The sequence below is a fragment of the Chlamydotis macqueenii genome, chromosome 17 (assembly GCF_036417535.1).
Source record: "Chlamydotis macqueenii isolate bChlMac1 chromosome 17, bChlMac1.mat, whole genome shotgun sequence".
Lineage (NCBI taxonomy): Eukaryota > Metazoa > Chordata > Aves > Otidiformes > Otididae > Chlamydotis > Chlamydotis macqueenii.
Window position 1 is genome coordinate 6,514,120 of NC_141572.1, and position 121,896 is coordinate 6,636,015.

Sequence of the window (121,896 nt, forward strand, 5' to 3'; positions counted from 1 at the left end):
TAAGAAGTTTTACTGTTACCAGAATTCCTTAAAGAGCCCCCTTCTCCTGCAAGGCAGCTGGGGAACAAGCCCACAGTTTGCAGTGCCTGACATAATAGCTCCTATTGGAGAAATACATCTGGGGCTGATTTCTTAACTGTTGTGATTTCATGGATTAAAAATTACTTTAGGCATTTGGTTTTCTAAAAAATGTGACTGGGGACACAGAGGTAAAAGAAAATTGACATTAGTATGTAAATTGACATTTAGCTTGGATGGAAGTTAATGAGCTCCATCCTGTCAAAGCCTGAAATTGCCCATGAGCTTTCCTAGAAGATGCTTCAACAAATGAATATGAACAATTTCCAACAAAAGAAAAGCTTCTGTGAGCTCAATTAAAACTTATCTTCAGCCTCTGAGCATTGCTAAACACGAGATTGAAATTTACTCCAACTGCTGCTGTGATCAGTGGTATGGAGGATACAAATACATCAACTCTCCCCTCCTATCTGTAAGCAAAACAAGAAGTGATGCTATTATAGATCTTGCAGAAGCCAATCAAATGCAAGACCTGACCATCTCTTTGACATGTGTTCATTCAGATGGTAACGCACCTATTGCCAGTCTAGAAAATGAGCCACAGCATCAATACACAAAAATGTCACAGCCCACAGTCTCTGCTTGAACACCTACGTCCCATTCAGAGGAAGAGAGAGAACTGTGTTGAATGAGAAGTACCAGGTTTTCTATTATATTTCGTCTTGGATTACAAATGTTCTACAGCTATATCTGCTACAAAAATGCTTTTTGGCAAATGAATGGACAAGAGATACAATCTTTATAGTAATATCATTAAAGAGCCTGATTGCAGCCCAAATCCTCCTCAGTCTCTTTAGCAACACTTTGAAAGAACTATGCAATTCTGAAAGTCTCATTATTCTGCACAGCAGTGTGGTAGAAAAGGTCTGTAATGCCCCAGAGAACTCAGTGGTCTTGAATGCCCCACAGGGAAGGCTATTGATGCTTGAACTTTTGCACCCAAGGTTCCTCCACTCACTGTTATTTGAACTCTTGCAAAAGGCTGATCTCATAAATACTGAATTCTTTGCAATATTAATAAAAAATGCCACGATCTGACACGGCTGTCAGTAGAGGGCTGCTACCTGTGCCTTTGAGACAGGTCCTTGAAAATGAAATGGCAACACTCTTCCGCTGCCTGCATACATTTAATGCGATACCATGTCTACAAAATATGCATATTTTAACCTCATGGAAGAACAACCAGAAGCATCGTCATACCTCACAGAGGCAGTCCAGAGACATTTGTGAATTTCTACCACAGGTTGTCACAAACAGAGTTGTTATTAACCTCATCATTAACGAAGAGAAGTGTCCCAGATACAACATGTACATAGCTCCTGTTGGGTGCCTAAAGCACTGACATCTTTTTGGGAATGGAGTTTCTGAAGCCCAGCTTCTCACTAAGTAGAAGCCTTCTAGTAGAAAAAGAATGTGGAAGATTCTTTTAAGAGAGCAGCAACAACAACCTTCTTGACCCCAAAAATGCACGTTGGAAACTCTGACAAGTCCCCTTCTTTTTCCTTCGATGGAGAACAAACATGTCTCATTCTATTCTTTTCTTGGTATTGTTCCTTTTGAAATGACAAATGAATAAATAAACAACATCTGGATTGCAGAGTAGCCATCTGGGAAAGTGTTGGAAGTGAAGTGTAGAAGGGCCCCCAGAGAATGCTCAAGAGACTGAGTAGGTAAATTTGAATAGAAAATAACGGCAGATGCACTCACCGAAGAAAGGGGCTCCCGCTCATCCACATGTGTCTAGCGAGGAGCCCATCATTCACACAGCACCAGAGCCGTGCTGGACTGAGAGCCATCCTTCACTGGTGTTGACAGAGAAATGCAGGTACAGGACGGATGTGTCCCCAGTAGTAGTAAAAAACACAACTTAATGCAGGCACACCATCACCCTACTAGCCATTCTCTGCCAATTATTTTTTAGTACAGCTCTGCTTTAGACACACATTAGAGGTTTTTGTACCAGAGCTTTCAGCAGCAATTCATTATGTAGTTTATTAGACCTGAAGTGCAGTTTCATGGTCAAATTGATTTAATGCTGATCTTGCCTTTTTCTTCCCAATCTGCAAGCTTGCATGCTCTCCCTCTTGTGCTGGCACCAGCACAGCACATTGGGCCCTGCAGCCAGCTTAGTCAGGACGTTGGTTAAGCTCAATATTAAAATGTTTGTGCTTTAGGGCTAGATCAGTTTCCTGAACTGGCTGGTTGCTCGGCTGCACACAAACTAGTTCTGGGAGAAGAGAGAGGATTAGACTGCGGTGCAGGATTCCTCCGCCCTTCTTAGCAGCACCGCAGACCTGGAGCACCCAGACTTCTTCAGAAAACATGCGTACAAGGGTAATGTTCATAGCGAAAGCCTCTTGAGTCTCCTTCCCTCTCTGACTGTACTTAAGGACCAGGTGATGTGTTAGAATTGCACAAATATGATTTTTGCTGCCTTTGCTTCAGATCTGTATTTTGCAAGATTCACAGCTGAGTTAAACTGGAAATTAGGTATGGGGAAGGTGAGGAGAATGAACCTGAGCATGCAAGCAATCAGAACAATTACTGAAATACATTTTTTAAAAAATCATGGTTTATCTGCTTATTTTATTAGATCATCAATTCACAAATACTTTTAACAAAATTGAGATGGGTTCTGAATTACCATTCATTATAACACCAACAGGAATCTCTCAGCCATAACTAGCAATTGAACTGAAATGTAGGTAGTAAAATAATATTTAGAAGCCAAACTCTTTGACAGGAATTTCATTAAGATAATCTGGAATAACTGTTAAGTTCAGGCATCAGAACCATAAGATTAGCTTATTTCTTCTTTCACTTGTTTTCAGCTACTATAAGGAGGTAACCTTCCCCAAATGCTATTTGCTTCTCTGTTCCAAATATCTGAACTACAGGATCTGTTCCCCTCCTAGTTGCACCATAGCAGTGATTGTGATGGTAATGGGATTATCCAGTCTTAAACTCATTCAAGTTTTTAATGACTTAAGAACATCCTCGAGGCTTTTACTTTTCCAGCCAAGGAAGCGTTTTTCTTAAAACAAATTATGCTAAAGTAATACTTTAAAAATTTTATTAAAAATAATTACTTTAATAATTTAAAAAACCCCACTCACCAAACATTCATGGTCTTAAGATATAAATAAAGAAGGTTTGTTTTTTGTTAATTCAAACCCCTTCAATGTTGTGAAAAAGTCCATCAGTGTGTGCGCACAAGAATTAAATTAACTGGCAGGAGTGGGTAGTGATACCATGTACCATTCATTGTCCCACCTGAATGGTGTATTCAGAAAAGGAAAGATTTATTGAGGAGTGTAAAATACAAAAAAAAAGGCTGATTCTATACACATACGCCTAGATCTGAGTTCCTCACGACAAGGCCCACATCTGCCCTCTGTACCGCAACAAGGACGACCTTGTCCCTAGTCTGTGACCGGGGCTCCTGGCTGCCACCGTAACACACAAACCGAAGGGAAAGGAGTTCCTGCAGCTCTGCCCATGCAGAGGCATCCACATCAACACAGAGTCAATAAAAAAGTCAGCCTGGAACATTTATCTTGGCAACAGTCACCCTTTCGCTTGCACTGCTCCAGTGTTCTGAGGCTCATTTTCATTTTAACTGGAATCATCCCTCAACCTGTGATGCCACAGAGTCCCACAAGCAATGTTCCCACGTAACCCAGGGTAACAGAGAGCATCAGCAGCTGGAGCTGCTTCATAAAAACCCGGTGCAAACCCAGCTCCACTGTGAAACTCTGTCACTACAGAAGTGCTTTATATCCACTTTGCTTTGACATAGGTGGTTAGGGAATTAAAAATTCCTTCAGTCTTAACAAAAAAAAAATATTATTAGCAAATTAGGAGGCTTCTCTCCTATTCTATCCCACATTTGATGTGCTGAATTTTTCAGAGCAGATGTAAAACTCCCATAGAATTAGTGCTTAGTTACATATTGGAAGCTGTTAGAATAAAAAAAAAAACATAACCTATCAATAGATAACCTGTGAACTTATTGATCACATTTAGTTCTTATGAGTAAACGCTCACAAAGCTGGTCAATCAAACTGCAACTGCAGCTTTTCCTTCTAGAAAATATCTCTATAATGGTCTATAAAGCTTCAATTAAAGGAAATCAGCTAAAAAGCCCTAATTAATGAAATAAACTACAAAGTCTCCACTGGGTTTAGATGGAAGGACTGTGTAACATCTAGTATCATGGAAAGAGATGTGCTGCAACTCTGATTTTCATGAGCCTGCAACAGGTATCTGGCCTTAAATCAGCTGCTCTACTGAATACTTTAAATTGCATCTTGATCTGGGCACCTTTCTTGTAGGCTTTCCTATTGCCCACCAAAGCAAGTAAATACATCAGAGACAGCCACATTATTTCTACAGATTTGTTGTATTTGTACCATATCCCCACCTCCTGCCCTAGTATCTTGTGGGTGTAACTCTACTTTTACTGAACGGAGTGATAGAAATTTCTACTGGCTGATCTTAAATTATCATAAAAACAAGCAATTTAACATTTTCCACTGTAGTTCCTTCTAAAGACAAACTATGATATTTCACAGATTTTGTTAAACTTAATCTTATTTTTTTAAAACCACTCAATTGTGCATACTTGCATAAGTAATAAGCTAAGTCCTGTGCAGACAGTAACTCTCTGAAGGATAACACCAAATTTCAAGAGAGACAACATTTAAGTTTGATAGTGGGATATAGCTGTCCTACACTGTTTGTCTAAACAGGTATGTAATATTTTACAGCTTGTGGAGAAATAAAAAAAAAAAAACAATACAGCTAGTCTCACTTGGAGACAATGACATTTCTCCACAAAGATGATAGCAATATGTACGCTTCCATGGCTCATTGTTCATCTAGCAAAGTTTCAGCACTACAGCCTGATGAAAAACCAGAACAAGGCTATCCTAAGGGAAACATATTGCTGCCAGTTTTGTTTCTGGTTTTTCCCTTGTTTACAGAGTTGTGCACTCTGGTTTCATAGGTCATTATATATATATATATAATATATATACACGCATCAGATAGGCAGAACACAGATTTCACTTGCTTGCCCACCTGACTGCATTGGAGCCCTAGCTCTTAACAGGTCTTCGTCATAAACGATGGAAATTAAAGCAGTGACATTTATACATTCAAGAATCAGATGCTAAGGTAATAACACCCTGTTACTGTGAAGAGTTGGAAAAGGCATAATTTACAGACTTTTTTGCTCATGGGCATAAAGAACAGCTTATGCCATTGCCCCTTTGTCATTGCTAGTAAGTATAACTTTGACTAATCCAGCCTAGCACGACTTGTTCCTCCCTCCCCTCCTTGCCAGCCCACAGCCAAATAATTCACTGAGCTTTTATGTGGCTCTTTCACAGAAAGATGGGTTCTTCACTCTAAACTGTAAGCTCAGTTCTTGCTGTCCAAAAATCAGGTTACACTGTCACATGTAGGCGGCACCATGTTAGCAAACAAAACTGGCCTGCTAGCTCTGGAAAGAAACTCCTGTTCTCATCCCTTTTGCATCTTCTGGGTCAAGAGAGATCAGCCAGTGAGTCACGTTCAGTGAGAACCTGTGCTCAGCTGGAACCGGTGCATCAGTCCTGCTCTACCTGTTAATTCATACGCACAAGCTCAGACGCCGGGCCGGAATCCAATCCCTTACAGGCACATTTGCAGTTAGTTACAGTCCTCCTGCACTGCCATCCATGCAGAACACAGCCTGAAACTCTCATTATCATTTAATCTAAACCAATTGGGTTTATAATTTATTGTTATTTCTGATTTGCAGAAAAAAAAAACCTCACAAAGTAAAATGAAACCACTAACAAGCAAGTATCTATTCCAACATCGCTTCATGGACTCTTAAACACTTCGACACTTCTAACTTCAGTTTGTATTTGGAGAATGCCTGCTCACATTTCAGCAAACCTATCCATTAAGTCTAACTATCAGCCATGAATTCATTTACGTCAATCAGATTTTCTGCGATATACAGACTGGCATTAAAAGACAGCAAATTACATTTTTTGAAATTTCAGTTACAGGTTGATGGGAACAAAGTCCATGAAGTAGAATGAGGTTTTTGGCATGCTATTTTACTGGTCCTGAGAGAAAAAAAAAAGCTTTGTAATTTATCAGAAATGGAAAAGCTACCTTTGTTTAGTTTAGCTCTGCCTCACAGTCTCCTGATCACTGTCAGCAAGTGCTAAAAAGTTAAAAGGGAGGAAATATTGTAAAATGCCACTAGAAGGTAGTGCAGTCTAAGATTGAATACAAGGACTCTTGGGCTCTAGTCCAGCCTCTAGAAATTTGCTGGGGATGCAATTCATTTATGTGCAGACAGCTGTCATGAAGCATACACACCTTTTACATTCCAGATAAATGAAAAAAAAAAGTTAAATGATGCATTGGCAGACTGCACTGTATACAGAGGGCACCACTTCGCCCGGGGTATCGACAGCCTGTGCTTCTGCTCCCCCTGCCCAGCTGTAAGCATCGTATCAAGATAACCCAACACTTCTGTGGGTAAGTTAACATGCATTTGGAGATCATTGAAGGGGATCAGTGAGCCTGCAACCAAGAGTAATATAATGACACCAAGAAACAGACAGAAATATTTAGGCTGAATTCCAGGAAAAACTGTCTAAGGTCTACATGACTGTGAAACAGACTCCAGGAGAAAACAGTGGGAAGTCTCCATCAACACTTAATTAACAGGACAAAGAAACAGGACAAAAAAAAAATCACTGAGAATAATGCTTCATGCAGAAGGGAATAAATAATTTAATTCAATTCCCTCTTCTCTCTCTGCTCCGCTATGTTGGACAGAGCTGGTAGCCCTGGCCTTGAGGCGTTTCCCACTATGCCTGCTACGTAGCTGCCTGGAAGGAGGGACACGTCTGGAATGCTCTGTCCAACTAACTGGAATTGCCAGGAGCAATCGAGGTGGGCAAAGTGCTGCTGCTTCTGTCAATGCCTGAAGGGGAAAAACTGTTCATTGCCAGCCAGGCATTGATGCAGAGCAAGCAGCAGTGGGCAGACAGCACTCCCGGGCTGCAGCGCGCACTGGCTTCCCGGGGCAGGGAACAGCAGCAGCAAGGTAGGACAGAAGGAAGGAAGGACAGAAGGAAGGAAGGATGGAAGGAAGGAAGGACGGAAGGAAGGTAGGACAGAAGGTAGGAAGGTAGGACAGAAGGAAGGAAGGAAGGATGGAAGGAAGTACGGAAGGAAGGAAGGAAGAAGCATTTATTTAATTCATAAAGCCCAATTGTAAATTTCTAGGTATATATACATATTCATAGCAACTCTTTAAAGACAATATGATAATGCAAATAGTTTTAATTATTACTAATCCATTACTTATGTGCACCTAATAACATCAGCTAGACAGAGAAAACTAAGTCTCTTCCTCCCTAGCAGATGTCCTTGAAATTTCCCCAAATGTTTAAACTCCATTCTAATAGTTTACCTTATCAACTCCATCTCACAGAGAGAAGAAATCCATTTTTCAAAGATGGACGTGCTGTAGAATAGAAATCTAAAGGGGATACTGTCAAATTCATATGGTTAGAAATAAATAGAGTAATCTTCATTGCACTGAAGTCACTAAAACGGATGTGATATTTTTATCTGTGGCCACGTACAAATACAGTTTATCAGTGCAATTACAGGTAGGGAAGATTATATTTATCTTTGCTTTCCTGTGAACTGGAAAAGAAAGAAATTATTTGTATCCTAGAAGACTTGAACTGAGCAGAAGTTGAAGACCTACCTATTGTGATAAATAAACTTTGTTTTTTCCTCTGAACTATCACGAGAGGAATGGTAAACAAAGAGCTACAAATTATATCATTAAACTATGCAAATCAAATGCATTTAAAAACAAATAAAACCAAATATATTTAGGCATTAATAGTTTTTAAATTCAGACAATAAAAATGAACATACTTCTAGTCCTTACTAAAGCCTACAGCTATTGCCTTTTCCAATAATCTGCTGACACAAACGGCTTACAACCGTGTGCCAAGGCAAGAAAGGAAACTTGTCCCTTACCAACCAGACAGCAACTGCAGCTGGCCAGTAGCACCTTTGGCACTGGAAGCTTGTTTTAGCCAGTATCTTGAGAGCACGTCTCATTCCAGAAGAGCCAAGTCAGTGTAACCTACCCACTGCTATAGCCAAACAGCCTACATAATCGCATTTTAGAGGTCAGTGTTAAACTTGCTGATAGCTGTTGGGGAAAATATTGCATCCCCAGTTCACTGCATATCAAAATATTTGATGCTAAGGTCTGCTTCTTTGTGTAGGCAGCTCTTCTTCCATCAGAAGAGCCTGCAGACTCGCTTTCCATTGGCCAGTGTCCCCTTTGCCACAACATGTCTACCCTCCTCATTATGATCATTCTTCTCTGTGTTATTTTCAAAGATTACATTATCTGCCTTTCCCCCCCTCTTTCAAGTGGATATATGTGGATAAAACTTACATGGGAGAAACTATACCACCGAGGAACTGTGAAATTCATCTTTCTGATAATGATAGCATAATAGAAGAACAGAAAGCCCAGGAGGAAGATGAAAAAGAAAAATCTGTAAGTGATGGATGGACTAGTAATCTTGCTGTGTCTATATGTAGACATACACTGCCCTAGGTGTAATTGAATAGATCCAACAGGCATTTTGGTTTATTCCATGAAGTATTAATGGTGATTTTCAGATGAACGTTGCTCACCAGCTCTTGCAAATGTACATTTAGTCATGCAACTTAATGCCAAAACAAATACCATTACTGTATGCTTAAACCCAGCAAAACCAACACTGGTTCTTACAACTGACTTCACCAAGTAACAAGAGCTCACAAACCGATTAAGAAAACCATGTGAAAGTGAAATTCTCCCAAGGACCACTGAGGAAAAAAAAATGACAAATACCAGGGGTCTACCTTGGGAATATTTCAGCAGGGATGCTGTTGTCAGAAATCTTGGTAGCCGTGTGGCATGCGCTTTCCCACCACTCAAAGGTAACCAGCGCAGGTGGTCAGATGGATCAGTCACTCCCTAAACTTTCAGGGATCTGCTCTCCTAGGAATTCCACAAGCACTGCTCATACATTTTTAGATATCCTTTCAAATCCTTTTAATAATGGAAGTGACATTTTTAATTCATGGCATGATTTTATAAAGCATGTTATTCAAACAGGTTTTAGAGTGCTTTAAATAGCTTTTATAAGAGAAATTCTAGCCTAATAAAAAGACCTAAGAGCTACAAGCATCTCAGTGTGTAAACACTTTTCACCTTCCCCGCTTGCATCAGAAGAGTCGTGTGCAGCTCTGTGAGTCTGTTCAGCGTGCCAAGCTGCAAAACCTCAGCACACAACTAATGCATCTGTTTACCATTTCGTTTCTTTCAAAGTCTGTCCTTCCAAGTAGGTTTTGTCCACATGCATTTAGGAGTCAGCTTGTAAAGACAAATACTTTCTGCAGGGAACTTGCTATGTTGAGGAGATATGTATTCCTTTATAAACTGTTTATTTGAGAAGTTCTTGAAGCTGGCGTTACCCAGGGATTCTGAACTTAGTCCCAGAGACTCCCTTCGGGCTTTCCTAACAAAAACCTTCTTCAATATTCCCGAAATTCATGACTACGTACACAAGGTTGCCTGAGGTTCAGACTTAAAAGGCGACTCTTTCTTTGATGCCTGAGGTTAGACAGCTTGGGACAAAACTTTAAACGATCTCCAGATTTCAAGGCATTCTGAGTTCAACTTGTTTATAACAATTAAGTGACCAGATTTCCAAGTAAGTTGACAGGGTCAAATGATCACAAGGAGATAATGGAATTCAGATCAAAGCTTATGAGCTTAACTGCATGGGGTTTTAGCAGAGGCCTGCACAGAGGGAGCAGTGTTCACTGAGAATTTGTAAAATGGAACATTGGGCACTTTTGTGAAAGGCACATGCTGGAAAAGATTGGGGGCTTTCACCTGTTATATATCAGAATGGTCATACATCAGACATTCTAGAGACGCTTTTCAGCTAGGCAACAGGAAACTTGCATAAAAATGTGTCAGGTAGTGATAATTTAGGAAATTCCTGTGGTATATAATTTTCCCCTATGTTTCAGATCAGTACAACTCAGGACTGTTGCAAAACTCAAAATCTAGCTAATGGGAAAGAAGGATTTATGCAGAAGGGATTGTTCTACTTCCCTGGAATGCTTTTTGTGAGGGTGGAAGCACAGATCTATGTTCATGGCATCACTTTTAAGTGTCAGAAGTTGACATTATTGAAGAAGTTTGCTTCTACACCAGTACATTAGTCATCTCCTGGATATTCAAGACTTGTTTGCCCCTTGAGTGCACTTGAGGGAAATATGACTGATAGCAATAAAACTACTTGCAGAAATGTGCTATTGCCAGCAGACAATAACAGAGTTGCCTATCTCCCCACAGGCATTTGCCATATATATCAAGATGTTTGTTATGAGCAACTGACTTCTCTAGAGGAGCCTAAATTCTTTCTGTACTCCTGCCAGGAGATGTTCTGCCATACTGAGAAAATTCACTCTGACACACACACTGATAGACCTCATTTTACAGAATCACAGAACAGTGGAGGCCAGAGGGGACCTCTTGAGATCACTGCTGCAAACCCTCCGCTCAAAGCAGGGCTGAACAGAGTGGCTTGCTCAGGATATTGCCCAGCCTCTGGCAGGGATCTCTTGCCATTTGATTTAAGGTTTAGCTCATTTCTCTGCTGCTCCATACAGAATCTCCACCCAGAAATCTTTACAGTGAGATAGCTTCACAATTTCCCAGTGGTGGTCCAGCACTGGGTTATGCATCTGCTGCAGTCCCCTGCAGGGAATAAGTGGGAAGAAAGCCCCAAATATACATGGGGGTGGAGAATCAGAGAGGCTAATAAAGCATTCACAAGTGAGCCATTTCAGTGGCTTGTCCTGACAGTACGCACTAGAGATGCCCAGTGGGATCACCTTAGAAGAACTGATTTTATTGCTCTGATCACCAGAGGGCTAACCATGACTCTGTAAAAACTTTTCCCCTTCTCCAGGAATTACGTGCTGTTCAGGCAGGGGTATCCTCACATCACTGGTTTTATATTCCTCACCCGAGCTCACTACATCAATTCCCGCTGAACAAATTTCTAGCATGTCTCTCACTCTCCCTCTGTCCTGATACTTCGAGATTTTATTTGGTATCTTATTGTCATGCTTAATTCCATGCTATCAAGTTAGTTTTGTCTTAATTGTCAAGGATTTCTACATAAATAGCTTCACTGCACCCTTCAGTTTGGGATGTGCAGTTTTAAAAGGGATTTTTGTCTGTGTAGAAATTAAACTTTATATCAAAGCTACTATAGGCTTTATCTTTTAAAGGAGTAGAAGACTTCACACTGAAAATGAGTTGCTACATTCATACAAGGCAAAACTCCGAAATGATAAGCAAATTACTTAAAATTAAAACAGCTGAAGCACAGGAATACTTAAAATGTTCCTTTCAGTAAAGAAAATATATTCAAAGTAGGTTTATAGCTATACGATCCACTCTAATTTTATAGCTGACAGAGCCTTTATACCCCCATGGAAAAATCTTTTATGAAAAAAGTCTCCTTCTGGTATATTCTCATATTTCTGGGCCAAATTATCCACTAGTGTTGGCAAAGGAAGCTCCTTTAACTTCAGTGCTTGAGTATGATTTCAGCAGAGACACTGATTTACGTTATTTGAGAGTAGAGCAAGAGACCACCCATTAGCCCACATTCAGCAGCAGAAATGCAGTGGGTTGCAGACTACTGCAGGCTCCGACAAGTAATAATTACACTGTGATGTCTGGACCCAGTCAGATCAAAGGTTCACTGAGCCTAGGATTCTGTCTCCAGCAGCGAATGCCTAAGGAAGTCTGTGAGAACAAGGCACACGCCTCGCACTACTGACCTCAGCCTTCAGCCATCTGCAGCTCAGGCAGTTCCAAGGTCAGAGGTGGTGTCTTTGGTTTTAACATCCTCAGACGAACTCTTTTTTCCATAATTTTTTCTCATTCATTGATTACACTTTACATTTCCTACATAAATTCTAGCCAGTAGCCAGTTACCTGGAATATTGCATGAACCTCCTAAGCATCCTCTGGGATGGATGCTCCTATGTTGCAGGTGAGTAAATGGAGGTAAAACCAGGAAGAGAGCTTGGATTCCAGAACTATGATCACCTGAAAATGCTACTGTTTGTAAAAAGATGCAAAACAAAACAAAACAAAACAAAACAACAACAAAAATCAAACCATAATCAACACAAGTAAGGTGGGCAGAATTCAGATCTCAGCCTCCTTCACACCAAGCATGTTCTGAGGCTGACAGAGTGTTAGATACTGCTTAACGTTACCAGCTAATCACAGCCAAGCCTGCTCATGAAAATAAATCTATTCAACATGTTTTTATGCTCAGAAGTGTCCCTTAAAACCAAACTCAACCTTGCAAGAGGGAGACTTTTGGATCCTCAGTGGTTGTTGCCTACTAAAGGAAGAGCTGAAGAATGACTCTCTTACACTAAAAGGAGTTCTACAGTGTACCTCTGGTCTTCTTGAATATATTTACCATTGGCATTTAATCATATTTAAGCACAGACACTTGAAATTAATATGCCTTCTTTATGATTAAAGTACTTTTTCAACTGGCAGTCTTCATAAACAATACATTAATATTAATTTCTAAACTTACTTCTCGATCAGTTAAGCTGCGTCAACAAATTTGACACTAATGGTAGCAGATCTATGAACTACATGTGTTGAATATTTTATAGTGTTGATATAATATCTGGAAATTAAAGAAAATGAGTTAAGCTGTGACTGGTTACAGAAGTAGGCCATATCCTGTGCATTTTTAACTCGTTTTCCACTAATTAGAGCAGAGGGTATGCTTAGTTAGGCATATAATTAAGCAATAATACCCTAGTGATTCAGTAAGCACTACTGGTAGTTTGCTAATTAATGACTTCATGAAATGTAATAGTAGTTCTCTTATCACTTCGATCAATGAGTTATTGATCTTAAAACAATACAGACATATCTGAAGAGGTAACGCACCAACTGCACTCACATAACCTCATTTAAAACAGAACTTAATCATTGTTTTTCTGTAAGAGAAAATTAGCATTTTTATATAGCATTTTCAACTACATACAGCAGTGCATAATTCTGTCACATTATAGTTAATTTACTGAAAAGTGGCACAGAGACAGACAATCTGCAAAAGCAAAAAGAAAGAATACTAGCCTAAATTTATTCTTGTTAGAAACCTTGTATTCAGAGTATATAGATTTAAAAGTCCTATTATATCAACCAGATTCTCACCTTATCAATGGTAATGATTACACACTATGCAGGATTAAGTCACGGGAGTATTGATGCTTATTCCTATTTCTGGATCTTCTAGGTACTGTGCAGAATGGAGTTTCTTGAAAGTTGTTGTATATTTATAAAAGCTGTTCAATAAAATACAAACAAAATGGGAATACTCAGCGAATCTCTCCCTTGGCGCTAACATGGCTCCTGACCACTCCTATACCTCAAGACAGTGAACAGCGAGCATTACAAGTTTTCCTGATAACAAGACTAGAATTAAGAATGACAGTACAATTTTCTTTATAATTATTCCAGTAGCAGAAATAAACACAGGTCAGACATCTCTCAGGATGAGATTGATGCACTTGATTTTGCACAATAATTTAGTTTCAATTAATGAAGCCTGTAATATTTAAATAGTACCCTTCTTTGCTACATTGAGTGGTGCAAAAAGTCTAATGCATGATTAATTTTTAAAAATTATAACGGTTCCAGAATATTTCATCATTGAATGATTCATTGGACAACGCTCAATTTAAATATCTGGCAAAGATTTCTTCTTATAAAAGATTAAACTCTACTAAACCCTGAACATAGCAGGCCAAAGATGACCATTAATTTTTTTTTCTTCAAAGTGATTTGTCATTAAATATTAATCCCTCCGCCGGGGGAACCAGACCACATGGCCTTAAGCATTGAAGCAAAATAACTGATCCCTGTGATTTTTTCCAAGACCTGGGCAGTCTCCAAGGGTTGATAGGAAAGTAAGGCAAGTCTCTATTACCCTCTTTTGACCTCTATTACCTCTTTTGGTAATGAAAACCCCATTTTGTCTCACACAAAATCACCTCCTCAGTGTCGTTGTCACAACACACAGCTGTGGAGTTTTCCGAGGAGCGATGTCCCGCGCAAGTGCAGCACATCAACACTGGATCGCAAAACCTAGAAACCCTTTGCTCCCAGGGAACTCCTCCAAACTTCCACAAGAACAACTGCTTCTTCCTGCCTCAGTTTAATTTGAAAACTTCGCTTTTGCATTCTGCCTAGGCAGCTCAGATCGAGCCTTCATCTTTCCATCCACATAGCCTCGATTCATCTCATATATTTCTGCCTAGGGAATTGTAATAATTCTCTTACCAGTCTTTTCAACCAAAGGAATCCCTTCAGATCCTAAATGGATTATCTGAACAAGCCATTTATTCCACCAAGACAAGCCAAAATTTTATTTTTTTATTATTTTAGCATTTTTCTTTTTTTCCAGGGCACAACTTCTAGCTTCCTATCAGTGCTTTCCCACCACACATTGCTCCGTATTTTCCCAAATTACCTCTATCCTATCCCTGGACAGCACAACATGGTTGTACCAATCACTGCATGAAAGTTCACCAGAACAGAAACAGCTTTAAAATATTCCTCCTGAGGAAGCAAATGCCTGGAATTTTTCCAGGAGTGCTGAAGGAATTCTCCTCATACCTTTATGAAAAGGAGTAGTAGGCCTTACTTCCAGCGGGATGCTTGTGTCTCTAACCAGTTCTCTTCCTCGAGCCAAACCTCAGAAGACAAAAAAATAATGCCTGCTTCTGGAAGAGCCATGTTCAGGGGTGTAAAGCCAAATTGCTCATTAGGGAGGAGGCAGCAGAGAATGTCTTTTCCTGCAACACCTTCACGTTGTTGCTTCATGTATACATGAAGTAGACGGGGGAGTATAGCTAGTTTGGGGGTTTGTGTTTGCAATAGAAAACAGAAGCAGAAGAATTTCTCTTGCATGCTTAAGAGGAAGATCAACCACCCAAACAAAGTACCTGAAACTGCTGGGGCTGTAAATGCGGTGATGATCCCAGTTCATAAAGTTATGTCCGAAAAAAAAAAAAAAAAAAGTAGTTTTTTCTTAATATGCATAAGGGGATAATCGCATAAACTTCATACATCCAGAGAGAGATGTAATTCACACTGCCATTTCATAACCATATCAAAACCCAGCTATAGCTAGCAGCACACATAAAGATGAAGAAAACACCAGAGTAAAGATGGCGAGCTGAATTACAAAGCATTGTATTCCCTGCACTGTGTGGAAGGAGGCATGCTAAAAATTAAAAGGGAATTCAGCTGCTATGCTCCATTTATTCCTCCATCCTTCCGAGACCGCAAACTGGCTGGCTGTGTGCAGCACCAGCTCACGCACAGGACACAAATAAGAGTCAGCACCACCCGAACTGTTACCAGCTGTGTAAATAACCCACTCCTTCAAATAATTGTTGAAGAGGCAGTTTAAGGACCTTTTGGGCAATTGCTATATTTGGTTCCAGGATCAACATAGCCTGTTGCTAATGAATTACTTGTATTAGGAGTTAGATCCTGGATTCTTCAGCCCGCTGTAAAAGAAAATAAATTATACTGCATCTAAAGATTGCGAAGAAAACCAGCTAGATGACCATATGTTGAGCTTCAGACTGTGCAAATCCCAGCAATGACGCTACAAATTTCAGTTGGTTAAATTATGTCAAGAGAGAAGCATCATGAAATGATGTTTTCTCTTTCTTCTCCCTAAATCCAAATGGTAAAAAAATGGCAAAACATGTTGCAGGACATTGTAAAAAGCTGACAGTTTCAGCCCAATTAAGGAGAACATTTAACTCTGGCCAAGGACAGTTAATTCTAAGGCCACATCTAAAAATCAGGAAGAGCTGGAACAACAGCAACTATAATTATATTAGAAGTGCCTCATTAATGTAGTGTTAGGCGTCAGAATATTGTAAGGAGGGGAGGGTGCAAGAATTAATAGTTTTATTGTAAAAATAAATTGCTCTGTCATCCTTCTTTTTGTATTTCTATCTAAAGCTTCCACTAGTAATTGAGCTAGCTAAGTGTATCCTTTGTTAGATGAAAATGTGGCCAGGCTGTTAGCTCCCTTTTTATCTGACAGCTTAATAGAGTAAAGCTCGCGCTATAAAAATGAACACTGCAAAGGAAAATTAAGTTGGAAGAATTTACTAGGGATCACATCATGTTACTTTTTAAGGTAAGTCCTTTTTAAAGGAGTTCAATCAGTGCTGGTGTTTCTCTTGGTTTTAATAGAATCCATATATTTATATATTACATATAAAATCACGATAATGGGATTTCCTGAACAGAGTACATTAAATTTATCACCGACACACAATTAAATTGATAAATTGTGCTGTGACTCTGTTGCAACACGTGACTGATTTTGTAATGACTGGCATAAGAGAAAGGTAAGGGGACAGTATATTCCTCCTCTGTGATCTTTTTTATGTGTCGTAGACACTGGCCATTTATGATACTTTGTAAAGGTGAAAAAAAATGTACTATATATGCTAAGGGGTGGTTATTTTCCTACAACCATGCTGATCAGTACCCTACTTTCATGATCTTGTAGGCAGAAAGAAGACGTGGCTCCCCGAGAAATTACCAATATAAACCACGTTCTGTAAATGGGGGCAGGGAGCTATAGAGAAGAGGAACTCCCTCCAGTACAAAGTTATGCTGATGACCACAGGTTTCTCTCCCAAATTCAGCAAAGAAAGCAAGCCTAGCAGCAGCGTACAGAGATTTAAAGCCAAATGAACATGCACTTTGGGATTTATCTCATTTGCATTTGAAATAAAGTGCATTATCTCTGCAAAGATACCAAAGCCCCATTCTCACTTCTAAACCTGAACGTGATGCTAAATATTTTTCGCCTAATACTAAATCATTTGATTTAAGGTTTTACTTGAACCATCATTACCTGCACCAAGACCAATGCTAAGTCTTTGTTTGTCACGTAGAGCCTGTCATCAATCCAGTGAAAGGCACTGATTGTACTTCTCAGTTGTTTGACATTTACGTTAAAGATAGCTTAATAAGGCTAAAAAGCTCCACAAAAGCATTCAGGTCTTCCTTCATCCCCAACGGGCACAACAAGAGAAAGCAATACACAGGAATAAATTCCAAAAGAGCTCTCATGGAAAAAGTCTTCCTTATGCCATATTATTAAGAATTTTCTTAGGCTAACATCTAATAAACCCCTTCACATGCGCTTTACTTTAAGCAAGCATGGAATGTCAATGGAGTCGATGGAATTACTTAGAGCCTAAAATCCCGGTGTATGCTCAAGCAGCCTCCTAAATCAAGGCTTTCATGAGTTAGAAGGCTGTGCTTTACTACTTCTCTGAGTCAAATTGAGGAGGAAGCTTTTACAGAGGTATATTTTTACTTCCTCTTTTATGTAACGGTAAGTCCTTATGTCACCTAATTCAGGACTTCTTCCAAGAAGCAGGAGTTATTTATATGCTGTGTATTAAGAGCGTTTTCTTCATTGGCTTTTGAGTTTGTCATCTTCAATCTGGCTCAAAGTCTCCTGACTCTGTATTTGGACAAAGGTATTTAATAAGGTGCAAATACAGAGTCTACCAACATCCCTGAATATTTCTCTGCTTTCTATAACACTTGCAGTATTTTCAGTCATTCCCCAATTTATGTCACTATATGCCTGCAAGCATTAATTGAAATTACATGAAATGAAACAACTATGTGGAGTGGAATTGAGCCAAAGCACAGGAAACAGCACCCTCTCTGGATATGCCGATACAAAACAAGGTTCTGTCTATCATCAGAAAAAGAGGAGCCCCGGAAACAAATGTGCAGGTAATGATGGTTCAAGTAAAAACTTAAATCAAATTATTTAGTATTAGGCTAATGACACACACAATGACTGATTCTGCACCCAAACAGCAGAAGATGCACTATGGCAAGCAGTCCTAGACCAGCAAAAAGCACTTGAAATATTGTTTATATAAATGAATGTAATAAAAAAAATATTCATCCCAGTCATGCACTATGGAAACTGGAAGACATGGCTGTGATTTAGACACCAAATCTGACCAACTTCCGAATGCTTAGACTGAATTACACAACGCAATTTACCACACACACATATTCTCTGCACATCTCACAGGTTTGGAAAGTGTTTTTCATCCACAGAAGAATGTGAAAAGAGGTGTTTTTTTCCACATCAGTGTTAGAAATATGGGACTGAGCCCCATGAAATCTAGTTGCTATTCTAAAGGTCTGAGAAATCTGCTGGAGACTTGAGACTCTTTCTCCCAAGTTGTACTATTGTGCTCTAAGCTTCGGGCTACTCTCTCTATGCCTCACGTCCGCCAGTAAATCCTTTCAGCAATTCAAGACCGCAGTGACCCCCTCACTTTCAATTTGCTACATAACTTCACACATTTCAAACTTTCTTGTTCAGCTCAGCTTGTTTCTCTGTTTCATCTTCAATGCTTGTGAAAGACGAAGGTAAAATCAAAGTGAGGTGGAGGAACAGAACCACGGTGTTGGTGTTCAGGAGTTCAGCACTAAACACTCCAGAGTTGCTCAGCATCTCACAGAGACGCAGCTTTGTGTTCTTTGACTTTGCCCATACGTTGTTATTTTTAGACTTGTTACTGCCTGTCTGTGGCAGTGTCATGATGATGCCGTCTCCGAAGGCTCCCTCTCTTCAGTCACTACCTGAACACAATGGCACTATTAAGAAAAGAAGCATTTTCACTCATCTTTTCATTCTGAGCTGTCTTTTCCATTGCTAACAATGTTTCCTACTTCTCTGTGACTAGAGCAAAAGAAAATTGTATACATACGTATATATACCAACAATCATTCAGAAACTGCACAAACAATCACTCGCGTTTCTTATTTATTATTGACAAGAATTTCAACCGACTAATTTTCAGTTTTAGCAAAACACTAAATTACAACTGCAGTGACTTCATTGATTTTCAAGGCAATTTCTTTCCCTAAGAGAGATGGTTTGCTTTCAATAAAACATGAAAATTCATGTATATCAGAACCATAACTAACGATCGATATCTTCCTATTGTTACCTTGCAATTGGAGCTCTGTAGTTTACTGCTTGCCATTTGCATAGTGATAACATAATAATTAGGTTTTTACATAAAGCCTTGATCACCCCAGGGGAACTGCAGATATTCAGCTGAATATAAGCTATTCAATTGTCCTTTAAACAAAGGGAAGAGTTTGCAGATAGCTATATTAGACCAGCTGACTTGGTTGGACAAATTAAGAAAGCTTCTAGTTGCACAAGTTCTTCTTAATATCCCTTCTCCAGACAAGGTCCTGGGTACATAAGACTCATTTTTCCCACTTCATCACCTGAACTATTAAAAGATTTTACCTCTGCCTACAACCTTTTTTCTTCCTGTATTTTTAAACAAACAAAATGTCTAGTGCCATTTCTGTAACCTGAAAACTAGACACCAGACTCTTCAAAGTAGATTTTCTATGTATTTATTTCATGTGATCACTCTTTCTTTAAAAAGACTTCTAAAAATGCATGATGATGTAAAGAATTGTAGAGAAACTATTAACAGCATCAAGCCGTATCGCAGCGGAGCCTGCCTGCACAGCTCTTGACAAGGAGAGGTTTTACTGAGTTCTGTGAAGAGTTCTGGAAATCCAGGATTTCAGAAAGATTATGAAAATCCTCCTGAGATAGATTTTAGGGGATAAGGGCAGACACAGTCTCCCCAAAGCTTCATCATTTGTGGTGATGTAATCCTCACAGAGGATTTGGAACTGTACTCATCTGTCTTGTTTGACGGACACGGTGAACGTTGAACACCTAAAACAAACACATTGGGAAAAAAAGTTTTCAAGCATTTATCACCAGTGCAGCTCTAAAGACGTGGTAAGTTGCAAGACTGCCATGTTGATCCAGCTATTCCTAAGTAGCTATTCAATAGCAAGTATCACCACACAGGGCTTTTGTTTAAGATTATTATTATTATTCAAGACTCAAAGAAGAAAAACTTATATCCTGGAATAAAATACACAGAAAATATTTGTATTGCAAGGTAGGAAAAGAACCCAGCTCATGTTCTGGGGAAAGAGTGAATTGGAGAAACAGCTTCATTTGCAAATAGTAAAGTTAGTGCTTTGTCCCTAAATTTCTTCAATGCCTCAGGCAACAAATATTAGCTAGCACTGTCAACGCGGCAGATCAGTACTCTACATGACACAGTATGGACTGCAGAATAAATCATACTTCTGATAAAATCAGTGGGGTCCCAGTGAGGTCAATGGCAAAGACCTCTTAGGTCTACTTTCATCTCTTCACTGTCCACATTTGTGTAAATAATTTAATAGATGGCTAATAATTTGCACGGCCAAAGTAACAGAACTCCTGTTATTTTTCCTTCCTAATGAAGAGATGACTACACTATTTTCAATTATTCAGTGGGATAATGTAAGAAATAGAAATCAATACAGTCTCACTCAGTGCAAAAGTTTTAATTTTTCTCTTTTTCCTAGATAACACCAAAAAGCACATGAAAACAGCAGAAGAAAGTTCAGCAAAGTTACTAACCTTATGGCCATATGTACTGTAGCTAATAACACTTTCCTACCTTACTTTCAAATTATAATGAGCTACCTTGAACATTTGGTCAAAGGAGTATTTTGGACAACAACTTTGATGGGAATTAATTAATCTGAAACTTGCTCCTGGGTAGCTATTAATTACTTATGCTAATTAGAAAGAAAAGTTTGAATGGCTGTTGCAGTTACAGTCTGATGTCTCAAAATATGCTTAACTACATCATTCCAGTTTTAATAACTTTCTTTCTTTCTTTCCCAAGCTGATGAAATGACAGCAAAAGAAACTAAGGTTGAAGGAGAGGGCAGCACAGAGGCAAGGAGACAAAAATTGGAAAACTTGGGAGATGGAGGAGGTGTTAAGGCTTTGCAGAGAGTCTTATTTAGTCTGTTGGCATTGCTGTTGATCGTACTATAAGAAAATTGTAGACACAGACAGTTCGAGCAAGGGAGGAGGACTTCATCTTCCCTGTCTTACTTTGGATGTGTTCAGTGGGGAACCTTGGCAAGATTGGTGGCAGCACCATGTGCTAGGGAACAAAATGCCTCACCATGGTGCATGAAAAGTGTTATTGCAGTAGAAAAAAAAAGTACCATCTGTAAATTATTTTACTAGTTGGCAGACTATCCTAACATGGAAACTGAAATAAAAGCTAATGACAAGAGTACACTAAAGAAACATGGTAGATACGGTTGGAAACACAGGAAGGAGGTTAAGTAAAGTTTAAAAAACCACAGTTCATCATCCTGAGAAATGACATCGAACGTAAAACTCAGTGGAAGAGATGCAGGGAAAGCTGTACGAGTGAAAGAAATGCAACAGCATAAAAAGACAGCAGATTAGAGACAATGTTAGTTACAACAACAGAAAATATCGAAAGACTTTAGGGCTACAGAGTGGTATTTCAATCACATCACTTCCCTCTCTCTCCAGCCTGCTGTAAGCACTCAGTTTCATTACCATCATTATCATTATTATTACTTATTACTACAGAGGTGCTGAAAAGTTGTAAGCAGTTCAGGAAACAGAAAAAAAAAAGTAACAGGGACTTAAGAAATTTATTTATGAGCAATAAAGTAGTGTTGATGGGGATAAAAGGCTTTATCTAATTGAATGTAAACATCAAAGAGAAGAAATAATTATTTACTACGAAGCACAAAGCAATATGGACACATTAATGTATGGAAAGTCTAGGGTGAATAGATACCTTCGCTGTGTCTATTCCCTTCAAAAATTTGTAGAGACTATTATTTGAGATACCTGAAGAGCTTGGGCTTGCCTTCAAGCGCATCACTGCTTATTATCCAGTTTCTGCTCTCCTCCTAGACAGCAGAGATGGTGGAAGATGCTATTCGTCCTGCTAGTGAAACAACCAGCCAGGGAAGCATTAAAGGCAGATCACAAAATAGCCGCAGAGGAGGGCATGAGGTACTTGCCTTCCCCAACCACTCCCACTGTCAACAACTCCTGTAGCGAGCACCCGCCTGAGGAATTCACTCCTTGAGATGGTTGCAGCCTGCAGCCCTGGGCCAAACGCATGACCAGGGGCTGCCCCACGTCCCCTGTAAACGCAGTGCCACTTGCCTTTCCTGTGGGCCAACCACAGACCCTCACAGCTCCCTCGATGGTACGGGATGGGGACTGCAGCCGTGACTCATTCAGCAGTCTGCGCCAAGCTTCATGAGAATAGGATCCTGGACACTGGGCGAAAGGGCTGTTGGGCAGCTCTTCTGGAAAAATATACCACTTTTTATGAGGTGAATTTGGTATTATCTATTATCTGGAGCTATAGGCTACTTGGAAGGTGTACAAAGCACTGATTGGTGTTTTTGTACTCGTTCCTCTTCACTGCTCCACAAAATTAGACAGATGGTATTTAAATTGATTTTTTAAAAACATAAATAGAAGAGGCTCAGTCATTTTCTGGTTAATGTTCAGTGTTTATATTTTAAAGTGATTACGAGTTTAGGTTCGATGTAGCTTTCACTTGAAACTAAATCCTATCTCTATGAACGATTAAGTTTTTTAATAACTTCAGCACAGGACCCAGCTATCTTTGCTTTGTTCTAAAATACTCCCAACTCTACGCTTTCTTGCCAAAATTGGCTCAACTTCCTGCCCATCCATTGTCCTCACATTTTCATTAAAAATTGAATTTGGTTTTAATGCCAAAAAAACATTTGTGTTGTGTGTCATCTCTTTAATTGTAAAAGGCCTGTGTCTCTCTCTGATATCTTTGGAATCCCTGCCCAAAAACCTAGCTTCAATGAGCTGGTGAATCTGATGCTATAGGAGTTTCCTAGCAGCCAGGTTTTGTCAGCTGCCACTTCAGAGTCATCTCCTGTGATGAAACATGTAATTTTGGTTAATTCTCTTTTATATCAGAGACTTCTGACTGGCAATAGCTATCATTCAAATACCCCAGATGAGGAGAAAGGATTCTCTTGAAGAAGCTTCAGGACTAATACATCTCTCCAGCCTTTTGCTAGCTGTTTTGTGATGCATTTCTCCATCCATGAATCCTCAAGGAAGAATTAGCAGAGGAAAAGAAGACCCCCAAAGACAGAACAGCTGTTGTTTTCAGAGCACAGAGGATAAGAAAGAGAGAAACCTCCTTCCCTATGGGCTCCAGGAAAAAATCAACACACACTAATGGAGCCTGAAGCAGCTGGATTCCAGGCAAGACTTCACAGGCTAAGCAATACCTGTAACAAGCACGTATCTTTAACGTGGGACAGAAACAAGCTACCCTTTTATCATTTCTTCTGGGACTAGACTACTGAGAGCCACAAGAGAGCTTTCTTCATTCTGAAACTAAATGGGATGCCATGTGGAATAAATCATTAATGTAAAGGAAAGAAAAAAAAATATTCCCCAATTCTTCTTTCTGGAAGAAAAAACCCAAACCTCTCAACTTTCTACAACCAATCCAGCTGAACCCAATCTTGAAAACACATCCTTGCCTTTGGTGATTGATTTTAAATAGATTCATGATGTCCTTCTACTTCATGTAGAAGTAATTAGCATTTGTTTTCATGATGATAGTAGAGCAGTGCAACATCCCTTCTATCACTCTACTATTGACGTAGTTTTTTCGAAAGACCGGAAGTAGCTGAATATACAAAAAGCCTCCAGAGACACGAAAGTGGCTACACTGACTCATTCCATGGTCCACAGTCAAAGCGAATCAAATGTCTGAGGCATGCACAGCTGCCTGTGTCAGGCGGAGGATGATGTGAGCAGCTCTCATACATATGCAGTTGTCCAAAATCTCCTTCTCTTTCCTTGGGGTGTTTTACATTATTTTGACATAACATTCTCAGTAAAAGCAGAACAAGAGCTGGTGATTCGTTTCGCAACATGTGACAATAATCTCTGATAAACTGACATCTGCCTTATACTTCCCAGCTAGCTGTGTTCCCACTAGCACACCCACATGGGGTCCTCAAAACCGACCAGGAGGTCAGTGGAAGGTGGACAGCTCGCCATACTGAAGCCCTGCTGTACTCCACTTAGATCACGTCACTCTGGATTATCTGTGCACACCTGGTGCCCAGGGGATAGGAGATAGGACAGACTTTGTCCTCCCATTCAGTCTCTCACTTTTTATCCAACGTTGCGGTGAGCAGAGATTCCTCCATCCACAGCAAGCACTAAAAGGGAGAGACAGAGAGACTTCCCAGTCAAGCAAAAGCACAACATTCCCAGCACTGAACTGCAGACTTACCCCTTCAGTTTTGGCTGAAGGAAATTTCATTTTTCTTCCCCTCTGCCTGCATTCCTGTATTCAAGAAGCTGGATGGTGCTAGTCTGCAATGAGGCTGGCAACTGGATCTTGCAAACTGTACTTGAAAGAACTTGAGAAGACTAATGGCAGAGATTGCATGTCAAAAAACCAAAAACCATGTCAGTGAAGATTCACAGCTTGAACCAATGCTTGCTTTATTTTCAGGGAGTTTTTCACACTGTCCTTGTCAAACTCACAGAGTAGAATTTACTTTAAGAAGTAATAATTTTACTAATACTATATTTTGTATCACAGAGGTTCAAGCCCTCACTCCCATTAAACCAAATAAAACATGGTCCCAGCCCCTAAGATCCTACAGTTCAATCATTTGTTTCTATCACCAAGCCCTTAGGAAGCTTGTTAGCTCTTTATCATAGGAAATGCTCTCACAGAAAATTGATCTTCCCAAGCTTGCTACCAGCATTTTCCTTTCCTCTAGTACTGTTATTTATAAGCTATTATTTTGCACAAAACTTAAAGAGTTGGATAAGTCTTTGGATTGGACACTATTCAAGAACAGTCATGAGCCTGTGTGGGCACATTTCTCTCTTAACCTCCTCTTAAGAAAGGTCTTCCTTTCTTTTTTTCTTCTTTTTTAAAATCTTTTTCTTGTTTGGAGGAGCCAGTGTGAGTGGTAATCACAGTCCTGGTCACTAGCATCTTGTGCTTAAAAGGACCCAATATCAATCATCCGATGCCTACAAAGAGGTCATCGAGAAGATGGAGCCAGGCTCTTCACGGTACTGCATGGTAGAAAGACAAGAAATAATGGACATAAATTGAAACAAGACAGGTTCAGACAGGATAGAAAGAAAAGTTTTTTCACAAACAGGGCATTCAAGCAATAGAACAAGTTGCTCGGAGAGGAGGTGTGGTCTCCATCCTTGGAGGTTTTTAAGATCAGACTACATAAAACTCAGTAGCCTGGTCTGATCTCACAGTTGACAATGCTTTGAGCAGGAGGTTGGACAAGAGACCTCCCGAGGTCCCTTCTAACCTGAATTATCCTGTGATTCTATACCTCATTCATCACTCCCCTTTTTAACTGAAGCTTTTGTCTGTCTAACCTTCTCACCTCCACATGCATCAGATCCTAAACATGTTTTCAGCATTTTGACTGAGAGGTTCCAAGACCTTTTCAAATAGTTACTGAAAGCATTTCCAAACAAACTGAAATAACTTCTTTTATAATGACTTGCAAGGCAGGGGTTTTTATTCTTTCGTTAACATTCATACATAGAAAAAGTGACCCTCAAAGGCTGATCTTTTCCTGAATTAAATTATGGCACTTTGGGAGTTAAATACATCTACTCACAGACATTTGATGCACAAATGGACTAAATCATAGACAGAATTTTTAAAATAGTGAGAATCACTTACTGCCAAATTAAATTTAGGAGCATAGTGGGAAGCAGAACAGAAAATGAAAAACCAGTAATAGTCTAGGCTTTTTCAGGTAGAGCTAGAAGAAACAGTACCCATCGCTAGGCAACACTTCCAATTAAATTGTTTCAAGGAGAGTGAGGAAGACAGACAGAGAGAGTCATATTATGCAGAATGGGTTCTCAGCTAAGGTGGTTGCCCTCTGTTCAGTATGTTCCAGGTTGGCTCAAGATACGTGATGTAAACATTATCTGAGGTAGGTTTCATATATAACATACAAATGTCTCCTCCCACGGGACCTAGGGTACATAATCAGACATTTTCCTAACCAACATAAAATAATTAGTGAAAAAAATCCACTCTAGAAGCAAGCAGTAGTTGCAGTGTGAGAAGCATAGCTCAGAAAAATTATGTTAACATTAACTTAACAAGAAATATTTTCCCATAAACTAAAGTTAGAGTTAATCTGTCAGTAAAAGCGAGCATCTTTTACCTGAAGAATTACAGAACAAAACACATAAGATTAGTAGAGTGCTAATTCTATGCATTAATTGCAGTTTCTTATAGGTGAACTTTAACACTAACACATTCTGTCCCCAAAATGAGAAATTCCATTAACAGCATTACTAGCTCTCCTTTACATAGCTAATTACACCTAACTCCAGTCATAATGTCTAATTACTGGTTTATTCACCCTGAGTGGTTTATAACACGATGAGAAATTACTGAGATGAAATTAGATCAAAGGGTAACATAAATGTATTTGCATTCCAAACTGCCTTCAAAGGCAGAAGAGGAGCTGGAGAGGGGTTGGTATGGTGGAACAGAAAGAGCAGCATGAAGGTACAGCTACATTTCCACAAGCAGTCAGCATCTGTTCCCTTCAGAGCCCTTCTTTGCTCCAAGTCCACATAGGCACGTGTGCTGCATACCCTGGAGAAGCATTCCAGACCAAAGCAGTGAGAGCATTCACTAGAGCTTCATAATGTGCCAAGAGGTGGGCGCAATTACTCTCATTGCCTTTGGAAGACCACAAGAGGAAACATGAAGCAAAAGGCTGCATGAGAATCAAGGGGAGCTACATTAAACCAATCCTGCAGTTTTCAAGGGCCTCTTTAGTGTTACCATAATAAAAATCTGCTACCTATAATGCGTGTACAACAGATGGATAGTAAGTTTTACCTCATTATCTCGCAGCAAAATGATGTGGCTTTTTTATTTAAAATTTTCCCTATAAAAATGGAACAATTAGCACTCCTAGAAACTTAAATTGTTTCTCAGTCTATATGGGAGCTCATATTGGGATAAGGATGGAAATGGTGTTATGTCAGGAGACGGGTGGGGTGGAGGGGTTTCACAAGGCAGCAGTCTAAAAGTCTCAGGAGCCTTGAAATAAAATAGAGGAAAAAGCATTCCTTACAAAGCTCTCTCCCATCAAGACTTTCTCACAATCTTCTCATTTGCAGTCATAAGAAATGCAAGTTTTCCTTTTTACACTTACCAAAGTTACATAAAAAGCATCTCATCAGCAACAAAGTAATTTCAACCCAAAATTATTACTTTTCAATCTTGGTTGAAAGGATAACATGAACATAGCTAGATTATTCATTATTTCAGAGTGGGATACAATGTTCGTTCAGGTCACTGAGAAGATTCCAGCAAAATTCTGTGGTCTTTTTAAAGCCAGGTAGGTTAAAAAGTGATTTACCTTAGTTCAGAAGGACAATGCTTTTAGTCTTCTGCAAAGACATCTGTCTCCTTCAGCAGCCTCAGATATTTAATGGAACTACTTTTTACACCAGCTTGCACTTTCACAGGAAGACTGACTTAAGGACCAACTCCATTCTCATCAAGACTTTGATAACATCTCGAGGGCAATTGCTTATGCAAGCAGTACGTCTTTTGCTCATGATTTAAAACAAGGGAGACATTGCACAACAGTTTAAGAACATTTTGCTCATCTCATTCTGCCACAGTGTACAATATCCTCATCCTTCGTGTCTCTGTCCTTTCAGAGATGCATCAGCACAAACACTTTTCCAATGACTGGTAGGAAACAGGGGAGCTGAACTTCATCCATGACAGCATCAAATTAACAGAGACAGGTCATGAATTACACATATGTCATTCATTTCCTTTAGACTGTATACCTAATTAAGAGCTGTACTTTTCATATGAATTCTGTAATTACTCTGACATATGCTAACCAAGCATTCCATCCCTGGCTAGTAGTATGCTACATTACAGGGCGAAAGTTAATGGTGGTCTGTGGTTCTGACATTAGTCTGAACCATAAAACCTAATAACTGTTATTGGTGATCCTCTTCTGTGACCTCTTGCTTACATTTGTTAAAAGCACACATCCTCCTGCGTGAGGAAGAATGAGTCCATTTGAAAGACAGTCCCACCATATGGCTAGTTGGGAAGGCCATTTAATGAAGAAAAAAAAATATTTTTGCCCATAAAAAGAAAAAAAAGTGTAGAGAAACTACAGAAACAAACCTACCAATCTGAGACCTCAGATTGTTGACCTTCCCTCCCGCTTGAGCATCTCTCAGTATCGTAGAAATGTTTACTACATTATAGACAGGAGGCACAGAGTAGTTACAAATACATAAACCGGAATAGTTATATGGTGGCCCATTGCACCCTACAGTCAACACCTCTGTCAATGGTTATTAATTAATCCTCTATTGCACAAACAAAACCATGCCCTTAAGACAAAAGACTGAAGGGCTGATGTACAGATATAGTGTAGGAGAAGCAGGATTTAGTCTGGAGCACTTTTCTCTAACACTTACCTCAGAAGTAACGTGTATCAGGATTGCTTTTCCTTTCATTTTTCCAAATTTATTAGATGAATTACTGAAGAATTAAAAGCTTACTTCCCCTTTTCTACTATCACTACTTCCCTGTTTAAAAGATCGCTATCTCTATATCAAAATCTATATCAAAATCAAATTTAACTTCATTTTATGCATGAATGAGGGACTAGACCTCATCCTAATTCATGAGTTATAAGCACAAATATCAAGGTGATAACATTATCAACATGTTTTAAATACAATAATTGAGAAAAAAAAAAAGTTCTCTTTTGTGTGTTCATGGTTTCTGGGACCTCTACATGTTACCAGTGCATAAACATAGAGAAAATACAAAACCCGTTAAGTTACCCAACGAGATTTTACTGGGAAGCTGCTGAAGCTACTGAAAGAGGCAGAGACAACATCAAAAGCTGGAAATGTTTTGCTCAGTTGTCTTCAGCATAAAACCATTGAACTGATCCTCTGCAATTTTACCTCTTCCTCTTACCAAGCTGTGACCACTCACAGAGAAGATGAGTAGATGTAGAGAGAAAAAAACTTACACTCTTATAACCTCCACTTATCCAAATAAATGAGTCCATCTGAAGGGATCACCCACAAATTAAAAGTGGAACTGGGTTTTGCTTTTTATATCTGCAAATGAGAAAAAGAAACTAAGGAATCGACGTGCATAAATTACACCGTTTATTTCTTAATCTCTCTTTTAAAAACTTCTTTCCAAGTCAGTTGTATCTCAGTATTTTTTTTCTCTAGCATGAATCAGTCACTTTAAGAGACTACACAGGAAGAAAAGGAGAAAATGGTAAGGTGAGGAGATGGAGATGTGTGTTTCTCATTTGACCTTCTTGACAAAGATAAGGCAGAATCTGTTAGGCAGCTATACAAAACATTCCTTATTCTTTTTACAGCTCTTTCCCATCTCTCTCATTTTTGTGTGAAAGATTTGCTGCTCTCCCATAAATCATTATCTCTTTACATGCTCTGACCTATACTCTGCTGTGACTTTCAATAACCATGTGCATTCTGCTGGAGCACAGACATTTGGGGACAGGAGGAAGGAACCAGGTATCGTTGCCACCTAATGTCCAAAGTAATGTCATATCATTAAAGGCTTTTTGTATTTTCGTGATTCTTTCCTGTTTTCTGGCTTTTCCTAGGCCACCAAATCCTCCTTCTGTTTGACAAACTATGACTATGATCTTAATTTCTTACACCTAGGTGTAAAGCCAAATATACAAATATTTTGCCAAACAGTGTATGCACTGCTGTATTAGAGACATGAACACCTCAGCATGTTGTTACTATTTACATGGAAATATTGCATTGCATATGCAAACATCTCTCGTGTAGGAAAGGTGGGACAAGGAATATAAAAATATATCCATATTTTGGCCTTTCTAGTTGTTTGTTATCAGTTTCACCTGCACAATTTTCCTACAGTTGCATGGAAAGGTGCCATTTCCTTTGTGTCAAAGAAAGACACAGGCTGTTCGTTGCCTAGCTTTATTTATCAGCTGAAAGACAGACATTAGATAATTGTCACAAGACAGACCAAATGGGATTTTCAAAGAAGCCTAAGGGAATTGATGTCCATCATCCACTGAATTTCAAATGCAACTGGTCATCTAATTCTTTAAGTATTTTAAGAAAAAAAAAAAAGGTGAAAAAATTTCAATAAATGGCTTAAGCACATAAAGAAACACACTTGTGCAGTCAATGGCTAGCACTGAGTGGTTGGTTGCTATGGTTGAGCACACAAATTCAAGCAAAAAAAAAAGGAACTGATTCAAACTGAACAGCCACAAGATTCTGCATTATTTCATGCCTACTAGTTTTTAATAGGTGAATCAGTTAAACATAAAATAGTTTCCAAACCTTGGGAGTTGACTGTAGTCTTTTTTTCCACTTCATATATCATGAAGGACACTAGTGGTCTCCTCAATTTGTGCACAATTTACCTCAGACAGACGAGTTCTAAGACAATACAGAAGCAGCAACTCTGATTAATGCCTCAGTCACCCCATGCATTGATTGGTGTTCCTCTAGTTGTTGCTCTCCCTAGGAAAACTCCTCAGAACACGCAATAGTCCCAGGCGCTATTCCCATGCAGCAATTACACCACCAGTGCATACAGACCTCACTTCAGTGCATTTGAACGGAGCTCTGCCGATCACATAGTTACACTGCTAATGAACAGGGGAATCCTAACTGCTCTGCAGCCAGTGTGAAAATCCACATCCAAGCAAAGACGCCAGTTAATGGCAGGACGAAGACATCGCTTCTCTTTTCAGATCAGATGTATGAGACCTTTAGGTCAAGCAGCCCACTTTTACTGTGTTTGTACAAAATCTTTCTCAGTGTAATTTAAACTGATATTTAAATCCCTAGTCTTTGCTGTAATGCAAGCAACAAGAAACCATTATGACCACTAGTAATGAAAGAAAGCACCTTGGGTGTGCATTACGACACAGACAATCAGCTCTGTTTGCTGCAGTGCCATACAGTCAGAGCTAGCTCTCCTGCCTGGAAGGTGGTAGAGAAGAAATCAGCACTAAAAAAATCATTTAGACACATTAACGAAGGACCATGCCCAAGCTAGGGAGAGTCATACTCTGTGTGACCTTAAACAAATCACCTCATGCTCTTACACCCGTCTGTGCCTTAGTTCCCAAATATACATGGAGATAAAACTCATTCCAGTTCATAGGAACACTACGCAAATTAATCTTTCCAAAATATAGCGAAAGCTTCTAATATACTGCTCAGTTTCTTCAGAAATACAGCCTCATAGCTATTGCTGTTTAGGAATGGGTGGGCTTTTTTTGGCTGTTTGCTTGTTAATAAGGAAAAAAGCCGAGCTGAACTAGAAATACTTTGCTATTCACCTCGGTTATTGCCTTCTATCAGTTTCTCTATTGACTGCTTCTCATCACTCAACCTCCATCGGTGAACTTGATTGCCTATCATTGCTCCTTGGCGCTGCAACGAGTCACCTACCCCTTTAATCCATTTTGGAGGCTGTCAGTTTTGATTTCTTGCCTCAAAATGTCATCTTCATCTTTAGTGTTCTGTCATTCTTAATTCACAGTGAACTTAAAAACACCATTCTGGAAAGCATGCTTCAATTTTAAAATAAGCAACCATTATTTTATTTTACAGTCTCACTCCCATAGGACACCTGATTAGTCCAGATTCCCAGATAAGAAGTCTTAATGGTGAGCATCTAGCAGTCCGTCGCAATGACCAGAACCAACCCACAAAGGCAGATAGTATGATGCACAGAGGGCTGGAAGCAAAACTGTCATAACATGCATATTGCCCGAGAGCCCAGAGGCTTCGTGGCTTCACAAGACTGTGCAGAATGCTGTCTTAGTTGATTTGACACATGTCTAGTAGCCTGACTGCCAATTAAGTAGAAAGACAGTTTAATCAAGTAACTGGTCATCCCAGGATGACAGAACATCCCAGGATTCTAAAGGATAATTTCATTCCCCAAAGTATTTCTTCCGTGCATGTAAGAAGAAAGCACATCTGACATATGGACAGAGAATCACCAGAGAGGAAAAAGTAGCTATTGTAACATATAGCCCAATATGAAGAGGAATCAGCAGTTTAGGGGACCTATATGAGCTCCTCATTGGCAACAGAAGCTGCATAATATTCAAGGAACTTGTGAGGCAGCAGCAATCTGTTCATGATTCGTTTGGCTGGCATAAGGCAAGCATGGTGGCTGATGGCCTGACCTTTCTTCACAGAGCGCTGATAGACACTGTCTCTTCATTTGAAACCATTCCCTGGAAAAGCAGAAGTGATGGTGCATCTTTAACTAGATATTGCTTCTTATCAAGGAGCTGCACCTTTTACTCTAACAAAGATTACAAAAACAAAGGACATACTGCTTCAGTAACGAGAACAGAAGGCTGTTAAGGTGACTACATTCCCTCTTTCCCCTATTAATAAAAGCGTTATTAATAACTTATCCTATCTGTTGCTTCAAGGGCAAAACAGCAGTCATATTTTCAGGTGTGTGGACAGTTATGCATTTTGGAAAGTTCCTATGAATAAACTTTTTCAGTCTTTGTCGTATTCTCCTTATTAGATTTTCCTAGCATCCTTTCTAGTCTCTCTTCCTAAGATAAAAGCCTTTGCTAGAAAACAGGAGAGCACAGTGACGTTCAGAGTGTCTGGCCAATGCTAGACATCAACTTAAAGAGAGCACAGAAAGACAATTTTTGGAGATTAGATGGTCTGTGCTTTCAAGGTACCTGAATTGGAGGGCCACAGAGTCAGCAGTCACACTTGAAAGTCTTGTCTGAAGTACCACATTTCCTACTGTTTTGTCTCTTTAGGTCGTCATTTACTTCTCTATGAATAGCACTGCGTATGATCTGATGTCAAAATATCCACAGCATGGCATACTCCAGCATCTCGGGGCACATAATTGTTCAAAGTGGAATAGAGAAACTTGTGCATGAAATTAAGCAAAGGAGAAAGCAAAACAGCAGAAGAGGCCTGTTTCAGCATAGCCCTAATAAACAACAGTCCCTACGAGACAGACGCGTTCCTTGGAATGGAAGAGAGCAGCTGTATTGAATCTTGGAATCATTTTTTTTTCACATGAGACTCCTACCACCTATCCCTCTTACCTACCATGCGTAACTGACACCACAGCTCAGCGATTAGCCTTCTTGCTCAGCCAAAGAAATGAACACAGAAAACCATTGCAGGCTTTAATCTTTTTCTTCCTCCTTGTGCCCTTCAGAAGATGAAGTCAAATAAGAGAGAGCACTGAGCACCAAAAGGATAAAATTTCAAAATCTGTGTCTTTGTTCTACTATAACTCAGCAGTGTAGGATAACAATCGCAAGGTTATTTTCTGAGTACATGGTTAAGGACTAAGAAGTCCTTAATAAAGGAGTTGTGTCCTTTTGGCAGGTAACAGTTATTCTCCAGTGTTTCAGAAATGACCACTGACACAAAAGGCACACACCGCAAAATGACTGACAAATCAAAACAGAGTTTCCAAGGCAGCCTAGAAGTCATTAACTGTTCTTGTTCTTGTTTCCAGATAGTGTCAGCAATCCAACATCAGGTTCTGTACTGTGGGATATAAAGTTGAAGACTAAACAAAGAACACTTCTACACTGGCCGTTAACACTGCAGAAGAGATGACTATTGCATCAATAAGACAGGTTTTACCCAATGTGTTCTAGCTAATCTCTGTGGAAAACCTTCTTAGAGGTTTTCACAAGCATACATTGACATGAATTTTCTCCTCCATAATCCATCCAGGTCTCACCAACAAGTAAGCTAATTGATTTGCAAGAAATCTTGTGTCCCAAACATACCACATGTCAATGGCCAAATGAGAACAAGAACACAAAAACTCCTTCCCGTGTCAGACCAGTACATTATTTATCATTCCTCTCATGGCAAGCTGGTCTCCAAAACAGAGGTTTAAAAAGTTGATGAGGCTTGCTAGCCCCAGGGAGATCTGAGCTCTCATGGAAGAGCAGACACATTTGGTAGCACTCCAGATACACCAAGGAATTGTCGAGTGTATGTTTTCAGGATGACACGCCATTTGTCAAAGTCAGGAGAATATTACCAAAGACTGATTCTTTCACTACATTTTGGAAATGTTGTCTTGTGATGTGAGCAAACTGTTGACATAAAAGAAGCCAGGTGGGATACTGAGTTATTCATTCCTGAAATCTATGATCTCTTTACTAAAAAAAAATAAAAAATTATACAGAGCAGCTGTGTATCTGTGGCATGCAGTTTCTCAGATATTTTTTATCATATGAATGCAGTGTTAAACCACTTCCAAATATGAAATGCAAAAGAACTGCTCACAACTTCTACTTCCAGTGTGTTGGGTACAAGGAAGCAGAAGACAGGTGGTGTTCCTGGTACTTTTGCAGAGATTTTTGCATGACTGTTCCAGTGAAATTTTGAATTTGGAACAGCTTTATGGTCAAATAGATATTTCACAGATGAGTCAAATGAACTCCATTTTTCTCTCCTATTGATGACCGGGATTTAAAAGGTTTTGCCTGATCAGATCATGTGATGGGCTGTATTTAAAGCTAGATCTCTTGATGTGATGCTGACACAGGATAAATATATCCTTTTAAATTGTCAGTGGGCTACTTATTGGAAGAGGGAAAAAATTCTATCACAAAGCATATGTTAACTTCAGGCACAAGGCAAAATCCTACAGGGGAAATGTAAAAGAGAGATGGAAATGCTAACCAAAATCAGATCATTTCTGCTGACCTTCTGCATTCCCGGAGCCTGTCCCTGTATTTCTTGTGCAGAGAGGCACTTTGGCAGGGGAGGAAGGAGTCAGCTGTTATACAGACACACATGCAAAGGAGCTTGCAAGAGTGTTATTAAAGTAAAAAAGCCAAGCATTCAAGCATCGGGAGATGCCAGAACCAATTTTATTTACACAACCTTAGTTAAACCATCTTGTACGAATGCATTCTGTCAGTGCCTTAGTTATGTGACCACACGCTGGTTTTCCACAGCACTCCAGCCTCATTCAGCGCACAGAACGGGCAGCACTCAGTCTGACTGACATGCACTCTTTGTTTTATTGCCTAGCATTCGACCCTTCCTCCTCCATCACAGGTAAATCCTAATTTGAAAACAAAATTCTCTTTCCTTGTCAGCTTTTCAGTAGCACTTGCAGGATTTTTGTGAAGTTAAATCTGCAGGGCTGACAGGAGGTAAGGGGTAGTGCTATTCCCATTTCCCAGACAGGGAATGCCGGCACAGAGGCAATGCTAAATTTAGCAAAATGTGAGTCACTTAAGATAGAGGGGTTTTTCGGTGTATGTATTATTCACACACTACTTAACTATGCACAAAGACTGAGGCAGTGCATTGACGTTTCCGCAGAAATTTACAGAAGTTTGCTTCGAATGACTTCCCATTAAATGTTTCAAAACTGCAAGTTTCTGATGGAAAACTGTCTGGTTTCCCAGAGGAAATGAAATCCATACAGTTGTGCCATCTGCTTATTCATGTGCTGTTAATACTCCTTCCACCTCATTTCTGAACCTGTTGGCTGGTTTCAAACAAAATTGGCAGAGGAAAAGGTCTCTAAGTGAATGCCTCTGGGCTTAACAAAAGCTGGCAGCTAACAGGGAGTAAGACCCAAATTACAGCCTCCGCTGAGGGAAAGGAGGTTACCCCTCTCCCTCCCTCGTCGCTGTCCTGCCAGGGGGTGCAGACATCCTGCTGCTTCCTAGGGGACTCGGGGCACAAATGCATGGAGCTAATACCCACGTTCCCCTTTGAGAAGCTGTGTTCTCATCTGGTGTTACAAAACAGAGAAGCAAAAGGGAGTAAAATCACCTCCAAGATCGGCAGTCACGAGCACATCTCTGTAATGATCGCTCACCGCAGGGCTCTGCTGTGCTACCAGTCAAATGTTGCCCTCTTCTATCACCACCAAAATCGCTGCTTGGATGTAGCACAGTTTTCACTTCCAGAAATGCCATCACACCTTCCGAAGGACGGTCTGGTGTTCATCTAACAGGATGCTAGCATAAAGATTTGGCATCACTTAGCCAAGAATAAAATGGACCTGTGTCAGAAGAGAAGCCCTGTCCCAGTCCTTTCCAAAAGCCAACCAAATACACTGCAGCTCAGCGGAGGCGAAAGAAGCTCATTTTGGGAAAGCAGCTGTTGAGCACAGCACAGCTTTCAAATAAACAGAAGGCTGTGCCATCTCTACTAGCCCTGCTATTCCCAAATTTCCTGCAGCCAACCCTGACTTGAAAAACTGGCACTCACCATTATCTCCTTCCCTTCAGCCTGCCTTGGCCTTGAGACCGTCACCACATCTTACTCTTGCCCTCTTTACGACAGCCAGCAATTCCTCCTGCGCCTTCCATCCCTTTCGAGACCCTGCCTGTAGTGACCTGCAGTTATAGGCTCTGTGCTACTCATCTCATCAGCATTAAAGCAGTGAGACTGCAAGGGAATAACAGGGTGACATCGACCTTGTGATGCAAATTGTGCTGAGCTCTTCCTGTGCAGTCAGGGAATCCACACCAGACCTCCCGTGGCATTTACAAGCCAGGCAATTAAAAAGATACCATGTTCATCAGCTTAGAGGTGTTTAAGGTACACTGAATGCACTTTTATAGCAAATATAACTGTAAGCAGTGGAAGAATTGGCTGCTTTTACCACAAAGCAGTCCTAGATAGGATGATGCAAATGCTTTTTTTGCATAGAAAATTAAAGAAAGACACACCCAAAAAATAAATGGTAATGGTGCAGCAACGAATTCACGCTCTGTCACCTATAGATAGCTTCACAGCTCTCTAGTAACTGTACAGAAATTGGTACCTACAGAGTAACAAAGATGCCAGCCACAAAACCAGTCACATGCTGACTGCTGCTGCTAGAAACCTGCTCTCGTTGCAACCCATCTGGCACTCCCCACCCTGGAACTGCAAATGAAATGAGATCCCAGGCTGGAGTGTCTTATGCCTCTGTCTCTTTCTCTACTAATGCCACATGACTGGGATTAAAAGGACTCAGCCCATTGCTTGGTTCAACAGTTCCTTCCACACAGATTAATTACTGTGTGCAAGTGCAATGTACCCCGTAATGACAGGAGTTTCACAGGTCTGATCTTCCCATTTGGCGAAGTCAGTGAAAGTTGTGCCCTTGGTTACAGCAGTGCAAGAGCGGGCACAGAGAAGGAAAAGTTGGGCAAGCGAAGGCATAAGAAAGCAGTCAGAAAAATCTTCCTTTACAAAAAGCAAAGATGCTTCAGAAGGATGGGGTTTGCTTTCCAACAGTTTCCTCAGGTGACAGCTGCTTTGTGCTGTGCAGCTCTGCAAAATGCCACTATGTCTGTGAATTCATCTGTGTGGTCTAAATCAAGAGAGGAGACTCTGTCAGATAAATCCAGTAAAAAAAAAAAAACAAAAAAAAAAACCAACCAAACTTGGTCCTTTCCTTCCCAAAATAAATAGCATTCAGAGCAGGAGTTGAAACTTGCTTTGAACAGGAGAGTGGAGACTCCAGCTGGGCAGTTCATCTCTCAGGACAGGTCTCTAAAGAGAGAAAAACTAGTAGTCCCAGGAGGTTATAACCGCAAGTACTGCACTACTCTGTGCCTACTTGTGATACCATTCAGAAGAGAAACAGAACAGAACACTTAAAATGGCATCCACAGAAACCTACTGTAATCGGTTCTTCTAGCTGGGCTTTCTACCTGCCAAGTTGTTCACGGTGGATGCCGCAGCAGCTGGCTCGGTTTCCAAAGGAATATGAAAAAATTAACTAGGATTCAGTTCCACATGGCAGTCAACTGGAAGGCACAACACAGCATATGATAGGATAAATACAATTGGAAAGGGAGGGGGAAACAACACAAACTGAAGAAATCAAATGCAGATGTGAATCTGACTTCTCTATACTCAGGATTCCATTTTGGTTCATCAAAAACATGAGCATAAACCTCAAAACACAGATCATTTGGTCCATCAGGAAGAGGTCCAGCAAATAAGTAACTTCACCTCATCTTATAATGGTGGTCTCGGCTAGAAAGTCAGGCTGAAAAAACATGCTCCTAGGCTTCCATTTGTTTTTCTTCCAGAAATTCACTTCAAATTTGGCAAAGTATCTGACCTGTAAGCTATGTGCCAGTCATACAAAGTCAGATGAGAACTTGGCTTGAACAGCGGTTTTGTTTCCTAATGTTAGTGGAGTTCTTGAAATAAAAACATAAAAGTCATGCTAAATTTACACCATCAACAGTTAGAGAGAAATTCAGGGAGATTACAGAGCAGAATTTGGTAAGTGACCCATCTGTCACTGTTAGGAACCTGAAACAGGTAAACCACAGTGACTGCCCAGTCCCAAGGTCAGTGTTGGAAGACAGGCAATTAGAAAAAGAATTGTAGATATAGATGGTTCATTTGTAAGCTGATCTTTCAAGTGAAATGGTCCTTTATATCTAAATCTGTGCTTTCTTTTGTGTGTTGAAGAGATGAGAGGAATCTCATCTTGTTCAGTGCTGGGAGAATGTATTTTGATGGGCAACGTCTGAAACAAGTGAGAGGGGGACACCAAGATCTACTTGAATGTGTTCTCTCTTCTGCAGTGAGCACTTGCATAGGCTTCAGTTTTGCCAGTTAAAATATGTTTCAGTAACAGGTACCCATCTGGATTCTAATCTGAAATAACAGAAAAATTACTACAACACTTCTAAATGTACTGGTACACACATTATCTAATGCTCTGGTGCTTTATACCTCACCATAATAGTTGAGAAATAACAGAGAAAGACTTTGGCTATTTTACGAATAATAAAGTACTGAGATCAAGAAAAATATTTTGTATATCCTTGACTCATAGATCAAATGAGCCTTAATAAAAACTGAAATTAGCTGGTTATGCAATAATCTGAGGATGTGATCCTCTCAGTTCTATTTTTCAAGTTGTTCAGCTTGCTGACTATTTTCTCTTTCCTTCCCTCCTCCCCTACTACTGATCTCATTAGGAAGCTGAGGTTCTGGGCAAGCCCTTGAAGAATTCAGTGCTCTGAAACAAAGGAAATCATGTCATAATAATCTTAGAAAAATATGTACACATGAGAAAGTATCCCCTGCAGAAACAGCCATTATTGAATATTACGCGAAGCTGGGCATTTTAAGGCATTGTTTAATTTAATTGCTAGTACCCATTTTAATTAGCAAGAGTTATATTTCTGCCATAATGAGCAATAGCATAGAATAACAATGTGGGAAATTTGAAGAAGATTTTTTCCACTTTGTTGAAACCACTGAAGATACCTGGCTTCCTCAAGAGCTGCACATTTAGCCCAGGAACGAGGCAACAGATTACACGGTATCAAACCAAATGTCCCATCATGATCCCTGCGAATAGCCTCTACAGTAACACCAAGTCCTCTGGGATGAACTGCGGATGCAATGCCTTTCGTGACATAGCTTTGATCTGAAGTGGAAATTATAGGGCTAAATTCGTAATAATACATCTGTGACTTCTCTAAAGTTTTCCCACGTTAACATTAGGCTTAGCAAAATGGTAAAGGATCAAAAAAAAAAAAAAGAAAGGAAAAGAAAAGAGAAAGGTATAAGAAATTGTGGAGAGAATGAAAGCAATCTAATCAGTGGTTATGAAACATCACTTTGGTGGATATGCACGGTATGTAAGCAGCAGTGGCAGGTACTTCAAAATGAACAACAGCAGAGAGAAGCTGCATTTTCATTTAAGGATGCTCCTACTCTTTCATACATGAAGACTTATTAATGTTAATTTTCTTGTCTCATGCATGCATGAGACAGACTGATCTTCACCATTTTCTATCCCTCTTCTGAAATCCTAAATGTGGATTTGGATAGTTTGCATAGGCACCGGGGATATCCAGCCCCGGAGTCGAGGGAAGCCGACCCCTCAGAGCTGTAAATTACGAGTACACTGCTTGTACGGACCCAAACCTGGCTACTGAAACAGGTATCATTACAGGGGTCATTCCTTTGGGTTCTGGCAACTATTAAGTCCCTGGAGGGCTTCCTCTACCTGCCTGCTCCTCTGGTCTCTCTGTTCTCACACTTTCAGCCTGGCTCTGCACCAGACCAGGCGGCTCGCTACACGGCGGCGTTTGATATATCTCCTAGAAAGAGCCAGCAAACTACTCTCCAGTCTCATGTCCAGACCTGCAAAAATATTCAATAACAGAAAGAGTCTGTCCATGTAAGCAAGCCTGTACATGCACATGGTAAAATAGGGACATCCTGGATTTTACTTTACAGAGCAAAGCCTCCACTGGTTAAAGCAGCACGTGCCTGTGACAAGGGGACATACATCTACTTTCTCCTACCCACAGTGATTTAAAATTATTTTCTACTACTTCAAGCACACAAAATATATTAAGATAAGCAGCACAGACCAGTAAATGTAATTCTTCCTGCCTTTGTGACAAGTAGCTCTCCTTAGAAACATTTCTATTTCTCCATAGGAAAGCATCTCTATGATGCACAAGGAGAAACATCTGCTTCTGACAGTGCATAAACAGTGATGTTTGTATCTCTGAGGGCTGAAGGCTAATAAGAGCAAACCAGATTCAGCTCAGAACATTAACGGTGCCAAGAAAAACGATGTCTGTGCAAGCTGTTTTGGCATGCATGCCCAGAGCCCAGCGGGACTGTGAGCAGGCAGACAATAGTTCACACTGGTTTTGCATTGGAGTGCTGCTGGTTTTTTGTTTTGCAGCACACTCTGCATAGAAAGCTTTCCACACAAAGTCAAAGAAAACAAAATCTCAGTGAATGCTACAAAAAGCAGAGTTTTGCTTTGAACACAAGGGAAAAGCATAATGAATAGCTGTGATAGTCTTCCTCATCGTCATTATTCAGCACGCAACCAAATGGAGAACTTGGTCAATCATGTTTGCCAATAATTTTCTTTTTTGTCATACCATATGTATTTAGAGATCTTGGATAAACTCCATCTGGCTTTAAAATTATATGTATTGCCTCTTAAGGTCAGCATTACACTTTTTCTCCCTTCCACCTGGGTCTAGTGAGAGCTTGCTCTTTTGCTCTCTTTCAGACCTTTATTTCAAGGACTTTTACAAGAAGAAGATGTGAGCTATGCAGGCCAGATGGGTAAACTGCAGAGAGTTAATTTTACTGCCCTTTGGTTCCACAAGATGATGAAACAGGTCAAAACTGGAAAAACTCCATTCAAGTCAATGGACCAACACTCAGAGAGCTGCCATGCAACTGAGACACCTTTTGAGCCCCCTGCAGTCAGCCTAATGGGCCTGGGGTGAGGGTTTGACCCTTTATACTGTAGGAACTAAGCACTAATTAATTGAAAACTAAAAAAGAACTTGTCCTTAGGTTACATAACTGTGTTGCTGCTGTCCTACATAACTACGGAGGACTAAATAATATGTAATGGAATGAAAGCTGCAACATGGGCTGGAAAATTTGCTGAAATAATTAATACCACCAATTATATTGATTCATACATTCAGGATTCCAGGCAGAGCTGGCCACTGTAGGTTATTATCCTCAGGAGTAAATGTATTCAACTGCTATGCAAAAACAAAGGGAAAAAGTCAAAGAATATAATTCCCAACATTTGCAGCTGAGAAAAAAGGAGGAACTGACCACACAGTGTGTACTGTGTAAGGAAAAGCTGTCCTGAAAAATGAATGGAGAGAGAAAGAAAAGCAGACATGAAGGATTGCTTAGCATACAGCCAAAAGTATAAAGCTACATTGACTTCTTGGATATATTGTTATTTGCACAGTCCTTTTATTTTGCTTCTCTGGTATTATTCAAAATCCAAAGGTAGAGTTTCTGCTGTGTACGACTGTTTAGATACATATAGAAACAGACACACACGTACATACAGACAATATAAAACAACTTTACAGGAATGACTATTGGGTCTCAGAGGATTTCAAAGTGTGAAGTGATACAATTTCTACCTGTGCTTGAAGTTATCATGGTAATGATGTTGTCAGTTAAGGGAAAAAAAATAACAGTTTGCATTATTACCCACTGTAATGCAAATTGTTATTTTTACCAGTAAATATATGGCTGGCTTTAGCCTCGGTGGCAGGATGAATGTTAAATCAGAGCCGTTGAATAATTCATACATCTTACATAAAGCAGTGGCTCGTTCTGGGACTCGTGTTTGAAGGCTGACTTCTCCCGGTTAGACGCTGTTTGGATTCTGGGCCAGTGACACCCTGGCCCGACCCGCCCGCAATGAGATAATGATCCGCTGATGAAAGGCTTGGTTTGTTGTCTGGGGTTTTTTTTTTTTAAAACCATTAAAATTTTATTGAGGTTTCATTACACAAACAAATCTACAGAAGACTGACATAAGCAAATACACCAATTCAGCAAGCACGTTCCACTCGGTGAGTTGATTGCAGAGTTAATAACTGTGCGAAGTAAAGGAAAGGCCCATTCACATCCCGTACGGCGCAAAACGCCGCGCAGCGGGGAGAACTCTGTGCTTGGCCTTAGGAAATCTGGGTCCGTTCCCAGCTCTGCCAGGTGCCTGGGACATGACAGAAACACAGAAAAGTGGTTTCCCTCGATGTCCTTGGGTGGGAAAAACAGGAAAAGAGTAAAGGCTTTAACCTTCAGCGGACAGTGCTTGAGCATTAGTGGTGTTACAACCAGACCATCCGCTTGACTGAGGTGTCCTCTCCAAGACAGCGGAAATAAAGATTTACCAGCAATGGGGAGGGAGTGGTGAGGATAAAAAGTCTGTGGCTCTTCACCTACGCTGTTCCAGCATGATGAAAGAGAGTTATTCACAAATACAAAAGCTTTGGGAAATTTAGCATAAATGATTATACATTTTTCCAAATGTCATGGGAGGTTGTTTGAACATTTCACTTCAAAAACAAAACTTGCAAGAACATATTTTTCCATAGTGCACAATGCCTTTTTGTTGTGTTGAGGGTTTTTTGGGGGAAGAGGGTGGTTTGTTTTGGGTTTTTACACTCTTCTCTCCCATATGTTATAAATAACTCTACTAATTAGAGAGGTCAAAAATAAAAACAATGGAGGAAAAGCTCAATAGGATTGTAAAACACTGCTCTGGATGTTCTTGTAATTAAATATATGCTCAGATAACATAACACATTACAAAACAGATAAGAAAATTAAACCCATCTCCTCCTCAAACAAGTTTTGGAAGGAGAAGTAGTTCATATGTCTTAGAGTGAAAAAAAAAAAAAAACAAATCATAACTGATATGGGCTGAAGGGTTGTATACATCTTGATCCAGGTTATTCCATGCCGAGCTGTTATACTCAATTTCTTGCACCTTTCTTCCATACTGCCTGCTCTCAAAAATGATATTGATCTAGAGGTCTAAACAATATGACAGTTCCAACACTCTTATTTCTTTATAGGCTACATCTATCAGTGGGATGTAAGGATGGAAAGAATACTACATGGCAATCAGCACTCTCTCCACGCAGAAAAAGGTGCATTTCAGAGTCCTGGCCCCCCAAATTAATACAGGCTTTGCCACAAATCCCCATCTCCCTTTTCTGATGTCAACAAACCAGCATATCTCCAATTTCTACTCCACACTGCACGGTTTAAGGGGCCAGTGTTGAAATGGATGTGTTTCTCATTTGAAGTGATTACTCACAACAGGAGGAGAAATAATTTCTCTCTGACCTTCTTGATGACCATGAAAATATACATAATTCCTTAGAGCCCCTGCATTTCTTTGATTCAAAAGAATTGCAAAAACAGACACACACAACAGGGAACTAATTTATGCATCTCTTACCCCTTTGGGAACTGATGTATAACCATCCTTGGCTTTAATAAATTTTGCCTCCCTATAGTTGTTAGTTCCTCAGAGAACTTCATAAAAGCCAAAGTGTCAAAGGGAAGGGTAACACCTCGCTTCCCCTATCACTCCAACTGCTCCTAAAAATGAGGATAAGTGACAATTGTTCTGCTATATTTAAAATTAATTTGCCACACGGAGATTTAGTAAAAATCTCTGTTCTTCTGAGGTCCACACCAGTCTGGTTCTGCAACAACCACTGAGGGAGCTCTCAGAAACCAGCCTGTGCAGCCCAGAACAGCAGCACGCAGAAATACCAGCCTGGCATCAGTGTTGTAGGTGAGAATAGGGGGCCCGCAGCGGGGGAATACACCCAGAAGCAGCAGCTGTTGTGCTACCGGTCTGAGCTAGGTCCCTCAGCATCCCTGTACCAGACCACGCACCCTTCAGACACGCAAGCACTAGGCTAGGAGGTAAGACTGAGTAAGGAGTGTTACGGGGTGGAAGCATCCCTGGACCTTCCCAGAGAAGGAGCAGTCATCACCCTGCTCAAACGCCATCCTGGAGGGTGTGAGTGCTGCCCAGATATTCCAGGTAAATTCACAGCAGATGCAGACAGCATACACATCAGTGCAGGCTAGTACATAGATTTATTCCTACAATATCATCAGTTTTACATTGCCCAAACTGCCTAAATTATAGTCAGAGCAGGTATGTTACATGTGTTTCTGGAGCTTGACCTGTGCTCCATAAGGTCAGAGCTGTGACAATTCAGATCAAAATAGGGAGTGAGCATTTCTAGTTTGGCTCTTAACTTACTCCATTTGATGAAAGTCCTTTAGCTATTAAGTGCATGCTTGCAAGCCTCCTAGTTTTGTAAGGGATTAGGAGTAACTGATGGCATGTTTTTATTCAGATATGCTGCCATCGAAGAATAAATAGGGCATGAGTGTAAATTAACTACTCATAACAAAAATAAATCCAACCTAATCTACTACTGATGCTGTGCTGTCTCCAGTTCCACAAGAGACTGCAGCATACCTCCAGCCCAAGGAACCCTTTGCTTTCTAAGTAGGACATCATCTCACGGTTTGAATACAATTTAGATGCCTTGCAATATGCTCTCCACGTCAGCCAGCAGCTGCTCTGCTGCTGTTGCTCTAGAGAGAGGGGAGGGAAGGGAAGATTACAGATGGGTATGGTTATGAGATGAAAAGCATATTGTTAGGTTCAGCAATAGTGACACATACACAGTGCTGCCACTTGTATACAATGCTTTTTTCCATTTAACCACTATGGCAAAATGATAATTGCCTGGCTACAAATGTGTCCATTGAGAAAGGTATAAAAACTGATAACCAGGGAGAAAAAAAAAATATTCCTCTCTAAAAATCAGACACCAATTTGTCTAACGCACGCAGCCTGCTACTGAAGGTACCAAATCTCTCAGACCTCCCCACTAAGCAGAGTTAGACAGTACCACTATCTAGGTAGGAGACTTCTACAACACACCTAACGCACTTTCTGGAGCTGATAGCTCATCAGAGCTGGTAAAAGTACTTGCCATCCAAGTCTGGTTATACGGTATATTGTGCTAATGATGCTGTTTCCCATTGAAGTGGATACTTGTGATGCCCTTTAAGGATTTCAAATTACTTTTACCAATAGTAGATCCATCAAGCCAAGTACTCCATGGAAAGATTTATATAGATGCATGTAACAGCTCATACAGTGACAGTTAAGTTCATCATAACGTACAAGTTCCTTCTAGCACCATCTTAAATCTCTAATTAAGAAATTTACTGTCTGGTTATCTGTCCACTTTTATTTTGTATGTAAGCAGCTGTGCTAGCTGCTGTATGGCACCTTTGTAGTACTGCTAACAGCAGCTAGGTAGCTGCCAAGATTTGCTTGACAAGGGACAGCAGTTTGATAGCAAAGTCATCACCTCTATATTCTTAAAGTGCAGAAAATGTTTTGAGAATCCTTAAGAAGAAAGCAGGCTGGTATAGACCATAAAATCTGTGAATTATTAACTCACTTAACCAGTGGCAAAGGTGGTGCTTTTTTTGAGCCTGTTCTACGCCTGTTTGTGTTACTTCACAGTAGCTTCTCCCCTATGAACAGGCTCAGGTGAAGCTTATAAAGTCCTTTGAAAATATAACTGCTAAGTATCACAATTACAGTTTTAGTGGACCTGATCTATTTCCCCCACCATGGCGAAGAAGTAACGGAGCGTCTCAGGTGCTATATTCTCCCTTCCATGTTTTCACATGCTCATTAATTTTTTTTTTTATTTTTTAGAAGCATCAACCTGGCATAGGGCACAAAGACTTAGCCATCAAAACTGAGCCATAGTGATTATAACACAAACGCTGCTCCCAAGCTGAAAGCATTAATCACTCCTGCAAATAAAGGACTATTTACTAGCGCTTCTATCTGAGCTCAGGCAAAACACTTGAAAAATACCCCTTTGCACCTCAAAATAAAGGGCAAAATGTTACTGTGGGTCTGCAATTTGTCATCTAGAAATATATAATGAGAATCTGAGGGGACAGGCACTGTCCTGATCCTGCTGCTGTTATGGCAAGGCACTCTGCAATATGAACCACCTATCCGGTCTTCTCAACTGGTCCTGCTTTTTAAACTGTAGCTTTGAAAGTTCCAGTTCTGGGAGGACACAGAGATAAGTCAACACCACTGAGCTACAGCATAGGAATTTGAGCAGTTTATTATAATACAAAACAGGCAGCTGAGAAGGAGAGTAGAGATATCACCCAGTTAACAGTAGATTAAGGTATAAATCCAAGTGGCCCGTTTCATATGTACAAGATGCAAGAAACAAACAGCTTTTTTGGGGGAAAAAGGATTCCAGCTATAAGGATCATAACATTTATTTGTTGATCTCATCTTGCTATGACTGTTCAGTTATTCCAAGAACAGTTATTCGAAGGATGTCATTCAAGTGGTTTTTTTTTTTTTTTTCCACTCAAAAGAAATTTATGCGGCACTCAAAAATGATGTCCTTCCTTTTGCTGTTAAAAATGACTCCATACTTTGCTCAAGAACAAGCTATGAAGCCAAAGAGTAGCAAGAGATGAAATTCTCTTTACAGTAACAAAGCTACAAAAGTTAACGCTACAAAACTTACGTATTTTTTTTTTATGCCACTTTTCTGGGTCTTTCTCATTTGAGTACTATATACAGATGTGAACAGCTCCACTGATAATTACTTTGTACATAACACAGGCACCTAAAAGTAGAGCAGATCTGCCATGGACGCTGGGGGAGCTGTGAAGTTTAAGTGCCCTAATGAAATTTAAGTTTTGTTCATATTTGTGTTAGTCTGTGACACTCTGAGTGCCTGTTCAATAGCTCTCCCCTCTGCAGCTAATAATAGGCTCGGTACAAATCTAGCTAAATTGAGTTACTATGAAGTATGGAAATTAATAGTTTTAAAATTCAATTAATTTCTATCTATATTTTAAGATTTTGCTGCCAGGTTTTAACATGCTTGTTTCCTGAATGCTGACAAACAGAACAACTTGTATTGATCTGCAGTATTCATCCTCCATATGACATCACTGACAGCTTCATTACACGGGATGTTGATTTTTTTTTTCCATATGGTCACCCTTAATGAGATTAAATATACTTTGTATTTTCAAGACATTTATTTTGAAGGAATTGTGATTGGATTGTCATCACGTTAAGGTCATTTAACCTAATATGCAGTAGAAAGAAAAGAAAAAAAAACCAAGCGCTTCTGAAGGAGAGGTCATCAACTGATTTATTTGGAAAGTATACTACTCAAGTAATTTTGGTGAGATATTAAAGAGGTATTTTATTTGCAATCCTACACCATTTGAGTTATCCAGAGGTGCTTTGCATATTTATAGTACACACACTTCGGACAACTCATTTCCCTTTTGGAATCAGAATTCAGGTTGCACTTAAGTCAATGGGAACTTTGCCATCAACTTTAATGAAATCAGGAATTGATCCTTACTATGTATAACTTAGCTTCAAGCTACTCCAAAATACTGGCATGAATTATCACTGACATCTGCCTCTGTTGCAGAATTGCTAACACAATAACCAGGCTGGAGGTGTAACAGCAGCAAGAGAGAGAGAGAGAGACTCCAACTGTGAGAAAGGGTCATAGCAGCACCGCACCATAGAAATACTGTGTCATCCATGGTATGGTGTTCATCGCATGAGTTTCCAGATTAATCAGTCTTCTCCAATTTAAGTCATTTAATGTGTAACCCGCAGGCATAGAATAATATTTTGTTGCAGACAAACATGCTGCCATAATCAGCATATTTTCAGGCAATTCACACATAAGAAATGCCACTGTTACACAAATGTATAATGCACACAAAGAAACAGATTACACCTATCACAAAGGCTTTTCTTTAAGATAACATGAAATTCCGTACCTCAACTGATACTTCAAATAACAAAATATTTTCCTGATCCAGTGCATAAAACATTTACGCTAATTTCTACTAGTCCTCCTCTTCTGTAATGCTTATGACTGAGAGTGCGACATGATCATAATCTGGCTGACTGGGAGACTGTAAAAGGGGAACAAAGAAAGCATCATGCCAAACAAAAAATCCATCGCTAGTAAGTAATACAATGGTCATTAATAGCTGCTTCCTCCCAAAGGACTGCCACTCCAAAGCCGGCAGACAATCTCACACTCCCGTTTCCAGGGAGTTGTGTGTGGTTAATGCAGACTCAAACGAACTTTCTCAATTAATTCTGTTTCCCATAACTCAGGCATTTCAATGGTGATTATTTGCTAGCTAATCTCCTTCAGCTCATCCTCTTACAGGCATGGAATATTGACCAAACAAGCATTTATCCTGTGCCTCTAACAAACATTATGCAAGCAATAGATGTTGTTGGCCTAAGCAGGAAAGCACACTGCAGTCCATGTGCAGTAATTTCCACCCACATACATCACATCTGTAAATGGGACTGGACTCAGTCCTCTGAAAATTCAATCCTGTCACTGTGAAAATTTATTTATACAAACGTCTACTGAAAGTAGGACTTTGCATTGTTAAGGAGACTCTGTCCTAACACTAATAGGCTTTTTACTGTCCAGCTGCCAATAATTCTACATAAGCATCTGCTTCCAGTCTCTTCGAGAACTGTTGACTTGAAGGCTTATGTTTCATTTTCCATCCAGCGTTCACTAAGGAGAAGAGGTGACAAAGCATGCAAAACTCAGGCTTCAAAGACCTTCCTTTTCAGGGATCCAAAAATGGAAAGGAACTAGTTTCTGCAATGACCCTTTCTGAATTTCTGTTCATGCTGTTTACATCTCTCTCCACTTCCTAGAAAAGGGCTGCTGTCACATGGCAGAGGGACATCAAAGTTGTCTCCAACACCAGTCAATTCTGTCATACAAGAAAAGTGGGAGAAATAAAGATGACATCACTAATAAAGAAACCCATAGCAATGGTGAGAAGGAGTTACAATCTGTCAGAGTGCACTTGAGTATCAAGGAACGACAAGCACTTCCAGGGAGCTAAGGCCTCTCCTCTGCCTTCCACAGACCAGGTGGGTTGGTGCAGATATGAATTTGGCCAGAGCTTTGCATGCTACAAGCAGTGTTCAGTAACTTCCACTGTTTTAATTATCTTGTAATCTGCACAATCTGCAATGTCCAGTTAGCACAGATTTTTTTTTTTAAATGCAGTTCAGAAATCAGTTACGTATACCATAGAGTCATGAGGATATAGATAATGACATCGATAACTAGTTCTGTTCAAGTCTTTATTTTATCAAAAAGCAAAGCTTCTGAATCAACCATAGCAATCAGCCCTCCTACACAACCAGCAGAAGACCAATGCAGTCTTCGAGAGCAGCAGTCCTCCCTTTGATGTGAATGGGTGCAACTGATTCTCTTTTTTAATGGCCATTAACATTCACAGAAAATCTGCTAATGACTTTTCACCTTGTCTACAAAAACTAACCATCCTTCCTGATTCCCTCCTCCGTTATCCAAGCAATTAGAACCTGCCTCTGCCAGAGCCAGACAAGTGGCACATCCCCTAGCCTCCTCTCTTGTTACAAAGCCTACTTAGAGGTTACACCTACAGCGGATGGGGAACAGGAGAGGGAAAAACACACATTTGTGACAAGAAAAAAATTTAGTCTGTCAGGCGCCCAGTATTTTTGTAACTTGCACCATGTAAGAACAGCTGTATAATGAGGAAAATGGTTCTAGTGTGCTGTTATTGAAAGAAAACCAACTGTACTGTGAGTTCTCCAAGTAGTCTGAACGTCAAAATTTTATTCAGCAATAGTTATCTCCTTTTTTTTCCCCCTCTGTGTTTCCCAGCTTCCCCTGACAGGCCTCTTCTTGGCATGTAAGACCTCTGGGACAGAGTTTTCTTTCTTTGTTCTCTGCCCCTTCTCACACCTACTGGCAATTAAAGCAGTATAATTACAGAAAATCAATGGCATATCTTCCACTCTATTCTGTTTAGCAGAACAGAATAGAATTCCAAACTATCACTGGGGGAAGTCTCAAAAACTGCATATGAATTCAAAGAAGAGGAAGAGGAGAAAACCGATGTTGCTAGTGATGTCCTGAAACTCCCAAACTGTTTGGAAAAGGTTTGAGTTGATAGATAAATAAAAATACAGATGTGAGTGCACTGCAAAGAAAAAGCCTCTGCTGAAACCCTGCAAAGCCAGAGGTATTCCTCAGGAGAGCCTGTAAAGCCAGTCCCATTCAGACACATTTACACCTCCAGAAGCCACCGTGCTGCACGGAGTGGTAGATAGAAAGCAAGGGACGGTTCCAAATCTAAGCGACGGCACAAGTAGGTGTGATTTAGTCACAGACTGCCATCCTTTTAGCTGCAATAAGCAAGCATCTATACAGCTCCTTAGCAGCACAGACTAACGGAAGTGGGTATGTGTGCCTGTGTTCGTGGCTAGAGAGATTATGTATTACTCTGTCCCTCAGAAAAGCCTTGCAAACTCAGTCCTACAAATCGCTGAGCTCAACGTGTGCCTCATTTTAAGCAAACTCACAATAATGCCAAGCCTGTCTGATGCTCACCCTTGTACGTTGCAGGATGAAGGAGAGTAAGGTCAGCAGACTAGCTTTTAGGTTTAATTGTTTTGGGGTTATCCCAAAACTAGATAATTTAAAGAGAAAAGAAGTAGGTTCTCAATAGATTTGCAAGGTTCACACCTGTTATTAGAAGCAGCATTGCCTTGCTCAGCAGAGAACTCCCCTGCCCTTTGAAGATAAAGTGAAAAGTCTCTCACAGGCTCTGATGTGTCTGCTCCTCCGCTGGTGCAGTAAAAACAAAGTGCAGAAATGAACTGACAGCTTTTCATTTCTTTCCCTAATTACCAATCACAGCAGCTGCTCGGTGGAAGAATAACAAGATTTCTTCTTTTTTTTTCCTCATTTGAGCAAAATTCTAGCCTTGTTTGGTGTGTATTTTTGGGCTTTTTTTCTCACGACACTACTACTCGCTGCTGTCAAGAGCTGGGTTTGTATTATTGTTTTCGCTAAGGACACTAAGACAATACAAGAAATAGGAGATAATTGGATACATCTGTCCTGCATTTATTAGTTACTGCTGACATACCTAAAAATAAGCCTGGACCTCAGTGCCGTTAGGCTGGAAGTCATACAGCATCCAGTTCTTTTGACCTGAAGACCTGCAGTAACTGCAGATTGACCAGTACTGCAGTTCCCACTGCCCGTGGAACAGGGAGCCTCTAAGGCAGAAAACTATCCCATTAGACCTACCCCTGACTTACTGCCTAAGCAAAATAATTACTAGAATAATTAATGACTGCTGGGGCAAGACTCAAGCGAATACAGCAATCTGTGCTTCAGAACTAACCATCATTTACTTGGTAAAGCATTTATAACTAATTTGCCTCTCAGCAGATGAACTGGAGAGCCCTTGACTCATAGGCGTTCCCAGCGAGGAATGCAATTGGCACACAAGACATCCAATACACCCCTATGGTTTGAAATAGGAATTATAACTAGGTCCAAGATCTACGTGAGAGAGCCCACCCAGGTCCAGCCCTGTGGTCAGGCTTGTGATTGGCCTTTCACTGCACTAAAGGACCAGGCGAAAATGATTACAAAACACTTTTGGGTATAATTTAGCTTTGACCAGCATCCAAGTTTTATCACTCAGCTTCAGCTCATAGTTTTATTTATACTTCCTGTGGGGTTTCTTTAGAAAATTAGGTATTTGATGTCTTCTTAAACTTGGTAGCAACCAACGCATCTCAGTTTCAAAAACTTCCTAAGGCAAAACCTTAGGAACTTATGTGGACTCCACTGAGGGACAGCTAGCTTTGAACAGTTTAAAAATTTGGGCCTGTGCTCAAAATACTGGACTAGGACTAAAAATCTGGTCCTCAGTTTTGCTATACTCTTCACGCATTGTCAAACACTGTCTTCTGACTAAGGAAGACAACAAGAGTCTCCTTTCTCCTGGTTAGACTCTGCTTTGTTTCTCCAGAACAAGAACTCTGTTCAGTTGGAGCATCACTAATAGTGAGTAGGTGGGAGTTATCCAAGATAATATATTTGCCTTTTTGTATTTTTCAGTGTACAATCAGATTTCTCCATACAAAGGGTCAGTATATTTTTTACAAGGGCTTAATTCCCACAAGCTGTGCAGTATCAATGAAACAAACCTTAAAATAAATTATATGCTTCATCTATTGGGAAATTTGGTTTTTACAGCTGACCACAACACACCCATAAGTGGCTCAAACCACACATTATTCCTATATGAAGAACAAAACAGCACGCGACCAAAGATGCAGTAAGGCTGCTACCATCTATCACTTAAATAGACGAGAAAAGTTGTTAGTAAGCGCTGCCAACTGCTGCTCTAATAAACAATATTTCTCTCAACAGAAAGCCAGTACGATGTGTTGATTTATAGTAAATGTGCCATTCTTCCCCTGTGCTATCAGCACTGAAGACAGTAATAAGTAGCTCGGAGCACAAGGATACATTTTTATAAAAACAAAACAATGGGTGTTGGCACAGCACCTTGTCTGGTATATGTGAAAACAGGCATTTGAACTGCCCCAGCGGACACCCCGAGATCCTTTATTACATTTATGCCGTTGGTTTCTTGAGCACAGCTTTGAGGATGAAGACCGATAAACTGTCAGTGAATAGTGTTCAGCGATATATTTGACACGTTTGGATCTATGGACACGGAGGTCAGATCAAAGGCTGTGAAGAGGTAGCAGAGGTCAGGCCTTACCGCCGAGGTGAGTCGTACGTATGCTCTGCATCAGCCTGAACACATAACCTGCGGAAGTGAAGAGCGGAGCAAATGCTCTGGTTCACAGATAAATCTGAAAATATTCCTTATGCGTCTTCCGAATGCCTGCCGTTCAATTACCACCACTCGTAAAGGAAAAAGGAACCTGTAGAACAGTACAATCCCTCTTCATCATTAATGGCTGACAGGGGAACATCCTGGTTTGGAGCCTGCATTAGCTTACACAAGTGTGAAGCTGCAATGTTGCCATCTCCCATCATGTTCAAGATGTTTTCACAGGAGGTTATTAGCCTGGTACCTGTACTAACGCTATTTCTGTACGGTGTGCAATACGTACACTACTCAGCCTCCCGAAAACGCTCTTCGATTCGCTGTTTCCATACACACAATACCTTCTTGGGGTCCAGCACAATTTTCCGTTCATCTTTTACTCAACTCTAATATGAAATACACTCTTCATTCAGAATCGTGTGTCTGCCTAACACAACTCCTCGCCTCCGCTCCCAGCCCCCTTGGAGGCAGTCATGCTCCATCCCGAGCCATACCCAGAAGGTCTGATCAAATGGCTTTACAGAAAAGTATCCCTCAAACCTCGTGCAATTATTTACATTTGACTAAAGCTTAATGCATGTTTTGCTGAAGTTAATCTTCCAAAAAGACAATTAAGCATAGTTCAAAGGCATTTCAGGGCAGAGAACTATGGATTTATTGCAGCAGTTGTGATGTATGTCTAACCTTTTTTAATTGGCGTATGTCTGGCTTCAGTTTCCATCTGCTGATTCTTACAAAAACACTACTTAGGACCCAACACTTCTTTTACAATGAAAATACTACATCATTGTAATTGAAACCTCTCTCAATCTCTTTAATAACTACATACACTAAAAATTTTAAAGCTCAGCCCATTTCCAGTTACACTTGCAATCCGGGCTGTGCACATTTTCAAACCATCCTCCTGCCCCAAATTGGGATTTAACAGAAACATTTTGTTTTGCTTTAATTTCCCCTAACAACAAGGTTTCAACTGGTGCTCAGAATCACCCGCTGCAACCTCCCCATAGTTAACCTTGTGACTGGAGATAGAAGGACACCGACTGGGGAGCTCTGATTGAGGAGATCCTGCCTAGAGCTGATAGTTATCTTCACAGATCATGACAGGGATGGTGCTGCTTGGCAGCATTTACCGCTCTGGTAGAAATATCAGGGAAATTTTCAAGCTTCCCAGAGACAAAGACAGGGTGGTTTCAAAATAACTACTGATTAGTCCACATTTTTTCATTGACAGGCACCCAGAGTAAGTAAGAGCACCTTCAATGTGTTTTGAAAAGAGGTATTTTGTCCTCCAAATTCCCGTGTAGAGAAGGGGGCAGAACCCTACACACCACCTGCCAGGCAGGGCCACTTTCAGCAATCTGGTAGGTGCTGGACACGAGCGCGTGAGGTCAGGTCTCAAGCCGTAAGCAGCAGCTCCCAGTGCTGGGGGATGTAAACCCGGTTACATCTCAGAGCTCTGTACTGGGGGCTTGTGCTGAACCTCTGCACAATGGCCAGTGCTTCCATAGCTAGATGACACTAAAAAGGAGGCTTTGAGAAAGACAAGGAAGGATAATTTTTCACATATCGGATTTAAAAGGGAGTGTTTCTCAACAACAGAAGCTCTTTACATCACATTGTCAAGGGAGGGGTTCTGCCTTTTCAGTCAAGGCTTTTATATTGCTCAAACATGAACAAGCATTTAATTACAGGACAGTTCTAAAACAACATGTCAAGGAGAAACTGAGATGAAATTCAGTTCTATTCATCTAAAATCACAAGAGGCCATGACTGGCTAATAAACAACTTCTTCTTGCTAGGTGGGAACTTCCACCTGGTGGTTTCAGATTTTTTAAGCAGAAAATTGACTCTACAATATGCATACATTAAAGTATAATCATGAAAATATTTGCTATCCAAATGTTAATTTGTTCAAAAACATAGCTGGTTATGTCCTTAAATTTACATTGAACAGAAAACAAATCAAAGAATGAAGTAACTAATTACAGGGACATGTTTGTTTGGGACCTACCTAAATAGCCAACAGATCTGGAGAGAGAAACACAGGATCCGTTAAGTGAATAGTAAAATGCTGTAAATTAGGTTACTTTCCTGGTATTTTCTGTGCATTTCTTGGGTTTGTTTTTGGGTTTTGCATTTGGTTTTGGTTTTCGGGGTCTGGTTTGGGGTTTTTTGTGTTTTGCTTTGGTTTGTTTTTTTTTTAACTTTTGGTGCAATCCTGACCAATGCTGTCCATTCTCTTACAGAGCTGATTGCACAAAAGATTTTAAAAACAGCTGCCTGCTCCAGCGATGGGGAAGCTGGATCAAATTAGTGCTTTTTTTTTTCCCTCTTAAGCATCAATGATTAGCCAACGGTCAAGGTAGACTAATTTATCCATCTAAGTTAGTAGCTTCCTCCAAATCTGAAAAATGAGCTGGTGATCTCAGAAGAAAAAGGTTTCAGACATTTCTAAGGGCTGGAGAAGAGGCTATAAAGAGCCTACATGGCCCAGAAATCAAGCAGGCTGCTCAAAACTCCACCAAATCAGAAAAACAATGGCAAGCTCTTACATACTTAACCTTGTGACACAGAGAAAATGTTTCTTTTATAGCTTTCCTCCTTCTGCAGTAAAAGTTATGATCACATTCTAGAAAGGTGAACGGGTGCTACTTAAGAGCTTTAATTTTTTTAACCATTAAAAAGAAATCTAAGTAGTAACTGATTCCTTGATACAGAGAAAACACTCTGCTAGCAGTATTTTCTTTATACTGAAGACTACAAAAACATTACCCTTTGTTACACAGAAAGTGCGCCTCTTAGAAAAGTTGAGTAACTCCCACCTGGGAAACAAAGAAAGAAAGAGACAGAGAAAAAAAAACTCTAATTATATGAGAAAAAAAAATACATCAGAGGTCTTCTGTTATTGAAGCTGACAAAATACTTCTCAGACCTAGGCATTTGGCAAAGGCAGCTAAAGAGAAGGACTTAGGCAATCAGATGTAACATGGAAAGTCATCAAAAAAGGACAACAGGTTGAATATTCTTTTTAAATGAGTTTAGTAAAGATATTTGCCTTTTTTTTTTTTTTTGGCTTTCTCCTATTAATTTGAAAGCAAAGCATATCTTTTCAACGGCCTTTTTGACCAACGCTAAAATGAAGAAATACTGATTTATTCTGTAAAGAATCCCACATAAAGTACTACTAAATTACAGCAGTATTTCTTTAACATAATGGTTTGAGAACAAAAAAAAATCTGTTGGCAGTTGGTAGCTACTGTACACAGCTTCCCATTTTTCTGGAAATCCAGCCAAGTTTTCCTCCTCTCCATGCAGGGGATTAAAGCCATCATGCTGGAAAGCACGTAGTACCAAACATTTAGGAAGAAACAAACATCCTTCGGATTTCTATGCTAAATACAGAAGAAAAACTGCATATTTCTTTTACATGGGAAATGTAAATAATCAATATGAAAGTTTAAACTTTTTTCTTGTTTAGCTAATTACTGAGCAGTTTCCCAGTGAACTTTAAAAAGAACAAGGCATTGTGTTGCGCTAAATACAGCAAAATTTTGAGAAGCATGTCAAAGATTCAATCTTACAGGTTAGTTTTCAAATTCCATGAGCTTTTTCCTCTTCCCAAACATCTAACTTCTGCCCTTCTTTACTGAGGAGAGAGCAGTGAAAATCCCGCAGTCCAATACGCAATGCATATATTCATCCTGCCTGGCTGCTACCGGGCCATTTGCCAAGAAGGCATAAATAAAGTCTCAGGGATATTGCAGCCTGCTGACCAGACCAGCAGAACTTTCTGGGCACACAGTACATGAAAAATAGCATAGGAGAACTAAATTGTACTTTTGAACACATAGGAAACTATGATAGAGGATAATCTTTTTTCCACAGACTTAGAAGACAGATTTTTTTCCTTCTACCACCACTGCACCAAACACGAAAGCATCACTGCCGTTGATCTTCTCATTACCTTGTGCTGTTCACCCTGAATATTGTCCAGCATCAAATTATTCTGTAACAGAAATAAATGTGCAATATTCCCATTACAGGACTGAACTGTTCAGTTCTTCTGAAATCACGGAGCTCCACTGCCCTTTTCTTAACACCAGCCAAAAGGAAGTATCCTGGAGTTTATTTTCCCTTTGGCCTGGAGTGGGGCATTGGCACACAGCTGAGGCTATCACAGGATATTCAGGAAATTTTGCCAGTGGGTGCTTCTGAAAGGCTTCTAACATCCAGGATGGATGACACTCATAACAAAACATGTTACCATTTTCAAACACTACTGTCAAATTCTAAGTTGGGTGGGCTTCTTCTAAAATCTAAGGCTATTACTATCCATGTAAACTTTTTAATATTAAAAAATAACTTATCAAAACATGTTCAATGCCCCTATCTAAACCATTTTTCCAGTAACAAAGACTCAGGCTGAATATCTAAGCAGGAGAGGAAAATTTCATGCCCAACAATTAAAGCTCGGTAGTGTTAGAGTTTTCAAAGCTGAAAATTATTTTTCAGGATAAATTTTTGGGCAGCCTTAAAAAAAGAGCTACAAAGCCAATATAATACTTTTTTCATTGTTTCGGAATTTTGGCCAGATCTGAAGCTATTTATACTCATATTGTACTCAGGCTTCTCTCAGCAATACCTCAATAACAACAGAGATGTTCGCCTAAGGAAGAAGCCAGGTAAAAATGCCAGAATAATTGAGCAGAAAATAATTAAACCCCACACTGCAGTCCCACACTAAGTAGTCACACTTTGCTTGTTCAACACACTGAAGCATCAATAGGACAAGGAGTAATGGTTTTAAAATAGAGGGGAGTAGATTTAGATTGGAAATTACGAAAAAATTTTTTACGATGCGAGTTATAGAACACTGGAACAGGTTGCCCAGAAAGGTGGTGGAGGCCCCATCCCTGGAAACGTTCAAGGCCAGGCTGGATGAGGCTCTGAGCAACCTGACCTAGTCAGGGATGTCCCTGCTCCTTGCAGGGGGGTTGGACTAGATGACCTTTGAAGGTCCCTTCCAACCCTAACCATTCTATGATTCTATGATTTGGGAATTTTATTTTTATTTATTGTGACTGGGCTTTGTTACATCTCAGTAAGATGCTCTTATGAGAGTTGAGCTGGAGTTATAGGAGAAGAACACAAAGACCAGCAAAGGAAAGATGTATTTTAATACCTTTTTTGTCAATAAATTGCTTATAAAGAAATACTAAGATCAGATGCAATGTGGAACTGATGTTGGAGGGGGGATGAAAAGGTTATAATTTTCTGTGTCTTGTGAGACAATCAGGTCTCAAAGAAAGAATAAACTTAAGAGGCTTCAAAAAAGTGGATAGAGCAGATTATCAGACAGGAGAAAGGCACAGAGCAGAGTCATTTCCGGCATTCCATTTCTGGCAGCCTGAATTTTAAGACTCGTAATAGAAAGAAGTCTTTCTTTGGGATAACAAAACCCATTTTTTGCTGAGTATAAACCTTAAAAAAACACTAATAAAATCAGCAATAAAAACAACAAAGAAGTGAACTTTGGGGAAGTTACATCAATAGCAGAGGAGAAAGGGAAGTGCTGCTTCACTGCTTCTGCCGTGACAGAAGCGCCCCAGGAGAAAGTCAGCCTTTAATCCTGCTCAGAAAATGCATTTGGGAAAGGTTTGTGCGGTCAGATCCTGCCGAATGGCAAAACTCTGTGCACTGGTTTCTTAGATAAAGTATTTCTGCAGACACCTATCCATTTGAGAACACAATGGTATCTTCTTGCACTTCTGAAACACTGAGTTAGACCTCCTCAAGCTTCTTATTGCAGTAGCAGTGCCCATGGAAAACAACAGGGAAAACAACACCGAAGTGCTCCAAGTGACTATTTCTGACATGGTTGGAAGTCTGATTTTATTTTAATAAGCATTGTTTCTTTTTCCAAACAAACCAGCAGTAACTAGGCAGGAACAAGAGTGTCACCTATAGATTTTTTGTAGTTGTGAGGACTAACACTGCAAACATAGCACTCAATTTCTAGGACATATTCCAAAATCACACTGACATTTTGCAGATACAATTAGGCCAATAATTAATTAATATAGCATGATGTAGAAACAAAGCTTATAAAGAGATCAGGTTGCCAGAAGTCACCCAGATAATAAACAACCAAAAAAGCAAGATGTGTCTGTACCCTGCTGCAGTACAAGGATGATCCCATTCTGTCGCTGTTAAATCACATAGCTTTTTCGAGCACAGTAAATTTGGGTCCCTTCAGCTTTGCTAAGAAGATGCTACATCTGACAGAATTAGTCTTTTCCCAGAGTGAGTTCACTGGCATCTGAGCTCAAAATGCAGATTTTACCTGTGGAGGAGTTCTAGGATTTCTCTAATCCCGATGTCTTGTTTACAGAAATTGATATAAACTTACGTCTGAGACATCTACCGTGCGGTCAAAGTTCCCCCACAAAGGCTTTCAAAGCTTTTTAGTTAGCCTCTGTGTCTTAAAAGAAAATATTTTCTAAGTCTTTAGCTTAATGCTTGCATCTTGCTTAAAGTTTGCATCTAGTAGTTCTGTTCTGTGCCTGGTTCATGCCTCTAACCCTCCATTCAATGACCAAGGCTGTCTGATGGTCATTTAGCTCAAACTCGGTCTGTTGCTGAGTCTCCAGACTCAAACAGAAGTTCAGTGATCAATTTTCACAAGTCAAACACAGGCGATTACTAATTCAGTGTAATCCCTGACAGCTCTCCTCCAGCACTCCTTGTGAAGGCCTTTCAAAGCTGCTCTCAGATTATGAGGCAAGACCAGAAATTCAAGGAAGAGCGAGCTCTTCGTTCTCCTGTTGCTAGCAAGGCAGTCACACCCTCACGTACATGCAGGTACACATCCATACATGCTATTTAAAATTAAAAGCTTCTCATTCAACAACTTCTTGGCAGAAGAGTAAAAATGTGATTCATCTAGCTGTGTTATTGTCTGCTTTGCTCAATGAAACACCATTGGTCTTTTGAAGACTGTCATCTCATCTGCTGGCAAGCATGAGCTCCCAGGAAATGTGACAAGGAAAGAGTTAGAAACTGCGCTGAAGAGATGGAAAAAAAATGAAGACCCTTCAGCAGAGGCAGCTTCCTGCATGATGTGTACTTTAAGAAGCCTTGATAATAAAGAGCAATGCAACCCACACCAAAATGCTGGAGAACAAGTGGAATGGTGGCTACAGAGGAAAACTTAACAATGAACAAAATCCACATTTTAGTTTTACAGCAGCGTAGTCCTCACTATCTATCCGTCACTGCCTGCAGCCCTAAAGGAGAGACAGACCCTCTCAAAATTATTGGGAGTGTATTCCTCACACTGAGCATGTGTCAGTGGAAGAGATGTATGGATTCACAGGATCATTCAGATTAGAAGGGACCTCAGGAGGTCATCAGTCCAACCTCCTGGTCAAAGCAGGGTTGCTAAGAAGCCAGACAAAGTTAGTCAAGGCTTAAGCCAGATCCTAGGGCTGGGTATTGTATGTCTTTCAGATTTTTTTATCTGAAGGTATTTCCCCTTCCAGAAACAGAATTTATGGAAACTGCATGAAATGAAGCTTAAAGAAATCAACTTGTCTGTAAAGTGCCCTGGAAAATAAGAAGTTTGCTATGAAAATACCAAACCTGAGCCTCAGGGAGGAGTTCATTACTCCAGGTTTCAGGGATCATTGTGTGTGGCTGATGCTATTTTTCTTTGCTTTTCTCATTAGGACAAAGATATAAAACAGTTTCAGAATATAGTGCATTATGTGCATAATTAAAACTCTCATTTCAGTTTGTATGTTATTGTTGTCCTTCCTAACTTAAGTTCCCATCACCAAAATATTGCTGCTTATGCCACAAATTAGATCTCTAAGACATTAATTCTATTTCCCAAGACATACCGAACACCTTTGTGATGTTATTGCTTTATTTTCTTTTGAAACATGAACCAGTTGTCTGATGCAATATTCAAATTCTTAAGTTCTTAACAGAAGCCACCAAGGTATTGAATGAAATTATTGCTACTGGAAGGAACTTCAGGAATGACTGACTGCTGAGTAGCATTTATATCCTTTCCATGTTAACACATTTAGGTGTGACACCTATTTAACATGGTAAGATATGACCAAGATTGTGCAGATCAGAACAGAAGCAATACGATAATTATGGAGTTTTTCTGCCTCAGGCCCTTAGCAGTAGAAACCTTTGGGCTTACTGAAGAAGTGAATGTAAAGTGATTTTTAACACATGTATTGCTTGTCAAGTTTTTCTTTGACCCATCAGATTATTCAAGAACCACAATGCCAGTATAATTGAGTTATTCTGAGACAGGATTTAATGTCTTCAAAACAAGTGTATTCCCACACAAAATGTGAATGAATACAAATTTAGGATTACAAACAGTAGCAAGTCAAGAAGTAAACATTACGAGCAATCTCATCCTACAACTGGATCGGCGCAGGCACACAGTCATGCCTGAGCAGTTGGACTGATACACAGATCATTTTGGCTGCATAGAGGCAGATGCTAGGCTGAGATCTTTGTCTTTGAAGCTTTCCTATATTATAAAGCCTACAAAAATAGGGAAAACATCACAAGTCTTGGATTGCTTGTCTGCTGAGACTTCAGCCTATCTTGCTGATCAACATTGTCTCCTTACTGTGTGTGCTTTCCTTTCATGTCAAAACTGCACACAGTATGGAGACGGCAAATACGCCTTGTCTGTGTGTCTTTACTAATCAAAGCTGATTTTATTAACTTACCTAGCACTTTGAAGCATTTGTTTTGGCTTCTTTTGTACAGGCAAGTTGTATTAACAGAAACGTCTTACACAGTTCAGACTTTCAAGCTAAGAAAATCATAACCATTGCATTAGGTAGAGAGGCATCTTTACACAGCATCCAGAGATCTTGGAGCAGTTTGCTTCCAGATTTGGTAGCTTAGGTTTGCCCCCTCGGAGCTAGAACGTGCTCAGCCTTGCACACAGAATTATGTATTATGAAAGGCAGCATCAAAAAAGAAAGAAGCAGTGGGAATTGACATCAATAGAGGAAGACAGCATGACAGGCACAACTCTGGAAAAAAACTCAATGAATTTTAGAATAATAAATTTGAATATAGGATGTCTCTTTCATCACTTAATTAGCATTTTCTACTCAGATGTGTCTCAGATTGAAGTATTTTAAATAAATCATCAGATCCAAGTATACGCCTTTAAATACAGGTATCTTTTCCAACTTCATCCACCTTCAGAAATGGATGTTATCTCAGTCATATATAGCAGAGGATAAGGTATTTAAGCACACTTTGATGAAGAGTGGCAATGAGCTTTTTTTTTATTTTTAATTCAAGTCTTAGATATTGCCATTACGGAGACACTAACAACTTATACCCAGCAGATCCACTATGACGGGACATGAGCTCTGCTGGCTTCCAGATTTGAGTTTCCCTCACTTGATCTCAGCCAGTGTGTGACTGGGAAAGACAGGGAGTTTTGCAAGGGATGACAGCAAGTTGCACTAGAGAAAAAACACAAGAAGAAAGTGGCAAGTTCCATATGGCTTTACACTGGCTGATTTGAAGGTGCACTCTGAAAGCACCAGCTGTTGAGTATAAAACACTTGACACTGCTGAGATGTTTGGAAGCCAAACATTGAACACTGGAGGAGAAACTTAAGGATCTTTCATCCAAGAAAATATGAAGTTTTGGAAGGAAGAATTATCTGGATTTGATTACTCAAACTGGCAATATCAATATTAAGGCACTTCAGCCTTCTTACTCGGCATCTCCGTGAATCATACGGCCTTACAAAAGACAGCGTTGCTGGAGGCCTTTGCACAAAGTCAACTTCAAGATGCAGAGAGCCACAAGCAACAGCATGCAGTCTATTGTCCCACTGTGCCATTTGGCTCTGGCTTAATGTGCCTGTCAGCGACTGCTTTCACACTCCTGACAGGCTACTACTCAGCTACACAACTGATACGTCAGTTCTGGTCTGCTTTGATTCGTAAGCATTCTCCCCAAAAGTTACCATTTTTAAAAATTATACTCCGACGCAAACAAATGTTTATTTTAATAAGTATTTTTCAAACCTTTTAGACTTAGACATTTTGCTGCAGTAAGATCTAATAAAAAAGCATGTATGAAATTTAAGTTACAGCAGTCACTCCCAGGGAGCTCACAAAACCCAACTTTTACTCCTAAGTCCACATCATTCCATGCACACTATCAAAGGCTTGATAGAACCATTTCTACCTACAGGCTTTTAAGGCAAATTGTCCATATACCGGTCGTTCTTGCAGCTCAGGCAGACTCCATCAGCAATTCTGAATATAAACCTTTCAGAAGAAAACTTCTCTCCTCTCTACCCATACACAAAGGTGCAGACATGTTGATTTCTACTTGACAACAATCAACATTACAGCTCAACTTCGTCAAACTTTAAGTTAATTTTCCACCAAACCTAAGCAAATCATAATTGTATTCACAGGTCACATCCTACAATATGAACTGACCATTCTGCTTTCCATTATGGATCAACAAAACCCCCAGTGATGTGAATGATGATTTGCTGCACACATGGACTAATAGACTTAAGAAATTGCTATTTGTGAACATTCACAGGAATTAGAAAGTAATTCTGAGGCAAACAACAACTAAAACTTCAAAACTAAAAGATATTAAAGCATACTCCAAACTGTTCACAAACATTATACCAACAAAAGGGGAAAAAATAATTTCTGGTGGTTTATTTTATCTTTTTGCACATTCCCGTGTTTCTTCTTACGCATTCAAGGAACCAATGAACTAAGTTTATTGACATTCAACTACCAACAATAAAAACAAAACAACATCATTACCCAGTACAGCCCCTGCCATGGGAGGCTTAAGAGCTCCTCTGATGTTTCCTACCTACAAAACTTTACAACATGTTACCTTGAATGACTAATCTTTGGTAAAACATTTTAAAATTGAAGTGCAAATAAAATTTAAATCTTAAAAAAATACTCCATAGAATAGAAGATCACAGAACATTAAAGCAGCTAATAAACAATTCAAATTGCTGCTGCTCCACCTTTTTTCCTCTAGGAATGAGTGGTGGTGTACCCAGCCCAAACCTTTAGTGATTATTAGAATCATAGAACCATAGAATGGTTAGGGTTGGAAGGGACCTTCAAAGGTCATCTAGTCCAACCCCCCTGCAAGGAGCAGGGACATCCCTGACTAGATCAGGTTGCTCAGAGCCTCATCCAGCCTGGCCTTGAACGTTTCCAGGGATGGGGCCTCCACCACCTTTCTGGGCAACCTGTTCCAGTGTTCTATAACTCGCATTGTAAAAAATTTTTTCCTAATTTCTAATCTAAATCTACCCCCCTCTATTTTAAAACCATTACCTCTCGTCCTATCGCAACAGGCCCTACTAAACAGCCTCTCCCCATCTTTCTTGTAGGCCCCCTTGAGGTACTGGAAGACCGCTATCAGGTCTCCCCGGAGCCTCCTCTTCTCCAGGCTGAACAGCCCCGACTCTCTCAGTCTGTCCTCATAAAAGAGGTGCTCCAGCCCTTTTGTCATCTTTGTGGCCCTCCTCTGGACCTTCTCCAACTGGTCCATGTCCACACAGGAGTGCAGTATTGATTTCTCTAAAGCACACAGAGGGCCAGGAGTGCTTTAGCATCATTTGGGAGAGAAGTCTCAAAAAAGCAGTGTCTACTGAAGATCAACATTTACTTCATTCGCAAAAAAAACTGAATTGCCAGGGCCATGAAGTTTGCAAGTAAGCCTTTCCCTAGCTTCTGTGTTCATTTTATCATATAAAATGACAGCCTTCCTTGTTGTTATTAGTAATAAATATAGCATCACAATCCATCAAAGCTAATGAATCTGTCTTGAGTTCTTTAAGCATGCTACTATTATAAATAAATAACAGTGGCTTTAATACAGGATTACATAAGGGCAGACTTTGACTTTTTCATACCTGTATATTCCAAATGATGTAACCTACCAAAAAAAAAAAAAAAGAAAAAAGAAAGGCAGAAAGCAGAAAGCATTTATTTCTTTGGGTATCAAGAGGTGTTCTCTTCAAGCAGCCGATCAATGATCATCAAGGTTTAGTTAGGAAAGTTATTACACCGTTAGACAAATGGTACCACTTACAGGAAAAATAAGTTTATTTTCTGTATGCAGTAAACCTGCTCAGCTATGACCTTCTCTTCTTTTGCAGAGTGGATTCCTCTTAATGGCTAAGAGGAGATTAAATACAATTGTGCAGACTGTAACACAGGGGTGGCTGCTTTGTTGCACGAAGATTTTAGTGTAAAACCTCCCTGCCATAAGCCAGACGCACTACCAGCTTTGAAAATTGCTCTTAAACACATCAGCGCTGTCTACAAAGTTATCAGTTCATGTTGATTATTTTATCTGCAAGACAGAACATTACTTAAAAAACAAAACCAAAACAACGTAAGTTACTATCCAGTGATAGTACGCTTTGCAAACAAAACCACAAAGGTTCCTCATGAAACTTGTGTCATGGGTTTCCATAGCAACAACAAGGGCAAATCTATGATGAAAGCTGAATGTAAATAATTTGATTAATTAGAAACTGATTATGTTTTAAGACTATTTCATTTTCTCTACAAATCTTTTGTACAGTAACAGAAATTGCTTGTTGCACATTTTAACTGAAAATGTCCCATACACAAGCACTTTTTGGGGGAAAAACTGTAAGAAAAAAAGGTGCTGCTATAAGAGAATTCAACAGCAAATCCAACATTGATTGTTAGTGCTACTCATAAGCTTTAGCCTTTTTAAGCACACAGTAATAAAATGCCTTATAAAATACAACAGTGAAGATGGTTTGGAATAAAGAAAAGAGAAAGCAAAGGGAAGAGAAAAAGGACAAGCTTTGTGTATTGTTTTCTGTTTAGATTTAAGTGCATCTTTGCTTCATACAACCACCCTCAAGAAAGGAGTCCTCTGGCCCAAAGATAGTAACCAAATAAATTAGTCACAAAAATTGGCAGGCTGTGAAATGCACACACACACAAAACCCCAAAAGAAAAGGAAAAAAAACTCTACCAAAGGATACATGGCACATCTGTGTAACTTGCCAGGAAAAGAAAGATGATCAATACATAAAAACACTGTGTTAAAAAGAGGAGAGGGGTTTTCACCTAATTTCTTTAAGAGAAAGAGGTAAATAGAATACACAATTCATACAAGAGGTAAGTAACTCTCTGGATATAAAGTGAGCGACTAAGCTATGAATTACAGCAAGCTTATAATTAAAAAGAGCTGGAAATCCTTAACTGCTGCTCTGCACCCACTCATTAATGCAGCCAGTTACATACTGCAGTCATTAACATACCCATAAATTGTTTACCTAGCTACTCCTATACAGCAATTCGGTATTTAAAATGTGATTCCAATTCAATTGCATTGGAATTACCTTATGTTTTATATGTGGATGCTACGGTAATGGCAGAAGTAACAATAAAATCTGCTCCAAAAGTCATGATAATTCAGAGACTTTCTTATTTAAAAGATTAATTATGTAGAGTTTCAGCGTTCAAGGAAACCTCACAGGTTCTGTGCATCCTTCCCTAAAGAACACAGTAGTACTTTTGCTACAAGACACCACTGAGATGGAATAAAGAAGCCTGATGGTAGTGCAGGTTCATGCCAAGTTCCATAATGAACAAATGTTGACCAAGAAAAAGAAAAAAAACCCTACATCTTGGCTTCAGACTCACTAAGCAGAACATTTTCTACAAAAATAACAGTTTGAGAGTGCCAAGACCAAGATTAATATAGGGATATGCATGCTTTCTATTTTTACTATTAAAAACATTGTGCTCATGTTGATCAACAAAATCCTTTATGGTAGCTCTCTTACATACCGTTTTGTCCCGTTATAACCAATATAGAAGACTACAAGCCTGTTCTTTGAATTTATACCAAATCCCATTCACAAATTATAGCTTCTTAATTACTGAAAAAATGCATGTGTTCCTGCACGGAAGCACTCACCCATCCTGTGCTTTGCTTTCTGTAGTCTCTGACTCCAGAGCTTCAGATTTCATATCTCACATGTGCTTGGAATAACACTGGATGCATTTTTTTTTTTTTTTGTATGCTGAAAATTCATTTATATCTCTGAAATGTGATGTAAATGGTATTTTTCTTCAGAATCAGCACAACACATGTCTATTTAAACCTACTTCAGAACTAACAAATAATGTGTTATCATACGCTTTTAGGTAAAGATAAACTGCAAAACAATACCAGATGACTACACTCCTATTAAGACAGAGAAAAAAAGACTGGTATCAGCCTAGGAAAGAAAGGCTTGTTTTCACTTGCTTTATTCTTGCTTTCCTTCTTAAAGCAAAATGAAAATAGAAAAGGGAGAGTTAGAGATCACTTTTGTAAATTTTTGCATTACAGCTAGCCTATTATCATCATAGCCAGGATAGCTGGGACTAATCAAGGGTCTGAATGAAATAACATGGGCATCCTACCATATAAAGGCTTTAAAACAAAAGCCTATAGTAATTTCAGAGTATTTTTTTGTATTAGTAGATATTAAAGTTGGATCTGCCTTTAAACATGGTAAAAAAGCATACCCTATATTATGATTAGCACTTCCTTCCCAATGATGATATACAGTAAAAAACACTAATAATACTCAATAATCTGAAAACAACTGTTGTGCTGTAGTCCTGTTCTTCCAGAAACCTCTCTTAATCTCTCTTACGTTCACAGGCTAATTTCATGTGAACAAATAGCCTAGAAGATCACACGCTGGAATAAACAGCAAGATGCTGCCCCAGGCCTCTGGTTTCATTTTGTCCCCTTTCTCACAAAAATAGACACATGGTTCCCCTTTCCATTTCCCTACATTATTTTCAAACCATCAAACTAACACAAATTAGTTTTTAAAGTCTTATCCCCTCCTGTTCTTAATAATTCAGTGGGAACATTATCAACACCTGGTGCTTTATTATTCCTGGGTGTTCTGGTTGCCTCTTGATTCTTCTACAAATGGCTCAGCTGGCAAGAAAATTGCTGTTTGTTTGCCTTTATCCATTTCACCATTAAAGAGATCATTAAAATACTCCCTCCATCTTTCTGTAATTGCATTCTTTGTAACTAAGGTTTCTATTTTTGTCCTTTATGTGACTCACACACAGTTCATGTCCTTGTCTCAAATGCTGATATCTCTGTAAAGTGGTCTGAAGTTACCTTATTACACTGCTACTTCAACTGCACAGAGCCATTTTTGTGCCATACTATCTTTTTGCTGAATCATTTGCATTACCAGAAGACTTACGGAAGTCACGAAACCCTCACCATATATCAGTATTCAATTGCTTTCTTATACTCCCCATCAAAAACTGCTTTGTTTCATTTTTTTTTTCTTGGAGTTCTTTCTATTGCTTTTTCCTGCTCTTTTCTTTACTCTTAATGTTTCCCAGCTGGTATAAAACTGTCGCACAATGTTCAAGCGTGTTCCTGCCTGTCTCCTTGGTGTTCAGGTCTGCATTTTTTCTCAATGGTGAAGGTTACACTTAGAACTTCTCTCTTCATTAAAAGAACTCAGTCATTATTTTTATAAAACAGTAAGATATGTCTGAAGCATCTACCTTCAGCAGATTTGTTCAGCGATAGCTTTGAAGTATCAGATAATTATTGGAAATTTCCACATTATTTGTTGCGAAGGATACAGATGTTAGCTTTAGTAGATTTTCAACCATTTTTATAGGACATGGAATGGCAGGGGGAACTGTATATGCATCACAATTAAAAGCAGAATTATAAAGTTTACTCAGATTTTGTAGTTCACATCGAAAGATACTGTAGAAACCCCATGTATTATTGTTTTCAATTTCATGACTCCAGATGAAAAAGGAAACTTCCAAGGAAGTTTCTAGATTCCTCCTTCAGTAAGTTCACATGGCAGCAGTTATTTCTAAATGCTGACACAAACTATCCGTCTCTTTTCCAGCGCTCGTGCATTGCTTTTCTCACGCTGTTTTACACAGTTCGTTCCTTTGTGTACCGTGACGCCAGTTAGTTGTTTGCACAGGAAAACCCCAGCAGCTCTGCCAGTACCTATGGGCATCCAGAATCCCTGAGGACAAAGGCTGTGGATTAACTCCCCGTATGAACTGCAAAACACGAAGGCCTTCCTTACACATTTTTATTACGTAATATACAACAACAACAACAAAAAAGTCTTTCTTCACACTTCTTGAAGAGTGATGAAAATAATCCTGAGGTAAACAATATTGACAATTTCAGCCCAGATTAGACCATTTTACCAAAATAGTCTAATATTTTTTTTTTTAATCTTCCTCAGCGCCACAGCCCCTCCCCTTCCCGCTCTGGCTCCCAGGCCCACTTCCCCTTGAACTTCCCACGCGCGGCCCGAGGCGAATCCCGGCTTTCTGCCCCACCTCCCCACAACTCTGCCCCTTGCGAAGCCACCCACCCCGCCACGCATCTCTGCCGAGCCCCGCAACCCTCAGCCCCTCCATTTCCCTTTTGTCCCCGCCGCTGCCCATCTCCCTCCGCACGGCAACGGGCAGCTCGCCGCCCCGCGCGGAGCCCCCGCGGCCTCCCTCTCTTTTTAAACTCTGCACACCCACTGCAGCCCAGCTGTCCCACAAAAGCCCCCAAACCCGGCTCCCACCAGCCCCAGGCTGGCGGCAGTACCCCAGCAGCCCCGCTCCAGCCCTCACAGCCGAGACCCGGCCCCGCCCCGCCGCTCCCCGCCTTGGTTCCGCACTTTCGTCACGCCCGCCACACCACAATCCCCGCCTGGCAACCGGCCACCGCCGCCACCGGCCGCTGCGCTGCTCTGCCGGGAGAGCAGAGCCTCGCCCCGCATCGCCACGCTGCCTTTTCCATCGGTGTCGCGCTCGGGCTGCCAAAACCGAATCTGCTCCCCGCCGGAAGCCAGCCTTGCCTCTGCTCTGCCAGCGGAACCGGAAGCGTCGCCATTTTGTTTCGGGGGATGGCGACTGTGGTGCTCTGGAGCTGGGGAGTTTAGTGCGGGCCCGGCCTTCTGGGGGGACTCGCTTCTCGGACAGTCGTTTGTTACTGCGAGTTTCCTCCTCCTCGCTGCATCCTCTGGTGATGTACGGAGGGGTCGGAGGTTCTCGACGGACTGCAGAAGAAGCAGGCCCGCCGCCCCTAATGTTGTTGTCAGGCGGGGGAGCGGTCCCCGGGCCCCCCGGAGGAGGTGGAGGAGGAGGTGGAGGTGGGAATAGTCGTGTGGAGCTGCTGGTGTTCGGCTATGCCTGCAAGCTGTTTCGAGATGATGAGAAGGCTCAGTACCAGGAGCAGGGGCGACACCTTATTCCTTGGATGGGAGACCCCAAGATCATGATCGATAGGTCGGTGTAACACAATCCCCAGACTCTGCTGCGAGCTCTCCTGTTATAGCCTCTTTCTGTTCCTCCCCTTATGCTGTGGGCAGGTGAGGGCGGGGGATGAGCAAAGGGCTCACTCTGGCAGGCGTGTGGGGGTCTTCTCTGCTGGCAGAGTTGGAGGGCAGCTCCAACTGCTTTGAAAGCTGCTGTTGTAACGCTGCAGGGCCGCCCCCCCGGCAGCGGGAACTTGGGGTTCCCTGCTCTGGCAGTGTTGGGAGGCTCCCCTCCCTCTGACAGTCCGTGCGCATTGGGTCTTTTGGCTTCACTTCTTAGGGTGGAGCGGAGAGCGGGAGTGATCTGTTCCTTTGCAGCGCGAACCGCAAACATCATCTTTTCTCACTCAGAAACCAAGGGAGCGTTATTGCATGGGAGTACTTGTTAGATGCTTTGTGTGTTCTCTAAAGCGAGAAGGGTGCAGTATGGGGAGTGGAAACGTGTTTATCCACCTTAGGGAAAACGGGATTTTCATATTTCTCCTCCGTAATCTGGCGCCAGGCTGTTGCTGAGATACCCCAAAAGCAATTATTGGCCTAATGATGTTTTCCTTGTGCCATGACTCACTGTATTAGGCAGAATGGCTTTGATTTTGGGTGCTTACTTTTCAATTTTTATGTTAGGAGTGGCTTTTTCTGATTGTTTTGAAGTAGGTGCAGGTTCGTGGCCAGAGAGAGTAGTAGAATCTGCTTGGATGTTTCTTTTGGTCTCTAAGTTGTTTCAGCAGTGCAGAGTGGGATTTAGAAATCAATTCATTCAGCATGAATTTTCTGAATATTTTCATGGAGAGGGGGAATATGAGAGGTCAGGTTTGGTGTATCTGAGTGGAGCACTGGAAGTACAGTTTAAGAGTTGTGGCTGACCCGGAAAACCTCAGCGGGAAAGATGGAAGGATTTTGGTTTGAGAAGGGGCACATGACATACTATAGATATTTGTTCCCTCAATTTCATCGTTGCTTTGGTGCTATACATGATTTTTCTTGTTTTGATTTAACAAGTATATTTGGCTTGGAAAAATATCAGTAAGGAAAAATATCAGAAGTGCATATCTTCTGTAAGACTGGAGAAAAAAGAAGTACCCTTGCACTATTTTGGGGTTTATGACATCAATGATCTTTATAAATGAAATTAATTTGTTCAATTGGAATAAACACAAAAACATGAAAAAACCCAAACATAAACATTTGTAGCTGTGTTTAATTTCTTACTTAGAATAGAAGTGTTATGATGCGCGCTTCTAATCCAGATCACTTTTGTGACAAATTTCATTCGTAGGTGGAGGCCATTTTTGTGGTCCTGTGCAACAGTAACTCGATTTACAGGCGTTACAGGAATTGTTGGGAGCAAAAACCAAGTATGTGCATGGATGTACATATAATACCGAAAAATAGAAATAACATAGATTTGTCAGTTAAGGTAGCTTGCAATTACTAATCTTATAAGCTCTGTTGGAAGCTTAGGTTCTTTTTATCTCCAGCAGCAGGAAGGCTTCATTTTCACCATTTTGAGGAAAGTATGTTGCTATGAGAAGACATGAGTTGAAGTTTGCCTGTGGACAGAGCTTGATTAATCAGACCTATGTGTTTCATTGACGTTTTGCTATAAGGATATTTACTTACTTTGTTTTTGGTCTATCAAGTTGGCACAAGTCAAGAGTTGTGTGTGGGAAGACACCTCAGCGGAGTTGAGTTTCCTGTCACTTTCCAATCAGTTTCTCTTACTGATGCATAAACGTTATCCCAATGCAGTGCTTTTCCTGCAAATAAAATTATTTCTGCTTAGTAGAAAGGAACTGTACGTCATTGATCTTTGCCGTTTTTACGGTGAACTTCCTTAAATTGCATGTTTTTGTTACTGTTCCTATGTATGTGTGTCTCTCTATCACATAACCCAGAACTTATTTCCTCAGCCAAATGGCTAGGGGCCGAGCCTAGCCATGATTTTACCTCCAATGGACGCAAGTTTCTATGATGAAGATATCTCCTGAGAGTTCGGGACTAGCAGAAAGAAGCGAGGAAATTTCGACCGTTTGGTTCTTACGGATAGGTATTTATGTATTCGGGTTTGTGTGAATGTAAGCTATTTGACTTTCCAGAAAACGTATTTTGCAAGTGACATTGATTGGTTGGTTGAAGCACGTACGGTAAGAGCTGTTAAGGAAATGGATCCCACTTAAACTATTAAAGGATACCTTTGCCTTTAATTGTAATAATTTATTAGTTTCTTTGAGAGGAATTTAGACTATTAAACAATTTTTCGATAGTTGGTGACAAATGATTAGCAAAATTAAATGTAAATTCTAAAAGGAGATATGCTTTAACATATAAGTTTTTCATTTTTATTGGGTAAGTATTTAAGTAGTCGCATAAACCCAAGCCCTAAGTTTTTTACATTGACCAGCTGTTTCATCTTGCAGGTACGATGGGCGCGGTCACCTGCATGACCTTTCTGAATATGATGCTGAATATTCCACGTGGAACAGAGATTATCAATTGTCTGAAGAGGAAGCTAGAATAGAAGCCCTCTGTGATGAAGAGAGGTATTTAGCCTTGCATACGGACTTGCTTGAGGAGGAGGCGAGGCAAGGTATTGCTCAAGGAAACTTCCTGAGTTTAGCACATGTTTAAATAAATAATTATGAAATTAAATTTACTCCTAATTTTATACTCTCTTTTTCTGATGTTATCTTGACAGTACCCAGTGGATTCGAAAAACGGGAGTCTTTGCGTATGTGAGAGGACCTCAGGATAGTTTAAATATAGATCCACACAGAAATTGCCCAGATTCTGAGGGCACACTGGAATTTGAGACCCAAAAAACCCCAAAATAAACACATTCTGCTTCATTTTTAGTGTTGTATAAATGAAATTCTGTGCTTTTGTATGCATAATTGCATTAGAATGTTTTAACCTGCAGCCTTTATCTCTTCAGGAAGAAATAAATGCTCAGCATATGTACATGCTGCATTTTTCTGTTCAGTGTTTAATGAAAGTTAAAATGATTAGGTGAAACCTTCTCATTTAAAAAAATAAAGTAAGAAATATTACTTTTTTTTTTCTTTTTTTTTAAAAAGAAATTAGCTTTTAAATATATTCTAATGATTGGTAATTGCGTTTTATTCAAGAGGAGGAATATAAAAGACTGAGTGAAGCTTTGGCAGAGGATGGTACCTATAATGCAGTGGGATTCCGTTATGGCAGTGATTATTATGACCCTTCAGAGCCCACTGAGGAAGAGGAGCATCAGCCTGCAAAACAAAGAGGTAGGGGGTAAAAATAGCAACAGTTAATTAAGAGGAAGAATGTACCACCTCTGTGTCTGTCATTTGCAGTTGAAGGTTGAAAATGTGTGTTTCATTAAAATGTGTGTAAAAAATCTCAAAGCTTTTCAGTAGTCTTTATGGAACTGCCTTACTGAGTTTTTGCAAACTTCTCTCTTGACATGCTTAACTGCTTTCCTGCTGTGGCACAGTCAATACTACAGTAGTCAGGATAGGAAATTCAATTTTGCTCTCTTGCAGATTCTTTTTCAGAAAAAAACTAGTAATTCATCACGTGGCTGTCTTTTAACACTGTTTCTTGTTCAAGAAGGAAAAGATCATTACAAATGTAAACAGAACAGTAATTAACCAAAATATATATTTTTTAATATAGATTTTGTCATCTTAATAATTATAAACAAGTCTCTCTTCAACATAGTGTGCCCCTCTCCATGATATTAAAAAATGCGTAGTTCAGGTTCTCATGTTTCCATGTTTAATTATGGTAACTTTGCATTTTTAACATGAAGTCTTAAGGAAGCTTTCAAGTATTACTGAGCTATGTTTTAGTAAAGTTAGGATTGTTTAGTTAGCAATCGAGTTGTCTAACTGTGTATTGGTGGGTGACTGTGGTATAAGATGTGCTTTTTCTACCAAGATGTGTGCTGCAGGGTCATTTTAGACACTGAAGGGTTTTTGGTGGCTTTTGCTGCTGTGTGTGGGAGGTTGTGTTAAGGTAGTGTCCATGCTGCTTGCGTTCTACCAAGAGTTTCTCCAGTACTCTTCAGTACTGATGCTGAATTGCATTGTCTTTTCTGGGTTTTATTTCATTTGTTTTATTCCCCTTTGTCTGGTAGATTCCATAACCAAGTAGTTTTTAAGTTCTCTTTATGTACAGTTTTTGAGTGTTTCTTGTCATAGGGATGTTATTCACGTTGCGTGGATCTGTGTGTATGTAGGGATAAGCCTACTGAAAAATTGGGCATGATAGAGGTGAACATGTTTGCAGTTTGTCTCCTCCGCCTTTCTTTACTGCATAGAAAAAGTGAATGCCCCCTCTGTATTGATCACGATAAAGGGAACCTGCTGAACTATATAGCCTGTCTGTAATGAGACCTTTGCAAAACTGCATGAAAAAGTGCCGTAATATTCCACCTTTGATCAAATGTGTAAGGAATAAATAAAAATTCCGGTTTCATTTGGTAAGAGAGCTGTCATGAGTTCAAGTTGTGTCTAGATTGCTCTACATGATTTTTCTTTTCTGGAATGATGAGACATCTCGGATAATGTATTTCAGTCTTAATGAAGTAATATTTTTAGGACTAATGTTAAAATGTGATGACTTAGTCATTGGCAAAGAGAGGTACAACTACCTCGTCTTTCAACAAGTTAATATTTAGTTAATTAATACTTGATGCAGCATAGAAGTGTCATGCTAAGCTATTACAAAATCTTGCGGTGTAATGTGAGAATTGTTAGTGTGCTCAGGAGAAGTAGAGATCCTCATAGCAGGTGACTGGAACATTCTCAGTTGTGAACTTTCTTACCAAACACTTTGTCTTCTATAAAACTTCAGTACAGATGGATAACAAAGGGGCATTTTCTATTAACACTTGATAGTACTAGGGGGAAAAGTACTTGAGGCAGAAGTGAGATAGAAACATTAGCTTTATTTTTTTTGCTGTAGTTGAACTGTACAGACTTCTAAGAGGTTGCTATATGGTAACAATTTCCAATAATACAGGACTATAAATTTTTAAAATTCACTTTTTATAAATTGTAGTAAAATCCAGTATTGGAAGATGCAGACAACAGTAATGTGAGTTACAGCCTGTAGTTCTGTGAACACCTCAAATGTTAGCTGGAGCTGCTACCGAAGAAACAGTCCTATTCTGCTTTGTGTGCTGCTGCTTCTGCCTTTCCTTGATGCCAAAATTTGTGTGTGCTGTTGTGGAGTTAAACTATTTGAGTTCATTAAAAAAAAAAGCCAACCAACCAACCAAAGCTCCAGACAGCAACAAAAAATTTAACTCTCTTTCTAGCGTGAGTGAGAGCTTGTAATTGCTATGCCATCTCATGCATGATTACACTGTTCTGCTGTCTGTGTCCATAGTTCCCACTGTCAGGTTTTCATGCAGTTTGTGCTATCTAATCAGTTAGGATAAAACTGGAATACATTTTCTCTTAAAGATAGTAGAATAGATAATGCTAAAAGTTACTTTGAATAGTAAACATTCCACTTCAATTATTAGAAAAATTTGTAAAGCAAAATATTTTCAGAGGAACATTTCTGGTATACCAAATAACATCATTAAATACAAATTAGCCTTTGTAAAAGAATAACTATTTTAGATGAGTAGTTCGTATGATAAATCTGTTAAATATTTGGATATGTTAAACTTGATATAAAAGGGACCATACCAACTTTAGACTGAACTCACAGGTGAATGGCAACATTTATTTTAATCAGTTATTAAGGCAGCTGCTGGTTTAGCTCTGTAGGTAGTGAAGGTGGATTTTAGCCTGTCTACTGCATTCCTGTACAGCTTTCACTTGGTTTAGGAAGCCAATGAAGGTTTGTTTGGATAGGCTGAAATGATTAACAGCAAACTGAATTCAGCTAGACCAGATATTTCAGTCTTAACAATTTTAGAGATATTTGGTATCTGCAATATTTTAACCATTGTTAGGAAAGGATTTGCCCAGTGCATTGAAAAAGGTTCCCCTTAATTTTGCATGGATTTTCTTGTAAAAACAAAGAGTAATATTCATTAAAATGAATGTTTTCTGTTTGATTTGACAGTTGTTTGTCTTCAGCACTGTAGTCAGGGCTAAGGTTTATAAGATTTTATTCTTCCGGTACCTCTATTAAGATGTAAGTGATGCAGTCTTAAATAAACTACACACAACACCAGGCAGAGGAACCATACTAAAATGTCTTTAGTGCAAATGCTGGTTATAGTGTCATTTGAGAAATTCCTCAATTGCACATCCTTTTAGATATACTTTATTTTAATTTTTTTTTTTTTGTTAACATTTTGGGTACTTCAACACGTTTTGTCCTATAGTATTTTATTCTGTCATTTCTTGTAGAAACAGCTCAGACAGAAAATGTAGAAGAAAATGAAGAACCTTTTGTTGCCCCCCCAGGACTGAATGTACCTTCTGATGTGGAACTGGTATGTGTGTACATTTAATGCAACCTACGTTTTTGTCAATTTTCAAGGAGTTTATGTTGCTTTACTGCTTTTTTTTTTTTTTTTCCGTTAACTTTAGTGTGGTACATTTTAAAATTATTTTAAAATAGTAGCTTAATTTCAAATGTTCTTTCTTGAATTCTTGAGTTCTATCAACTCTCTTGAACCTTTTCTTTTCACGCTAAAATTATTGCAGTGCTTACGCTAAGTGCATTTAGTATCACTTGTGATATTAATTTAGGTAATATAGAAAAAAGGCAGGTTTTTGTGGAATGGATAGTTACGGAGATGTCAGAGTTGGCATTCTGAATGTAAATGACCGTTAAACTAAAAGATTGCTCATTTCTGGTTTCATCTTAATTGAGTCTCCATCTGAAGGGAGTAGGAAGAGATCTGATGTAAAGCTGTGTTTAAGACTAGCCTACTGGAGAAGAAAAGTTTATTCCTGGCAAATTCTGAAATAACTTGAAAGTAATAGCATCTAGAAGCTTGGTCCTTCATGTGATGTCACAAGAATTTGCTACATAGTGAGCTGTAAACTTAATCGTAACCAGTTTGCTCATTTGTATTGGTGACCATCAGGTCCAGTATAGCATCCCTCATAATAGGGCTGCTTGTTACCTGGCTTTAGGGCCTTTGTGGCCAGAGGAGGGCCACAAAAATAATCAGAGGGCTGGAGCACCTCTCCTGTGAGGACAGACTGAGAGAGTTGGGGCTGTTCAGCCTGGAGAAGAGGAGGCTCCGGGGAGACCTTATAGCGGTCTTCCAGTACCTCAAGAGGACCTACAAGAAAGACGGGGAGAGACTCTTCAGTAGTGCCTGTTGTGACAGGACTAGGGGTAATGGTTTCAAGATAGAGGGAGGTAGATTTAGGTTAGATATCAGGAAAATCTGTTTTACAATGAGGGTGGTAGAGCACTGGCACAGGTTGCCCAGAGAGGTGGTGGATGCCCCACCCCTGGAAACATTCCAGACCAGGCTGGATGAGGCTCTGAGCAACCTGATCTGGTTGGAGATGTCCCTGCTCCTTGCAGGGGGGTTGGGCTGGATGACCTTTGAAGGACCCTTCTAACTCTAGCCGTTCTATGATTCTATGATTAAGAATTTTGTTCTGAAGCTTCAGATGTATTTTACATGTAATTTGCAGAATGCAGTGTGGGGCTTACTGAAATAATTTATCAGTCAGCTGTTGTACTCTACTATATTCAAAGAAACAGAAAGCAAATGTGGGCATGTTTGGTTTTGATTCTAAAAAAATACCAAACAAACCGAAATGTCTATACAGCATCTCTGAAAACAATGTGTTCTTGACCTTGAATTGGAAATCGTGAGAATGTATTTTTGTAAGCCTTGATTTGTTGTTGTTGTTCTAGTCAAGTAATTAAGTTTTACTGTTGAATGTATTTATTTTGTATTTTTTAATTCAATTGTTGTGAAGAATAGAAGCCTGGTGAATTACTGGTGGGGTTTTTACTTCTCAGTCTACCTTGTTCCCATTTGAAAAAAAAAAAAAAGAAAAATACATAATAAATTACATTGCCATTATATCAATCTGCAAGCACTCGGAGAAGGTGTACAGATACATTGCTGACTTGTGGTGTTCTACATCTCTCCTGAGTTTACTGCTGATTAACACTCAAGTTAAAAGACATGGGATGTATAGTTATGGCACTTGTTGATGGTCATGGTGGGGGAGGACACCGGTAAACTGTGAATCATTTTGGGGAGGAAACTGTAGTGCCTGGAAATAAAATAAAATTTGAGAATCAACTTGCTAACTTCAAGGCTTTGTTCACAGTCTGCAAGGTGAAGTTGAATAAAGACAGATATAAAAGATTTCCTGTAATACAGAGCAATACAAAGTGCAAATGTTGAATCAAGACTGAGTTGGTAGGCAGCGCTACTGCAGAAAAGATCCAGAGGCTGCAGTGAGCTGTTGAGTGCTGAGTGTATGGCCACTCCAACTGCAGCAGCAGTGTTGTTCTGGAACTTAAAACAGAAGAGTTGTGTTGAGGATATGGGAGGTCTTCCACTGCTTAAAACTATTGATGTCAGGGTTATGGGCAGAGGTGACTGTTCTTGACCATTGCATTTTAAGAAGTGCACGGATGCTACAGAAGTAGGACCTAAGAGAAAATTATCAGTTAAACTTACGAGGATAGTTTGAGAATTGCTTCATTTGCAGATGGGAATATTGAGAGACAATATAAGACTTAAAATTCTTTTCTAGACTTACTGAAGATTGGAGGATAGTTGCTTAACTTGCAGTGAGGTAGGCTCAGTCATGAAAAACTTCTAGTTACAATACTAATTAAAGATTGGAACAGAATATCTGACTAGATGATACCACTTATGTAATTGAAGTATTTTTCAGAAGGGTTTTTTCTCTGCTCTGGCAAGTACTCTTACTTTCAGAAGTTTTAACAGTTCTTCTCAGTTTAAATGTTGAGTGCTTTTATTAAATGTAGTAGCAAACTAGGTTACCTCTATCATAGCTGCATCTCTGTTTGCCATTTAGTGTTTGTAACTTTGTAAAGTTTCTTAAGTTCTGTAGATCGGTGTTGTTAGTGATCTTAGTATTCAATTAAAAGCATATTAATATTCATAGTACCTGTTTTCCAGAGTTTGCATTGGTATCAGTTTCAAACTGAAGACCAGATAGTAATTTCAGATACAACCTTTTTTGAGCTTCCTTGCTGATTTATAGTTCTGTTTATGAATCTCTGGGCCTTAAGTGTATTTTGTTTTCCTGTGTAAGAACCATGGAAACAGGGAAACTTGATGAATAAATAGTGAAACTGGCAGTGCACAAAATGTCATCAGTTTGTTGAGAACTTAATTACCTATAATGAAAATAATCTTTAGTAGTGTTTCAGAGGGACAAGTAAAACTTGAAACAACTAATTATTTTCCATATTGAACATGTAGTTCTAGTGAAGGGTTCAAGCAGCTGAAAATAATTTCAAAAAATGTGCAGTTTGATCATGTTCAGATTTTTTTTCCCCTAAGCAGAGCACCACTGTCTTGTGTGCTTACAATCTTCTGAAAAATATTTTCTGAGGTTTACAACAGGCTTCTGTATCTGGACCAATAAAAATTGCAAAGCTGAAACGATCATTAATATGTCACTTCAGTCTTTATAGGCACCCAGAGTATGTGTTTCTACAGTTTATTGAACACAAGACAAAACAGAGCTATCTGAGTATGAAATTAAAGACAGTGAATGGTGAAGTTCATTCATTCTTTAAGTATATTCTTGTTCTCTTCACTTCTTGGGTTTCATATGGCAGTGTTCCTTACATTAGATTTCAGGAGTGGAAGAAATGTATGGATGCTGCTTAACTTTATTAATTTTCTTTTTTTCTTTTATTGCTAAAATGTTCAATGACTTTATGGGAATGTGACAGTAGATAGGAATTGCAATTCTTACGTTGGTTATAAGATACAACATGTTTCTTTGAAGCAAATGCATAGTACTGGGCTTTTCTAGTTAGGGAATGTATTTGCAGATTCAGTCATTACAGGACAGCTGTTGGGAAGCAGACCATACATCTTGAGCCTTCAGAGCACCTTGGGGTATTGTAAGGTCGGGCCACTTTAGGTTGGCACTGGTGTGTCAAAAAACACATTGGTCTCCTTTCTTGTGCCAGCAGAAACGTCTATATGGCTATGGAGAATTACGGCTTGAAAGAATATTTTTGCTACATCAAACTCAACCAAGATTTGTTGCCCTCTTTAGTTTGGTGTGCAATGGCAAAAATAGTTGTGCTGATAGAAGGAGGGGATCTTGCAAAAGGGAATGAATGAGCAGCTAGGGAAGATTTAGACTGGTTTTTTTCAGTGCTGGTGTGTTTTCATTATGAAAGTGATTATGAAACTGAGTTGCTAGAGAAAGTTGAGAAGAGGGACCTAGTGCTCTTTCTTATTCCCTCTGGAGTTCTAACACACTTGTGTTCTAACACAAGCTGCTTATGAAAATACAAATATATGTTATTTTACTCCTACAGCCACCAACAGCAAAAATGCATGCGATCATAGAACGAACTGCAAACTTTGTCTGCAAGCAGGGAGCGCAGTTTGAGATTATGCTAAAAGCCAAGCAAGCACGCAACTCCCAGTTTGACTTCTTGCGATTTGATCACTACCTCAATCCCTACTACAAATTCATTCAGAAGGCCATGAAGGAGGGACGATATGCTGCTCCTTCTGAAAATAAAGCGGATGAGAAAAAAAGTAAGTTGTTGCTTGTCAAATGGATGGCTTCAGGATGTGAATCATTGAAACATCCACTGGTGGTTTTTTTGTAAAATAGCCATGACTTTTTGGTGCATTGCAATTGCCAGTGCTGTTATCCTGCAACTGAGATTGATGTGATCATTCAAAAGTTTGCTTAAATTGGAGGACATTTTTAAAAGGTTGTGTGGGGAGACTTTCAGATACAAGAGCTGGTATAATCTTGGAGCTTTTAGAAACACTTGTATAGGTCTGGTGCAACAGAAAGTTGGTCTGTGCATTTAGGTTTTAGTAATATTGATGCTAGCAATATCTTTTTATCTGTGTTTTTGTAAATAAGCAGATTTATGAAAATGGTAGTTTTCTTGAGAACACATGCTTGTCCTGTACCATCTTTCTCTCCCAATATAAATCCATAGAAAACCCAACTAAAATTCAGATGTTGCTTTTATTTAGACTCGAGAGTGAAATCTGAGGAAGAAGAGGATGACGACGACGATGATGATGGAAATTATCTGCATCCGAGTCTCTTTGCATCTAAAAAATGCAGTAGGCTTGAAGAGCTCATGAAGGTACTTGACCTAATTAAAATTACTCTCTACCTTGTACAACAGATGATTCATGGGCACAAATTTTCTAATATCCAGGTGTTAAGGTCTTTTGTTAACAAAGATTTTTCTGTTTTGTCTGTTTTGGTAAATTTTCAAGTTACCTTTTCTTTAGTACATAAATTGTTATTTTTCTCTTTGTAAGGAATTATATTTCTATTTTTGATGCCCTCTGGTATTGAGGGCATCACTCAAGGGTTTATCCTGCAGAACCTGTATTGAAGCTGAAAAGATTAAGATATTTAATGCCTTCTGTATATAAGCTGAGAGAGAATGTTTTCATTTTTTTTTATTTTTAGTAGATAAAATGTTGATGTGAAGTACAGTGAATAATATTTCAGTGGAATGTACTACTCAATAAATGTAAATTTTGCTGGATGTGTTTGTTATTTTTATTTTCTGTATTTGATCAGTGATGGAATAAAGGGAATGACAGATGGTTGTACACAGTGGAGGCTTTCAGAGGAATGGCAGTAGTGCTGTCTGATATTTAGACAAGTCAGGTTCTGTGCTTTATCCCAGCCTTGGCAGTAAATGAGTAATGCTCGCTTTTTGATGTCATGGATTTATGTTCACGTTAAATTAAAGTATTATTTGTTTTGTTTTGTTTTCCACTAATTTACAAAAAAAAGTTAATTCTGATGTGAGAGCTACAAAAACAGTAACTTTGGTATTTGGACAATATTATTGCTATTAACTTAGATAAATTTTCTTTCAAAATTAGGTTGATACTATCATGCTATAAGTATGTACTTAAAATTTTAATTTTTTTTTTTTTTTTTTTTTCTATTCTCATCATTTTTTCAGCCTTTGAAGGTCGTAGACCCTGATCATCCACTTGCAGCACTGGTGCGCAAAGCGCAATCAGATAATAACTCCTCTGCACCGCAGTCAACAGATGGGGCACCTGTACAGACATCACAGGCAGAATATTCTTCTGATTGTAAGTGCATTGTGATTAGGCAGCTGGTGGTGTGTCTTGATGAATTGTATGTGGACGCTGATGGGGAAGAAAATATGTTAGCTTTGTGCTTGGTCATTTGTAACTGATATTTATTCTTTTTTCAGTCTCTTGAATCTTTGAAGGTACATCCTTCACTGAGTATCTGTGAATTGTTATCTGTTTAGGAAAAACAGAAATGGGATGGAGGGAGTGAGCAGGCGGGAGGCTGGGTCTCTACTCTGTGAGTTAGCAGAGTATGGTTAGCACAGTACCCTTAGTGGGCGTTTTGTTTGTTTGTTTTTTTAGTTTTTTTATAACTTCCATGAATTTCTACTAATTAAGCCTAATGAATGCCTTCACTGTGGAATATAAAGCTATCCTATAAAGCAATTCATGAGCTTTTAAAAGTTTACTGTATTGAAGCAAAATGCAGATGATAAATCTGCTTTGAACAGTTTTGCTGGAGTGTATAACAGTAAGAAAAATCTGCAAAGGTAAAATCATGTAAATTGAAGGATCCCACTGAAGTGATAAAACCAGGTTTTAGTATAGTATTCTGTTCTAAAGTTGGGAGTAGTTTTATAGTAAATAAGTCTTTTATTATACAGTCAATTCCTTTAATTTCTCATTATTTTATCTTTTATTCTTTGCACTGATGCAGTGTTCTGTGTAGAAAATAAAATTCAGGAATATGCAAGATTCAAAGTTAAAAAATTATTTTTTTAAATTTGTTTCTCATCACAAGATCTGAGAGGGAGTAGTAACTTTCAAGTTCCATAGCTACAGGAGGCTGTTCCTTATTCTATTTTTCTTTTTTCCATAAAAGAACAGCAAAAGCAGTGGTATATTTAAATTATAAGCTGGCAGTATGGAAAGTTGTATGCTTAAATGCTTTTTCTGTGCCTGATACTGAAATACCAAGATTTTCTCCTATCTCCAAATTGTGATTAAGTCTTAGATTTTTCTTGAACTATTTTGGATAAATGTAAATACTGTTCTGTCTGTAACCTCTTTCAAGAATCAACTTTGCTATGACATTTTTAGCAACGTTATCTTAACTGTTCTGAATATGTCTGATTATCTTTGAAGCTGCTTAATGCAGACTTTATATAAAGATCCTGCAATTTTTTTTAAATTCTGATATTCAAAAAGGTGAACTCAATTGGATTTATGTGCGTCTGTTTTCAGAATTTTGAAAGTCCTTGATTCCTCAAATATAGAGATGTAACTTATCCTTTCATTTATGGGACTTACCATTTGATACTATTGAGAGGCAAGAAAACTTCTATTTCAGCCTTTACTACAGTGGGGTTTCATAGTGATATAAATTTGTAGGTTATGAGTAGGGTTACGTCACATTGGTGGTGGTGATGAGGGAGTTCTTGTTTTTTTTAGTAGTGTTGTTGCAAGTAAGTATCACCATCATGATCTAAGTTGATTTTGATGCAGTATATTTTCAGAACCCCCCAAATGATTGTGGGGGTTGTCAGAGTGTATTATATAGAGGGAAATATGCAGGGAAGTAATTTTTATTTAAAACTGTACCTTAAGAGAATCTTAATAAAACTGAAATAAGATTTCTGTGAACGGATTGAAAATTACTGATTATTTCAAGAAAGACTAAAATCAGAATAAGCATCTCTATAGAGTAATGCTCGTCAGTTGTCTGATTACTTTCGTGTCATGCTTGAATGTGGATGTATAAGGTGCAAACTGGGAGATCATAATTTAGTAACAATACAAGTTTGCAGCTCCTCTCCCTGCTTTTAAAACTTAACAGATCTTTATTCTACTCTCCTTGTAGATAACTTATTATTTGAAGAAAGTAGATACTGCCACACGGGAATGTTTATGAAATTGTTGAGAGTATAATTCATTATAATTTAATTCTTTGATCAAACTTCGCCTCCAGAAATGCAAACTCCTATTGTAAATCCTTTGAAATATTTTGCCTGAATACTTTCTATTTATGTATCTTTCTGCAGAAAATCTTTAGTTTCACAACTAATGCTAATTAAAGCATTATAAAAATGCTCTCTCTAAAGAAAGCAAGCTATAAGCCTTTACGCTCTCAAGAAATAAATATTTAGAGTCAAAGAAGCCTCTAGTGTGGAAAACGTGCTCAGATCAGTTCATTGTATTGGTGTTAAATTGCAAAACCTGTCTACTTTGAGTTTTCAGTAAGTGTGTGTCTATGTGTACTAATGCAGTGGGGAGTTTTATCTCTCTCTCTCTCTTGATACTAGTGGTTTAATTTCTCAGTGTTGATTTTGAATATATGCACATTTCTTTCTTGATGCATCTGTAGTTTTAACTGAGTTAAACTGCCAGACTGCCAGAGGTGAATTAGATTAGGAAGAATGATTTCGTATTAGGTAATTTTTAATAGGCCTTCTCTGGTTCACTTCTTTATTCGTACCTATTTGGCTTGCAACTAACCTTCAGTACGTTCTGATTCTGTCTCTTAGTCTACATATTTCTTATTCATCCGTAGTGTGTTAATATGAACATTCTTTTTTCCTTCGGGTTTTTTGGTTGGTTTTTTTTTTCCACAAAAAAATTAGATAGCATTTCTTAGTGTGTTGTGTGAATATGGATTCTCGGTGTTTGTACTAATGCAATGATGGGGTTTTTCTTATCTGGTGTTTTTCTTCTAATTAGAACACTGTTCTTATTTGTCTTTTTATAGCAACTGTGGCAGCCATGTATTATAGTTACTATATGCTGCCTGATGGAACCTACTGCCTTGCGCCTCCACCTCCAGGAATAGATGTTGCCACCTACTACAATGCATTGCCTGCAGGGGTGACTGTATCAAGCACTACAGGGGTAGCAACGGTACCACCACCCCCTGGCACTACACCCCCACCTCCCCCAGACACAACCGATAGCAGCAGTGGGTTGACTTCTACCACGACATCTACAAGGTACCACGTACAGAATTGCTTGTTGGGTGGAGGGGTCTCTTTCCTGCACTTCAGTATGAAGTATTTACTAACGGTTATGTTGCTGGTGGTTCCTCAGTAACGTTCACCAGTGTTTGTACAGTTTTCGTTACCTCCACTTTGTTCTTTGGTATTGTACGTGGTTAGTGTTATTCAGCTACTATGGAGTTTTTGCATGATGGAAAATCAGATTATTTTAGCTGCATAATGAACCCAGAGAGCAAACATCTATGTAATGTTTCTTTATTAAAACAAGAGCCTGAAATATATTTGTTTTATTTATCAAAATGATGTACTTTTGATGTTTTCAGCACAATTGCTCCAGTGGTTGCCATTATACCTCCACCCCCAGATATCCAACCTGTTATTGATAAGCTAGCTGAGTATGTTGCTAGAAATGGCATAAAATTTGAAACCAGTGTTCGAGCCAAGAATGATCTCAGGTAAGAGAAAAAATGTTATTTTAACTTATATTTTAAAAGTTGATGTTTTAATTTTTAAAAAATATATTACAAGGACACGTGGGTCTTGTTAAGAGATGTACTGTCATTTTTTAAATTGAAATTCAGAGACCTACTTAAAGGTAATCCCAGAGCATTGTTGCCCGAATCCTCAGAACAACCAACCTAATGTCTCTAGAAAGCATACTCTGAATGCACATCCTCTGGAAGTTTAGGCATAAGTTACAGTGCTTCCAAGTATCAAATAGCGTTCCGGCTGCTAGAGAAAATGAGATGGCAAAGGATTGTTGGTATTTACTATGTTCAATGTGCGTTTTCATATATTCCATTTTCTTTTAACAGATTTGAGTTCCTGCAACCGTGGCACCAGTATAATGCTTATTATGAATTTAAAAAACAGTTCTTCCTTCAAAAAGAGAGCAGTGACAACTGTCAGGTACATGTGTGTTTGTATATACATACATTAAAAATGCTGTGTAAGTGAGAAAAGGACTTGCTTATCTGTAGTGTTACAATGAGACATTTTAAGAATGGAACTCTCTGAATTATGGAGAAATTGTTCAACAAAGGATGTGAATGCTTTTTTTTTGTTGTTGTTGTTGTTGCTTTTTAGTGTAGTATAGCATTCAAATAAAGATATGTCAGGTGGTATGATATTTAGTTCGTGCTTTGTAGTATAGTCAGCCACTGAGTGTGATTGTGATATAAAATGTCAACCTGAAAGTCTTTTGGCTTTCTATAGAAGGAAATACATGCTTGTGGAGATTCAGAGCTTTGTAGGATTTAGATTAGTGTTCTGTTGCCAGAAAGGTTTTTAATAGCCGTACCTTCTCGTATGCCTCGTGGTTCTCTGCAGGACTGTAGCACAGTTGCTAAACTACTTCTCTGACACACTTTTTTCTGAGGGAGGTTTTGTTAAAGAAGAGTCCTGTCATGATTGACTGAAACAATATTGGAACTTCAAAATTTCAAATCCCTTTCCTGCTTAGTTTGGTTCTTCTGGTCCGTGTTAGTAGAAGATGATACTCAGACTTGGCACCCTTGTTTTTAACTATTCTCATGTTAGCTAATCTCATTAGAGTGTTCTCTTACTGAAAATAAAATTGCAAATAGTCTCAGAAATACATTATCTGATGTTAACTTTTCATGGGAAAGAGCTATTTTTTTTTTAGGCCCTATGTCATTTGTCATCTCAAGGCTTAGATTGGGGAGCCTTAAACTGAAGAAGGTAGGCCTGTGGGTAAACTCCTCAAAATCTCTTTGTGGAAAATGAAGAAATTCAATACTAGTTGCTGTTTGAAACACTTGTGTCTAATATTTTGTTTTAATAGTGAAAAATGTTTTGAAAATACCTTTTTTAAAGATAAGCTGTTGTAAATATTATCTTATTCAGTTGATAAATTACATGCAAAATTGTCCTGTTCTGCAATGACTGTTTCTTCTGACTATTATTCTAGAACTTCTTATTTGCAAACCAGTGGGTTGAATTCCTAATACTTCCATAATTAGTAAGAACATGTTAACATTTATTTTGGGGGGAAAATTGTATGCTAACCGAAGTGTAATAACAAAGGATTCATTTTAAGCGTTCAAACGAGTACAGCTAAGAAGCAAGCAGAAACTGGTTTAAGTCCCTTGAGGTCGTGTGTAGCAATACATATTTTCCTACTGCATGGTTTTGTAGATAATGCTGTTCTCTTTATTTTTTTAGAATAATGATTTCAATATTATCTTTATGCTTTAGTAATGTACATGTAGGCAACTAATGCAATTGATTGTTCTCCTTTTGGCCATTAAAGTTAATAAGAAATTGTACTACTGGCTTCAGTAAATACAGGATGAAGTCCTTGATTTCCTTGTGTTTTTCCCCTCCGAGGATTTTCAGAAATTAGTTCTGTTGGTCAGGGAATGGCTGCAGGGAGCAATGAAAGGATCTCTTCAATACCTGGTATTTCAACATTAAGTATACTTAACAGCAGCCAGTGGAAAGCAACCAAGCTATTTATTGAGAGCAGCTCATTTAAATGTTAAATTACTTTATGTCATCTCCTGACTCACCATGTAAATATTCTTAATGTTCTACAATATCCATCTTAAATTTTTTATACTGTGAGTTTAGAGGTCATCTGGAATGATTCAGTCATGTAATAGTAAACCAGTAATTCTTTACTCTCTTGAAAATCTCAGCACACCTGTACTGTATCAATGTAATGCCACAAAAAACACTGGTAGGCGCAGTGTTCTTAATAAAAATGTTAGAACAAATTAGACATGTTAATCTGTGTTGATCCCTGTAAAACGTTACTTTGTAAAGAAGGTATCGTGCAATTGGGCATTGTGAAAAAACGTCATAAGCTTTCATTCTGTCACTGTGAATTAACTTTAATGGATTTTTGTTCTCAAGATCAAGACCTGAAAGAATATACTTTGGAAAAAAAAAGGTATATGCTTTTGGGGTCTAATTTTAAAAACATGATTTCTAAAATAGTTGTTGGCAAAAGTGTACCAGCTGAAGAACATTTTATTCGCTGTAAAATGACAACGCGTTCTTACTGTGGGTCTGCAGTTTTTGCAGCCTGTGGGTTTACATGAAGCAGTGCATTATTTGTAAGAAGCAGATTTTTAGCCATGAGTGCTTATTGATGTAAAATTAGCTGTTAAGTGATTAGCTGATAATGTGGTTTTTGAAATGGTTGGCAAAATTGCAGCTCTGCAGACACTGCATTAATTCTTTCATGAACTACCCAGTTAGTAAGCTTGCAAATTTCTTTTGAAAAGGGAGTATCTTCCTCTGAAGATGTTCCAGCAGATACTGCCGGTGATACACCAAGTGAGACTCAATTTGCAGATGAACATGCACCTGAAGATGCATCTGAGACAAGTGCTAAGGGAGTTCCAGGAACTAAAAAGGATATTCCTCCTTCTAAAGCTGTCAGTGATGGTAAATTGGTGAAAGGTATGTTAGCATGGTTTGTTTGAGCGTGAAAATATTTGTTGACATATATTTAAGGAAAAAAAAAAGGCAGGGGGAAAATAGGGGAAAGGATTTTCTCATTTGGAAAGTATTTTCACTGGAAGCATCAAAAAGGACTGAAATAAGTAATTTGATTGTTTTCTCGTTTCTTTCTTATCAGACTATTGGGTATTTATGGTCTGACAGAATAAATTGGTTTATTTCAGTTTTGTGCAAAGTGGAAGGCTTTCGTCAGTGACCCCAGTAGAATCTTATTTTTGTCATTTTAAACTTGAGAGTTACAAGCTCTGTGCAAGAATTAAGTTATTCCTTCTGAATAAAAGCAGTAGTCTTCTTTGAAACCCTACATATGGAGGAAGTACACTAGGCTTGTTATTCAGTTGCTCAGTCTTCTCATGTTGGACGTTAGTCATGCTGGAAAACAAGACCCTTTTCATGTCTAAGTGGAATATTTTTCCTCTTGCAGTCATAGCAGCAGAGGAACGAAATGGGAGGATCTCTTGGAAGCACCACTCAAAGTCAGCTAGCACACTGTTAGTGTCCTGAGTTGGAGAAGTGACTCTTTATACCTGGGAACTGATTTCCTGGCCTATTGGGAAAAGATATCTTAAGATTTCTTTTTTTCAGTAAAAAGTAGAAACTTCAGTCATTTAACTAGAACTGAAAGGCACTGGAGGAAAAAAAAAAAAAAACCAACCACAAACAAACAAACAGGAAAAAAAACACAACGGGAAAAACACTCTTGACCTGTGTTCCCATGGATGGGTACGGCCTTCCTGCCACTTTGGTAGCTTTCTTAATTGCTGATAAGTTTACCTACTCCCTGTGATCCCTTGAAATTATTCGCTCCTCGCTGCAATTTCTTTCCCCCTGTGGGCTGCAAGCTCTAAGTTTTTAGCCATAGTTGTCTGGCTGTCCATACTCTGCAGTTTCTTCTCTGGACGGGCTTGAGTAGCTTCCCCAGGAAAGGAGCAATTTTCCCTATCTTCAGAGATGCCCTGTTAAGAGAACATAATATGCAACAGAAAATGATGTTGTTTCTTGTTGTTATGTTATTAATAAATGGCAAACTGGAGCCCATGCTTTAATAATAATAATCCGCTCAAATTCAGATGGTGGAATGTAACCGTTGAGTCATTTCATGACAATCCTATTGCTATAAACTTACTTTAATTTTCTCTGGTACAGTACAAATCCCACTTCCTTGTAACCTAAATACAGTAGTTGGCTGCAAAACTGACATAACATCCACACTAGATTTTTCTCCTGCCTCCAAGGGAGTAAAATCCCATTTCAGGATTTGTTTTGTCATGTTAAAAAGTTGGAAAATCACTATTATAATTTCTTTTGGAATTCTTGAGTTCTTTATTTCTGAGCCCATTTTCTTACCCTAGAACTACAAGATGCAAAGCTTATATTTTATAAACCTTGGTATGTAACTTACTTACTGTATTTAAATATTGTTAATTGAAAATTTATAGACTGTATGTGCAAAAGGCATTCTGAATAAGACAAATACTGCAGCAGACCATATGGTAGTAGGTTGCTTTGCTTGAGGTGTGTGATAAGTTCCTTTCTTTATTCTTAGAAGTTGCATTTTGGATAAATGATTTAGAGATTAATTCTGTATTTTTTTTTTCAGAAAATGATTCTCAAAAAACGTTCCAAGGAAAATGTTGTGAGGCAAAAGGATTAGTTCAGACTTAACTATAGTTATATGCTTAATACTTTTTCAAAGATTCTTTAATACAACTTATCTTGAAATGATCCACAGTTTCCTTTTTATTGTAGTGTTCCATGTTTTTTGCAGGCGTTCTTTTTCTGAGTGTGCTGGCATGAGTATGTTACGCTGTCCTTTTGAGTTGGATTAGTAGGGGCTACTTGAAAGGAATAGTTAACCACTAATCTTGCTACAGACAAGCTAAGACATTTGGGGAAATGTACTTCACTTTTCTGTTTTTCTCCTCTTGAGAGAATGAAATGTTGTTAATTCCCTGAAGTAATTAATTTTCATATAGATGGAAGTAAGTCTTTAAATACTGTTCTGTGAGCCTAGCCTGCCAAACGCTATTGTTGTGCAAACCATGGACTGAGTGGGAAGGAAACATAAGGGACCATGTCATACTGTAGGATGTCAGATAGGAGCCTGAGCACAGAGCGTTTTCATCTTGAGCCTGGAAGAGCAGATTGTTCGTTTGGGAAAAGTACTGAAACTAACATTTATTTGGGACAGAACACTAAATTATTTATCTCGTCTCAGGAAATGTAATTCCTGAGATGGTTTAGAGTACCTTTCTTTATCCCAGCTGCTACTGAAGTATTAGAAAAAGACTCTGAGACAGAACTTTACAGAGCAAGTTAAGTTTCCAAATTTATTAAAAATAAAAAGTTGTGCTTTTCCACAAAATAATTAGCATAATGTAAGGATCATTTAAGTTTCTTTTTTTTTGATGGTGTAGTCTGCATGAGTAATGGATAAAGTCCAGAAATTCAGTCTACTGCTTTATACTGTAATCCAATAATGTGTAAAATCTTCCCCATTCATTCACAGCATCGTTTGCTCCAATAAGCTTTGCAATCAAGGCCAAAGAAAATGACCTTCTTCCTTTGGAGAAAAACCGTGTTAAATTAGATGATGACAGTGATGAGGAGGAAGAAGAGGGCAAAGAAGGCCAAGAGAATGCTAGTACTACTTCAAACCATACTCCAGCTGTTACCACTCCTTGTGCCGCTGCTGAAGAGAAAAAACCTCAACTTACACAGGAGGAGCTGGAAGCTAAACAAGGTATCCCATGTTACACCAGAAACAAAATGAAAGGTTGAGTCCTTCAGGCAAACCACAGTCATGTGAATAAGTATGGCATTTTAGGTATTTTGAATCCTCACTGTCATGTTAACAGGAATCAGAATTCTTTTATTTTCTCCAGTTTCCTGCTTATTGTTAAGAATGAAATCTTCATTACTTGCTCAGCTAAAATCAAACTTGTAACATGCTGGAGTTGAGTACTTTGCCCTAATGCAAGTCTTTCAGAATTTTATTTTGTTTTTCCATTACAACCTCTTGAGTAAAACACTGAACTCCTGCTTGCCAGATTGCATTAACAGAGCCCAGGAAAAGGCATGTCTGTTTGTCACTTTCTTCAGAGAACGATGAAATGCCTCAAGCTATTTTTCAGTTATATAGCACTCCCATGCAGATTAATACTGCCTTGTTGATGTTTCGTTACTCTTACAATGCAATACCATTCCGTCTTTGTATGGGATTTTCCTGTTACTATGTTTATGTATGTAAGGGCAGAAGGGTGTGCTGTGTGAATTTCAATGTTATGATCTTTTAAAGAGATCAGATTTCCCCTGTTCCTCCCCAAGGTTGTTTCACAGTAGAGATTGTTTAATAAAGAGGAGATGCTGTCAGTGTTTACCAGTGTAAAAACTTAATATTTCTCTCACAACTCTGAGTATGCCACAGGAATTGAATTTCTCATTTTCAAAATGGTGTGGTTTTTTTTTTTTTTTTGCTTCTAAGTAGCAGTTCCTTTCTAAACTTTAATAGCACAGAGTGTGCTATGGTGATACATATCTAAATTTTGTGTGATAATAAAAATGAAGTGTAAAACATGGTTAGAAAAGTTGTGTGTTGGAAAAATTGTGCAGTTGAACAAAAAAAAACAGTCTTGTACATGCACAGAACACAAAAGTGGAACTGGAAGATTAAAAAGGTTAGATAAAATATCCATTAGGTTCATAGTTAAATAAATTGCCTTTCTTTCTGTAATCACATAACAATAACTGTTGGTTGTAACAATGGTGAAACAGTTTCTGAAAATTTCTGGACAGTCCTTTTTGTAAACATTTTAAGATCTATGTAATAGGGCTGGAAAATAGAAGGTAAAGATCAGATCTGTATAAAAAGAGCAAAATGGAAAGTTTGCATTGCTTTAACAAGTACGAGAAAAACCGTCTAAATTTATAGTGCTACTTTTTTAGATAGTTTTTGTAAAAAGAAAAGGGCAAGAATCCTGAATTTTCATGATTGGATTTTCATGTCATTTCCTTCAAGCTTAAAAATTTTTACTTTACCTGTACTGCTTTTCATCAAGCAAATTATATATCTATGAATTAAGATGCTTGGAATTCCGTAATTTCAAGTTGATATGTCATTGTATGTTCTTGAATGGATGTATTAGAAAGGTTTGAGAATGGTTGGAGGGGCTGTTTGGTTGTTTGTGTTGGAGTGTATGTGTTTGTTTCAAGGAAACCTAAGTTCACCAAGTGTGACTCACTCTAAACTTTATGCTTAATTGTCTTTCTTAGCAAAGCAGAAACTAGAGGATAGATTAGCAGCTGCAGCAAGAGAGAAGCTTGCACAGGCCTCCAAAGAATCAAAAGAAAAGCAGCTACAAGCAGAACGCAAAAGGAAAGCTGCACTGTTCTTGCAGACCCTGAAAAACCCTTTGGCAGAGGCAGAAACTGAGAAAGTTGAAGATAATTCCTTCAATAATGAGGTAAACGGGAAATAAATTTCTCTTTACCATAAAGCTAGCAAAATCTTACCTATAGAGTGTGAATCTAACAGTATGTTATGAAGTTCTCTGGAAAGACAGAAGCTTTTCTAAATGGGGAGAAATTTGAATTTTAAACACTGTTAATCTTTTTCAACTATCTTCCATGTCTCTCATTTGTCATTAAAGAACCAGTAGAGAAATAGGATGCATAATTCAGGGGTCAGTTAGCCGGTTACAGAAAGGAAAACAAGCTTATAAGTTTAACTCTCTACTAGTGGTCCATGAATTGGAGTGCTTACCTTTCAAGAGTATTTGGGTATCGGTTGTATTTACTTATTTAATGTGTATTTTTATGTGAGTAGACATCTTCAAGTTCAGAAATGATTCGCAGGCAACTGAGCTTGCTTTAAGGTTTGTTTTGCACCTGTTCTACTGGGTTTTTTTTTTTTTGTCTGATTTTCATTAATTTAACTGGCATGAAACTGAGATGAATAGTTAGTGAACTGATCTGTGTAATCTAAGTTTTCTAGCTGAGACATCCTTAATCAACAAAATGAATACATAGGTGGGAGAAAACTAGGCTGTGCAATGGTTCCTATTCATCTTCTTTGTGTTAGTTGAATATTTCATGTAGGCTCTTTAAAAGCTTGGAATGTTAGGATGTTTTTCTCTGTCTTTTAGGTCCAAGTTTAACATAAAAGTTAGAAAATGTTTTGTTTTTTTTAAAAGGATATGATTTTTAAAATAAAGCTACATTTACAGATAGTGGCACAAAATTCAAACAAATATATTCATGTTATTCACTGGGCATAGTCAATGAAGGATCAAAGCAAATAACTCTCAGTGAAATAATTGAGGGGGCTAATCATTCTGCTAGCTGTCTTCCAGAGAACTGGAAGTAGGCACACTGCCTGTGCCTATTTGATTATGAAATGACCTAATCTATTCAGTTTGTTCACCAGAATCTCTTATTTTTATTTTGGAGAGTAGAAGCAAGTATCTTTCTGTAGCAAATCGATTTGGAGTGTTAGTATTCCTGCGCTTCTTTCAAGGAACAGTTTTTGATAGTTGTGTTAAAAATTTGAACCCTCTGCTTCTGTCTAGAAAACTACTAGCAAATAGTCGTGTGGCAGAGGCGGACTGCTTTCCATCTTTCTTCTGCCTTGTAATTCTCTGGTCTGTTTGCACCCGTTTTCATTGCTTGGATAGCCAACCACAGTAGATAATATTAGAGTAATGTCGGTTTGAGGGTTTTCAGAAAGTCTGTTTTGAGTAGGTAGTCATGGTATTGCACTCTTAGGCCAAATCTGAGAGTAACGTGGATATTGATGATGACTTAATATTAGGTTTTAGGAACACAGTAAAATTGCTAATAAGTTCCTTTGCCATTTGGCTGTTTGAACTATTGTTTCCAAGGGAAACTGAAAGCTAATTTCTCTTAGCCGTACATAGAATTACTAGAATTTATCACAAGGAGGATTTATCATGCAGAAGTAACTGCTAAACAGTTAGTTGGCATTATCCTCTGCAGCTAACAGAATTATTATTAGTCTGTTGATGAGTAGTTGTAATAAAAATATATTTTTGGGCAGAGCCTCTAGAAATCAGTTTTATAAGAATTTTTGAGTAGGCAAGGTTAAAGAGGAATCTTGGGCCAAAAGACTTCAGTAATGAAACTTCAGTAGTGAATTAGAAAACTAAACTCTTAAAAACCTGTAGTGATCAAAGCCACACATTTACCTTTTTTTTTTTTCCTCCATACTGATAAATAGAAAATACTGTTTAAAATAGCTAAGAAATAATGTGTTTCATATAAACCATTTCTGATTTCGATAAAATAACTGCAAGCTGAGAGAGTTGAGGTTGTCCAGCCTGAGGAAGAGAAGGCTCTGGGGAGACCTTATAGCAGCCCTCCAGTACCTAAAGGGGGCCTACAAGAAAACTGGGGAGGGACTTTTGACAAGGGCATGTAGGGAGACGACAAGGAGTAATGGCTTTAAACTGAAAGAGGGTAGATTTAGATTAGATAGAAGGAAGAAATCTTCACTATGAGGGCGGTGAGGCACTGGCACAGGTTGCCCAGAGAAGCTGTGGATGCCCCATCCCTGGAAGTGTTCAAGGCCAGGTTGGATGGGGCTTTGAGTGACATGATATTAAGAGCAGTCCTGAGGAGAAGGACTTGGGAGTGCTGGTAGATGAGAAGCTTAACATGAGCCAGCAATGCGCCCTTGCGGCCCAGAAGGCCAACCGCATCCTGGGCAGCATCAAGAGGAGCGTGGCGAGCAGGTTGAGGGAGGTGATTCTCCCCCTCTACTCTGCCCTGGTGAGACCCCACCTGGAGTACTGTGTCCAGTTCTGGAGCCCCCAGCACAAGAAGGACATGGACCAGTTGGAGAAGGTCCAGAGGAAGGCCATGAAGATGATAAAAGGGCTGGAGCACCTCTCTTATGAGGACAGGCTGAGAGAGTTGGGGCTGTTCAGCCTGGAGAAGAGGAGGCTCCGGGGAGACCTGATAGCGGTCTTCCAGTACCTCAAGGGGGCCTACAAGAAAGATGGGGAAAGGCTGTTTAGTAGGGCCTGTTGCAATAGGACGAGAGGTAATGGTTTTAAAATAGAGGGGGGTAGATTTAGATTAGAAATTAGGAAAAAATTTTTTACAATGCGAGTTATAGAACACTGGAACAGGTTGCCCAGAAAGGTGGTGGAGGCCCCATCCCTGGAAACGTTCAAGGCCAGGCTGGATGAGGCTCTGAGCAACCTGATCTAGTCAGGGATGTCCCTGCTCCTTGCAGGGGGGTTGGACTAGATGACCTTTGAGGTCCCTTCCGACCCTAACCATTCTATGATTCTATGATCTGGTGGAAGGTGTCCCTCCCCCAGGGGAGTCCCCTGGAGTCCCCTGGAACCCCAGTTCCAGGTTGGAACTAGATGGTCTTTAAGGTCCCTTCCAACCCAAACCATTCTATGATTCTATTAATTGAATTTATTATATATGTCATAAGCACATCCCAGTCCAGTGGGATCTGATGCATGCTTGCTAGAAGACAGGAGATTCTGTGTTTCCAGCACCTCTAACAAGTCCAGTCAGTCTCTTTTCTTAATGGAAGAAAAACTGTCAGAAATCTGTTTTCAACAAGATCACCTTAGACTTATTTCTTCACTACAATAGCTTTAAACAGTTGTGTGGAAAAAGTAGGAATGAGATTTGGTGTAGACTAAGTAGTTTCCTGAAACTTAAGTTAAGTAGGGCCAGAAATGTATGCAGCTTGGGGTGTTGTTGCAGGATCCTTCAGAAACCAGATTGAAGTTCTGTGTTTGTATATGCTGCAGTCAGACTTCCTATGCACATTGAGAATAGAAATATTGTTGGGAAGTAGTCCCTCAGTTCCCTGGTTTTGCTATTATATTGCTTCCAGAAAAGCCAGTAAATCATTCTGGGTTGCTCTCATCAAGCAAATCTTCATCTCTGGATACTGATAGAACATTTCAGATGTTAATTATGACAGATTGGTTACAAGAATGAATGGCATGGCTTTTAAATGTTTCCTTTCCTGCAGAAAAAATTCCAGTACCTAACAAATAATTCAATGCCCAGTTCTTGATTTTTTTTCCAAATAAACTATGGATTACACCTCAAAATGAGGTGTAATTACACCTCAAAAAGAAAACAGACAATTGAAACAGACATACCTGCAGTTTAGGTGATCCATATCAGCACAGAGTAGCAGGTGTGTGAATTGAGTGCGGTCACATCCCAAAAGAGATCCTGCTTGGGATTGTCATTGCTACTGCTAATAGATTTTCCCTGACTGGGAAGTGTTCAGTATTTTTTTCCAGTTATATATCGAATAGTGAGTGCATAGAGACAATGACAATGTAAAACTCCCCAGGCTTGCTGTTTTGCAGTCTTTCTCAAAGGGATTTGTCAAGAACACAGGTATTTCTACGCTAAGGTTCTTTTGATATTTTTCTTTAAGAGAATGTCTGAAATAACTAAAAACTCTTCAGTAACAGCTGACTCTCTTTCAGAAGAGCAAATGAGGGTCCTTGCTCGCATCTGAACTTGCTGAAGTTCTAAGCTTAACTTACTAAAAAGCAAGTGGACTTTTCAACAAAAACAGCACACTAATTTCACTTCTTAGTGAACTTCCCTGCTAAAAACTTTTTTCCTTCTCCCACATATATATAGTTTCAGAGAAGGCATCTCTTTTTCTCACACAAAAAAAAATCCAGTGTATTTAAGAATTTTAAAGCAATCAGTTTCACTGCCTTTTACCAATAGAAATGGTTTGGAGATGCTTTCTTTATAAAAAGGTTTATTTAAAATATGAAATAGGTATTTAAATGGTACTGGTGTGACCTTGCTTTTTGAAATAAAGTTGACTTTTGTATTGGGAATGCTAGTCCTGTGTAATGAACAGTCTAAAATGCCATCAAGTCCTTGGAAATAATATTCCTCCTGAGTGTAGTTTGCTTATTGACATGCTTATGTATGTTTATATAGATACATGCCCATAGATTTTTGCATATATAAGTTTATCTTGAAACATTAATGTTTTCCAACTTGTTGTCTTTCCATTGGCTGTATTTGAAAAAGCTTCCATCTGCATTCATTCCAATGTGTAATCTGCCTTTTACTCTACTTGCCTGGTTTGCCTATTTGTAACAGCCCATTTCATTCAAGAAAGTTTATTGGAAAAAAGATAAGGGAAATCATATTGTGAATTTGTTAATCTGTTGTATATATACTGAGATTCCAGTAAATTGCATTGTGATGTCTGAATCAGTTTATAAATAAATACATAGCACAGGGGTTTTTTAAGCTTTTTCAGTCATATCTTAGAAATAAAAAGATGCATTTTAAAACACTGATTGGAAGAGTAACAAAAAGTAACTACAGTGGCTGTAATTCTTTAAAGAAAAAAAAAGTCTATTAAAAACATCGTGAGAAAGAGATATGTAAAATCAGTTTTGTAGTTTGGTCAACGAAGCTGATTGGGGAAATCCTAGAGAACAAAAAAAAAAAAAAAAAAATTTAAGTCCACCAAAAATGTCACTTAACATATTTCATCTGCCTTTTTGGGGGAAGGAGCATCCAATGAGGAGTCCAGGAAACAAAGATTGATATGCCACTGTCATAGAGTTAATGTAGTGGAATGATTTTTGTAGCTTAAAATGTGTCTCAAAAAATGGAGTAATGGCAGAGATGTATAATAAAGCACGACGAGGAGCTGAGAATGTCCATGGGAGATGCGTAATTCCTATGAGATTGCCCCTGCCTAGTAACTGTATAAAACCTAGTAATGCTATTTATGTGTATACACAGTGTACATTTGTGCTGAAAAGCTGCTTATCGCACTGTGTAGAGATGCATTAAATGAGCAAAGCTTTTTTGACCTCTGTCAGATTTTCCTGATATGTAATATTTCTTGAAAGAAATGCTGATACTAAATACATATTATACCTTTGAACAAAACTGATTCCACTAACTGCATGTAAAGGGCAGTCAATACCAAGGAACATAGTGCTTTTAAGCTTTCTTGGCTTCAGCTAAAGCTTAAAAATAGTCAGATGTACTTTTTCCATAGCTCAGTTGTTTCTTTTATGTGGTTTCCTGTTTATCCTTAAAGTGAAATCAAGCAAGAGGGACAAAAGGCTGAAAATGAGCATAAGCAATGAAGCAGCACAGCTTTTCACAAAAGGCTCCGCACCATTCTTGCATCCATTACAGCAGTACAGTTACGCATAATTTTTCCTCGAACCAGTACTTGGAAAACGTGTAGCTTAGCTCAGTTTCCAAAATGAATCAGCTACCAGTAGTGTTGTAGCTAGTGAAGGCTTTGCCCCTTCTCAGGTCACGGGTAAACAGTAACTGGGTGGCATCTCTCCTGTGTTTACACATATAATTCACATAGACACGTTTGTAACAAGAAAATCAGGCCAACTGGGACATCTCTGGTATCGAGTGGTGTTTCAGTAAAGAGAAGTTGCAGTCATTCAGTCATTCTTTGGCCTGCGATAGTGAACAACCTGTAATTATAACAAGTGCAGTTCTTCTAGATATGCAGAGCTGGAGTACTCCAGCTCATCTGGAGTACTGCATTGAAGTACTTTTTTATTTTTGTACAAATAAAGTAAGTTGTTTCAAAATTAAATGCAAACTCTATTCCAAAATTATTAAAATTAATTTAAATTTAAAAAATTAGGATGAAATTTATGTTTATATATAAGTAGAATAAAACATAGTTGTGCATGTTCATGTTTGTATTTACCAAAACCTGAATTAAGTAGTTCAGGCATTGGGAGAGCTCAGTTAAGATGGTACATTTGTTTTGGTTTAGTTTACTTTTTTTTCTTTTTTTTTTTTTCATTTTAATAAAGCAGATGTGCTGGCTATTGGCACAAGCTGAATTCTGAATACAAGTGCCACCCTTGGTAGTAGGCCTTGGTATGGTACCCTTGGTATAGTATGCCATTTTTGCCACCTTTTTCAGGGGTTAAAATATTGTTTGTTTGCAAATGTACCTATTCATGTAGAAGACAGTTGATTATACCCAAACTGTTACTGTATAAACTGTGATATCCAATTTAAACAAGGAGAGAAATCCATAGTCATAATGCTGCAGAAACAAACACATGATTTGAAAGTAACTCTATTTTAATGGCTTGTTCCAAATGTCATCTGCTGCTCTGCCTCTGAATATGAAGATCCTATAGCACAAAGCAAAACTTAACTTCTTTTGGCTCTTTCATCTTCCATGTTTTGAAGCTCTGTTTTATCATTTGTTTCTTTAGATGGCTTGTCCTTACTTTTGTCCTATATGTAACAATTTTTTTTTTTTCCCTCTGGAAAGTAGTCTGTTTACAAGTGAAATAGAAGTGTGCCGTGTTTAAAAACAAGATGCTATTCAAGTTTTGCCAAGCGTAACAGGGCTATCAACAACTGTACATAGTGCATGTCTTTCACACTTACCGCTGTAGTTGATCCTACTTTTTTTAGCAATGGACTGTAGATGTTACTGCATTCCTCTGGAATAACAGCAGAACATAATTTGGAACATGATTTTATGTTTGCATAATTTCTTAATGTTAGTTTGTGAGCAAAATGTAATTGTCTAATGAAAACCATCCAGTAAGTATTTAATGAAAAAATGCTTTGGAGTATTTCAGGGCCATTGATTTCTTACTTTACTTTTTTTTTTTTTCCTGTCTGTCTTTCTGTCTTTCTTTTGTAAATTTCCCTTATCTTGCTTTTTCAAAAGGACAGATAAAAACATAAAGGTCCCTTCCAACCCTAACTATTCTATGATTCTGTCGTATACCAGTGTGGCTCTTGGGGGTTGGATAGCTTGCTGGCATTTGAACTTTTATTATTGAAAGAACTCTACTATCAAAAGCTACATCAGAGCTGTAATTCCTCATACTGTAAATATTTCAAATAATATTTAATTGGGGGGGAAAGGTAAATATCAGCAACTGCCATCTTAATTGACAGGAGAGGGAGCTAAGAATGTTCTATGCCTTGATTTTTAGTCTTCAGAGTACTCAAGATACAAAGGCGTATTGATCCATACAGCAAACAGATTCACAGCCACTAATTTCTTTACAGTTGGCCCTTCAAAACTGAGAATGAAAATTCTGTCTGTTTTTGAAGAACTTGTCATAGTCAGTGTACTGTTAATACCTGTGTTTCAGTGCAGCAGCTAAACCCTGGTTAATCTGCTGAGTCTTTGAGTATTGAGTATTTAATTTGTTTTATAGGAACATATTCTATAGGAAGTGTTTTTACCACTTCTGTTTAATCATTTTGGACCAATTTATTGAGGCTAAGACTCATAAACTCTTCTGAAAGCAGTAACTGTTCACTTTGATGCACAGAGAAATCATACATTTCCATTGCTGGTAGACAGTTGCTTAGTAGTTCTCAGTCAGGGAATACTTACCATAAACTTTGGGAAACCTAGAGTAAAAAAAGGTGCAGTGGTAGAAAAAAATCTGAAGTATTTTCAGATTTTAATGAAGTAAAAGAATTGTTGATTAACTCTTCACAGTTCTGACATTCTTCACTCTTCTCAATTTTGATCTAATATAGGGTTCAAATTACTGCAAAATTCAGCTGTTTGGAACAGAAGAAATATTAGCCAGTTGTAAAAGTGTTAGTAACGTTATTGATAATGATCTTTACCAGTTGATTTTGTACTAAGAACGATGCTAGTGTTTAGTTCTGTTGGAATAAACACCTTTTGGTTCACTTCTAATGCTGACTTTGTGACTTGATTAAAAAGTATAACCCCAGAATCACTAATGTGTGTTCTGGTCTTATGAATATTGCAAATATGCAAATGTCTTGTAATGATCTGAAGTGCTCATTTCTGTTCTCATACAGCTATAAGTTCTTGCCGATACAGAGCTCTTTCTTAACCCATTCCTGCTAAACAAGAGTTGTTGAATCATCTTTGTTCTCCAGAAAGTTATCTCTGAAATTCAAATTTTTTTATACCAACTGTTTACTGTAGGAAGCATTATTTTGGTCAGATTTGCTTCAGTCATGCAAATAAAATGCTGAAGAACAACTGTACCAGTGAAATTATCTGACACTGTAGCATTTAATAAGAGCCAAAAGATATATGCTGTTACCCAAAATGAACATTGAATGCTCTCTGAAAGTTTGCAGTGTAACTCTTTAGAAGAGCTCTCAAAAAATTTTCCTCTCTCATCCCTTGAGACGCATAATAAAATTCATTAAGTAGCCAGTTTGTTACCATCCTTTCCAAAACTGTTCTACTGGCCTGGTCAATAAAACATTGTTTCTTCCTTTTGGAAATGCTTAATAGTCTCCCCATATCTGTGCTTGCTTTGATATTTTTCTGCATTTGTGCCTCCAATTTTAGTTCTCATTATCTCAGTTTGCCTGGATCAACTTTCTCTAGTAAAAACACAAACCACTGACAGCTTATTCTGTTTGCCAGACACTCGAACAGTTTGTTTATTTCCAAGCATTCATTCAACAGCATTGTTTATACACCTAGAAACTTTCTTTGTGGCCTGGCAACTTGCTGGCATTAAATCCTTTCACTGAGCTCTATGTTATTCTCTGATGGTGAATCAGGTCATTTTGCTGGTTATTTTTTTTTCTTGAAGGCAACTAGGTTGCCGCTGAGGAAATCAGCACATTTGTTCGTGCTGCTGCGACCTGACAACTATCGTCTCAGCTCCTGGTCGCAGTGGTGCATTGTTTAGGTTTTTGACAGGTAGGTGACTTCTCCCTGTATGTTAGCTGTTATCTTGCACTCCAGAACCTTCGTGTTCACCTGAGGGTAGCGAGAGTTACTTCTGTATGGCTTTCCAAACATGATTGATTAGTAACCTGAAGCAGTGGTGTCTGAATCTACAGCCAGCCTGCAGCCGTGCTTTTCGCAGATACCTGGACAGTGCTGTGGCTCTTTAGTGTAAGCATCTTGAGAGTCAAGGAGAGCCCACGGTTTCAGCATCGATGCTTTGGTTGGATACATAAGGATGCTTAGCACTATGGGGTTCTTCGTTCTGATCACTCTCTACATGTGAGCTAAAAGTAAATGTGTCATGTTAACTTCCTTTTTGGCAGTAGCATGATAGCTTGTGCTTTATGTGGCCAAGTGAACTCGAAACCATTGTTTTTCCTTCCCTCTCGTGTTTTCCTCTTAACTCTACTTTGCCTACAGCTATTTCGTTTCAAGCTATTAAAGGTGTCTACTTCAAGGCAAACTGGCCTATTATATATTCAGCTGTGTTCAAAGCAAAGACTAAAATACTCTATAAAGAGATGAATAACATTGTCAAGGAACAAAAGGCGGCTGCAGTGGTCTCTTAGGGAACTCTGAAGTTTGGAGATGAGGTATCTGCAATTATATGTGGATTGCGAAGTTAGTGAAATTGGAAATGGCCCTCTGGTAAACCAGTCACTCAAATGATCATGCTATAGAATGTTCATAATCCTTGAAGCAAACTACTTCAGTACTGCTTTATTGCCATTTTTGTAAATATTATGATAGCAGTTATCAATTAAAGCTCAGGAAAGTGTCATGGCTCTCTAACTTGAAGCAAAGCTATATTTCTGATTATTCAAATGTGGCCTTGACATATTCACAGTGTAAGAAGGGTAGAAAGAAAGGAAAATATCACCTGTTTCTAATTTGGTTATTTCAGGTTTTAATGTATTACTTTTTATTCTGATCACGGTAAGCATCCTTGTATCAAACAGTGAAAGTGTCAGACCAGGTGGAGCAGAAATTATGACAGAGGGAAACTGATTTCTCCAGTTGCCTTGAAATGGCAGCTGGGGGAATGACAGGCTTTGAAATGAGGAGCATATCTATAGTGTCTGACTTGAATTGTTCCAAACAAGGTATTGAGCAGAATTCTCTCAGGTACAAGCTGATAATTTGAAAATTTCCTGGAGTCTGGTGTGTTTTGCTTAACTGACTGCAGTCAGAATTACTGTGCGTGAATTGTGCATGGACCTGTTCTATCTTTGAGATTGATAACTTTTGTGATCTTCCCAACCCTTTACATCCAAAACATTTATTTTGCAAAATGCAGAAATAATTTGTATTGGCATTAATTCATTTTTCTGTTTTCCTTGAGGTTGTAATCTAAACAGCACACTTCAGGGGTGAAAGTGACACTGAAAGTTGATATTGAATGTCAGTAGTTACTGATTGTGTTTTCAAGTTTATCGCTTTTTAAATAAAAGGGACAAGTAAATGAGATGGTATCTAATAGTACTCATCTCTTTAGAACATGTTTCTTGTAAAAACTGAAGATGAAAACTTCAGAACTATGTCCTAGATAAGCTGACAGTCTTAGCATGCATATCCCAACTTGCATATGTGTCTTTGGGGAACTGTATAGGGCTCCATTAAATACTACTAGATGCATGTTTTTGAAGATGACAGCCTTACTTAGGCACACTTTACATAATACTGATGCAGCACTGTGAGGTTTTAAAGCATTCGTGGGAGGTTAAATTGTTACAAATTTAACAGCTACTTTCTTAGGATGGATGTATTTCTCACACACTTTCCTGAGTCAAAAAAATGCAGGGCTATTGTTAGATTTGTTTTCCTTGCTATTGTACTTGTTAGCCAGCATTTCTGAAAAAAACCTGTATTGTATATTGACAAGACTATTGAGCAGGATATCTTAAGTTTCTTTGCTAGAATGTGCATGTTTGTGGCATGCACAGGAGCAGATGTAGCCCTCTGTTTAGCATAAAGGACTAGAGATGCTTATGTGTTGTCCACACTTAGAGAACTTTCTCAAATTAAAAATTTGCGTGCAGCTTTGGAAACTGAACTCTGTTCTTTGTTTTTTATTTCAGAGTGTCAATATTACACCATGTCCTGTGACTGCAGTCAGAACTTTACCCACTTTAGAAGTTAAACAAGCAGAAAGGCCGTCAAGCAGAAGTAGAGATCCTCCTAGGGATGAAGAAAGAGAAAAGAAAAGAAAAAAACATAAGAAAAGGTCTCGGACAAGATCTCGATCACCATTCAAGTATCACTCATCATCTAAGTCCAGATCTAGATCACATTCAAAAGCAAAGCACTCACTTCCCACTGCCTATAGAACTGTCAGGCATTCAAGGTGGGTTTGGAAACCAAACGTATATTTTAGAGTTCTGTGGAGGCTAAGAGTTAAATCATTTTTGCACTTGTTCCATTATGTGAGCATCTTTGTACCCATTACAAAGGTTATAGTCACCTTGAAGACAGTAAATAAATATCATCAAGTGTGGAAGGTCTTTGAAAGTAGTTCTAATGAAATAATAAATCATTAATTTCTAATTACATAGTGTAAAATTTGTACTGGTAAATGCTTTTTCACCATGATTTGTGAAATACCTGGTGATAATGTCATTACAGCAGGAAGAGAACTTGCTAATAAGTCTGTGGCTGTTGCTAGAGTAAAGTAACCAGACAGTATTAAGATAGGAAAGAGAGAGAGACAACCAAGTGTTGAACAGCAAAGCTTAGAAGGAAAGCAAGCAGTCCTAGCATGTGAAAAAGTGTGATAGATGAATGGCAGGAAAGAGCTGATGAGGAAAGGAGACCATAGAAGAATGTAGCCCAGTGCAGTTAACTCTATATTTAATCATTAATGAGATTAAATTCACTATATTAATTATACAACTGTAAGATTATAAATACCGTGTTGTATTAATGCTGTTAATTACATCTAAGACATTTGGGTCTAGGCACCTTTGAAGTTTACTGTCTGTGAAATTTGTCATGTCTGAGTGCCCTGCCACACAGCAGCTATTTTGGTCAGTAGGAAGGGCTGTTTCTTGAGGCTGCATTCTCTGGGTCATGCTACAGAACAGTGCTTAAGTAACTTGTTGTTCAAACAGATTGTGCATATAAGTACTACCACAGCTAGGTATGTATGTGATGCATGCAAAATCATATGTTCCTTTATCTTTGTGGCCATGCTTATGACATGCTTCTTCCTGGAAAACAGCTTCTAGCCCTTTATGGCGGTGTGACAAAACTTCTCATCTTCTATTTTCCTTGTGCATTTCTCTGTTTATTTAACAAAGTGTCTAACTACACTAATATGATAAAATGTTAACAGTTACAACTTGCTATTTTATGCTAGATTTTTAAGATTAAACACAATACTTTACTGAAGACATCTCTGCTATTCAGACATGCAAGGAATTAAATTAACGTAACTTGGGCTGAAACGATCAGTCTGAGATGCTCCTTGTTTGACTTCCTTTTACAATAGGTGGTCATGATGCTCTATGTTATAAGGCACATTCCAAAATACTGTGTGCCATTCCTTTTCTGTGCTTACCAGCATGTAAAGGGAATGATGCTGAATTAAACTTTTCTTGTTTAAGAAGTTAATGCAAGTCGTCTCAGAGTTAAGGATACCTTGGGGAAAAGTCTCCTCAGGTGAATCACTCATCTTTTCAACTCCCTGTCAAGCCATATTTTCACTTGAATCTCCCATGCCACTTCATCCAAGCAGTGTTGCATATATATTTATCCAAGATTTTACTGATATATGGTAAAACCAAGGAGAAACATCATAGCAATACTAAAAAGAAATTAGATCATCTTCTGTGGTACCTTGAAAAGGACAAAGAAACATCTGAGAAGATCCTTACCAGAACTTTGGTATTAAAGTACCAAAGGATAAAGATAATCCTGCACGTTGCATAAGTTTGCATCGGACAGTAACTAGATTAATGGGAACTTGCAAACTCAGTTTGATGCATACTGAGATACGTCTTCAGTGACTTCAGGGAGATAAGAGACCTGGACCTTTCTAGAGGCTTGAATGCTTCCACCAACTGGTCTACGTTTGGTTCTGCGGGTGAAAAGACAACAGTCTACTGAAGTCTACCACATACACAGGGAATAGTCACATTATGTTTTGGTTGGGGTTTGGTTGGTTTTTTTGGGGGGTTTTTTTGGTTTTTTTTTTTTTTTTTTTTTTTTTTTGGTTGATTTACAGCTGTAGTGGATACCTTTCTCCTGCATCTGATACTTAACATAGTGACTGTATTGGTTTACTTCAGTGTGATCAGTATGCCTCAAGTGTCTCCTCCTCTGGAAGAGATATTGTTCTGCTTGGCCTCAGCTAGAGTACTGTGTCCAGTTTTGTGCATCCTTTAGAAGGAATTAGACCAGCTGGAGGAATTTTAGAGGGAATCATCAAAGATCTTCTGAATTTTTAAAAGAGAGAGAGAGAGAGAGAGAGTTGGAGTGACTGTGTGGAAAGACTGAAGGAAGATGAAATGATTCTTTGTGTGTGCCAAAAAAAGAGGGAATAGAACATTCTTCTACAGTCCTTCGGATTTGGACAAGTAGTGGATTTAAATTGATAACAGAGAAACTTTCCGTGATGTCTCATTGGTAAAGGTAGTTAAAACAGCTTGTGAACACTCCATTGTGGGAAATCTATGTTTCAAGAGTTACGGTTTGGAGAACATTGAATAGTTTTATTTCTTGAAGTCTCTTCTAGGTATAACTTTCTAATTAGGTCCATGTAGTCTCACATTGTGCAAGAAATGGTGATGATTGAAAGTTTGCTTTATTGAAGGTATTTGCTACGCTTTAACATACTCACTATTTCCAAAATTAAAATTGCTCCTGAAACCAGCAAATTTGTAGAGCAATCAAGAGTGGGAGGCTAATTTATAAACGTGTTAGATACTGAAGCGTTTTGTCTCTCAGATGTTTAGGCAAAAATAATGCCTTGTCTTAATTGCAAAAAAAAAAAAAAAAGGCAAATGTTGTTGCCTAGCTAGAAGATATAACTGGTTTTCTTTCTTTTTAAAATTTATTTGTATGTTTAGTGTTGATTCAGAAAAAATTATTTCAATTCAAATCATGGCATCTTTCATATCTCTTTGCTCTCCAGTTTTCCCACTGCTTCACCTAGAATAATATTTTTTTCCTAAATTCCCAAAACATCTAATATTACAGCTTACTGCTGAATAAATAGTGATGTAAAGAGTCATATCCTCCTGGAATAAAGTGTAAACTCTTTGTAGAGGTTAATGTGTTCATCTTGAACGAAGTGGATGGCACTTGAATATAGTCTTTAATGTCTGGACATCAATGTAAAATTATACTGGAACATCCCTGTTTTGGTTAACTGTGCTTTATTTGAATATCTCACTCTAATATTGTATGTTTGAGATTTTGTTGCCTTATTTTATTCTGTTCAAAATATATATTCTGACCTACAAATCTCAATATAAAGTTATTATTAGTGCTTTATTTTACCTCCAGCGTGGACTGAAAAAAGCTGGGATTTTCCCTTTCTGTAGTAATTTCTGCTTCAGTTCTTGTTAATCAAATAATTTAGAATAACAAACAAGATCTTTTTTTTAATAAAGTTTCATGACTTTCTCAGAGAGTAGCTTATTAAGTTTGAAGTATCTGCACAGTGAAAATAAATATTTTGGATTTGAAGTTATTTGAACTATTGTATTTAAATTAACTGTGACAGCCAAAAGAGGAGCTATGCTTATTTCATAATTTTTCATCAGACTATATTGCATTCAGATGATATTGAATTATAATCTCTAAATTGTAATAATCACCACTCAACACATGCCCTGTATTTGAGGAACAGTCTTAAAGCCTTCGATTTTGTGAGGTTTCTGTATAGACATTAGTTGAGCTGCTGTTTGAAAATACTTTGAGGAGTTACTATTTTTATGGTATAAGCCGTTTCAAAAAGTAAGATTAAAAACCACCTGTACCATGTAACTTACTGTGACAAGTTAATAGGGTATGAGATGTGGGAACTTAAGTTAAACATAGAAATTTGCAGTAAATTTCTTTGCTTTTTATTCAAGTAATGTTCCGTGTACTTTTCAGGCTCTTCCTTTTTGGCTTGTGCATCTTAAATTTATTTTTCAAAAATGCGTATTGTGCTTAGAAATCCTACAGGTGAACTTTGCAATGTACTTCTCCGTATATCATTTTATATCATTTGTTTATTGTTTATTTTTGCATCGTTAGAGGTCTAGAGGCTCTGCTTCCTTAAAAAATAGCCTTTGGTGGTAAGATGCAATTTTTGTACTGTTGCATTTTTTTATATTTTTCTAATGTATCTTCAGCAGTATTAAAGTAGAAAAAAATCTGTTTTAATAACATGAAGTTAATTCAAAGCATAGTTTGGGTATTTTTTTTTCTGGGTAGTACAACCAAACCTGTTTTAGAGGAACAAGTTCAAAGAAATTGTAGCTACGTAAGGAACCTAGATCTGTTGGGTTAACTGTAGCACACGGTGCGCTAACAGCAGTTCTCTGTATAAATGCATGTTATTTTCTGGAACAAAATTTCTGTACCAAAATTAGCCCTATAAAACTCCTGGTATTGCACAGTTTTAATTCTGGACCAGCATGACAGATTAAACAGAAGTCATGGAACAGTAAATCTTGTCCAGAAGTGCTGTAAGGTGTTGCAGCATGGATTGCTTTGGAGCTGTTAGTCCCAAAGGGATAATTAGTTATTACAAATAAGTGCTTAATGTCAAAGATGGGGCACATTTGTTAAATCCATCTTGGAAAACAAACAGCCTTTTGATCATCTGTAGTAAATGCTTCATCAGTTTCTTTTTTTTCTAATCAAAGTTCAGCGTCAATTGTACCTGGCAGTGGTGCTCTTGAAAGAGGTGTAGGTTGTCAGTTGTGGAGTTTGTGCTGTCCTAGTTAGGTTTCACAGCTGGTTGGCAGTAAGTGTAAATAATGATGATGTTCACCTGAATCTCTGTTTTCTACCAACATATCTTTGTAGTACATGATGTAAGCTAATGATATGTTTGTATGTGTGAGTGTGGATTGGATGTGTACGTGAGAGGAGAGGAAGGGAAGCAGAGGCATTCATTCTGTACCAAATTATTTCGTGATTTGGTTAGATGAAATTTGGATGCTCATTTTAAACTAGAGCAGAGATGGAAACTCTGAACTTCTCTTCACTATTGATAATTTTTCTCTATACTGTCTAGTAATAGGGTAGTACTAAACCACATAATTTATCCAGTTGATGAGTTACAAACAGTAATTAGTAGTGGCGTACTTTATTAACAGGTTATTTTTCAATAAGTTTGGATAGAGTCCAGCAGTGTATGTGTTTGTGTGAGACTTTTAGCCTCAATATTAGGAATTTAAGGGACTTGGAAGTAGCTGTTATTTGTAAAAAAGATTGTTTGGGTTGTTTTTTTTTTTTTTTTTTTTTTTTCTCCTTCTGAACTGATTTTCTTATTGCTGAGGCAGTGTCTGTTCACGTATCTTTAATTCCTATTTTGTAATGAGACACGCCAAGCTTTGTAACCCTTTGAACTATCAACAAGTATACTGACTTTAAAGGAATAGAGTGCCTTTTGAAATAACAGTCTAATTAAAGTAACAATTGATGTATTGCAGTAAAACTGTTAAGCGGGTTTTAATTGTTTGAAGCTAATGGCCAAAGTTCTTAACATTTGGTGTTTGGAAGAATGTTGTAGAACCACAAACGTCACTTCATAAAAATGAAGCTAATGCCTTTTTCTTTCTGATTGTTTGGACTTTTTTTAGGCTGGTCCATATAGGCATGTTTCACTTAAGGTTCAGCATTTGGTTAAGGGACTGAGCCTTTTCAGGATTCTAGTTAATACCAGAACTAGCACATTTTATTCTGAATGTGAAGTGTGTGCCTCCGTATCACAGACTCACAGCATCCACAGGGACACTGAGCATGGAGCCGAGTCTGAGCAGCTCATCAATGGCAGCAGCAACAGAACGGGAAAATTATCAGGCAACTTCGACAACGAAAAGATTTGACTGCCGGAGCTCTTTTGAGGGAAATCCTGGTAAAATGTCAAGGTGTCTGACTGACCCCAAACTTTATAATCTGTTGGGTTTTTTTTTCCTTTTTTAATCCTTCTGAACGGCCTGGTAAAGGTCAGATTTCTAAGTGATAAAGCAGTTAATTTGCCCCACTTAACTGCCATTGTGCTTACATTTTTTCAGTTTCAGTTGATCTCTTTTGTTGTAGGTGTAAGAGGAATGGCTCAGAGTGTGTGTGGGTGTGTATATTTATATTATATATATGGTGTGCAGAAGATCAATGATTTCACGAATGGCTTGTCTTTTACTCACTGCAAGTTAGATATTTTCAAGAACATGAATGTTTGGTCTGCATGGAATTACATACCTATCGTAAATAAATAAGAAAGGCTTTAAAATAAATAAGCAAATAGAAGGGAAATTATTAGAAGTATGTATTTTAGTGAGAAGAAAACTAACTGTTACTATTGGGGAATTTTGGGCGGATTTGGGGTTTGGTTTTTTTCTTTCTTTTTTTTCCAAGCTGGATCCCTGAATTGCCCCCTTCTCCATCTCCCCCCCCCTCCTCCCCTCCATCTCTCAGGACTTTTCTCATTCCATTTATTTTGTTATTAAGAAATACTTAGGTTTTACTTGCACATCCACTAAATTCCAAATCATAGAGAAAAAGAGTTATGCTCTTAAGTTGATCTCTGTTCTTAACTGAGCATGCCTTCTTTTTTTTCCCCTCTTGGTCTCTTTTTCTCTCTCACTTTTCTAGGAAAAATGCCTCAAGTCAAAGTGCAAGTGCCAAACAATGCCAGTCATGGGTTGTTGGTCACTTGCATAGGTGAAAATACTGGCTGTGCTAGGATTATTCTGCAGCATCAGGGACAAAATTTCCTGGACTTGTCAGTGTTGGAGATACATTGAAAACAAAAAACTTGTCTTTATCTCTGTGATGCAGCAGTTCTAAAAACATAGCACTAATTAGAGAAGGCAAGGTCAGGCCTGACAATGCCAGGCTTCAAGCCAAATTGGACTTCTGCATAGCAATGTTAGTAAACTCTGTTGCCACAAAAGGTGACTAGATTGAAGTAAAACTTTCCCACCTACTAATACAGAAATTGACATTAGCACACAATACCAAAAAAGAATTGGTTCCTCCCGCCCTGTTGGGAGTGAAAAGCAATGGACAACTACATCCTAAATGTCTTGGGTGGGTAAGAAATTTTGTTGCAGCTGACAAGTCTTGGAGACTAAATACCCCATGCTGGTATGAAATAGGCATTTGAAAGATGTTATATTTGTGTTTGGCAGCACAATTCCATTAAAATAAAAGTAATGAAATAAGTAACAAAAAGCAAACTTTTGGATGTTTTTTTCCTGCTCAGGTCACGATCAAGGTCGCCTAGGAGAAGGACTCACACACCAGAAAGACGGAGAGATGAAAGAAGTGTTCCGACGGCTTACCGCATTAGTAATAGTCCTGGAAATAGTAGAAAACGCCCACGTTCCAAGTAAGTACACCCAGTCCTGGACAAGGTTATGTCCTGGCATCCTAAGAGACTTTAAACATTGCTTGTTGTGTTCTATACTACCTAGGTAGAGCTTCAGTTTTTTTTTATGTTCTGGAGCTTTATTTTAATAGACAAATGCTTCTGTGGAGAAGAAAAAAAATAATAAAAGCCCTCGTCATTCTTCTTCTCCCATTCTTGCATATGTTTGAACAGTAAATATACAACCAAATCAGTGAATGTTAATGGGTTACTATCTGCTAGCTGTGAAAGTTCAGATTTTATTTGGACTTTCCTTCTTGTTGGGTCATTTTCTCACACTCTGCTTGTGCAAGCTATGTGACCTCTCCACAGAGGTCGTGTAGTGGTATTATGATTTTCCTGCTGGTATTGCTTGACATCTCATCATATCTGTGCAAATAAGGGGAAACTCCAGTTTAGCAAATATATGCAAATGGTGTGCTTTATATTTAGCAATTATTTTACTGGCAGAGTAGAATGTGAAATATTAATCAAGAGGTGCCTTTTTTGAGAGCACCTTGCACGTAATCTCTCTGGACCTGTTATAATCAGAATGACCTATCAACCATTGTTTCAGCTCACCAATTGCAGAAGAAAAACATCTGCAAAGTGTGTGCCCAGAAGGCTTTGATATGTTTTGTGTCTCTAATGTTTTGTGGCATATTGTGTCTTCAGCATACAAGGCAGTGAACGTTTTTTATGTCTGTATACGTACACTTAAAGTGTGCGCAACACGTTGAAGTTACTAAACTGAGCATACAGGATTTTTCTCCTCCTTGCTAAAGATTTATTGTTTAACCTGTTTCTCCATATCTCTTACGGAATGAGAAGCAGGGAGATCACTTTCAACTTTGATTATTAAAAAATTTCTGATGTTTCTTAAGATAACTTTCCATCTCTCTACAGCCTCTAATTAATTGATGTGCGGTATGTATAACTGGGAACTTCATCAGTGTACTTCATTTGGTTCAGTTTTTTCCATTTGTCGACTTGAGATAATAGAGGCTTCTATAAAATTTAGCATGCAAATTTGGTTAAGCAGAAAAGATACGGAAGCTAAAAGTGTGTTTACAGGAAGAAAAACACACAATAGTTTTTTCACAGCCCTGTGCTATTTTTAATGCGGTGTTGGTGCGTCTGCTGCTTGACCATACAGCATTTTAAGCTATAAATTATTTTTAGAGTCATGCCCCTCCAAGTGGTAAATTATGATGATAATTGTGATACAAACTAGATTCCTCTGTAAGGAATGTTCTTTATAGAGGTGGAAGCTTTAGTTAGGCCTCAAACAGGAAAACGGAACACTGCCCAACAAAACATGGCAGTGAGTGCAAAAAATGTAGACTGAAGAAAGAACATTGTAGTGAAACAGATGAGGATATTTTGCAGCTCTGATGCAGAAAGCCTCCTGTTTCAGCCCTGTTGGGACAGACATGTTAAATGTTCAAGTAGAAATACAGATACTGTGATGGACCAGTTTTCATCGTCAGTTCCCAAGTAGATTCTTTGCCATGGTGTAGTGAAAGCAAGGTTTGGGTTCAAGGTCTGTTAAAAACTAATGATTTCACTTGGGCTTTCTGTGAGTGACTAATATGTATTTTGCCCGATAGCTGAGAGCAGGTTTCAGTCTTACATGGCAGCAGTCAGCCAAATGTTTTTTATTAACCATAGTTACACTAAGAAGTAGGCAAGCTTTAGAATTCGGTACTGTCAGAGGACTGAAAATTAGAATTAATAAATACTGCAATGTTTTAAACTTGCTCAGGGCATTAATCTGGGATCAGTTGTGATGCTGAATAGCTATCATTGCTTGTGAATTTTTAGGTGTATTTCCAGAAGAACTAGGAAGCTGTGCTTTACTTTGTCTAGTTTGGGAATTACTGTCTCACTGCTTGTAGAATGAGGTGTACTTCAGAATAAATAAAACAGTTGTTTTTCTTCTGCTTATCCGATACCTCAGTTGCCATCATAGACAAAATGTAAATTAGTGTTTTAATCTGACTGCAGTGAATTACTTTCCACAGAGAATATGCATAGTTCTTTTATGCCATCTTTTGTACCTAGAAAAATATTTTAAGATAAGCCTAGTATTAGCAAATGGACTGTTCTAAAAATAGAAAATTGATAGACACAGTCATTCAGCTGTTACGGTGTTTGTTCATCATAGTCTGAGATGAAAAACACCAAAAACACTTACTGTAAAATACTCTTTTTGCATGATGAATGTTTGCTGAGATTTTCAAGAGTTAAGTGTGAAATATATTCACAGCTTGATTACATTATGATGTTTTAAGAAACTGAGCAATTATGGTACATAATTTGTACTGTAATTTGTACTACAAGCGAGTCAAGGAATAACCGAGGCCAGTAGAGCTGTGGGGTTTTTCTTCTGTCACTTAGTTATTATTTATGCAAGAATAGTGTAAGGGCGTTTTGCAGATTTAACTCTTGAATATATAAAAATCAGATATTTGTATGATAAATTCTAAGTGTCAGAGGCTTGCAGTATTTATGTGGGAATTTAATATGTTACAGTGTAGCTGCTTCCTTTAAATTAGCAAATTCCTAAGAAAATCAAAATAAAGGAACTAATAATGTATTACTTGAAAGATGGTTTAAAGTTTTACAGTGTTATAAGATATTCTGGAAGCTTCAACAACATTCTGAATAAATTTCTAGCAGTGCGTGCTAGAGAGAGATACCTACAATGAAGTATTCCCTAACTGTAATTAAGGCATTACTCTAGTGATTCTAATTACAGTAATACCAGTACTTGTATGTAAATCATACAGACATAAATGCATAACCATATATAAACATTTTGATAGTTCCGTCTCTAGTATATTACTAATCAAATTCTCTTTGAGCTTAATACTGCATATGAGGAGGCTACCTCTGTTTTCCCCTTCTGTCAATAATGAACCCATCAGGTACCCATACTGCTTTGTTCCAGCTTTCACAGTGACAAACATTTCTGTATCTAATTTCCAAGTCATAAACGATTTGCACTTAAAACGTGTTGCTAGGTCTAGGTTTCTTTGAGTGGCATACAAGAGCTTGTTTATAATTTTGAGCCTGCAGTTTGTTGCGTTGTAGACTGGATCACAAGGAAAGGAATAATTTATTTTTAAAAGTGAACAAACAAACTGTTAATTTGCCTTGTAGATCTTTTGCTTAGCTGTGATTCCATGGTTTGTTCATTTCTGAGCTAGGAAAACTGTAAGGGATGCAAACTCTTACATTTCTCATTATATTCGAAGTGTCTGATGTTGTTTGGGAAGGAACTTTCTTCTATCAAAGTTATTCTGCAAATCTCCAGTGAAAGACTTTTCATTGTTATCCTTCAGACTATCACATACTGGTCAGTAATTCCTGTGCACCCATGAAGCAGCATTCCAAATGACAACCTCCGGCACTAGTAGTTGCCTAATGTAATATGTTAAAAAGAGCTTCTGAAAAAGTATTTTGCGCAACTGTAGAAGTGCAGTATTGGAGTAAGACCTCAATGCTTGCTGAATGCATGAAAAGTATACTGGGGAAGAGGGCTACATAAGCTTGTAGGAGTGAAAAGCAACTTGAACTGAGCTAGTGTAATATTGCTTTAAATATCCTTCAATAAAGTATTTTCTTCTCGCAGAAGTCCCCATGAAAAGAAGAAGAAGAGGCGGTCTAGGTCACGTACCAAGTCCAAAGCTAGGTCTCCTTCACCATCCATGTCACCAGGCAAACCATCCACACACAAAAATTCTGTACATTCAAATAGTGTCTCTCCTGTGGAGAGCAGGGAATCCAGCCAGGAACGCTCCAGGTAATAGGCTCTTCTGCTGTAATACTGCTGATGTCTCTTGGCTGTGAGTGAGTCTTTTGACCTAACTTGTCTGGTGAGGAGCTCTGTGTGTGTGTAATGTGTGCATATTAAAAGTAGAAGACACTGGGAGGACAGCACTGTGTGCATCAGTCTAATGAGGACATTAGGTCTCTGTTGCCTGCTGGAGTAAACATCTCGACCATACTCTTACAGTTAAACTGGTGTCAAAAACCCTGCAACCTAATTCAAAGTCAGAAATTGGAAACTCTCACTGAATGGGATAACTCTGTGAATTTTAATAGAGCGTTTTGAATTGTAATATGTGTGCAAGATTTGTAATTAAATGATTCCTACAGGATATGGAATAGTCCTGTTACAACTTCCTAGGCTGTCGTTCAGATTTCTGTGTATCAGTTGTATGAGTGACTCTTCTGACTGTGACCTGTGGCTTCTAGTTGGATGAGAGAACTGTTGACTAACATATGAGAGACTTGTACAACAAAACCCAAACAGTCAGTGAAATGCATTTTTAAAATGTTAACTATACATTTTAATTCTAATTTTACTTTTTTAGGGGAGTTTCTCAGGAAAAAGATGGCCAAATCTCTTCAGCAATTGTGTCTTCAGTGCAGAGTAAAATCACTCAGGTACAAATAAACAAATTGAGAGTATGTTGCCTAATTAAGTATGTCCATCATATCGTTTTCTTCTCTTACTACCTTGTACAATTCTGAGCTTTGCATATGATGTAGAGACATGTTCATTGTAATTCTTAATCTGTTTGCTTAAGAGAAAAGCAATTTTGCTGCTTCTTTAGCTACTGTCCTTTCAAGTTTAACCAAGCCTCTGAAGACCAAGCTAAATTCATTTTGCTGCGGTATATCTACTGTTAAGCCATGAAAGTCCATGTTATGCTGCAATACCCCCATTACCGATAGCAGGTGTTACTGAGAGCCCATCTTACCACGTAGTGCTCTTCACAAGTTTTGTGGAAGGAAGAAGGAAGGAGAAATACCTTGGCAAAGGCTAAGTTTGTAGTGTTGGCGGTAGAGTGATAGCAATATCCTCCTGCAAACTGAAGCGTGTGTATCATCAACTCACTTATCTTACCCTTGTTGCTGTTTATGTCTCTGAGCTATTGTTACAATTTTGTTGGTATATTCAAGTTTGCTGTGAATCGTGGCATATCGGGGGTGTGCCTCTATGTGCTGTGCACTAATGTAAATGCATTCAGCTTCCCTAAAGCAGTTTTAAGATACGCAGCATCTGTCAAAATTATTCCATTCCTTTTTTAAAAGCTCTTGCATGGTATCACTCTTTAAAATTTTTAATTTCACTCTTCCTCTTGTAGTCTTCATGCATATTTAATCTTCTTTCAATTGAATATGCCAAGTTTAGAGGAGGACAGCTCTTAATTATGCTTTGGAAAATCTACTATATAAAATGAAAGTTGCTTTTTCTATTAACTTTTTTTTTTTTCAGTGGATAGATTATTCTTTCAATAAATTAATCTTGTTCAAAGATGTAGTTCCACTAGGGAAATAGTGGTAGTTGGGAATTAATACTAGTAGACTAGTACCTTGCATACCATATTTGATCCATTCTCGAAGAGAAACACAAAACAAGAATATTCAGGAAAATAGAAAATAGCAAGTATAGACAGCAGAGAAAGAAAATTAAGTACTAGTGCCATAGCACTTCTTAAGCTACCAAACAAATACATGGAAATGAGAAATGAGATACAAACTACATCATGGTCTTCAAAGTACCCTTTAAAAACATACACCCTTTAAAAACATACACCCTTCAGACAAAGGTAATTGGTTCATGCATTTCTTGCATTAAATATTGCTTGTGGCATAGCATTTGCTAGTTTAATATTAGTCTGCTTGCTCGAAGTGCAGCTGTAAGAGGAGGAAAGATTGCTCTATTAAAATGCAGTTCTTAGTTACTGTTTGAAAAAAGTAAAAAATAGGAATGGAATTTTTGTGAATCTGCAAGATATTTCCCAGTATAGGTTAGTGTAGCATCTTTTTATCTTTAAGGACCCAAAGAAATGTAATTTACCTAATTTATAAGATTATTTTGCTGCCAGTGTGCTGGCTGACCCTGACCAATTCAGTATCTTTTTCTCATTCATATCATTGCATCTGTAAAGTAAATAATGATGCTGAATTCCCCTACAAAGTGTTTTGAGAGCTTCAGATGAAAAAAGCTTTAAAAGGACTAAGGATTTTAATTCATTTATATTGCAATCGTGAAGGAATGTTTCAAGTAACTTCAATTCATTATTGATACACTTTGTTTTGTGATCATTCTTTGCAACCCAATTATTTGATGCTGTTTACAGGAAATTTAATTTCCTTTTGCAATGCTGTTCCCACTGGATACTCAGACAAGACTGATGTTTGGTTTCACAACAGTCTTCATGTTTCAGGCACTGTCATGTGTGAAAATACTGCTGCTATGTAAATGTTTGGTTCAGGTTTATAAAGCAAATAAAAAAAGCTTTCTGTTACAGAGTCATTGTTAGCACTGTCTTCCTACCAACTCTTTTTTTCTTTTTTTTCTTTTTTTTTTTTTTTTTCTTTTTTAAACCTTCAGTGGTTAGTAGTTGTGTGTTCATTACGCTTTTTGTGAAGATAACGGTCACAGTTTCTTTCCATTTCAGTTGTTGTGAATTCTGTTGTATAGAAACTGCTCTAAATAGTTATGCAGAGCACTTTGTAGCATTGTAGTAAAAACAAGCTTCAGTTGCTGTCATAGGAACTTTCTCCAAATTATTTCACTCATTTAGCTCAGGGACTGTTAATAGCTGATGATCATGAATCTCAGTATTCTCTGTGATGGACCCTTTCATGCCAGTTTCTGCAATCGCACACTTTGGCTGTGTTCAAAGCCCAGACGTGTCTGATCCTATTCCTTTTCTTTTCTGCAGGATCTTATGGCCAAAGTGAGAGCAATGCTTGCAGCTTCCAAAAACATACAAACTAGTGCCTCCTGAGACCTGCTGAACTGACCATCAAGAAATTGTGTGGAAAAAGAACAATATAAAAAAAAAAAAAACTGCCTCATCTCAAATGTACAGCTGAGCTTAGCTCACTTGGTTCACAACTCGTCTAATATTACCAGAACTCGAGGAGCTAAAACCTATATTTCTGTACAGAAGCGTCTCCTGGAAATTTCATTAAACTTTTTCAGCCGGAATATCTTTGGGAAGTTTTTGGTTTTTGTAAATTGATTTTTTTGACTAATTCTTCAGTAACATTTTATGATCAACAGTCTATGTGTATATTTGTAAATACCATGTTTCTGTGAAAGAAGTATTACACAATAATAAAGAAGGAAACATCTTTCATTAGCTAGTGTTTATGTGGAGTCCTTAATTGTTTGTGCTTGACTTTTGTTAAAAATAAATTGTCTTTTTCTTTAGTACTTCCTGCTTTTTAAAGTAACAGCTGTCTAGCCTGCTTGACAGCCTTAAGCTGAGAAATACTTTTTATCTTCCTTCCTGCACAGAACCATCTAAGAATGTTTGTTTGCTTGGATGCTAGTAGTGGACAGTTTTTGGACAAAGGACATAAATTTCTGTCCATCATTTAGAAAGATCTCTGAGCCTCCATTTGAGGAGCTGACCCTTTGAAGTCAATACCTGATGGTTCATAGCCCCTTTGTCTTAATGTGCCTTGTTCTCTCTAGTTAGCTACAGAAAAGAGAGTATATTTTTGTGTTGATTCAACAGGCATACTTTCAGAAATCCAGCATTCTTCTGACTTAACATCTTTCATATGGTCGAGAAAGATGCTTACTAACTTATGTTTTACTGACATATACCAGTTAACACTTGTCAGAAAGTTTGTGGCCACAGTGTAATTGCACATTTGTTTATTATGCATTTTGTTATACACTGAGACTATTTAATTTTTTAACTGAAATATTCTTAAAATGAGTACAAAATACATGTGTGAATTTTCTCACAAGCCTACTTTAACTATGAGGTTGTGTAATAGTTGGTGTTTTGAAAATAGGCCGTTACTGGGCACCATTCCATAAAGAGTGGAATCGGAGCTTTTAATGACCCCTCAAAAACTGTGATCTATAATCAAAAAGATTGTGGTTATAGTGACTCATGTCCTAATTTCCTCAAATTTTATAGAGAGTAGGTGGAAGCTGGAGATAGATTAGAGAAATCGATGTGGTGAAGTTTACGCTTACTCACAGACTAGTTCTTAAGTTAACTACATAGAACTACACAGATTAATAACTCCGGAATCTTTTTGTTCAAAGCAAGGCAAGGAGAAACAATGCATTGAATACAATTCAAGCTTTGAGTAACATGATGTCAGAATGGTCATTGGTATGCCACTTGCTGGTGCTCAGGTGGAATGAGAGAGCAGTATTTAAACCATTGGAAACAATAATCAATCAGGTTCCTTTTCAAAGTTTGGCCAGTAATAGTGAGCAGAATTTAAACTCCTACAAACTATGTACAATGTTGTGTCTGATGCAGACAAATGTCATGTGTTTCAGAAACAGGGCCATCTAAATGGTAATGTAGAATCATGTTATCCACAATTTACCTAATTATTTCAAAGTTATTTGTAATGTTTTGACTAGGACAAAAATAACTTTCAACCACTGTGAGAGAGACAACATTTTCTCTGTACGTGTTGATGTACTAGTACAGACAGATAAAAAAGGACATAAAGTAAATTTTGTAGGCAGCTGTTGTAGATTGTTGCACAGCGTTAAATTTACAACAGCTTTTATTTTTCCCCTCCTAAATGGAATTAAAAGTCTCACCATCGTTAAATAATTGGCAGCTTGGATGACAGTTGTTTGTCAGGTAATAAGCAAAAAGCCCAACTCTTTGATAAAATAATAGACTGGACAGCTTGTTTTGCTGCTGCTCTGCAGATTTATTCTCTTTGGGAAGGCTGTTGCTTTAATGATTTAAAATATTTTCTCTCCCTGTAAGCAAGTATTTTTCTTTCTTTCTTTTTTTTTTTTCCTTATTCCTTTTTGTGATACAAAGTGAGACGGAGTGTTTAGCTCCAGGAAAATTTAGATTAAACTGCATTTTTATACTCTCTTCATTGTTTACTGAGGTTTGTTTGCATTTAGCACTCTCATGGGTAGTTGTATTCTCCGGA

At 38.6% G+C, this 121,896-nt stretch overlaps 1 protein-coding gene across 8 annotated transcripts; it reads left to right on the forward strand.

Annotated features, from left to right (window-relative positions):
- Positions 1–70,530: 70,530 nt before the first annotated feature.
- On the forward strand, positions 70,531–120,104 carry SFSWAP (splicing factor SWAP). Of its 8 annotated transcripts, none has more exons than XM_086761164.1 (19): positions 70,531–70,931; positions 73,378–73,547; positions 74,086–74,223; positions 77,314–77,399; positions 81,425–81,650; positions 82,107–82,222; positions 83,066–83,201; positions 85,891–86,128; positions 86,458–86,589; positions 86,950–87,043; positions 89,386–89,563; positions 92,133–92,366; positions 93,896–94,086; positions 105,446–105,711; positions 111,299–111,454; positions 112,792–112,917; positions 116,573–116,743; positions 117,318–117,390; positions 119,682–120,104. In XM_086761164.1, the coding sequence occupies exons 1-19, from the start codon at positions 70,672–70,674 to the stop codon at positions 119,745–119,747; spliced, it is 3,057 nt and encodes a 1,018-aa protein (XP_086617290.1). In that variant the 5' UTR covers positions 70,531–70,671; the 3' UTR covers positions 119,748–120,104. The 8 variants fall into 8 exon arrangements, with proteins under 8 accessions (XP_086617290.1, XP_086617291.1, XP_086617298.1 ...); XM_086761165.1 differs by having other exon boundaries at positions 111,299–111,441; XM_086761167.1 differs by having other exon boundaries at positions 70,798–70,931; positions 72,871–73,500.
- Positions 120,105–121,896: the final 1,792 nt, after the last annotated feature.

Coding starts and splice junctions, on each gene's coding strand:
- SFSWAP (XM_086761164.1), top strand. CDS start 70,672: ATGTACGGAGGGGTCGGAGGTTCTCGACGGACTGCAGAAGAAGCAGGC. Junction 92,367..93,895: donor GGAGCTGGAAGCTAAACAAG/GTATCCCATGTT, acceptor TGTCTTTCTTAG/CAAAGCAGAAACTAGAGGAT. Junction 111,455..112,791: donor AATCCTGGTAAAATGTCAAG/GTGTCTGACTGA, acceptor TTTCCTGCTCAG/GTCACGATCAAGGTCGCCTA.